At 42.2% G+C, this 143,075-nt stretch overlaps 2 protein-coding genes and 1 pseudogene across 2 annotated transcripts; all 3 read right to left on the bottom strand.

Annotated features, from left to right (window-relative positions):
* Positions 1–21,436: 21,436 nt before the first annotated feature.
* LOC122452969 lies at positions 21,437–52,329 on the bottom strand (annotated as a pseudogene).
* A 9,126-nt stretch (positions 52,330–61,455) lies between these two features.
* Positions 61,456–84,089, bottom strand: LOC122452979 (kynurenine/alpha-aminoadipate aminotransferase, mitochondrial). Its single transcript, XM_043486772.1, has 13 exons — positions 83,624–84,089; positions 82,886–83,054; positions 81,413–81,545; positions 77,133–77,207; positions 75,078–75,287; positions 73,950–74,015; positions 72,846–72,928; positions 72,341–72,437; positions 71,106–71,167; positions 70,774–70,838; positions 66,570–66,676; positions 62,739–62,840; positions 61,456–61,807 (listed from the first exon to the last, which is right to left on the bottom strand). The coding sequence occupies exons 1-13, from the start codon at positions 83,688–83,690 to the stop codon at positions 61,766–61,768; spliced, it is 1,278 nt and encodes a 425-aa protein (XP_043342707.1). The 5' UTR covers positions 83,691–84,089; the 3' UTR covers positions 61,456–61,765.
* Positions 84,090–93,991: 9,902 nt separating this feature from the next.
* Positions 93,992–122,721, bottom strand: LOC122452981 (kynurenine/alpha-aminoadipate aminotransferase, mitochondrial-like). The gene is made up of 14 exons (XM_043486774.1): positions 121,751–122,721; positions 121,552–121,660; positions 120,821–120,989; positions 119,683–119,815; positions 115,659–115,733; positions 110,027–110,251; positions 108,910–108,975; positions 107,841–107,923; positions 107,275–107,371; positions 106,466–106,527; positions 106,137–106,201; positions 104,252–104,358; positions 95,436–95,537; positions 93,992–94,322 (listed from the first exon to the last, which is right to left on the bottom strand). Exons 1-14 carry the CDS (start codon positions 121,763–121,765, stop codon positions 94,281–94,283), a joined length of 1,350 nt encoding a protein of 449 aa, XP_043342709.1. The 5' UTR covers positions 121,766–122,721; the 3' UTR covers positions 93,992–94,280.
* Positions 122,722–143,075: the final 20,354 nt, after the last annotated feature.

Below are 143,075 nucleotides of genomic sequence, written 5' to 3'. Positions count from 1 at the left end.
GAATGGCAACCCACTCCAGTATTCTTGCCTGGAGAATCCCACAGACAGAGGAGCCTGGTGGGCTCCAGTCCATGGGATCTCAGAGAGTCGGACGCGACTGAAGTGACTTAGCATGCACACAAGGAGGAAGGAAAGGAACTTCTGTCCTTTGTTTATCTTCTGGGTGCATATGATAAAAAGGGGACACTGTGACTCCAGCTGGGACAGAGCCTGAGGGGAGCCCCAAGGTGCAGCTGAACCTGGTGGGCAGAGGCCAAGGTGGACGACAGGGGAGTCGGAGTCTGGTGAGGAGGTGCAAAGGGAAATTTCAGAGGCGAGAGAGGGGAGAATGGGATGCTGGCCCTGCAAAAGGTGAAAAGAGCTGGTCTTATAGGAGAACTGAAGGACTGGGAGGCTCAGAGGCCCTGCTTTACATGGGTCCTGGCTTCCTCTTGGGCCTTACCCTCTGCCAGCTTAGGGAGCTGGCAGTTCAGGCCTTGCCCCGGGGCAGCAAGGGGATGTAGTGGGGGCTGAGGGGGTCAGGTTCTGCAGTGGGCAGCATGGGGGCATCATCAGACAGCTACACAGGGATTATCACCACAGTGATGGGATGGGGCTGAACTTACTTCTGATGCTGGTACCACTGTGGCTTGAGCCATGTCAAGGAAATGAAGTTTCCTGATAGATTAAAACTCCTCCCCCATCACAGGAGACACACCCAAGTGTGCCAGGCTTCCCTCTGATCCCTGCCCCGTCTCCCTGACAAGTGCGGTGTCTACCACTGCTACAGGAACGGTTGTGGGGTGTGTTCTCCACGGTGGGCAAGTGTGCTCGTGAATCGTTCTTCACTGCTTCCAGCCACGTAGGGGTTGATCCAGCTGAACCATCCGACCCAGTGCAGAGGAGTCTCCTCCTGGCTGGACCACACCCGAGTTTCAGGCAGACACACGCTCTGCAGCTTCTCTTCAGCAGGCGTTTCAATCTCATCACATATAGGTTCTGGCATGTAAGCTAGGCCAACAAATTTTGCTGAATAACGTGTTGGAGTTGGTGTTAGAGCTGCGTGTTGGAGTATCTTGGAGGCAGGCGTGTGTAAATACAAACTCTGCCATTCAGTTGGTTAGTGGGAAATGCCGTCCAGGCCCTGGGCTCCGTCTTTGTCACATTGACTTGGCCTTTCTCTCTGGTGAAGTGTTTTAGATCCCTTACCAGTGTGTTTCTCCCTTATTTGGGGCAGCTGGCAAAAAGGCAGAGCTGCAAATAAATCCTGAATGAGTGTGGGACTGAATTCATATAAATTTTTGCAGAAGAAGGCTACTAAGTGGCTGGTTTTTTCAGCATCATGGTTCAAGGGCTCTCTGTTGTGATAGATCGGTGTTTCTGCTATTAATTTCAATGAGCCTTCCTTTTGCTTTAATAGGAATCCTAAAATGTCTTGGAATCAGCCCTTCCTTGGGGAATGTTGTGATTGTACATATGAACTGAATGCGCCAGTTTGCTTATGTCGAATGGAAATGACGGGCTGTAGGATCAGGGAGAGAGACAGTCAGAAATTGCTGACACGCCCAGTGACACTGGCTGGTGAGGTCGGGAGCCATCAGAGTGGAGTTAGGAGGGTGCTCTGCAAGGCTGGGTGCACGTGGCTGACTTCAGTGATTTATAATTCCATGCGTGTGTGCTTGGCCTGTAGTGCTAATGACTGCAAATGGACTGAGCTAAGCAGCCAGTCTTCAGGAACCTCCGGCTGGTACATGAATATAACATTTAATTACGTTAAAAGTCCACTGTCGCTTATTCCCCATGAGGGACAGAGGAGGTGATGGCCCGTCATCTGCTAGCCTCTTACCGATGTGTAAATCACCTGCTGCTGGGCCCGCAGTGCTCGGCGCCAGAGAAGTGGGAGGGCCAGGGAGGCCCTGAGGGCGACAGTCCCGCTGAGCCCCAGACTAGCCCGGCGCAACCTGGAGATGTTTCCGGGGGCAGGGTCAGCGTCTGCCTTCCAGCCTTCGGGGCTTTGGTTCTGAAGGTCCGGTCTGGTTTTCTGTCTCTCTCACTTTCGCTTCTATTGACTCTCACCCCACTCATTGTCCTCAAGGGTGTCATTTCTTTCCTTTCATCCTGTCATGGGATGACTCCGGAGAAGACTTACCAGAAAAGGAGGAGCCGCATCGGTGCTGAGACCCCAGGGACGGGGGAGGCCAGGCTGCAGCCCCTGATGGTGGTCTCCCTGGCCTCTTGTCCAGGACGGCTCGCAAGACCGCTCGCGGGCTGTGCTGAATTGATTTATTTCTAACAAGATTCTGGCTCAGGTTTCCCTTGAATAGTAGTTGTTATCTAACTTGGAGGATTCAGAATGTGACCTGACAGGCCAGTCAGGAGCATTGTATTACACAATTCAAGCCCTGCCAACTTTCAGACCCCCTGGAAATACACCTCTGCGGGGATGTGAGATCTGCTGTGTTGGATTGTCAGGAATCGGTTAGGACTGCGGGACTGCGGCCCCAGCTTCACCGAAAGCCCTCCCATTGCTGGGTCTGCCGGGGCCTCACCTCCTCTTGGAGGAGCCTGTGTCTACGTGGGCCTCTGCCGGCAGGGCTGGGAGTCCAGGAGGCTGAAGGCCGAAAGTGCAGGGTGATGGGCACCTTCTGGGGCTCACAGCTGCTTGGTTCCTGCTTCCTCAGGGTTGGGGGTGATGGAGGAAAGTGGTGGTCCTTTGCCTCCAGCACCCCCACTGTTCCACCCCCTACGGTGGCACCCGCTTGAGGCCAGCATTGGCGCTGGATGAGCTTCCTGATACCCTCCCGTCACCTCTGCCCGCCCCTCCCCCAGCACAGCTGCTCCCCTGCTGCTTTCTGGGACTGGACTTTGGAACCCCGACCCAGCCCTGTGGAGGATTCCGGCCTCCTCTGAGTCCCCCTGGGGTTTCCTCTAGCCTCTCAGAGCCAACAGCCTGTCTGAGCTGCAGCTGGACTTAGAATCATGGCAAGAACCAAAGGCTCCTTGAGGGTTTAGAGGTGGAGAGACAAGAAACAGGAGTTTAAGAGGGGATGTGTGTCTGCACCTCATACTCTTGCCAGTGGAGTATGATGTTCTATAGAACCTGTGTGCTTAATATTTATAAACACATGCTTATACTTTCAGAGGGAGAATATTTTTCGTTTGCTGCGCCAGGAGTCAAAGCTGCCTCCTCCTAAACACCTGGGCCCCCCTGGTGGCTCAGTGGTAATAAACCACCTGCAGTGCCGGAGACATGAGAGGTGCAGGTTCGATCCCTCAGTTGGGAAGATCCCCTGGAGGAGGAAATGGCAAACCACTCCAGTTTTCTTGCTTGGAGAATCCCGTGGACAGAGGAGCCTGGCAGGCTACAGTCCATGAGGTCACAAAGAGGGCAATGCTCTGTGAGCATCACAACAATTTGCTCTGAATGTCAGCACAAGAAATGAGTCACAGAACTCGTGACTTTTAGCATTAGATGTGATACTTCGGGACAGTGAAAGTAATATTGCACATAAGTGAGAAAATCTAGTCTAATGCATGCGTTTTAATTTATTACCAAGTAAATACGCCAAATTTGTCTAACAATTTAGGGACATTGCATAGTTTATAGTGACAGTTCATTTATGAAAGAACTAGGGTATCTTTTTTTTTTTAAGTCATAAAACAAAGTGGAGAGTGACTCTTATCCCATGAGTTATTTATGGTGGAAGATTAATAAAAACATTGAGCATAATGAATGCACTTGCAATGACAGGATTACAGCAGGAATAAATATCACAATGAATGGCAACAAATTTTACGTTTTTAATCAGGCTAAGGAATTTTACTACACAGCAAATTAAGTAATTTTGTTTTTATCTGGCACAACATTAAAATTGTTTTATCATGCATACTGCATTGAACACACATTGCCCATCCTCCCAAACTAGTTGAAACTCCTTGGGGATGGAGGCCTGTCTCTGGTTTACACAGCCTCTGCATCCAGGGTGTTACTCTGTGCGTGATCGGTACTGGCTCACCAGTGTCTGCTGGGTCAAACCTGAATGGCAGGTTTTTTTAATTTTGGACTATAGTTGACTTACAATGGTGTATTAGTGTCTGCTGCTAATATATGTATATTAGCAAAGTGAATCGTGTGTGTGTATATATGTAAATACACATGAGCATGTGCTCATGTGTACTCAGTCGTGTCTGACTCTGCTACCCCATGGACTGTAGCCCTCCAGGCTCCTCTGTTCATAGGATTCTCCAGGCAAGAATACTGGAGTTGGTTGCCACGCACTTCTCCAGGGGATCTTCCCGACCCAAGGATCGAACCTGCGTCTCCCATGTCTCTGGCGTTGCAGGCATATTTCTTTCCTGCTGAGCCATGGGGGAAACCCTACACACACACACACACACACACACACACACACACACACTCTCTCTCTCTCTCTCTCTCTCTCTCTCTCTCTCTCTCTCTCTCTCTCTCTCTCTCTCTCTCTCTCTCTCTCTCTCTCTCTCTCTCTCTCTCTCTCAAGATTCTATTCCCATATAGGTCATTAGAGTATTGAGTAGAGTTCCCTATGCTGTATAATTCTTATTAGTTATCTATTTTATGTACAGTAGTCTTAAATTTAAATAAGCTAATCCTTATGAGGAAAGGTACATGAAGGAAAGGCAACCTTATGATTAGTTGTTTACCAAAAAACCCTGAATAATGATTTGGTTAAAAGCTGGTTGGGATTTGGGCTTCCTTGGTGGCTCAGTGGTGAAGAACTTGCCTGCCAGTGCCGGAGATGCAGGAGACAAGGGTTCGATCCCTGAGTGGGGAAGATACCCTGGGGTAAGAAATGGCAACCCACTCTAATATTCTTGCCTGGGAAATCCCATGGACAGAGGAACCTGGTGGGTTACAGTGCTTGGAGTGAGAAAAGAGTTGGAAATGCCTTAGAGACTAAACAACAATAGAAACAAAGATTGGTATTTGGGGAGGTGGCTTTTCATTTATGATTAATCTCTAAGACTGGTAGGTAGGTAAAAATTACTCTAGAAAACTCCTTCTCTTGACCATAAAATTTAACATACCCATTTAACTATATAGTCTCTCTCCAATGGAAGCATGGAAGGAACATCTTTGTACAAATGTCTGAAAGTTTGTTGCTGAACCATGAAAGATGCTAGGTTTCTTGACCTCCAGAGGAGGGGAATTCAATCTGGGGCCAGTGACAAGGCTTGATTGCTCAGAGCTTTTGTGTAATAAAGTTTTATTAAAGTATAAAAGAGATAGAGAAAGCTTCTGACATAGATATCAGAAGGGGGGCAGAGAGTACCCTCCTGCTAGCCTTTAGCCGGATGTGATATAGCTACTAAAGTGAAGTGAAGTCGATTAGTTATGTCCACCTCTTTACAACCCCATGGACTGTCCCACCAGGCTCCTCCATCCATGGAATTTTCTAGGCAAGAGTACTGGAGTGGGTTGCCATTTCCTTCTCCGGGGGATCTTCCCGACCCAGGGATTGAACCCAGGTCTCCCACATTGTGGACAGACACTTTACCATCTGAGCCACCAAGGGATCCCATATAGTTACTAGCAGACCGTTAATTGGAGAAAGGAAATGTCTCAAAACTCAGAGACTGGCACCACGCCCCTCACCCACAACATGCAGCTTGATATAACACTGGCACAAAGTGAGTGTCCTGGGCCATAAAATGATTGACATGAATCTTGAAGAAAGGCAGGTTTCCAAGCAGATACAGTCTTCTTAACAGAGCTTAAGGGAACATTAACCCCACCATAGAGTTGCCAGAGCTTACACAGGACTGGGAAATAGACTCTTGGAGGCACAAACAGAACCTTGTGTGCCCCAGGACCCAGGAGAGAGGAGCAGTGACCACACAGGAGATTGACCCAGACTTGCCCATGAGTGTCCAGGAGTCTCTGGCAGAGGCGTGGGGCGTGGTGGCCTGCTGCAGGGCTGGGGGCACTGAGTGTAGCAGTGCATGCATGGGATCTTTTGAAGGAGGCTGCCATTATCTTCATCACCTCCACCATAGTTTGGCCCCAGGTAAATAGCAGGGAGGGAACACAGCTCCAGCCATCAACAGAAAATTGGATTAAAGATTCAGTGAGCATGACCCCGCCTATCAGAACAAGACCCAGTTTTCCCCTCACTTAGTCTCTCCAATGAGGAAGATTCCATAAGCCTCTTATCCTTCTCCATCAGAGGGAAGACAGGCTGAAAACCACAATGACAGAAAACTAACCAATCTAATCACATGGACCACAGCCTTGTCTAACTCAATGAAACTATGAGCCATGCCATGTAGGGCCACCCATGACGGAGAGCTCATGACAAAACGTGGTCCATTGGAGAAGGGAATGGCAAACTGCTTCAGTATTCTTGCCTTGAGAACCCCATGAACAGTATGAAAAGGCAAAAAGATAGGACATTGAAAGATGAACTCCTAGGTTGGTAGGTGCTCAATATACTACTGGAAATAACTCCAGAAAGAATGAAGGGATGGAGCCAAATCAAAAACAACACCCAGTTTTGGATGGGACTGGTGATGGAAGCAAGGTCCGATGCTGTAAAGAGCAATATTGCATAGGAACCTGGAATGTTAGGTCCATGAAGCAAGGCAAATTGGAAGTGGTCAAACAGGAGATGGCAAGAGTGAATGTTGACATTTTAGGAATCAGTGAACTAAAATGGACTGGAATGGGTGAATTTAACTCAGATGACCTATATCTACTACTGTGGGCAAGAATCCCTTAGAAGAAATGGTGTAGCCATCATAGTCAACAAAAGAGTCCAAAATGCAGTACTTGGATGCAATCTCAAAAACAACAGAGTGATCTCTGTTCATTTCCAAGGCAAACCATTCAATATCACAGTAATCCAAATCTATGCCCTGACCAGTAAAGCTGAAGAAGCTGAAGTTGAAAGGTTCTATGAAAATACAAAACCTTTTAGAACTAACACCCCCCAAAAGATGTCCTTTTCATTATAGGGGACTGGAATGCAAAAGTAGGGAGTCAAGAAACACCTGGAGTAACAGGCAAATTTGGCCTTGGAGTACGGAATGAAGCAGGGCAAAAGCTAATAGAGTTTTGCCAAGAGAACGCACTGGTCATAGCAAACACCCTCTTCCAACAACATAAGAGAAGACTACACATGGACATGACTAGATGGTCAACACTGAAATCAGATTGATCATATTCTTTGCAGCCAAAGGTGGAGAAGCTCTATACAGTCAGCAAAAACAAGACCGGGAGCTGACTGTGGCTCAGATCATGAACCCCTTATTGTCAAATCCAGACTTAAATAGAAGAAAGTAGGGAAAACCACTAGTCCATTCAGCTATGACCTAAATCAAATCCCTTATGATTATACAGTGGAAGTGAGAAATAGATTTAAAAGACTAGATCTGATACACAGAGTGCCTGATGAACTATGGACTGAGGTTCATGACATTGTACAGGAGACAGGGATCAAGACCATCCCCACGAGAAATAAATGCAAAAAGCAAATTGGCTGTCTGAGGAGGCCTTACAAATAGCTGTGAAAAGCAAAGGAGAAAAAGAAAGATATGTCCATCTGAAAGGAGAGTTCCAAAGAATAGCAAGAAGAGATAAGAAAGCCTTCCTTGGTGATCAGTGCAAAGAAATAGAGGAAAACAATAGAATGGGAAAGACTGGAGATCTCATCAAGAAAATTAGAGATACCACAGGAACATTTCATGCAAAGATGGGCACAATAAAGGACAGAAATGATATGGACCTAACAGAAGCAGAAGATATTAAGAAGAGGTGGCAAGAATACACAGAAGAAGTATACAAAAAAGATCTTCATGACCCAGATAACCACAATCTAGGTATGATCACTCACCTAGAGCCAGACATCCTGTAGTGCAAAGTGAAGTGGGCCTTAGGAAGCATCACTATGAACAAAGCTAGTGGAGGTGATGGAATTCCAGCTGAGCTATTTCAAATCCTACAAGATGATGCTGTGAAAGTTCTGCACTCAGTATGCCAGCAAATATGGAAAACTCAGTAGTGGCCACAGGACTGGAAAAGGTCAGTTTTCATTCCAATCCCAATGAAAGGCAATGCCAAAGAATGCTCAAACTACCACACAATTGCTCTCATCTCACACACTAGCAAGGAAATGGCAACCCACTCCAGTATTCTTACCTGGAGAATCCCATGGATGGAGGAGCCTGGTAGGCTACAGTCCATGGGGTCACAAAGAGTAGGACATGACTGAGCGACTTCACTTTCTTTCTTTCACACGCTGGCAAAGTAATGCTCAAAATTGTCCAAGCCAGGCTTCAACAATACATGAATCATGAACTTCCAGATGTTTAGGCTGGATTCAGAAAAGGCAGAGGAACCAAAGATCCAATTGCCAACATCTGTTGGATCATTGAAAAAGCAAGAGAGTTTCAGAAAAACATCTATTTATGCTTTATTGACTATGCCAAAGCCTTTGACTGTGTGGATCACCACAAACTGTGGAAAATTCAGAAAGAGATGGAAATACCAGACCACCTACCTGCCTCCTGAGAAACCTGTATGCAGGTCAAGAAGCAACAGTTAGAACTGGACATGGAACAAACAGACTGGTTCCAAATCAGGAAAGGCGTACGTCAAGGCTGTATATTGTCACCCTGCTTATTTAACTTATATGCAGAGTACATCATGAGAAATGCTGAATGATGAAGCACAAGCTGGAATCAAGATTGCTGGGAGAAATATCAATAACCTCAGATATGCAGATGACATCACCCTTATGGCAGAAAGCAAAGAGGAACTAAAGAGCCTCTTGATGAAAGTGAAAGAGGAGAGTGAAAAAGTTGGCTTAAAGCTCAACTTTCAGAAAACTAAGATCATGGCATCCAGTCCCATCACTTCATGGCAAGTAGATGGGGAAACAGTGGAAACAGTGTCAGACTTTATTTTTTTTGGCTCCAAAATCACTGCAGATGGTGACTGCAGCCATGAAATTGAAAGACGCTTACTCCTTGGAATAAAAGTTATGACCAACCTAGACAGCATATTGAAAAGCAGAGACATTGCTTTGCCAACAAAGTTCCATCTAGTCAAGGTTTTGGTTTTCCCAGTAGCCATGTATGGATACGAGAGCTGGAAAGAAAGCTGAGCACCAAAGAATTGATGCTTTTGAACTCTGATGTTGGAAAAGACTCTTGAGAGTCCTGTGGACAGCAAGGAGATCCAACCAGTCCATCCTAAAGGAAATCAATCCTGAATATTCATTGGAAGGACTGATGTTGAAGCTTAAACTCCAGTACTTTGGCCACCTGATGTGAAGAACTGACTCATTTGAAAAGACCCTGATGCTGGGAAAGAGTGAGGGCAGGAGGAAAAGGGGACGACAGAGGATGAAATGGTTGGATGGCATCACTGACTCAGTGGACATGAGTTTGAGTAAACTCTGGGAGTTGGTGATGGACCAGGTACCCTGGCATGCTGCGGTTCATGGGGTCACAAAGAGTTGAACTCTACTGAGAGACTGAATATTTGCATGAGTATAAAGTACTGATTCGTCAAGTTGGTTCAGAGTCTTGGGTAGGAATGGACTTGAAGAGAGTCTTTGGTAAATATATAGTTCATTAACATAGCTTAAGACAAACATTTCCATAAGAGAAACAGGTTGATCAGCTCAAGGTTTGAGAAGAATTAAGTTCAGGTGGAGCCAGGTGTTGTCATGGCAACACAGAACTTTAAAAGAAACCTCTTTTAAAATTTGTGTAGAGAAAGGAAAAATTCAGCACTTATAGATTGTTTCCTTCTGCAGCTTAAGAGAGACATAAAAGATGTCTGACACTTGCAGCCTATTTCCTCTGTTTGGAGACCCCTGCCTTCCTGACTGTTACCCTCTCATGTCTGGACAGTAAGATCCACAGCACTGTATTGAAGAAATCTCTCAAATTCCTAGGTGGCTGGTGGCTGGGGAGACACTCCCAGGTCCCTGCTCCCCCACAGGGTCTAATCTGTTCTGCCTTAGTATTAAACCTTCAGGAACTTCACTGGTGGTTCAGTGGTTGGGAGTCCAGTCTTCAAATGCAGGAGGCACAGGATCAATCCTCGATCAGGGAACTAGGATCCCACATGCCATGTGGAGTGGCCAAAAAAAGCAAAAAGAAACCTTTGTTCTTCAGTGCATTTCACTATGAGGATTAGACTTAAGAAGTCACATTTTCTGCATCTTATGCAGAAAAGGGTCAGATGCAGGAGTCAGAGACCACACTGCCTTTTGTCCTCTAAGGAGGGTTTCTGTGATGTGAAGGAGACTGGAGATCACAGCAGATCTTTGATTGAGGTGTGTTATTTGAGGGGCAGCCCTTCAGCAGCCTGGCCATGTGCAGAGATTTTGATCTAGCTTGAACTTTTCAACGGAGGCCTGCTTGACTGGCTACTGCTCTCCGATCAGAGGACACGTGACAGTAAAACCAGGGTATTATTTATGTTTGGAGTTTAGTCTCACTTTGTTCTGGTTTTAAGAGGATCACAGGAGGTTGCTTGAGGCAGAGATGACCTGTAAGATCTGATGGGTGGTCTGAAGTTCACCATCAATATTGTCTTTGGACCAAAGGTACAGTGTTTCTGTTCTATCTCTGTGAGTGTGTTTCTGCATCTGCCCTTTGTCTCTTGACCTTTCCTTTAAGGAGGACCTTGCTAATCTCACTGCCGTCAGAGTCCTATTTGTAATCTGCTAAGGAACCTGGGGGATCACACATTCAGTGTGAGATTCGTCCTGAAACACCCGGGTGGTTTAAGTGCCAGGGATGCCACCTAAGGTTGTGCTCAAGGGCCAGGGGCCATGGTGGCCTGTCTTACAGCGAGATGCCTGCTGACAGTGCTGTGAGGGTACCACGTGCAGGAAGCTTCCCTGGGGCCCCCACGCTGAAGGCACCCCCGTGCCGAGTAAGGACTGCGCATGGAGGTGTGCATCTCAGGAGCTCTGTGACTTGCGTGTCTTCTCATTAAAGTACATTTAATCTTGAATAAGTACATTTAGTTTTTATCAATTAAATTTCATTTTTATTAGTCATTACATTTGATTTAATAATAATTGCATCTAATTGTGGCCTTCCCAGATGGCTAAAGAATCTGCCTGCTAAGCAGGAGACGCATGTTCAATCCCTGGGTTGGAAAGATCCCCTGGAGAAGGAAATGACAACCCACTCCAGTATTCTTGCCTGGAGGATCCCATAGACAGAAGAGCTTGGCAGGCTACGGTCTGTGGGGTTGCAAAAGAGTAGGACCTGACTCAGTGACTAAACAGCAACAGCAGTGTTTAATATTTCCAATAATGAACACTTCCCGGCAGTCTGGTGTACCTTGGAGGCCAAGCAGCTTGGGTCCATTTACTAAGTTCCCTAGACATCAGATGCTCCATGTCCTGCCTGTCCAGCCAGCGCCCCCTGGCCAGCCTGCAGATGGGGTGTCTCTCTCCAACACATGCAGTCCTGCCATCTGAGCTGCCTGCGTTTACCAGGACAGCTGGTCCTTCCCTGATGTGCTGTGACATTGCGTCCAAGATGTGCCCTGCATGGCCCTATGTACTGTGTCCCCACATCCCAGCACCCGGGGTGGGGGGCAGACCCAAGCCCACTGTCCGCCTAGGTTGATGTCCATGGGCTGGTCCGCGCAGGTGGGCAGGCTGGGTCCATGCTTCTCTGTGCCATGGATGAAGTCCTGTCCTCCCCAGAGTTTCTCACGGGGGAGCCTCAGTCCAAATGGGCTGGTTGTAGGAAGGGTGGCAAGTACCTGGGTGCTGGGGGCGAGCTCTCATGCTGGACTGGTGCTCCTGTGCACAGAGGCAGAGAGGGCCCTCCTCACACGGGGACACAGCAGAGGCGGCTGTGCAGGCCGGGAACACGGCCCCCAGCCCCGCCAGACGCTGACCCTGGTCGCAGCCTCCCAGCCTCCAGACTGTGACAGTAATGTCTGCTGTTTAAGCCCCCAGCCCGGGGAATTGTGACAGCAGCTTAGGCTGTAGGATGGCGTGTTTCCAGGGGACGTCTGTCTAGAACATGGTCTTTCCGTCAGCTCACAGCAGGACCGCTGGGAGGCCAGCTATGGGGCGGCCAGCGTTCGTGTCCCCCTTAGCGCAGATACTGCTGTGGGGTTGTTTGTACTTGGCGTTTATGGGCTGTGACTCCAGTGCAGGGGCCTTAGATCCAGCTTTTGAAGAACTGGTTCTGGATTTTGCTCATTTTGAGACACTTTGTTAGTCACTCAGTTGTGCCCAACTCTTTGTCATCCCATTGACTGTAGCCTGCCAGTCTGCTCTGTCCATGGGATTCTTCAGGCAAGAATACTGGAGTGGGTAGCCTCTCCCTTCTCCAGGAGATCTTCCCGACCCAGGGATCGGACCCAGGTCTGCTGCATTGGCAGCTGGGTTCTTTACCTTCTGAACTACCAGGGAAGCCTTTGGGATAACCCAAAAGCTCTCTTACAGAAGAGGTGTATGATTTATTTGTTCACACTGAAACTCTTTGATTCTGAGTTTTTCTTTTAAAATTTTCTTGCAAAATTATTTGTTAAAACTATTAAATTAAAAAAACCTTAAAATTTGTTAAAATTAAAAAAGAAAAATTTCCAGGTTATTCCCATCTGTGAGCTCATCCAACCCCTCAACTGTTTGACTGGTCTCCACCGGCAGCCAGGCTAGGTTTTAAGACAGCGGAAGAGGCTTCACCCAAAGTCTTTGAATTGATCTATCCTCTGCAGAAACAGTCACCCCCCCTCCCCCGCCCACCATCTGCAGTTCTAATGGCTGACTCCATCTGCTTACTTCTGCTGGGTCTCACTGTGTGTACTTATACATAACCAAATATATTGAGATAAAGGTAGTGATATTTAGGTGATGAGTGTTAATAGTTTGCTAGGGTTGTGGTAACAAAGTTTCACAAACTGAGTGGCTTAAAGGGAAACTTGTCTGTTAGTTCTGGAGGCTAGAAACCCAAGATCAAGGCATCAGTCAGCAGGATCATTGTCCCTCCAGGGAGGGGTCCATCAGGACTTCAGTGTATGAATTTAGGGGGACACAATTCCACACATAACTATAATTGGCATGAAGACAGTCTGCTTATGGAGGCTTAGAACCAGTGGGGTCCTGGGAGATTATTGGATGCAATCTTAATATTTTGCACATGAGCTCAGTGGGCAGTAAAGACCTTATTATGTTAAAAATTAAATCAGGGAATTTGTCATTGTTTAGTCATTCAGTCATGCCTGGCTCTTTGTGACCCCACGGACTATAGGCCGCCAGGCTCGTCTGTCCATGAGATTTCCCAGGCAAGAATTCTGGAGTGGGTTGCCATGTCCTCCTCTGAGGGATCTTCCCGACCCAGGGATAGAATCCACATCTCTTATATTTTCTGCATTGGCAGGTGGGTTCTTTACCTTCTGAGCCACCAGGGAACTCCTTAATCAGGTAAACCGTCCTTCAAATGCTCCAAAATAATGAAAGCTCCCTGCTGTTTGCCCATGTCTCTTCTCCAGCCCCAGTGGGCATTCTCTTTCTCTGACTGCCCATCCTCCTGGTTCCAGCCCACCTCCATTGCCCCCAGGAAACACTCCCCAGCTATTCTCCCCAGCCAACCCTGCACCACCAGCCGGTAGTAACTAGGTCCATTCTGTCTCCTGATTTTTATTCACTGAAATTTTCAATGTACACACCAACTTGTGTTTTAATCGTGTTGTGCATTTTTAGGCTCTGCATTTGTCCATGGAAAAGATTCTGGTTCTGTTATTAAAAGGAACTCTGATACTCAGGCATGTGAAATTTTTCTGAAAGTTTTTTTTTTTTTTAGCTGCATTGAGCAGCATGTGGGATCTTAGTTCCCGGACCAGGGATCAAACCCAAGCCCCCTGCATTGGAAGCACGGGTCCCAACCACTGGACAGCCAGGGAAGTCCCCTGTGTATTTCAGGGGCTATTTCAGACTAACAAGTGTTAGTCACCTGGATTTTGAAGAGTGGATGTGTGCGGCTGGGGTGTGGAGTGGATGGTAGTGAGTGAGTGGCTTGCCGTTCCTCACCCATACATGAAACGTGCTGCTCATTTGCAGTTTGACAATGGCGGGTCTTTCGTTGGGACTGTATGTGCAATCACATATTTAGGAACTTAGGGAGTCCCCAGGGGCACAGACTCTGTTGGTCTTATCTCTGTAACAAGGCTGTGTGCTCCTCAAAGGCATAAGTGTTCTTTTTCCTGCTTGGTGATGACTTCCTGCTGGGGCAGGGCTGTGCTTGGGGACCTGTCACCGTAGCTAGGGAAGCCAGAGGTCATCTTAATGTAAATAAGGTCAATGGAGGAAAATGTGTTGTCTCACTGGACTGCTGCTAAGTTGCTTTAGTCGTGTCCAACTCTGTGCGACCCCATAGACGGCAGCCCACCAGGCTCCCCCGTCCCTGGGATTCTCCAGGCAAGAACACTGGAGTGGGTTGCCATTTCCTTCTCCAGGGTACAAAAGTGAAAAGTGAAAGTGAAGTCGCTCAGTCGTGTCTGACTTTCAGCGACCCCATGGACTGCAGCCTACCAGGCTCCTCCCCAGCCAATATTTTGAGAGTAAATGTATTTACTATGATTATATCCTATGGGGTTTGCCATTTGAATTTTGAATACAATGTGAAATATACTTTTAAATATTGTAAAAATTGCAGCCACATTAATCTTTCTGAAATATTAAAAGTAAATTTTGTTATTTATCTACAATGAATGAAAATGCACATCTTTTAAAAAATTAAATGAGACACAGGAGTATGCAGCATACAATTACTGATAGGCCTTACACAGGAAGACAAAATAGATTAGATATCTTAATGGGAAAATCAATGTTTAAATATATCACTTCCCCTACTATGACTTAGAATGGCTTAGATGTTAATGCTTCACGTGAAATGTGCATAATTTTCTTGATTAATTCTCTTAATACCTACATGTATTATCTTATATTCTTGCAGTTAATTGAATGAACAAATTTAAAAACATTATTCATGAAACTCCAGGCCATAGTATGATTAAATAATGTTGCATTCATAATTCCTGCTAAATATGAGATACATTTGGATTTTTGACACAGAATCAAAAATTCACTGTAATCTTTTGCGAGCTTTTGAAGAAATCATGAGGCAAGCCTGCCACCTGCTGGTCAAGACTTGTTACTTCAGTCTACATTTCAAATAATCTGGGCATTTTTCATTACAGCAAAAGAATATAATACAACTTGAAGCAATCCTACATGTGGACTTTTGAGATCTCCAAAGCTGCAATGAATTACTGAAGCTTGAACATCCCAACAATTTTCATTCCCATAAGCCTTTCATGTTTATTTTTTCCTTCTTGATGACCACTGATGATAAATCTAGGGCTATATTTCTGAGCCTTTGATACAGAGTTCAAGTACAATTCATGCTTCTTTCTCTTGAGCAGTTATGTACCAAGAACCTAACTGTAAGTTCTCCCAACCATCCTGCAGCATTGCAGTCCTCTGCCTCTTTTTCCTGACCACTCCACACACACACACACACACACAGGTGGAGTCACCATGTCCCTGTCATGGAGGACCCAGTGGGGCTGCACGCCTCAGAGCCACCTGGGAAACCCCCGTTCCATTAACAGGAGACCCTTTTGGCTCTGTTTTGAAAAATCTGGACACCAGCCTTTCCTAACCACTTGGCTGCCCTCTCCTGGATCTGGGTCACTGTCCTCCCAAGTCTGAGTGAGTGCAGTAGCCCTTCAACAGGCCTCCCTACCTCTCCTGTTCCCCTCAATTCAACAGCCAGAGCTGCCCACTCAGGCTGGAGGCCTCTCTCTTGAGGTCAACATCCCACCACGGTTCCCCCACTTGCAGGGTAAAAGCCAGAGTCCTCACCAGGGCAACAAGATGGTCTGGCCACTCCACCCTCCTCTCCCAGTGGGTCCCTCTTGTTTTCTCTGTTGCAGTCACCCTGGTCCTTTGGCTGTCCCCTGAATGAAAAGGCTCAAACCTGAGGTCCTACTGCTCCACTAGATACCCGTTTGGGCCCAGTCTAGTGTCCTAAATTCACCCTGCACCATGCTCCTTGCCTGCATCTCAGCTCTCTCTGCCAGGCAGTACCCACATGGCCCTTTGTCCCATCTAAGATGTTATATGATACACTTGTGTATTTCGCTTATTACTTATGGTCAGCCTCCCATGTGAGAAAGTAAGCTCCATGATAACAAGGATCTTCATTTACTGATGGGTCACAAACACTTAGAACTGTGCCCACAAATATAGGCATTCAGAAATACTAGTTAAATATGTGGATATATCCCTTTGTTAAACAAACAAAACAAAACAAAACAACCAAAAACAACAACAAAATATAGGGTTATATTGTATAAACAAACTGCTTTATCAAAACTCTTTTGCATAGTATTTCTTGGATATTTTCCCATGTCAATAGACATGCACCTCATTTTTTTCTAACTACATTGAATGCCACTGTATGGTAATTCACTTTGTGTTAGTCACTCAGTCATGTCTGACTTTTTGTGACCCCATGGACTGTAGCCCACCAGACTCCTCTGTCCATGGGGTTCTCTAGGCAAGAAAACTGGTGTGGGTAGCCATTCCCTCCTCCAGGGGATCTTCCATACCCAGGGACTGTACCCAGGACTCCTGCATTGCAGGCAGATTCTTTACCATCTGAGCCACCATTAGTTTACTGTTTAATTAATTAATTTGTTTTAATGGTAACGTTTTAAAAATAGCTTTGTTGAGATGTAATTCACACAACACAAACTTCCCCATTTAAAGTGTACGATCCAAGGGACTTCCCTGGCGGTCCAGTGGTTAAAGGTGTATGATCCAAATAAAGTGCAGAATGCAATGGCAGCAGGCACTTACTGAAGACCTGCCCCCTGGCCAGGCGCTGAGGATGAGCGCTGAGGATGCAGCCATGAGAAAGGAGCGTGGCTCGGCTCCTGTCCTCAGGGCCTGGGAGGAGAACACTGAACAGAAGCACGGAGAATTACTGACCGTGGGAAGAGCTACAGAGGAAAAGTGTGCTGCCTGATGGAGGCCCTGGCTGGCCAGTGCAGGGTGATGGCGATCTGGGCCTCTCCTCCATGAGCATGGGGCCCCAGGACCTGAGTGGGGATGGGTGGTGGGATGGGAGCCCTGGAAGGAAGTTGTTGTGGTCAGCCGCCTGGGCCTCTTCCTTCTCTCACTGATAAGGTGCTGTGATGAGGGGCCTTCAACGGTCTCCGTCCATGAACTCGGAGCTCCAGGTGCTCCAACAAGACATATGCAGGTCTGCCCTTCCTGCCTTTGTTCTTTTTCTGCTTTCTGAAAATTTTAAGAAGAATTGCTGGAAGGGTGTCTAAGGAATCCTCGTTGTCCCTGTGGCTTCGTTGCCTCCTTCCTGGGACTGTTCAAAGGGGGTTCAAGGCACCTGGGGAGGGGCCCCAAGGCAGGTCTTTGCAGGTGGAGGCTGTCCTGGGGGCAGCATATGACCTGGACTCTCAGTCAGGCTCCAGTGTTCCTGAATTATAGCCAGACCTGTTTTTATTTTCTCCTGGTTTCTTCCTTGAATGTAAAATCATGAAGAGCCCTGTGAGGTTCTCATCTTAAGTGCTTTTTCGATGACTCTAATAAACATATGACTGTGGTGTCTGGGCAATCCAGCTTGTAAATACTCAGTGTTACTGGAATTATGACTGTATTTCAAGTTAGTACTTAAATTTTCATTGTCAGTTATAAATTTCAACTTTTAAAAAGGACATGAAACATTTATGAGAAGTATGAAATAAGGAAATTTAAAAAAAAAGAAACAACAACCGTGAAAGCAGGAATACAAAAGAAAAGCAAATGAGCCAAACCAAGCTAGTAAGTGAGAAAATGAGTTACATATTCAACGCAGATGACAGTGGGAACCGTGCAATACTTGTTTTACCCTCAATTCATTGTTGTTCAGTCACTCAGTTGTGTCCTGCTCTTTGTGACCACACACCAGGCTTCTCTGTCCTTCACTGTCTCTTGGAGTTTGCTCAATCTCATGTCCATTGAGTCAGTGATGCCATCCAACCATCTCATCCTCTGTTGTCTGCTTCTCCTGCCTTCAGTCTTTCCCAGCATCAGGCTCTTTTCCAATGAGTCAGCTCTTCGCATCAGGTGGCCAAAGTATTGGACCTTCAGCTTCAGCATCAGTCCTTCCAATGAATAGTCAGGGTTAATTTCCTTTAGGATTGACTAGTTTGATCTCCTTAAGTAGCCTTTTAAAATTTCATTTGTACTGAAAAGTCATTTTGCTTCTTTTCCTCAAGTATCTGCCCTTTATTCAGATTTCGCTTTAGATGCTGCGTTGTCAGAGTTTGTCCTCATCCCCTAGTTGAGATGGAATATCCCATCTGCAGGCTCCTTGGGGCTCCCCCAGTGCTTCTCCTTGCTCCATGGTGACCCATTTTCTGGATCAGAATGGCCTTCGAAAACCAAGTCAATTCTGCCATTCTCCTGCTTAGAACCCTGCAGTGGCTCCCACATTCTTGGGCTAATTCAAGATCTTGCATGGCCTGTAAGGCCTGTAAGGCCTTACCTGGTTGAACACCTGCTCTCTGTCTCATCACTTTTCTTATGGGCTGAGTTGGGGTAGGGCATTCATATATTGATGTTCTAACCCCCCAGGACCTTAGGATGTGACTGTATTTGGTCGGAAAGCCTCTAAGGAGGTAATTAATTTAAACTAAGGTCATTAGGGTGGGTCCTGGCCCCTTAGGACACCTGTGACCATGGTCGTTATAGGGAGAGGTGAGGACACAGTCATGCACAGAGGGATGACCACTTGAGCACAAAGGGAGAGGCAGCTGTCCAGCCATAAGCCAAAGAGGGAGACCTCAGAAGAAATGGCCCTGCCGGCCCTGGATCTCAGATTTCCGGTCTCCAGACTGGGCAAATACATTTCTGTTGCTGAAGCCAGCCATCTGCGGGGCTTTTCCCACCTCTGCCGATCCTGCAGCCTCTCTGGGCTCTTCACAGTTAATTCTCAGTCCCCTGGGCTCCACGGCCACCGTGCATGGTGTCTGCAGGCCGCTCTCTGCCAGTCTCACCTGCCTTCTGCAGCCCCCATTACAGGAGCACCCCAGCTGTTTATCACTTTATCTTGAATTGTTTTCTTTGTTGTGCTTAGCACTGCATAAAACACTAATACATTTCTTTACTCTCCATCTTCCTCTGCCAACTTTTTCTTGCCCCAAATGTAAGGATCTCTCTTGTTTGGTTCACTGCTTTAGGTTGAGTCCCTAGGGTAGTAGGTGTGAGGTGAGTGCTGAGAAAGAGAGTAAGCCGGGCAGTCAGGCAAGAAAAGGGAATTTATTTGAGGGAATACGAGAGGATGACTGTGCCTTGAGAAGAACCCGTGTCCTCCCTTTCTGACGGGGTCTTTTTCATACCCCACCAGTGAAAAATTCTCTGAAGGGATGGTTAATTTTTAGCCTGTAGCTCAGTCCTGCAGTCATGTAGCCAGAGGTCTGGAATCCAGTGGTCTCATAGCCTTGAAAAGGTAAGTGCCAGTGGGAAAACAGGATGTTCTTCGGGCAATTTGGTCAGTCTCAAGGGTCACTGTGGCTTTATTCTTTGTTTTTGAGGTCAATATAATGAGCCATTTCAACCATGGGCCCCTGTGTAGACCCTATCAGTAGGCACCCAATAAATATTTACTGCCTGAATGAATAAAATGAGTAAGTGGAATGTTAAATTGGGAAGCGTCGAAGTAAGGTAACTCTAAAGGCACACCAATCAATGGGTATGTTTTACCATCTGAGCCACCAGGGAAGCCTCAGTGCATATATTTAAACATAATATTCTACTAGTTAGTGTGGGATTTCAGAAAAAGGAGTTAAGGTCCATGACTTCAGGAATCTTGATAAACGCACATTACCAGTTAAAATGAGATATTTAGTCAATATTTGATTTTCATGGAGATTAGATTCTCCAAAATTTTTAATGAAACCTACTTTTGTTAAAGTCAGTAATTGCTACTCACTGAAGATTTAACTGGACTTCCCTGATGGCTCAGATGGTAAAGAACCTGCGGGCAATGCAGGAGATCTGGGTTCGATCCCTGGGTTGGGAAATCCCCTGGCTAAAGACATGGCAACCCACTCCAGTATTCTTGTCTGAAGAGAATCCTATGGACAGGAGAGCCTGGCGAGCTACACTCCATTTGGAAAGGAATTTGAAGATACACCATGCTGTAGAAGTATTGTAGGAAAGCATGAAAGGTAAAAGAAGTGTGGTGGGAGTGTGGAATTCCTGAAGTGGACAAGTCAACATTTGAATTTAAATGAGAAGAAAACCATGCAGAGTGACAACTGTTGACTTTAGGTTAATTTGAATCAGTCCTGTTAATTCCCACCAGGACCAAACAGCTCTGGCTCTTAAGCTGGTCGTGGACCAGGGTGGTGGTCCCAGGGCTGCCATGGAAGCTCTGGGGACCAACAGCAGGAAATCCACACAGACCACAGGTGCCACCATATATTTGGTTTTCCCTGCGGTAGTGGTTGCCCCCGTGTGCTGGCTCCATAGGTACTTTGTACCACTGCCTTTCAGAACGTCTGTTTGAGTGAGAGAAGTGTGATTGGCTTGCTTACGGTGAAAAAGTAAATTCATTTTTTCAGCTATTAAAGTAAAGAACCATGTTAGAGAAGATTTTGTGAATGAAGAAAAAAGTGACCCCACTGTTACCCTCCGCACCCCCGCCTCCCCTCCTTTTTTTTGGTAAATGTCTTAGCTTTTACACAGTTGTAATTCAAGTTTTCTAATCGGGGTGGGGAGACCCTTAGGTAACGGATTCCTTGTGGCTGTTACCCCAAGACCCTGAGTGACAGATCCCGCGTGGCAGTTACCACGAGACCCTCAGTGACAAATCCTGCACAGCCGTTACCGCAGGACCCTTAGGTAGCGGATCCTGCACCACCGTTGCTGCGAGGAGGCCGTTGGTGACAGATCCCTCACAGCAGCGCGGAACCCGGAAGTGACGGTTGGCGGCGGCCATTAGCAATCCTGAGGTGAAGATTGGCGGCGGCTGTTAGCGCAGAAGTTCGAGGCTGCACCTCGCCCCGCCCCGCCCGCGGTAGGCGGGGCAGAAAGCGGCGTGCCCTGACGGAAAGCCGAGGGACGGGTAGATGGCGTCCTTCTCCCCAGAGCGCTCCAGGCGCCCGGGCCTCAGGCTGGCGGCCCGGGGGACAAGCTGAGGGCTGCGTCCCGCCCGCCGAGTCCAGAGCTTTCCCCACAGCTGCCCACCCCTTGGGCCCAGGCTTTGAGGCACAGGGAAGCTTTCCCCCATGCCCGTTTCAGTGGCCTGATGGCAGCCGCGTCTCCATGGGTCACGTCCGCAGAGGCCTCAGCACCTGGAGGATAGGAGACTGCCCGTCAGGTAATAGCTTCAGTCTCTCCCAGTCAGGTTTGGAACTTGGCCCGGCTTAGACCACCGTCTGTTCTAGGAGGACCCGGAGGTCAGGGTTGAGTTGCAAGGACATCCACATCTTTACTTGGGGTACACCTCGGTGGTTGAGGCTGTCCTCAAAGAAGGGCCGTTGTCTGAGCTGGAAACAAATCTGACAGTACTTGCTGCAGCGTGGATTCCTATGGATCCTGTGCAAATGATTCTGTCCAGTTTTAATGAAAAGCCTGAGGGCCAGGTGGGTCCTGGGCACCCGGTCCCCTCCACAAGGACAGCTGGGTCTGGGGGTCTGGCCCTGAGAGAACTCTACCTCCTCAGCCAGGCCTGGTGGGAGGACCCAGGATGGGTGCTGGGCCGGGTGACCATGTCTTAGCCAGGACCTGGACTTGGAGGGCGAGAGTCGAGCCTTGGGACAGTGCCCTTTCTTTCTTTCCTTTTAAAGGTTTATTTATTTATTTTTGGCTGGGCTGGGTCTTTGTTGCTGTGCGAGCTGTTCTGTAGGGGCAGGAGGGGCTACTGTAGGTGCGGTGCGCCTGGACTTCTCAGTGTGGTGGCTTCTCTTGTTGCAGAGCACTGACTCTAGAGCACAGGCGCAGTAGTTGTGTTGCAGGGGCTTAGTTGCCGCATGGTATGCGGAATCTTCCTGGATCAGGGATCGAGCCAGTGTCCCCTGTATTGGCAGGCAAATTCTTTACCATTGAGCGACCAGGGAAGCCCTGTGCCCTTTCTTATCAGAACAGAAGATAACATTTGTCTTGGTGGAGATCATGACCTGTCCATGACCTGACTTGAACAAGGAAGAATCTGACTCCAAAAGATGTTTTCAACAACTTACTGCATGCCTCCCTCACCTTTCCTAGAAAAGAGCTTTGCTGAAAGTTTTTGAGGAGATTGCGGTTTTAAGGCATGAGCCACCCGTCACGTTACAAGACTCTGTAATAGATCTTTCTCTGCTCCAAACTCTGACATTTTGGTATTGTACTCATATACCCTGACTTCATCCCATGTGATCATTTTACTGTAATGGTGTCTAAAACTTAGCTAAGTGAGTGAACCGTAGTTGACAGAACATTTTCCTGTTGTGAGACCTTTAGTCATCAAACTGCTATACTCACCCTCAGCATTTTTTGTTTTATTTATTTATTTATTAGCTTTATGCTGTTTTAAATTATAGTTACTGTCTTTGTAGTTTTGAATGTCTTGCATATTTTGGGTAAGTCTTTACCTGTCCAGAAGTGGGGTTGCTGGTGGGCAGGAGAGGGTGAAGGCAGCAGCTCTGGGCCCCCAGGACTGTGCACATTCCTAGGAATGGGCTGCTTCCTTGCCTGCTCTTGGCTGGCTCCTGGGAACCGAGCTCTCAGGACATATGGATTGGAAGAATGTCCAGCATGTCTGGGGGCTGAGGCCTCTTCTCATGGTTTCTCCAAGTGGTTCATGTTGACAGTGTATTTATGCTGTACACCTGCTCCCCCTCTGTGGCAGATGGGGCAGTCTTACAACCACATTGTCACCCATAACTGGTGAAGGAATTAAACAAGTCTTATGGAACTGCTGGGCAGGGATCTAGGATGCTTGTTCCTGGTTTCCTCTAGACTTTGTCCATGTGACTTTCTCTTTGAGATTTTGCTCTATCCTTTTGCTGAAATAAGCTGTACCTGGCCTGTTGAGCATTCAGTTGCTGATAATGGAAACACTCTGGCTGATGTAGGCAAAAGATGTTTATTATCATATATTCTGTGGTTTCCAAATGGTTGGAATAACTGAAAATGTGGATGGAATAATTTCCACAGGGCTGGGAACAATTTCTAGCCCTGCATTTCCCCATTTCTGCCAGAAGCAGATCCACCCAACCCAGCAGCAGCTTACTCCAAGGTCCTGCTTCCTTAGCTGTGCTGGAAGTCGGGGGCCCTGCATCCTGCCTGATTCCTCCAACTCAGTTCTGAACCCAGGTGCCGGAAGCCGTTATGGGGGCTCCCGCCCGTGACGAGGTCATGAAGAAAATACCGGGCAGGCAAGGCTGTCCGGGACCCCATCCATGACGAGGTCATGAGGAAAGAACCTGACAGGCAAGGCCGTCTAGGATAAGGGACCCTCCAGGTTGGCCTCGGCCTCTACCCCATCCTGTATCCTCCCCCCTTTTTCTGCTGTTGTTCTTGTTTGCCCTGCTGCAGATTCTTGTGTTGCCTGCCGAGAGCTCTCCTACTCCTCTTTCACTGAATAAAGACCAACTTTAAAGTTAATTAATAAATCTCCTGGATGCTGGTACCCTATGAAGGGGCCAGGGATGAAGGAAATGCTTCTATTCAAACTCTTTTGCTGGCATTCTGGCTTATTTGATAAACGTGTGCTCCCATTGCAAAAAATGCTCATGATTGGTCTAAACATCCTAAGCACAGTATACTAACATAAGAAACTATTATGCATAGGCCCCTTCGTGGGGTAAGAAAAGCTCCACAAATATTATAGCCACATATGTGCCTAATAGAAAATAGTTTAGATAGAGAATTAGCTGGCGACTTCTTGCAAGTAATTAACTTTTAGACTAAGAGCCTGTTTTGTGCCATATCTGCTGTTTTTGCAATCCTTTGCATTTCTGTTCTGTAAAAATGTAATCCTATCTAGTTCCCTTGGAGATGACACCTAATAGAAAGAAAATAGATTAACCACAAAAAAGACAGGGTCAGCTACTGAAGTTGCTTAAAGTTGCACCAGGTGCAAACCATAAATTGTCAACAGGCCTCAAAGCCAAAAGATATTATACATAGAGATTAACCATTAAAAAGGCCCTAATTGGCACAGAGCCCTTTGGGGGGTGAGGAAGCCCTATTAGAGAATACAAAAAATATTGTTTTAAAAATGGTTATTAGATCAACGTTTGATTGATGTTAATGTGCTGAGGTTGTGCAGTGGACACTATTGTTAATATAGTTAAAGATATAGTAAAATAAGAGTTTAGCCCTAGTGTAAAAACAATAAGATAATTGTTAATTTTAACCAGGAGTGCTAAACAGGGGCTGCCTCACCAGAGCCACAGTCTTTGTGTGTTAAACTTTTTAGATAAATTTAGCTGAGAACTTCTGCAAAAAGACTGACTTTTATGTTAACAAGATTGTATTTCTGTTATGTTACAACTTGCTGTACCATGAGACTGCCAATTTTCTGTTTTCTGCTAAACCTCAAGGCCAGAAGATAATGTACAAAAAATCTATGGGAAAAGACTCTCATAAACAAAAAATATGCAGAGCACACCTGGTTTCCTGAAGGACAAGCTGATATAATGTTAAACTAAGTCTGTATGCTTATCTGCCCCTTAGAAATGTACCAACTTAGGGTATAAAGGCTATGGTGAAAAATAAAGCAACTGCCAGACTCTGCCACATATCCTGGTCTGGTCTCTCACTTTCTCTTTCTCTCTCTCTCTCTCTTTCTCTCTCTTTCTCATTCGCCGATGCCGTTCATCCTGAGGGTTCCCCTGGATCCTGCTGGGGCTGGACCCCGGCACCCAGGCATCTGAGGGGCAGAACGCACACCTGGGACTGTGGCTGCAGGGTCATCTGGAAATGTGGCATGTTATCTTCCAGGGCTTGAGGACACAGGAAGGAGTTCACTGAGCCCAGGGAGCAAAGCCGCAGCATCTAATCCACTGCTCAAAGACTACAAACATTTAATGTTTCTCGATCCTGCCAGACAACTTTCCCACAAGCTCAGAAAGACTCACAAGGGTGAAGGCATTGAACGAGGCTCCTAAAACAGATGCTTTGACTGAGGGGAAAGAAATCTCTGGAAATGAAAGTGAACCCTGAATGATAAGGGGCAGTCTGCCCATCTCCTGTGTGTCCTCTCTCTGCCTTTCTGTTTTTCTTTGAAGAAGCAGATTCCCATAGACTGTGGTTAGACTGCATATATCCCAGCTTGACGAGGGGGCTATTAATGTAAATCAATTCCTCTAACTCCGGGAAACCACTAGACCATTCAGGTATGACCTAAATCAGATCCTTTACAATTATATAGTGGAAGCGACAAATAGATTCAAGGGATTAGATCCAATAGACAGAGTTCCTAAAGAACTATGGACAGAGGTTTGTGACATTGTACAGGAGGCAGTGATCAAGACCATCTCCCCCCAAAAAAACAAATGCAAAAAGGCAAAATGGTGGTCTGAAGAGGCCATACAAATAGCTGAGAAAAGAAGAGAAGCTAAAGGCAAAGGAGAAAAGAAAAGATATACACATCTGAATGCAGAGTTTCAAAGACTAGCACGGAGAGATAAGAAAGCCTTCCTCAGAAATCAATGCAAAGAAATAGAGGAAAACAATAGAATGGGAAAGACTGGAGATCTCTTCAAGAAAATTAGAGATACCAAGGGGACATTTCATGCAAAGATGGGCACAATAAAGGACAGAAATGGTATGGACCTAACAGAAGCAGAAGATATTAAGAAGAGGTGGCAAGAATACACAGAAGAGCTATACAAAAAAGATCTTCATGATGCAGATAACCATGATGGTATGATCACTCACCTAGAGCGAGACATCCTGGAATGTGAAGTCAAGTGGGCCTTAGGAAGCATCGCTATGAATAAAGCTAGTGGAGGTGATGGAATTCCAGCTGAGCTATTTCAAATCCTAAAAGATGATGCTGTGAAAGTTCTGCAGTCAGTATGCCAACAAATATGGAAAATTCAGTAGTGGCCACAGGACTGGAAAAGGTCAGTTTTCATTCCAATTCCTAAGAAAGGCAATGCCAAAGAATGTTCAAACTACTGCACAATTGCACTGATCTCATATGCTAGCAAAGTAACGCTCAAAATCCCCCAAGCTAGGCTTGAACAGTACGTGAACTGAAAACTTTCAGTTGATCAAGCTGGATTTAGAAAAGGCAGAGGAACCAGAGATCAAATTGCCAATGTCTTTTGGATCATAGAAAACACAGGAGAGTTCCAGAAAAGCATCTTCTGCTTTATTGACTATGCCAAAGCCTTGGACTGTGTGGATCACAACAAACTGTGGAAAATTCTTAAAGATATGGGAATACCAGACTGCCTTACATGCCTCCTGCGAAACCTGTATGCTTGTCAAGAAGCAACAGTTAAAACTGGACATGGAACAATGAACTGGTTCCAAATTGGGAAAGGAGTACGTGAAGGCTGTATATTGTCACCCTGCTTATTTAACCTCTGTGTAGAGTACATCATGCGAAATGCCAGACTGGATGAAGCACAAGCTGGAATCAAGATTGCCAGGAGAAATATCAATAACCTCAGATATGCAGATGACACCACCCTTATGGCGGAGAGTGAAAAGGAACTAAGAGCTTTCTAATCAAAGTGAGGGCTTCCCTTGTGGCTCAGCTGGTAAAGAATCCACCTGTAATGTGGAAGACCTGGGTTCGATCCCTGGGTTGGGAAGATCCCCTGGAGAAGGGAAAGGCTACCCACTCTAGTATTCTGGCCACGGGGTCACAAAGAGTCGGATGTGACTGAGCAAATTTTACTTTCACTGAAAGTGAAAGAGGAGAGTGAAAAAGCTGGCTTAAAACTCAACATTCAAAAAACGAAGATCATGGCATCTGGTCCCACCACTTCATGGCAAATAGGTGGGGAAACAATGGAAACACTGAGAGACTTTATTTTCTTGGGCTCCAAAATCACTGCAGATCATGACTGCAGCCACAAAATTAAAAGACGCTTACTCCTTGGAAGAAAAGTTGTGACAAACCTAGACAGCATATTGAAAAGTAGAGACATTACTTTGCCAACAAAGTTCCGTCTAGTCAAAGCTATGATTTTTCCAGTGGTCATGTATGGACGTGAGAGTTGGACTATGAAGAAAGCTGAGCAGTGAAGAATGGATGCTTTTGAACTGTGGTGTTGGAGAAAACTCTTGAGAGTCCCTTGGACTGCAAGGAGATCCAATTAGTCAATCCTAAAGGAAATTAGTCCTCAATATTCTTTGGAAGGACCTATGCTGAAGCTGAAGCTCCAATAATTTGGTCACCTGATGTGAAGAAGTGACTCATTAGAAAAGACCCTGATGCTGGGAAACATTGAAGGCAGGAGGAAAAGGGGACAAAGAGGATGAGATGGTTGGATGGCGTCACTGACTCAATGGACATGAATTTGAGCAAGTTCCGAGAGTTGATGATGGATAAGGAAGCCTGGCATGCTGCAGTCCATGGGGTTGCAAAGAGTTGGTCACGACTGAGTGAACTGAACTGAACTGAACTGAAATGGGGGACATAAAAAGAAAAACTAGGCCCTCATGTATTGAATATATAGCCCAGGCTGAGCAGTTTGGCTGTTGTTGGAAACTAGTGATTAAATGGGCTTCTCTGGTGACTCAGACAGTAAAGAATCTCTCTTTACTGCGGAGACCTGGGTTTGATTCCTGGGTTGGGAAGATCCCCTGAAGAAGGTAATGACAGTCCACTCCAGTATTCTTGCCTGGAAAATCCTGTGGACAGAGGAGCCTGATGGGCTACAGTCCATGGGTCACAAAGAGTTGGACATGACTGAGTGACTAACACTTTCAACTTTCAAAGTGAATAAAGTACCTGGAAGCCAGTTTTACTTTTATGAATTAATTTTCATTTGCATTTTCCTCTCTCGTCCCACTTCACAGGCTTGTTGTCAGCTTTCCATTTCAGCTGTCCTCTGGTACCTGCAACCCTGTATGTCTTCTAAATAATCATGTAACCTGCTCTAGAAATGGGATCTGAGCTTGGAGCCAGCTGATTTGATTTGAGCTTTAAGGTAAGATTTTTGTTTAAGAACTTTAGCTGCCAGAGGTATTAGATGGCATCATTTAGATGCCAGGAAAATAATAACTGTGGTGGAGATGTTTATACAAACAAAGGATGGTGGGAATGAGAAAGATGTAAATTTCCTAATTCCTCAAAGGACTTGATAACTTGACAAGGACTGGGTCTTAGAGCACTGGTAAACTGTTCCACAACAATAGAAAATGGATACAGGGAATTTGTGATACTGTCCTAATGACATCCCATTCTTGTACATAGCACATGTACATACATAGAAAAAAAATATAAAAGAATGGATGATAAATGCTGCAGGTGAGATAGCCAGTGGCTTTTATTTAATTCCTTGTGCTTCCTGGGTTGTTTGAAAAAATTTAAATCAACATTTATCTAATAATCAGCTGGGGAAGATAAAGATTATAAAAGGTAAGAAAGAAAATCATTAAAAAGTATATCCTAAGTGCCACAAAGTAGTGTAGTAGATTGAAATTATGTAACTGATAGGAATGCATTTTTGAAATGTGTAGTTTGTGTAGTTTCATAAAAATACAATTTAGTGTATTTTTCTCAGTCCTTAATCTCTCCTCCTTACTTGGAATTAATAGACAGATGTTTAGGTATGTTTTGATTCAGACTTTTATTTTAAATGAATTTCTATGGCATAATACAGTATCTGTGATAGTCTTACTAAAAGTTATGTATAATGGTCAAATTCTGACAAATTTTGCAATGAGATTTTATTACATTTTCTTAAAAATAGAAAAAGTTCACATTATATACCATTTTGGCTATGACTGTTTGTTTTCAAATAATTTATTGTAAATTATAGTTTACTGTAGTAAACTATAGTTTCAAAGAAAATTTATGGAAAATTATAAAGCAACTACTGAGTGCTTTACAGTAAAATCAAGGATAAAAATAAATTTTTTTGTGGGTTGAAAATTTATCAAAAGTTACAGGTAGATCAAAAGTATATTTTGGCAATTGGATGAGTTCAAGTGCACTTTAAAAGTTGTCTAAATTACTACAGGTATGACATGTTTGGTGAAACCCAATCTGTAAGTCTAACATCAATGATCATTTTCTTCCTGTTAAAACACAGTAATAATTTATCTGAAAATCATGAATGCTATGCAGAGTTTGATTTCTTCATAAAGATTCTTTTATAATTTGAGCAAATCCCTGGAAGGCCTAAAATAGAACAGAGAGAAGAATTAATAAAATTAGGATGCCATTTAGGAAAAGTTTGTCATAACTTAAAATTTTAACAAAAAGAGTCCATCTTAGGTTCAGATCAGACAATGAAATGTCAGGATTAACCTCATCTGGGTCTAATACCATTATGTCCACAAAAATATGTAGATGGAAGCATATCAGAGTCCCAGGAATTTAAAAAAAATTATTAATCACTCAAAATCATCATTTTCCCTCATAACACAAATTATTTTTTTCATATACTCCCTCACCTTATATATAGTTTTAACTGCCCAAACTCTGCTGCTGCTGCTAAGTTGCTTCAGTCGTGTCTGACTCTGTGTGACTCCCTAGACGGAAGCCCACTAGGCTTGCCCGTTCCTGGGATTCTCCAGGCAAGAACACTGGAGTGGGTTGCCATTTCCTTCTCCAATGCATGAAAGTGAAAAGTGAAAGGGAAGTCGCTCAGTTGTATCCGATTCTTAGCGACCCCATGGACTGCAGCCTACCAGGCTCCTCTGTCCATGGGATTTTCCAGCCAAGAGTACTGGAGTGGGGTGCCATTGCCTTCTCCGGCCCAAATTCTACTCATTTATAAATTATGAAAAGCATATTTGAAAGTGAAAGTGTTAGTTGCTCAGTTGTGTCCGACTCTTTGCGACCCCGTGGACTGTAGCCTGCCAGGCTGCTCTTGTCCATGGGATTTCCCAGGCAAGAATACTGGAGTGCGTTGCCATTCCCTTCTCCAAGGGACCTTTCCAACCCAGGGATCAAACCCATGTCTCCTGCATTGCAGGCAGATTCTTTACCATCTGAACACTTTCACTCATTTATAAGTTATGAAAGGCATATTTAATCATGTGAGAAAGAAAGTAAATCAAGAATATACCCAGAGACAACCCATCTCCAAGGATATGTATACACTGTTCTTACAGTTACTGGATCTCAGTGACTCTTCTGAGTGGCTCTTCTGTGAGTTCCTGACACATTAATCCTTAGGAACTTGCTTCTTTCCTTCATGTTATCTTGATTAAAGCTGGACTTTGTCATTAATCAATGAATCAACTTTAATCAGCTGAGCGCAGAAGAATTGATGCTTTTGAACTGTGGTGTTGGAGAAGACTCTTCAGAGTCCCTTGGACTGCACTGAGATCCAACCAGTCCATCCTAAGGAGATCAGTCCTGGGTGTTCATTGGAAGGACTGCTGTTGAAGCTGAAACTCCAATACTTTGGCCACGATGGGAAGAGCTAACTCATTGGAAAAGACCCTGATGCTGGGAAAGATTGAGGGCAGGAGGGGAAGGGGATGACAGAGGATGAGATGGTTGGATGGCATTACTGACTCAATGGACATGGGTTTGGGTGGACTCTGGGAGTTGGTGATGGACAGGGAGACCTGGTGTGCTGCGGTTCATGGGGTGCAAAAAGTCGGACATGACTGAGTGACTGAACTGAACTGAACTGAATCATCAATATTATTCTGTTTGACCCTTTCTGATATTTTTTATTTTTTTCCTGCAGAGATAGATAGTAAGGGCTTCATGAATTTGTACTTTCAGTTCAGTTCAGTTCAGTCGCTCAGTTGTGTCCGACTCTTTGCAACCCCATGAATCGCCACACGCCAGGCCTCCCTGTCCATCACCAACTCCCGGAGTTTACTCAAACCCATGTCCATCGAGTCGGTGATGCCATTCAACCATCTCATCCTCTGTCGTCCCCTTCTCCTCCTGCCCCCAATCCGTCCCAGCATCAGGGTCTTTTCCAATGAGTCAACTCTTCGTGTGAGGTGGCCCAAGTATTGGAGTTTCAGCTTCAGCATCAGTCCTTCCAATGAACACCCAGGACTGATCGCCTTTAGGATGGACTGGTTGGATCTCCTTGCAGTCCAAGGGACTCTCAAGAGTCTTCTCCAACACTATAGTCCAAAAGCATCAATTTTTCAGTGCTCAGCTTTCTTCTCAGTCCAACTCTCACATCCATACATGACCACTGGAAAAACCATAGCCTTGATAAGACGGACCTTTGTTGGCAAAGTAATGTCTTTGCTTTTTGATATGCTATGTAGGTTGGTCATCACTTTCCTTCCAAGGAGTCAGGTCTTTTAATTTCATGGCTACAGTCACCATCTGTAGACTTAAATAGTATGTTTTAGTTTCTATTCAGGAAAAAAAAATCCTTCTCTTTTAAATACTAACAGCTTATGCTTACCAAGGGGTAAGGTGGGTAGGGATAAATTGGGAGGTTGGGATTGACAAATATACAGTGTATAAAATAGATAACTAATAAGGACCTACTGTATTCACAGGGAACTCGACTCAATACTGTGTAATGGCCTGTATGGGAAAAGGGTCTAAAAAAGAGTGCATATGTATAAATATATGCAGGTAATGGTGTCTCAAACAGTAAAGAGTCTGCCTGCAGTGTGGGAGATCCAGGTTTGATCCCTGGGTCTGGGAAGATCCTCTGGAGGAGGGAATAGCAACCCACTCCAATATTCTTTTTTTTGTGTGTGTGTGTGTGTAATAAAGTTTTATTAAAGTGTAAAGGAGATAGAGAAAGCTTCTGACATAGACATCAGAAGGGGGTAGAAAGAGTACTTGCTTGCTAGTGTTAGCGATGGAGTTATAGACTCTCCAATGAATCCAAAGAATGTCTGGAGGTTGTAAAGGCCTCACCAGACCTACTCCCATAATTTATGTTTTAAGATAACAGAATTAGCCAGAGGCTTTAATCCAGAGACTGTCCTCAGGCAGGATACATTATTGTTACACAATCCTAAGGAATGTAGAGGGAAAAAAAGTAAAAAGTTTGTCCTTTCTTCCTCCTTGAGTATTCCAGACCTCTCTCCTTGGGGACCCCTAGACTTCACTGCAGTATTCTTGCCTGGAAAATCCTATGGATAGAGGAGCCTGGTGGGCTCCAGTCCATGGGGTCACAGAGTCGGACACGACTGAGCGACTGACAATTTTACTCATATACACACACACACACACACACACACATATATATATATATAAATGATTCACTTTGCTGTATAGCAGAAACTGATGTAACAGTGTAAATCAATGATACTATAATTAAAGTTTTAAAAAATGATAAAAACTAATGGTTAATTCTTATCAAGCATTCACTATGTGCCAACGATTAATCTAGGTGCTTTATCCATATTGACTCTTTTCATCATCGTAGTAACCCTAAGAGGGAGAGATTCCTATTATCTGCATTTTCCAGATGAGACTTGGCAAGAACACCTCACCCAACACCACATATCAGGGCAGGGCTGGAGCTGGGCTCACTCCCAAGGACTGTGGCTCCAGAGGCTGTGCTCTTAGCCACTAAGCGGCTGATCAGTAGCTGAACTGAATGACTGTATTTCGTCTACTTTAGACCAGAAGACTAATTCTGTAACCCAAAATCTATCGTGATCTTAATAATGAGATAACGTATCTGATAAGAAACATTATGCCTTGTGTTGGTGGGCAATGATAAACACTTCTCGCCAGTTTTATTAAGATATTAAAGAAAAAGTATGGCTTCTGTCCCTGTCTTACCTTTTTCTTAAAAGCGTTTTCTTCAGTCAGTTTTCTTACATCATGAATGCCCTTAATTTTAACCCACAGAAACATTCCAGCAGTAGGAACATGCCATTCTGCCAAACCTATAAAGGAAAGAAGAACTATTTCCTGGGGCTATTGTTGATGATGTCAACTATATTGCTTTATTGACAAATTACAGTAACTATAATTAGCATTTCCAAAAAAGTCCCTTCAGGGGTAGCAGTTTTAAAGCATAATTTTATGAGTCCTGAAAATGGGTGTTATCCATTTTATTTAAAAAAGTGAGGGGACAGTTTGAAAGAGAGAGAGGGGACTTGTGTATATTTAGGCTTCTAGTGGGTCCTCAGGGCTGTTCAGGAACTCCTGTATCATGCCCACCTCCAATCCTTAGAACTGTCCCTCAGACACAGGTGGCTCTTTCAGTTTTAGTAGAGGATTCTTCAACTCTTTCTAGAGTCTTCTAGTGTTTCAATAAATCCTATCATCTATATAGTTGTTCAGAAGTCTAATTAATTGAATTTTTATCAGAATGTAATTAATTTTGGGGCTTCCAAGGTGGCGCTGGCGGTAAAGAACCTACCTGCCAATGCAGGAGACAAAAGAGAAGTGGGTTCAATACCTGAGTCAGGAAGGTCCCCTGGTGAAGGGTGCAGACACCCACTCCAGTATTCTTGCTTGGAGAATCCCATGGACAGAGGAGCCTGGCAGACTACAGTTTATAGGGTCACACAGAGTCGGACACGACTGGAACATGCACAATCATTTATGAAAGGAATACTTAAAATTAAAGAATTCTGGGTGCATTTATAGGCTTTATGTTTCATTGAATGTAAGGATAGAGAAACCAAGAAGGAAGAATAATTACTTTGATTTTAATTATTACCCTTTAAGGAAAAAAAACCTGCTGTTGATTAAAACCTTTTTTCAACTTCATTATATTGAGTGGTAGAATAGTACTCATCAAAAAGGTACTAATTCTATTTTTACTAAGACTTCATAGGGAGCAAGATTTGATAGAAATAGGGAATAGACACTTTGTATTTACTGTTATTCCTACTACAGGCATTTTTAGTGATGTAATTAAAGTCATGCAATTCATTTTATTTTCTTCCTTAATAGAAAATTAAATCTAAATCATACTGAAATCAAATTTGCAATATTAAATATTACATGTTAGATAAATGAAGTTAATAATTAAAAGGCAAATCATCTCTAATGAGAAACCTGCCTTAGATTGCACTATTTTGTCCTTATAGAGTCAGTAAAGCAGTATGTTGTTGATTTCACAATTCTTCTATTTGGAGCAAAATTTTGAAAACCTTTCAATACAGATGTTATTTGGCTTTAAGTAGGTATCAATGAGTGGTATCACTCACTCATATAAGCACTACTGCTCATCCCAGGACAGGATGTATGTTCCACTCACCACTTAACCACTTGTCTGCAGCTGCCAATAATGCATCCCTCTGCTTCTGGTAGAAATCAGTAACCCTAGAGGAAGAAAACAATGAGAAGGCTGTGTTTGCTACACTGCTTGCAGAAACCAAAAGGCTCTGGGGTCCAGCCTATAAGAATCTATTTTGTATCTTGATGAAAATGTTGAAACTTGATGAGGGAATAGAGCATATTTGTTTGGTTTGTCAGGTAGTAAGCTTTGTATCTTGTGTTTTTTACATCATTTTGGAATAATTCAAAACAGAATAACTGAGTGACATCCATTTCTGTATAAAGTATGGGACCTAAAATACAATACCTGTCTACATAAGCCAGGAAGTCCTCTTCTCCCCATTGCTGTAGAAGCTGTGATACCAGGAAATAAAAAGAAAGAGACAGTAACAAGGTTCATCCTCTAAAATATGTTTTTTTTTGCCAAACATAATCACTCTTGACTATGTGCAAACCATCCTAAAAAAGATGCACCAAGCTGCACCAAGTTTTGTAGGGCCAGTGACTTATAACAATATTGGTTAATGATAATGACAACAATACAACTAACACATATTTATATGGTCCTTGCTATGTGCCAAAAACTGCTGTACCATATAAGTATACTAACATTTCAGTCAAGTTGAACTTTGTGGGGCTTCCCAGGTAGCTCAGTGGGTAAAGAATCTGCCTGCAATGCTGAAGATGCAGGAGATGAGGGTTCGATCCCTGGGTCAGGAAGATCCCCTGGAGGAGGGCATGGCAACCCACTCCAGTGTTCTTTTCTCAAGAATCCCATGGACAGAGGAGTCTGGCGGGCTACAGTATGTAGGGTTACAGAGTCGGACATGATTAAAGTGACTGAGCAAGCATGCATGGTCTTCGTAATACCCTTATTAGGGAGGTCATTGTTTCCACACTACTGAGGAAGAGACTGAGGCATGAGGTAAACTTTGCTGAGGTCACAGCTCACCACAGAGCCTGGACTCAAGTCAGACTGTCTAGTCCCAGATCCACCCAATAAATGCTGCCCTAGATGGCCTCTCTAAGTATAAAATACATACAGTCAATGCAGGAAGTTATACAGTATATCCAGAGATTTTTCTTTAAATCCAGAATGAAAGTTCTAAATGTTATAAATGAATAGTGAAATTTGGTTGATAACATATACAGAAAATAAGGAAAAATTCTCCAACTTAATAAAACATGGGGGCATCTGCACTTTGTGAAATCTATAAGCTTGGCCAAAAAATTTGTTCCAGTCTTTCATGACATCTTACAGAAAAGCCTGAACAAATATTTTGACCTATCAAATATAATATCAAACAAATGTCCATTCTACATAAATGACCCCTTTTGCCTTCTTATGTAGCGGTTCTGTCATTAAGGTCTGATTCCCAAGGTTGCCTTAGGGATGGGTCCAGTGATATTTCAAAGCTTGTGAAGAAATTTGTACATTCCCTCCAAAAAATTTTACCATCTTTTAATTGACATGCATTCCAATCGGTGTCCATAGGGAGATTAGCACGTGGGCAATGAAGGTAGACACCTGGCCACTGCCATGTTTGGAACCCTTGCTGTCAGACTCTAGGACAATGAAGCTAACAGTGTGTTACTTCACCAAACCTCTTCCATCCTGTTGTGTCCAACATAGTTTTTATGGGGTTCCTGGGCTGGATGCCAGAACACAAGATGAATAAGATCTTTGACTTTCAAGGGACTTGGTCTCCACTGTGAACAGCTCAGGTCTATTCAAATCTCTTTTGCCTCTTAGAGCAAACATCTGTGGTATCTGGTCTCTTAATTCAGCCCATAGGGAACTAGAGTTGCAATCAGTGACTTTTCTCCCTGCCACCTTCCCTCTGTCTTATTTGTCCACATCTGTTTCCTTTATGATCTGATTCAAGAAACTCCTATTTCCTAAATTGTCACTGTTAGTTAAGTGGTGTCTGACTCTTTGTGACCCTACGAACTGTAGCCTTCCAGGCTCCTCTGTCCATTGAATTCTTCAGGGGAGAATGGGTTGCCATTCCCTTCTCCAGGGGATCTTCCCGACCCAGGGATCAAACCCAGGTCTCCTACATTGCGGGCAGTTTCTTTACGGTCTGACCGTCTGGGAAAGCCACAAATTGTCCTTACCTGGGTGAAAGTGCTAGTGTGCATTGTTGAAACTTCAGTGTATAGAACAATTCTCTCGATCAAGGGCTTTGGACCAGTTATAAACCCAATTCTCAACCTGCACAAAGAGAAAAAAGGCACACTACCAATCATGCATCATCAATTAATACTATGTTACTGATTTCATGGTGAGGAAAGTTTTGACCTGGGGATGAAGGGACCTGGAAAGTTAAACCTTCTAGTTAAATGATTTCTTATTTAGAATACACATATAAATGTAATTGTATACTTAAAATGGAATGCATATCTGATCAGGTATTTCTAAAAGTGTTCTTTTGTACATGTACCCAAAAACCTCAGTAGTCCTCCTACAGCTATTATAGCTTAATGGTCAGAGATTTTCACCCTTGGGGATGGATTGAGATAAAAACCTGTTAATAGTAATAATCAAACTATGTGCTAAGGTGAGTGGAACACAAGCACCTTAAATGAGAAGCACTTTTTGTACTAAAAGATGCTGAGGGGCAGCCCCTGTCACCTTTATCTGCAGCCTGAAGGCAGAGCCAGGGCCTTACCCCGAGGACAGGACTTTAGAAAAAGAGTCAGCTCAGATGATACTCCCATCCACATCCATGGAGAGAAATGTTGGTGCCCAGGGCTTGAAATGGAAGATAAATACAGTATTTATGTCTGTTAGAGTCTGTATCCCTACTTTGTGCAGAGTAGGGAGGAAAGGATTTGGAGAACAGAAGCACAAACATCCTTTCCCTTGTCTTCATCTCAGCCCTATGAAATGGAGTAAGAACCAGATGCATGTACTTCTATTTGTACCTGCCGATCTGCACAGCTTCCCTGCCAAACACACATCTCCCACTTGTTCATGATGCCACTCCTAGGATTTTAGGGAAACCTCACACAAAACCTTCTTGTCCAAAGGGTTGAGATCTAGGACGGACAGATTTAGAAGAAGGATTTAAGAAAAACTAGTTTGGAATAGTCGGAAAGGAAAGAGGCTGTGAGCATTCAGGGCTGTTCAGAGAGAAAATGCTGACCTTTAGAACAACTAGAAACACAAAGAATGTGCAAACGAAGATGAGCCAGGTAGTCAATATGCAATGCTGAAACTTCCAAATTTATTCCAAAGTAAATGCCCACAGGGAAGGAGGCCATGGTTGTGTTTAGGGTGGGTGGCAGGCAGGCCTGATAGTCAGGTAAATAGGTAAAAAGCCAAGAGTTGTGTTTCTTTTCAGTAGATTTGTAGTGGGGACTGAACCCATGTGTCTGTTCTCTGCAGCCCTGAGAGCAATTCTAGTATTAGATTTTGAGGAACCAGGCATTGGAGTCTGTACCATTACTGTTGTCTCCTAGGGAACAATGCTCGCGGACAGTGGTGCACATGGACAGTGGGGACGGATCTAGAAGTCCTTTGTTGTGCAGGTGAGTTCCTTCCCTACGTGACAGGGATGGCAGGCAGGGAGCATGATGCTAGGAACGCCCTCCTCTGCTCACAGTTACATCACTGACTGAGCACAGCCCTCCGCCTTCTCTCTGAAGACAGCTCCCAAGTCCTCTAGCCCATCAGCCACCCCTGAGAGACTGAGGCTGACACCCCAGGAGACACCCACTCCACATCCCTGGTGCAATGTTTTAAGGAGCTACCATCTGGATTTGGAGTCAAGATGACCCTCACTTTGACTCATGAGTTTTTCCATGTGCTTGCACAGAGAGCCAGGTACTGTTCTAAAGGTAGGAAATTTCTGGAATAAGCGGTAATACCACAGATGAACCTATCAGCAGCCAGGCTAAAATCCAATCAGGTGCATTAACAACACCTCATCTTCTATTTTTTTTTTTAATTTATTTTTTTTCATTTATTTTTATTAGTTGGAGGCTAATTACTTCACAACGTTGCAGTGGGTTTTGTCATACATTGACATGAATCAGCCGTAGAGTTACATGTATTCCCCATCCCGATCCCCCCTCCCACCTCCCTCTCCACCCGATTCCTCTGGGTCTTCCCAGTGCACCAGGCCCGAGCACTTGTCTCATGCATCCCACCTGGGCTGGTGATCTGTTTCACTATAGATAATATACATGCTGTTCTCTCGAAACATCCCACCCTCGCCTTCTCCCACAGAGTCCAAAAGTCTGTTCTGTACATCTGTGTCTCTTTTTCTGTTTTGCATATAGGGTTATCATTACCATCTTTCTAAATTCCATATATATGTGTTAGTATGCTGTAATGTTCTTTCTGGCTTACTTCACTCTGTATAATGGGCTCCAGTTTCATCCATCTCATTAGAACTGATTCAAATGAATTCTTTTTAACGGCTGAGTAATATTCCATGGTGTATATGTACCACAGCTTCCTTATCCATTTGTCCGCTGATGGGCATCTAGGTTGCTTTCATGTCCTAGCTATTATAAACAGTGCTGCGATGAACATTGGGGTGCACGTGTCTCTTTCAGATCTGGTTTCCTCAGTGTGTATGCCCAGAAGTGGGATTGCTGGGTCATATGGCAGTTCTATTTCCAATTTTTTAAGAAATCTCCACACTGTTTTCCATAGTGGTTGTACTAGTTTGCATTCCCACCAACAGTGTAAGAGGGTTCCCTTTTCTCCACACCCTCTCCAGCATTTATTGCTTGTAGACTTTTGGATAGCAGCCATCCTGACTGGTGTGTAATGGTACCTCATTGTGGTTTTGATTTGCATTTCTCTAATAATGAGTGATGTTGAGCATCTTTTCATGTGTTTGTTAGCCATCTGTATGTCTTCTTTGGAGAAATGTCTGTTTAGTTCTTTGGCCCATTTTTTGATTGGGTCATTTATTTTTCTGGAATTGAGCTGCAGGAGTTGCTTGTATATTTTTGAGATTAATCCTTTGTCTGTTTCTTCATTTGCTATTATTTTCTCCCAATCTGAGGGCTGTCTTTTCACCTTACTTATAGTTTCCCTTGTAGTGCAAAAGCTTTTAAGTTTCATTAGGTCCCATTTGTTTATTTTTGCTTTTATTTCCAATATTCTGGGAGGTGGGTCATAGAGGATCCTGCTGTGATTCATGTCAGAGAGTGTTTTGCCTATGTTCTCCTCTAGGAATCTTATAGTTTCTGGTCTTATATTTAGATCTTTCATCCATTTTGAGTTTATTTTTGTGTATGGTGTTAGAAAGTGTTCTAGTTTCATTCTTTTACAAGTGGTTGACCCGTTTTCCCAGCACCACTTGTTAAAGAGGTTGTCTTTTTTCCATTGTATATCTTTGCCTCCTTTGTCGAAGATAAGGTGTCCATAGGTGCGTGGATTTATCTCTGGGCTTTCTATTCTGTTCCATTGATCTATATTTCTGTCTTTGTGCCAGTACCATACTGTCTTGATGACTGTGGCTTTGTAGTAGAGCCTGAAGTCAGGCAGGTTGATTCCTCCAGTTCCATTCTTCTTTCTCAAGATTACTTTGGCTATTCGAGGTTTTTTGTATTTCCATACAAATTGTGAAATGATTTGTTCTAGTTGTGTGAAAAATACCATTGGTAGCTTGACAGGGATTGTGTTGAATCTATAGATTGTTTTGGGTAGAATAGCCATCTTGGCAATATTGATTCTTCCAATCCATGAACACGGTATGTTTCTCCATCTGTTTGTGTCCTCTTTGATTTCTTTCATCAGTGTTTTATAGTTTTCTATGTATAGGTCTTTTGTTTCTTTAGGTAGATACACTCCTAAGTATTTTATTCTTTTTGTTGCAATAACGCCTCATCTTCTAATTGTGGGCTGAGTTGACACTGTCACTTACCTTGTTGAAGTGCTTGAAATAGTAAGGGTCATCATCTATAATGAGGAAGTCATATTTTCTTGTGAGCTAATAAAAGGTTAAAGGAGCATATTTATTTTTTAAGAGCTTTCTGAGGTGAAAATCGATTGTAATCACAGTTCTTGGTACTCATTTCTGTGTAGCTTAATAAGTGATCCTTAGGGTAATGTTAATAGTGACAATCTTAAGGATCATGGTCAGCCATCTAGAAGAGACTTCAAAAGAAGTCTGCCTTCTATTTTTAAGGAATTTCTTTGTAACCTGAAATGACAGGAAGTAGGAAAGGGAAGAGACAGGTTGAAAATTCAAACATAAAATAATGAAAATCAAATAGAGTTCAATTATTAAATAACCTCATAGAGTTTAACATCACACCAGTAACATTTCTTTCAATGGACATGTCAGAGGAAAGGAATATATCATAGTCAACAAGAGTGTAGTAATTTCTTGTATTTAAATTCTTGTGTTTAAATTTGTTGGGACCATTGACATTGATGACTTCTTTTTATTAAAAATCATATTTCTCGAGAGGAAGAGGCTAACCAGAGAAGGAATTTGGGAGCACTCTTCTAAAGAGTCAGAAGGAAACAAGAACACAGCCAGGTAAACCTTCTCTGAAAATAGCTCATAGATTTCCCTTTTGCGCTCAGCTGTTAACGAGTTCCCAGCAGGGTTGTTGCCATTTGGGACAGTGTAAAGAAATTTGGGGGTGTTTTTCTCAGGGTCCTTTGAATCTTCTGGTTTCCATTTGGAAAGTATTTCTCTGAGGGAGTCTGGAATAATCCCGTGCTCATCACTGGAAACATTAATCATGTTGCAGCCCAGGGGTTGCAGCTGTCAAATACACAGAGAAAAGCAAGTCCGAGATTGAGACCTGATTACAAAATATCAGGGTCAAGGGTTCTTACACTAAGGAGAGTGTTACCATTTACACCCTTAAACACAAACCTGCCCTCAGCTCTATGCCCACACTGCATTATCTTCATGATTATGATTAGAACTGGTTCATAAAATAGGTGTTTGTTAAGGAATGTTTTTTGAACAAGTAAATCAATCATAGAAAGCATCTGTGATGCTAATACATGACATAGTTATAAGCAGAGGTGATACTCAAAATATTGGACAAGCGGTGTAGCGTGGGAGCAACAGATACAGAGCCGGGTGGAGTGGGGTCGTGGCGACCCCCTGCCATGCCAGCATAGCTCTGCACTTTGGGGGTTTCAGGGTGGTCTCAAGAGAGGGGTCGGGGGGCCAGGCTGGTGCTGGGTCACCAAGGAGCATCAGGGCTGTGGCTCCCCAAGGGGTGTGAAAGTATATCTATATTGTACTGATTGCAGAGACTGAAGTTGAAAGTAGTGGCCTTGCTTATAGACAGAGTTTTTTTTTTTTTTTTTCAAGACAGACAGAATTGTATAAAAATCTTGTGTTTCTTTTTTTTTTTTTTTTATGTTCATGGATGAGCATTTAATGAAAAAATTGGGACTTATAAATAACAAGCAGAGGAAGCCATCAACAAATGCTAAGACAGTAGGGACTGGGAGAACCTATTTGCAAACAATGGAACCGATATGGGAATAATTTCCAAAATATACAGATAGCTCATACAGCTCAATATCAAAAAGCAAACAACCCAGTCCTGCGTTGGGCAGGACCTCTAAATATGTGCTGTCATCTGCTTAGTTGCTCAGTCGTCTCTGACTGTTTGCGACCCCATGAACTGCAGCCTGCCAGGCTGCTCTGTCCATGGGGACTCTCCAGGCAAGAATATTAAAGTGGGTTGCCATGCCCTCCTCCAGGGGATCTTCCCAACCCAGGGGTCGAACCCAGGTCTCCCACATTGCAGGCAGATTCTTTACTGATGGAGCCAACAGGGAAGCCCAAGAATTCTTGAGCGGGTAGCCTATCCCTTCTCCAGGGAATCTTCCCGACACAGGAATTGAATTGGGGTCCCCTGCATTGCAGGTGGATTCTTTAGCAGCTGAGCTACCAGGGAAGCCCAGATCTAAGTATACATTTCTCCAAAGAAGACATGCAAATGGCCAACAGTCACATGAAAGGATGCTCAACATCACTAATTATTAGAGAAATGCAAATGAAAACTGCAGTGACAGCCACACCTGTCAGAATAGCTATGACTGAAAAGTCTACAAATAACAAATGCTGGAAAGGGTATGGAGAAAGGGAACCCTCCTATACTGTTGGGGAGCAAGTAAATTGGTATTGCCACTCTGAAGAACAGTGTGAAGATTCCTTAAAAAATTGAAAACAAGAGTATCACATGTTCCAGCAATCCCATTCCTGGACATATATCTGAAGAAAAGCATAATTTGAAAAGATACAGGCACCTAATGTTCTTTGCAGCACTATTTACAATAGCAAGACATGGAAGCAACCTAAAAGTCTATCGACAGATGAATGGATATAGGTGTGGTGCATGGGTGTGTGCTAAGTCGCTTCAGTCATGTCTGACTCTTTGTGACCCTATGGACTGTAGCCTGCCAGCCTCCTCTCTCCATGGGGATTCTCCAGGCAAGAATACTGGAGTGGGTTGCCATGCCTTCCTCCAGGGAATCTCCCCAACCCAGGGACTGAACCCGTGTCTCTTACATCTCCTGCATTGGCAGCTGGGTTCTTTACCGCTAGTACCACCCACAGATGTGGTATACACACACACAATGGAATATTACTGAGCCATGAAAAAGAATGAAATAATGCCATATTCAGCAACATGCATGGACCTACAGTTTATCATATGAAGTAAGTCAGATGATGAAAGAGAAATATCTTGATATTATTTATGCATGGAATCTAAAAAATTATACAAAGGAACATATTTACAAAGGAAATAGATATCACAGACATAGAAAACAAACTAAAGGGAAAGAGGAGGGGAGAAATAAATTAGGAGTTTGGGATTAAAATATACACACTACTATATATAAAATAGGTAACCCACAAGAACTTATAGCACAGGGAAATATATTGAACCCCTTGTAATGACCTATAGTGGAAAATAATCTGAAAGCTTGCGACCCCATGGACTGCAGCCTCCCAGGCTCCTCCGTCCATGGGGTTTTCTAGGCAAGAGTACTGGAGTGGGTTGCCATTTCCTTCTCCAGGGGATCTTCCTGACTCAGAGATTGAACCTGGTCTCCCTCATTGCAGGCAGATGCTTTACCCTCTAAGCCACCAGGGAAGCCCTATAAAATATTTATATATATAACTGAATTGCTTTGCTGTATATCTGAAACTAAGACAACATTGAAAATAGACTATATTTCAATAAAAATTTAAAAATAACAATAATTGAGTGAGGGTCTCAGAAAAAACTTTTTACAGAGGATAAGCAAACACTTTCTTAGCAGTCAAATGTAAAATTATTCACTAAATGGGAGTTATCCAGACTGCACCATGGTAAACTTAAAAGGCCGTAGACTTAAAAATCAGATGATGTATGAGAGTGAAAGTGTTAGCTGCTCAGTCTTTATTCATGTTAAACTTGTCTTAAGCTTGGGGTCAGGTTAGATTGTATAATTTGTTGCTGTTGTTGTGCTCAGTTGTGTCTGACTCTTTGTGACTCCATGGACTGTAGCCCATCAGGCTCCTCTGCAAGAATACTGGAGTGGATTGCCATTCCTTTCTCCAGGGGATCTCCCCGATCCAGGGACCAAACCCAGATCTCCTGCATTGCAGACAGATTCTTTACAGTCTGAGCCACCAAACATGAATGCAAGAAGTCAATATTGGATCATGAAATAAACAATACGGACCATCAGCATATTCCCTCACAGCCTGGCATTGTTCTCTGTGTGTGCACGTGAGCAATTTACATAGACACAAGTTTTATATTTATAGGCATTGTGTAATCTTATGCCTAAGGAGTATCCACTCACTAAGAAAAGGCAATTATTTTAACTTAGTTTTTAAAATTATGACCAAATACATAAATAATAAAAATTTGCCATTTTAAGGTGAGGGATTCAGTGGTATTAACTACAGTCACAATGTGTATATCCATTATTATTTTTCCAAATCTTATCATCACTACAAATAGACCCCTTGTACCCATTAAGCAAGAACCCCCCATTTCCACCTCCCCCACCTCTCCCTGGTTCCTGTAACCTGTAATCAATTTTCAGTCTCTGTGAATTTGCCTATTTCAGATATTTCATATAAGCGGAATCACACAGTGTTTGTCCTTTAGTGTCTGGCTTCTTTCACTTGGGATAATGTTTTCAAGGTTTATCCATGTTGTAGGAGGTATCAGAACTTCCTTCCTTTTTCTGGATGAATAATATTCCATTGTATGGATAGACCACATTTATTCATCCACGGATGTACACTTGGGCAGCACCCATATTTTGGCTATTATATTGCTACTATGAACATTTACATTTCTGTTTAACCCCAGTTTTTCAGTTTTTTTCGCTATATACTAGGAGTAAAATTTTGAGGCACTGATAAACAGTTTTTTACAGTTTACACCAGTTTACAGGCTACACCATTTTGCATTTTAACCAGCAATGTACATTTTCACCAGCAGTTTCTGTTACTTGCTATGTTCCATTAAAAAATATAATAGCCATCCTGGTTGGTGTGAAGTAGTATCTCATTGTGGTTTTGACTTTCCTTCCTCTATTGACTAGTGACATTGAGCATCTTTTCATGTATTTATTGGCCATTTATATATCTTCCTTGGAGAAATGTCTATTCAAGTACTTTGTCTATTTTTAAATTAATTTCTTTGTCTTTTGTTATTAGGTTGTAGGAGGTCTTTATAGACTCTGGATATTGAGCTCCTATCATATATATGATTTGCAGGTGTTTTTGCCTACTCTCTTGGCTGTCTTTTCACTTTTTTCATAATGTCCTTTGATGCTGAAAATATTTTAATTTTTGATGAAGTCCAGTTCATCTATATTTATGTTGTTGTTGCTTGTATTTTTGTTGTTATGTCTTAGTGCCAAATCCAAAGTCGAGAAGATTTGCCATTATGCTTTCTCCTAAGAATTTATAGTTTTAGCTCTTATATTTAAGTGTTTTATCCGTTTTGAGTTACATTTTTATACAGGGTGAGGTAAAGTTCTGATCTCTTTCTTTTGTATATGGAAATCCAGTTATTCCTGCACAATTCATTGAAGAGATTTTTTTTTTCCTATTGAGTTGTACCCATGTCAAAATCAATTGGCCACAGCTGTAGGGTTTATTTCTGGATTCTCAGTTCTATTTCATTGGACTATCTGTCTATACTTATGCCAGTACCACCTGATTTTGATTACTATAGCTTTGCAGTTGGTTTGAAATTGGGAACCATGAGTCCACTAACTTTGGTCTTTTTCGGGAATATTTTGGCTATTTAGACATCTTCCAATCCCATATGAATTTGAGGATTGGCTTTTCTGTTTTGCAAAAAAAGCCATTGGAATTTTGATAGGGACTGTGTGGAATGTGTGTTTAGCTTTGGTAATATCAACATCTGAATGGTATTAAGTCTTCCAATCCAAGAGAAGGTGATGGCTTTCTGTTTATGGGAGTCTTCTCTAATCTCTTTCATCAATGTTTTATAGCTGTTAATGTGGAAGTCTTTCACCTATTTTGTTAGATTTATTTACAGATATTTTATTCTTTTGGGTGTTATTATAAATGGAATTGTTTTCTTAATTTCCGTTTCAGTTTGTTCATTAGAAAAGCAGTGTTTATAAATAATTTTACCTCTACTTAGGAGTGTTGAGGAAATATGCCTTTCATCAAGATAAGCTAATTGCTTTATACATATTCATTTTTACAAAGACAATATTAAATTAGAAAAAAGATAATCCATGAAAATAAGATCAGTAAAACATAAGCATCATCTCATTAAGTCACCTAGTCTAAGCTGGAATTACTTTGCTAGCATCTGTGTGAGGTGGCCATGAGTTACTTTGAGCGCCTGCAGTGATGGGCCTGCTCTCCTCCTCAGAGGGCTGGTAAGGCTGTGGTTAGAAAGTTACACTGACAGGACATTGCTTCCCTGTAGTTTCCACCCTTTGGTTCCAGTTACGTCAACCTAAGGACGTGCACAGACAAAGCTAACTCCTCTGTGACATGGCTAACTTTAATGTAGTTGAGGACAATCGTCTTGTCCCTATGGAGTCTTCTCTTTCCGGGAAATAGAGTAGTTCCTAAAACCATTCATTGTGTGTTTCCAATTTGTTGTTCACTCTTTGCTTCTCTCTGACTGTGCTCCAGTCTGTGTTTACATCGACTCAAAAGTATTGTGCCCCAGACAGTGCTGTGTCCTGACCAGGGCCCTGCAGAGCAGATGATCTGCCTCCTTACTCTGGATATTAGGAGCCATCAGTTAACACCGGATGTGAGAGTACTAGACTTAACATATTAGTTTTCAGCTATACTGACATATGCTTATACACTGACTTGTGGGAATACAGATGGTAATAAAAAAAGTCTTTGTCAATTGTCACATTTCAAGTGAAATAATAAGAAATCTGGACATGATTTTGTACAATCCAATTTTAGCACCTCTACATTTAGACTGTCAAAGACGTATATACATAGAGGGTGTATACATTTGACATATTTTGCATGTGCTAAAGATTCTGTTACAGAAGAAATATGCTATTTTATTTTTCAGTGGACAGATAATTCTAAAGTTGTGGTGTTTTCTCCTTATTTATTATAAGAGAGAGAGTAGCCTTTTGTAAGAATGTGTACTCACGGCATGAATTGTTCCTGAATAATTATGTTCCTTTATGAGGATATTATCTCCAGGATTAACGATCATTTCAAACACCTAACAAAAGAGGCACAGGTTAGCTTGGAGAGTATGATTTCCAGTCATAGAAACCCCCACGACTTTTTTTTTTTTTTTTTAAGTTTGAGCTCACTAGTATTCTAGAGTAGGCATTAGGAAGTTTTCCCAATGCCAGATGGGACATGTTCTGTGGCCCCAGTGTCTGTGTTGCCACTACTCATCTCTGCTTCCATGGTGAGAATGCAGCCATAGACAGTGTGTAAGCTGATGGTGTGGCTGAATTCCAGTAACGCTCTACTTACAGGATCAGACAAGAGCTGGTTTCGCTGTCAAGCCATAGTTTGCCAACCTGTGTTCTAGGTTGAAAAACAAAACATAACTGATTTGGCTCCTAAAATTCACTTATTCCTTATTTGTAAAAATTTAAAATATTTGCTAGAAGCCACACCTGTGTAAAGGATGGAGATAAAGTGATGAGAATAATGGTATCGTTTTTACCCTTATGGAAGTGCTAGTCCACCATGATGACTAAGTTTGCAGAAGTCCCAGAAACATGGGCTTCCCAGGTGGCCCTAGTGGTAAAGAACCCACCTGCCAATGCAGGAGATACAGGAGATGCTGGTTTGATACCTGGGTGGGGAAGATGCCCTGGTGAAGGGCATGGCAACCCATGCCCAAGAATACTCCAGTATTCTTGCCTGGAGAATCCTGTGGACAGAGGAGCCTGGCAGGCTATGTCCATGGGTTGGCAAGGAGTTGGACACAACTGAAGCAACTTAGCACTCATAGAACTGTCCTTCCCTGCCCTGGGATGTTTCACAGTCCCCAGGTCAAGAGTCTCCTCTGTATCATTTTAACAACCCAGAGCTCTTGATAAACAGCATGGCCATTATCCATTGAGACAGAAGATCTGACTTTAGTTTCCTGATATGGCCTCAGATGATCCATTCACTATTCCTTAAGAGCTTTTGGCATTTTAAGACAAAAACAGTGTCCTTCTCTGAAAAGTTTCTAACTGATTCAGGATTTACAGGACCTCCTTTGTTATTATTGTTGTTGTGTAGTAATTAAGTCGTATCTGACTTTTGTGACTCCATGGACTGTAGCCTGCCAGGCTCATCTGCCCATGGGATTTTCTAGGCAAGGTTGCCATTTCCTGCTCCAGGGGATCTTCCCGACGCAAGGATCAAACCTGCATCTCTTTAACTGGCAGGCAGATTCTTTACCACTGAGCTGCCTGGGAAGCACACAGGACCTCCAGGGACCAAATGAGTCACTAGGGCGGCTTTTGTATTATCCAGGTGTCAGATGAAAAACCTCATCACAAACGTTTCTCATGTTGATGAGGGACCTGAGAAAGTCCAGTATCCTAAATGAGGAGGGAGGGCTGTTTATTATCTGAGACATGGGCATCTAAAATAATATCTTCCTGGAGAACAAAATGGAAGAAAGATTAAAGCAGATTCCCAGGAGATCTTGGTAGCAGTATGGTGATAAGCCAATGAGTTACTGGTGTATTTGGCCACCTATGCCGTCTTCCTCTTCGATATGACAAATATTGAGACGGACAAAGAAGAAACTTTCTTGTGCATCTTTCTAGGGGAAAAAAAAGGCTTGCAGTATACCTTCCTAAGAAAAGAATTTCACTGAAAAGAACTTTTTCTCCTACTATTCTGGGGCATCACAAATGTTTGTTTTCAAGAAAAAGACTCAAACAACAGCTAATCCTTTTATTTTTTTCTCATTAAGTCCAAAAAGAGGGGGAAAATGTAAAGTCTTATTACTTTAATATATTATTCTGTAATAATAATAATTTAACTAAAATTCATTGAAACTCACCAGATTATGTCTTTCACATTTACATAAAAAAGGAGCAAAAAGCTACTCAGGCTTGATATAAACAAGAGTCAGGCTTTAATCTAGAGGTAAAGACTGAATTAGAGTTTTATCCAGAACTAATTATTCATGAAAAAGAAAAGAAATAGATGAAACTGAGAACTGTATGTGCGGTCTCTTGTTTGGGGAATACCTAGCGATGGTTACCACTTTGGACTTCCTGAAACCCAGGAGCGAGGCAGAGAGAGAGGGAGACAAACAGAAAGAATGAAAGACAGACAGAGAGAGAAGACACCAGCCCAGGAGAGAAGTCAGCCACAGCCACAGATGCATCCTTAGATCTGGAGAGGCGTGGCCGAGAGGGAGACAGAGAGACAGAGAAGACACCAGCCCAGGGGAGAAGTCAGCCACAGCCACAGACGCATCCTCAGATTTGGAGAAGCGCGGCCGAGAGGGAGACAGAGAGAGAAGATGCCAGCCCAGGGGAGAAGTCAGCCACAGCCACAGACGCATCCTCAGATCTGGAGAAGCAGGGCTGAGAGGGAGACAGAGAAGACGCCAGCCCAGGGGAGAAGTCAACCACAGCCACAGATGCATCCTTAGATCTGGAGAAGCGTGGCCGAGAGGGAGACAGAGAGAGAAGACGCCAGCCCAGGAGAGAAGTCAGCCACAGCCGCAGACGCATCCTCAGATCTGTAGAAGCGTGGCCGAGAGGGAGATGGGGTGCAGGAGGCCACTGATACAGACGATGACAGCAGCAGACACGCAAAGGGATGAGGCCTCATCTCAGGAGGGTCACGACACACCCTCGAAGAATTTAAAAGTCATACGAATATAACCACAGCCTAACTCAAATTAGCCTGCATCTCTGAGCCACATGAAACTGATCGGAGCTCACTAAGCTGCAGGAAACCTTGTCCTAAGGACTCAGAGCTCTGGGCTCTCTGTTTAAGAGGAATCATGTTGGTGAATGTCTTCAAGTTCCACTTATGATTTTGGTGAAGACTTGCTATCCCATAAGACATGCTGCTCTGTGGTTAAGGGAGAGATGGCAATATGGGTGCACATGTTAGATTCTTTCCATGGGTGCCCTTCCGCCCCACTCTTACCTTACAGAGACCTTGTTGGCTGCCACATGTGACGCATATGTCCATCTGCCCTTGACTGGGTGCATAATGGATGGTGGGCGGATTATGCAATTTTACTTGTAACTGTTTTAGCCAGGATAACAGCTCTGGGATTCTAAGCATAAAATGCATTTAAAAATTGACAGTAGTGAAAATCATAATAGTAGTAGACAGAAACCATGTGGTAGTTTTATGGTGGTGGTGGTTTTCTTGCTAAGTTGTGTCTGACTCTTGCGACTCCATGGACTGTAGCCTGTCAGGTTTCTTTGTCCATGGGATTTCACAGGCAAGAATACTGAAGTGTGCTGCCATTTCCTTCTTCAGGTGGCTTCATACCAGGGACTTTATACATTCAGTTTAAAAATCCTTAAATGCTTTTTGCTGATATTAATATCTTACTTAAAACATAAGGCAACAAACTTAATGATTAAGAAATCCACATAAAGTTCATCAGCTGGTGGTTTAATGAGTTGAGACTTGAATCTACTGCTTTCTTATTGCAAAGCCTCTACTTTTTCTTTTACGTTAGAGAATTCACTGTGTATATGATTTTTTGTTTTTCTTAGGGAGATTTTTGTAGGATACCTAGAAGTTTGGGTTCAGTAAGTTGTTTGCATCACAGAAAGAAAAGCCTAGATATATATTATGTACAATACTGTTGTTATGTTCCCAGTGTGTATTAATCCTTCAATCACAGAGGAAACAGACTCTGATAAAGTATAATTAATAGACATTCTGTAAGTTACTCTTCATCACTGGAAGAAGACCAGCTAAAGAAAGCCTTGTAATATTTGTTCTGTTTCCTTTATGAAGTTAAACACATCTAAATTGTGGGCAGTGTGTTTCCATAGCTGCCTGTTAGAATAGGAGTATAATTAGTGAAAAATTCCCTAGGCCCTAAAGTGTTTTCTGGATCATCTTTTTCCTCCTCTCTTCTCCCCTGATTCTTCTCCTAGTTTATCTTCTTTCTGTCTTTCTTTCTTTTCAGTCTCAGCTCAAATGGTACCTCCTTTTGAAAACTTCTCCTTCTCCAGGTGACTCCTTTTAAGGTTGAAAAGCAGGCACTGAGGAGTGTTAAGCAGTCAGTATCATTCCTGCTCTTAATATTTCTTGAACAACTCTTCCCCCAAACCTTCCTAACTGTTGAATATCCAGTTAAAAAACGACATAGTCATTTATTAGCTGGCTGCAGAATATTGCTCATGAAAATGAACCAACTAAGTTAAATTATCTACTGATCAGATTGAGGGCAGGAAGAGAAGGTGGCGACAGAGGATGAGATGGCTGGATAGCATCACTGACTCAGTGGACATGAGTTTAAGCAAACTCTGGGAGGTAGTGAAGGAGAGGGAAGCCAGGCAAGCTGCACCCCATGGGGTCGTAAAGAGTTGACATGACTTAGCGGCTGAACTACTGATCAGTACCCAGCACTCTGAGAATACTGCAGTGCTCTCTTCATCATCTGTTCATTAAATTGGATGGGTTTCCATTTTCTGCAGTGATAACCGCAGTCTTGAAAGGGAGCATGCTGGGGTTTGCCCCAGTTGCCAAGCAGAGGACAGATTTCAGTGCCTTGCCCAGTTTCTCACCTTCAACAAAGGGGAGAGAGTAAGAAACATGTGTTTTGTAAACCGAGATGGTCAGTATGTTTCATTAAAGTCGATAAAACTTTACAGTGTAATGATGTCTAGTGAAAGAATGCTAGTCTGAAAGAAACATAGAAGATGACTTTGTCTGGACTGACCTCAGTAGTGGAGGAATTGAGGAATCAACACGTGCCACTGAGAAGGCCAACTGATCACCCAGCCAAAGCAGAGGCCACAGTAACAGAAAACCCTCCTCCACTAGGCCCTCCCTGCCTGCCAGGCTCCCACACCCCCTTCTGTCCTGTGTCCCCGCCCTCCCACTCTGCACGCGCCTGCAGGCTGTGCTGAACCCTGACCCCTGCGCCCAGGAGAGCCCCCTGGTCTCTAACCAGGCCCGCGGCCTGGCCTCTCTCTGTTGCAGATTCACTGCCCTCGCGCCAGTTCCAGCTGAGTTCTCTGAGAGCGCGGGCAGTGCCTGTCCCAAGTCTGCGTAGAGCCGGCTTCAGACCTGGAGCAGCTCTGCAAGGACCCCTCCCTTCTAGCAGAGAGCTGCACCCCAACTCACCAGTGACTCGAAGGGCAGAAGAGTTTCTGGCTGCACTCCTAGCCATGACGAGCCGTGTGTAATTCATTATCGATTCCAAGCACCAAGCCCCTCTTTTGGTAGTTGAAGACTAGGAAAGCTAAGGATCCACCTCAATCGTTCCTCCTAAATCTTGCCCTGAAAAGGTCGCCTCCTCTGTCCCCTAGTCTGAGTCTGGTGTGAGGAGCAGGAGAGACCAGGGAAGCCCTGGTCTGCAGGTGTTGTTTGAATGTGGTTAGGAACCGGCTGCGGCAGATGGCAGGACTGGCAAAGTCCACTGGCAGTGGCAACATACATGCCCCTTCCTGCCCCGCGGCCTTTGGTACCTCCCCTTGTCATGCCCATCTGCTGGCCTCCGCCCCTGGCCTCGCCTCCATCCTGGTCTAGGTCCTGACCGCGCCTGCGGCCTGGTCATCAGTCTTGGCGCAGGCAGTGCGGGAACCTGGCCCTCCAGCATTGCAGCCTTAACCAGGATTCAAAATCCAGTCAGATTCCTGACTCTGCAGCTGGAGTCACAGAAGAAAGTGGCGGATTGACTGGGGAGCTGCCTGGATCCAGGCGAGGGGCTGGTGGAAGGCTCTTAGTCTGCCCTGCTCAGTTCCTGGAGGAAGGCCGCCTGCTGGCTTGGCACCGTGACCAATCCGACGCGAAGCTCTGCTTTCAGCAGTGCAGACTGTAGACCCTCTCCTGGCAGGTCACCAAAGTGGACTGGTGATTTGCAGAGCCTCTGTCTCCAAGACCTGAGAGTTTTACAGTTTTAAAACCTCATTTTAGATTCTTTGTTTCTGCCAAGTGCACGTCTTTCTCTGGTTGTCGGCCGTGGGTGCTTGTCTCTAGTTACCCTAGTCTTCTTGATGTTGTGGGGGGGTGCTTCTCTTGTAGCAGAGCACGGGCACCCCGGCTCCTGGGCTGGGCAGCTGTGGCCTGGTGGGCTGGGTTTCCCAGGGCAGGTGGGATCTTACTTCCCTCATCTAACCCAATCTTACCCAAGCAGCCTTCACGGGAAGGCCTGGGACCACCAGGGAAGTCGCAACCAGAGTATTGTAGAGTGAGGATTCAGTGTTGATGCAAACTTTGCAGGAACCACCCTGAGGATCTCCTCAAATTTTACTGTCTCCTCTTCCCTTGGGCCCTCTGACTGTCCATTTTAGATTTAGGTTGGAAGTGTAGATCCAAAGAGATTCAGGACTTGGGGCTGCACCTTGTCCCGCTTTTCTGATAGAATAATCCTCCTCCCCACACCCTCCACAGTTTTCTCTGTGATTTCTCTCTTCTGAAGCATCAAAATGGAATACACAGGCTTCCATAGGAGCCCTTAATGAGAGATTTGTAAACAGTCCCTTTCTTTTTAAATTCTTAAATGGGTATTAAAAGTCATTTTTTTTTAACCAAATTCCCAACTGGATTCATTCATTTGGTAAACACTGTTGAGTTCTTCCTGAATGAGTGAGTATTGACCCTCTGCCAAAGGCTTTCTTAGACATAATAGTCTGATCTTGGAGTCCCTTTTGCCCTTATCTAGGTCCTGGCAACAGCAGGATGAGATAGCCTAGGAAAATGTTTATGCCCCCAGCTTGCGTGCTCAGTCATGTTTGACTCTAGGGACCCTATTGACTGTAACCCGCCAGGCTCCTCTGTCCATGGGATTTTCCAGGCAAGAATACTGGAGTGGGTTGCCATTTCCTTCTCCAGGAAATGGCAGGTCTTCCCAACCAAGAGATCGAACCTGCATCTTCTGAATCTACTGCCTTGCAGGCAGATTCTTTACTTGCTAAGCCACTGGGGAAGCCCCTAGCTTAGGAACACAAGGGAATATATTAGTAAAGCTGCTGGAAACCCAAAAGGCAATGATGGAATTCTGGATTCAGAGACCTCAAGTGGTTTAAATCCCACTTAATGAAGTTACTTAATCTTGCTGTGCATCAGTTTGCTCACAGGGCTGTAAGCGGGATTAAATCAGAGAATCTTTGAGGCTTATCAGCACAGTGGCCTGATCTTATAAAAGTACTCAGTGACTCTTAGCTGTTATTATGACTAGTAACAATGTTCTTGAAGAAGGAAATGGCAACCCACTCCAGTATTCTTGCCTGGAGAATCCCAGGGACAGAGGAGCCTGGTGGGCTGCCGTCTGTGGGGTCGCACAGAATCGGACATGACTGAAGCGACTCAGCAGCAGCAGCAACAACAAGGTTCTAAGCAAACCTAAGAACTCAGCCTGCTGATGGTTTTGGCTAGAAAAACTGTATGGCAACTTTTAAGGAAAATTATGTCCTTAGTTAATTCATATATGCAATTAAGAATCTTTGTGAGGTTACCTATTTAGAAAAGTGTTGCCTCTGAATGTTTCTAGAAATTAGCTCAAGAAGCTCTAACTTTTAAAATTAACTAAGTTATAAGCAATAGTTAATTATGAAATAAAACTGGAGTTACTGATGTTACTAGAGATTCAGGATCGTCCCCCCACCCCATTAGTGTGATTCCCTCAGATACTTAATACAAATCTAAACTTCTTCCCTTTGGCAGTAGGAAGGTGTTTGGTGGAAGGTATTTGGTGTTCTGAGCCAAGAAGAAAATTAGAATTTATCCTTTGCAGCCATATTCTTGCACAGGTCTGTGCTTCTTATAATATTTATTATATACAGTTGTTTTTTTTTTTAAGTATGGAATTAATCCCCACCCACACTTTCAATCAATGATAACAGAACTAAAGGAGTCCAGAGTAAAGAGATTTTAGGCCAGCTTGTCGTAAGATGCAGGCTCTCAACCCTCATCAGTTTGCTGAGTTTTATCCTTGGCTGTAGGAGTGGTGATTCACTGTGAGATCATTGAGGTCAGGCAGAGAAGCAGAGAAGTAGCCTATCAGAGCAGATACTGGAATGCAGGGGACCTGAGTTTGTGCTTGGAAATTCAAGGCAGAGAACGGCCAGTGTGGTGAGAAAGGGTAGTCAAGGGCTAAGCTGGGGACAGTTCACCTAACGATCAGAAGCTGAAGAGATGATTGATTGTTAGAAAATCAAAGAGACCAGACTTTGAAATTGTCAGGAGCAACCGCAGGAGGAATTCTCCTGAGGGTGTGGAATGAGTGATCAAGGTTCACAGCTCAGGCTGCCTTTTAAAGGCTTGGCTTAGGACTCCTGGGGACAGCGTGAATGAAAGGGCCAGGAGTTCTGGACCCAGTCATTCTGTAAACATTTGTTGGGTGCTCCCCTGTGCTGGGAGCTGTATCACGTTTAAATTGATGATGGAGACAAGCCCACAGGTCTGGAGGCTGGAAGTGCAGGGTGAAGGCGTTGGCAGGCACGGCTCTCTGTGTGACCTGTGGCCTAGAGACTGTCCCAGGCCTCTCTCCTAGATGCCGGAGGTGTGTTGGTGTGGTTGAGTGTTCCTTGTCTTGTGGCTGCATCACTGTGGTGTTGGCCTTCGTCTTCACGTGGTGTCTCCCTGTTGTGTGCACGCCCCTGTTGTCAAACTCATAACGACACCAGAGGGCTCGCCTTCATCGCCTCGAGTTAACTTGGTTACCTCCCTAAGGACTTTGTATTCAAATAAAGTCATACTCCTAGGCACTAGGGCTTAAGACTCCAAAGTATCCTTTTTAAAACATTGAAGTATAGTTAATTTACAGTGTTGTTGGTTTCAAGTATACAACAAAGTGATTCGGTTATGTATACATGTATATGTATTCCCTTTCAGATTTTTTGTTACAGGTTATCACAAGATATTGAATGTGCTTCTCTGTGCTATGCCATAGGTTCTCATTGTTTATCTATCTTATATATGCTCAGTTGCTCAGTTGTGTCTGACTCTTTGTGACCCCATGGACTGTAGCCCTCCAGGGTCCTCTGTCCATGGGATTTTTTTCTAGGCAAGAATACTGGAGTGGGTTGCCATTTATATTTTAGTCTCAGACTCCTGCTTAAGCTTCTTCTTTTCCCTGTCATCTCTCCATCCCCATTAGAAATGCTAATTTTATGTTCTATGTCTGTGACTCTTTTCCTGTTTTCTAAATAAGTTCATTTGTATCATTTTAAAAAAATTCTGTATATAAGTGATATATAATATTTATTTCTCTGTCTTCATTTAATATGATAATATCTAGGTCTGCCTATGTTGCTGCAAATGGCATTATTTCATTCTTCTTCTTTTTTTTTTAATGGCTGAGTAATATGTACCAGATTTTCTTTTTCCATTTATCTGTGATGTCCATTTAGGTTGTTTCCATGTCTTGGCTATGTAAATAGTGCTGCTATGAACACTGGGGTGCATGAATCTATTTGAATTAGAATTTTCTCCATATATATATACCCGGGAGTGGAATTGCAGGATCATATGGCAACTCCACTTTTAGTTTTAAAAATAAGCTACATAGAATTTTCCACATGGCTATACCAGCTTACATTCCCACCAATAGTGTAGGAGGGTTCCTTTTTCTCCACACTGTCTGGAAAATTTTATTTTGTAGACTTTTTAATGATGACCATTCTGACCAATGTGACATGGTACTTCATTGAAATTTGGATTTTCATTTCTGTAATAAATAGTCATGTTGAACATCTTTTCATGTGCCTGTTGGTCATGTATGTCTTCTTTCCAGAAGTGTCTGTTTAGGTCTCTTGACCATTTTTTTGATTGGGTTGTTTTTTTCATGTTAAGCTGTAATAGTTCTTCGTATATTTTGGAAATTAATTCTTTGTCAGTAGCATCTTTCGCAAATATTGTCTCCTATTCCCTAAGTGGTCTTTTCTCATTTTTATGATTTCCTTTGCTCTGTAAAAGCTTTTAAGTTTAATTAGGTCCCATTTCTTGTTTTTCTTTTTATTTTCATTAGTCTAGGATTGATCCAAAAAAATATTGCTGCCATTTATGTCAAAGAATATTCTCCCTAAGATTTCCTTTAGAAGTTTCATAGTATCTCTTCTTACATTTAGATCTATAAGCTATTTCCAATTTATTTTTGTTTATGGTATTAGAGAATGTTCTAATTAATTTCATTCTTTAACATGTAGCTGTCCACTTTTCCTAGTACCACCTGTTGAAGAGACTGTTTCTTCTCCATTGCATATTCTTGCCTCTTTTGTCACAGATCACTTGGCCATACCTTTGTGGGTTTATTTTTCGGCATTCTATCCTGTTCCATTGATCTGTGCTTCTATTTTTGTGCCAGTTCTGTAGTGTTCTGATGACTCCCTTATATCAGTAGTCAGGGAGCATGATTCTTCCGGCCCCATTCTTCTTTCTCAGGATTGCGTTGGGTATTTGGGGGTCTTCTGTGTTTCCATACATTAAAAACATTATTTATTTGTTCACTTTTGGCTGTGCTGGGTCTCGGCTGCTGCCTGAGGGCTCTCTCTCACTGCAGCACGCAGCGGCTCTGCGTCACTGCAGCGTGCGGGCTTCTCCTTGTGGTGGCTCCTCTTGCTGCAGAGCCCGGGCTCCTGGCACGTGGGCTTCAGGAGTGTGGCCAGAGTGCTTGGTTCCCCCTCAGCAAGTGTGATATTCCCGCCAAGCATCGAACCTGTGTCCCCTGCATCGGTAGGCAGATTCTTAACCACTAACAGAACGCCAGGGAAGCCCTCCATACATATTTTAAAATTTATTTTTTCAAGTTCTGTGAAAAATGTCTTTGGTAATTTGAATGGTATTGCATTGGAATCTGTAGACTGGCTTGAATAGTATCATCATTTGAACAATTCTGATGCTTCCAATCCAAGAACACAGTGTATCTTTATACCTGCTTGTGTCGTCTTCTAAATCTTTTATCATTATCTAACAGTTTTTGGAGTATAAGTCTTTGCCTCCTTAGGTAGGTTTAATCCTAAGTAGTCTATTCTTTTTTATACTGTAGTAAATGAGAGTGTTTCCTTAATTTTTCTTTTGATATTTCCTTCTTTGTGCATAGAAATGCAACAGATTTCTGTAGGTTAATTTTGTATCTTGAAAATTTACAGGATTTATTAATGAACTCTAATAGTTTCCTGGTAGAGTCTTTAGGATTTTCTACATATAGCGGCATGTCATATGCAAACCGTGATAGTTTTACTTTCTTCTTTTCCAACTTGGATTCCTTTTATTTTTCCTGTGTGATTGCATGGCTAGGAGTTCCAAATCTATGTAGAATAAAAATGTTGAGGGGGCATTCGCTTCTTGTTTCTGAACTTAATGGAAATGCTTTCAGCTTTTCACTGTTGACTATGAAATTAGCTACTGGTTTGTCGCATATGGCCTTATTATGTTGAGATATGGTCCCTTTATGCCCACTTTCTGAGGAGTTTTTATCATAAATGGATGTTGAATTTTATCAAAAGCCTTTTCTGCATTTATTGAGATGATAATATGGTTTTTATTTTTCAGTTTGTTAATATAATGCATCACATTGATTGATTTCCAAATAATGAAAAATTCTAGCACCCCTGTGATAAATCTCTTTGATCATGGTGTGTGATCTTTATATTGTATTGTTGAAGTTGATTTGCTAGTATTCTGTTGAGTATTTTTGTATCTGTGTTCATCAGTGATATTGGCCTGTAATTTCCTTTTTTTGTGATATCTTTGTCTGGTTTTGTTATTAGGGTGACAGTGGCCTCATAGAATGAGTTTGGAACTGTTCCTTTCTCTGCAATTTTTTTGAAATAGTTTTAGAAGAATGATTGTTAACTCTTCTTTAAATGCTTGGTAGAATTCACCTGTGAAACCATTTGGTCCTGGGCTTTTGGTTGTTTGGAGTTTTAAGTTTTCTGATTTAATTTCAGTATTGATAATTGGTCTGTTCATAGTTTCTATTTCGTCCTCATTCAGTCTTGGTACCTTCCTAAGAATTGTCCATTTCCTCTGGCTTTCCATTTTATTGGTGTATAGTTACTCACAGTAGTCTTTTATGGTCCCTTTTATTTCTATAGTGTCAGTTGTAGCCTCTCTCTTTTCATTTCTAATTTTATTGATTTGAATCATCTTCCTTTTTTTTTTTTACTTTATGAGTATGACTAGTGGTTTATCCATTTTGCTCATTTCAAAGAACCAGCTTTTAGTTTCATTGATCTATAGGGAAGCACTAAAGACTTTCTTACACTGGGGGGAGGGAATCCTAAAGTGGACAAGTCAATATTTAAATTTAAATTTGAAGGAAACCGTGCTGAGTGACAACTGTTCCCTTTCTATGGCTGTTTCTATTTGCAAATTATATATTCAGGTGCACCTGTGTTGGTTGCATATTTATTTATATATGTATAACTTCATCTTGGATTGATCCCTTGATCATTATACAGTGTCCTCCTCTGCCTCTTGTAACAGTCTTTATTTTAAAGTCTATTTTGTCTGGGTATTGCCACTCTAGCTTTCTTTTGGTTTCCATTTACATGGAATACCTTTTTTGAACTCATTTTCAGTCTGTATGTGTCCCTAGATCTGAAGTGGTGCTTGTGTAGACAGCGTCTTGTGTTTCTATCCATTGAGCCAGCCAGTGTCTTTCATTTAAAGCATTTAATTCATTTACATTTAAAGTAATTATCCAAAGGTATGTCCTTATTACCACTTTGTTAATTGTTTGTTTTTATGAGCCTTTTTTTTTCCTTCCTCTTTTGTTCTCCTCTCTTATAATTTGATAGCTAACTTTAGTGTTGTGTATGGATCCTTTTTTCTTTTTTATGTTTGTGTCTATTGTAGATTTTCAGTTTGTGGTGACCAGGAGGTTTTGATACAGCATCTATATATAAACACAATTATTTTAAGTTGCTGGTCTTTTAATTTCAAATGCATTTCCAATACCCTGCATTGTGCTTTCCTCATGATTGATGCTTTTGATATATTTAGGTGTGGTTGATTTCCTGTGTTTATCATGTGTGCCTTTACCAGTGAGCTTGTCCATTCATAATTTTCTTCTTTCTAGTTGTGGCCTTTTCTTTTCCACCTGGAGAAGTTCCTTTGGCATTTGTTGTAAAGATGGTCTGGTGGTGCTGAGTTCTCTTAGCTTTTGTTTATCTGTAAAGCTTTTGATTTTTCTGTCAAATCTGCATGAAAGCCTCACTGGGTATTCAGTTTCTTCCCTTTCCTCACTTTAAAGCTATCATGTCACTCCTTCCTGGCCAGTGTTTCTGCTGAGAAATCAGCTGATAACCCTATGGGAATTACATTGTATGTTATTTTTTCCTTTTCCTTTTTTATCTTTTAATATTTTTCCTGTGTCTTTGATTTTTGTCAGTTTGATTAGTATGTATATCTTCATGTTCCCCCCAGATTTATTCTGCCTGTGACTCTCTGTGCTTCCTGACAGTTGTTCATTTTAAGTCAGCTTGAAATAGCTATAGCAATGACCACCAGGAGCAAACATTCCAATTCATTCACATGGTGGAAAAATAATAACTGTGATGGAGGTATTTATGTACACAAGGATCTTGGGAATGACAGTAATCTATACTTCCTAATTCCTTAAAGGACCTGATAATTTTAAAATGACTAAATTGGAATGCTGGTAAATTGTTCTATAGCGACAGAAAATGGATGCAGGGTATTTATGACACTGTCCTAATGACATCCTATTTTTTTATATATTACATGTACATGCACAGAAACATCTAAAAGGGTGGATGATAAATGGTGTGGTGAGAGAGGCAGTGGCTTTTACTTTATTCTTTACATTTCCTGGATTATCTGAAAAATTATATGAGCATATTTTTAATAATCAGATGGGAAAATAAAGATCATAAAAGATGAGAAAGAAAATCATTAAAAAGTATATCCTGAGTACCTCAAAGATATGTAGTAACTTGAAATCACATAACTGGTAAGAATGTGTTTTTGAAGTTGTGTAGAATCATAAAATACAATGTAGTACATTTTTCAAAGTCCTCAATCTCTCCTCCTCAGAATTAATAGGAACATATTTAGGAATGTTTAGTTTTGGAATTTCATGTTATAGAGATTTTTATATTATATAATGTCTGCGATATTCTTACTGAAAATTATACATAATGGTCAAATTCTAACAACTTTTGCAATAAGCTTTCATTGAGTAAGTGAGTGCTCAGTCATGTCAGACTCTTTGTGACCTCTTTGTGTGGGGGACTCTAACCCACAAGGCTCCTCGGTCCATGGGATTTCCCAGTAAGAATACTGGAGTGGGTTTCCTACTCCAGGGGATCTTCCCAACCCAGGGATTGAACCTGAGTCTCTCGAATTGGTGGGCAGATTCTTTACTACTGCACCAGGTGGAAGCTTTTATAACATTTCCTTAAAAAGAGATAAAGTTCACATTATATGCCATTTTTAACTTATTGGCTTATAAATAATTTACTATAAAATGTCAGTTTCAAAGAAGATTTATGGGAAATTATAAAATGAATACAGAGTTCTTTACAATAAAATCCAGGATAAAATTAACTGTGTGGGTTGAATATTTATCAAAAGATATGGATGAATTATAAATATATTTTGGAGATCTGATGGGTTCAAGGGCACTTTGAAAGTTGTGTAGTTAAATTACTACAGGCATGACATATTTAGTGAAACCCTATCTGTAAATCAGATAGCACCAATGATTGCTTCTTCTTGGTGAAATACAGATAAATACATAGCATCTGAAATCCATGAGTGCTATGAAGAGTTTGATTTCTTCATAAAGATTCTTTTATAAGTTGGGCCAATCTCTGAAAGGCCTAAAATAGAACAGAGAGAAGAATTAAGAAAATTAGGATGCCATTTAGGAAAAGTCTGTCATAACTTTAAAAATTCAGAAAAAGAGAGTCCATCTTTAGGTTGAGATCAGACAATGTAAGGTCAGGCTTAACCTCAGCTTTATCTGAGTCAGATGCCATCATGTCCACTAATATATGAACATGGAAGTATATCAGAGTCCCAGGAATTTTTAAAAATTCTTATTCCCTCAAGATCATCTTTTTCTGTCACAACACAAATTGGTTTTTGCATATACTCCCTCACTTGCATATGCCTTCTGTATAGTTTAAGTTGTCCAACTCTATTCATATATAACTTATGAAAAGCATATTTAACGATGTGAGAAAGCAAGTAAATCAAGAACACACCCAGAGACACCCATCTCCCAGGATATGTATATGCTCTTCTCACAGTTACTGGATCTCAGTTTATGGCTTGTCTGTGAGTTCCCGATACACCAGTCAGTGCCTAGGAACTTACTTCCTGTTATCTTGGTTGAAGATAGACTTTGTGATTAATCAATTAATTAACTCTAATCATTAATATTATTTTATTTGACCTTTGATGAATTTTTCCTTCAGAGATACAGTGATGACTTAATGAATTTATACTTTTGGCTCATGTTAATTCCATGAAGGAGTGAAAGAGTTTCTCTTTGTAACATGTTGATAATCTGCAAACAATGTTGAGTAGGTCTCAAAACTTCATGAAGACAATAAAAATTCAGCTGCAACTTGCTCTCATCATTTTTCTGAAGAAGTTTGGCAATTTCTTTGAATGGTAGGTTATGACTTTCCAATTATTCTCGCTCTTCAGAAAACAAGGAAGACTACAAATAATGTTGTAACTCACAAATGAACACAAAAAATAAATTGATATCTAGTGTTTCTCTAAAGAGAATATGGTACTCACCAAGTCCATCTGTTCTGGAGAAGCTGAAGAGAAGGATGCTCTGAAGTAGGGGCAAGGAGCTGAACTATCAATGTAGAAACCACATCCCGGAAGCATGAATATCTGACAGAGTTTACAGAAAATAGGTGATATTCCATTAAAGGGACAATAAAAATAGAGGAAAATCTAACCTGAGTAGGGGAAGACTTTAAGTTTAAAAGCAATTAAAGAAATCACAAGAGAAAAATCAATTTATATAAAAATTCTGCATGTCATACAGTAAACAAAACTAAAAGCATAGAACTGGAAAAGTATATAAATATTTAATGTAACTAGAAAAGTGAAATAAATCCAAACCTCTTTTTAAGGTATCAAATTTGGAGGTGACCTTTAAGCTGGGACTTGAGAGATAAGTAGGTGTTGGTCAAGCAAAAAGTAAGGGAAGAGTCCTTCAGGGAGAAGATACAGTGTGGAGGCCCCGAGTGAAAAGAAAATTGATTACTCAAAGAGGTGGTAACACTTAATACACAGAGTGATGGAGTAAAAGTGTCAACTGATTGTGTCCAAATGGTGGGACACCTGCTCTACTTGGCGACCTCTGTGGCTGGCAGCTCACTGCCCTAAAGCACATGTCCACTGCTTCCTGGCCATGAAAACACTGTTCCCAGCCTCTCTCTAGATGCCTGTGGCTGAGTGCTTGCATCCCAGCCAGGAGAGGGGACCTCTTGGTGCTCCTTCTCAGCCTGGCCCCTGAACATCTCCCTGTGTGACCCTTCATGCCCTCTGCAGTGTGCAGTCATCATGGATCTGTGTGTTGAAAAATGAAGAGCAAGAAGGTGGCCACGAACCTGGGTCTCTGACTCATGGCAGGAGCAGAGGAGCCTGCAAACCATGTCTTTGAAAATTGTTCCTGAGTCAGAAATAAAATCTTTGAGATGGTTGTCTAGTACAATCATGACATTCAAAGTTTCAAGTAACTGCTTGTTACATGGTGTAAACTTGGGACCTCTCTGCTGAAGTTAGATGAGTTGGGAATGAAATGATCTGGGGCATTCTGGGGAGAAGATTTCAAGGCAGAAGATGAGTTTTGTGTCTTGATTAATGTGCTAACTCGCTTCAGTTGTGTGACACTATGGACAGTAGCCTACCAAGCTCCTCTGTCCATGGGATTCTCCAGGCAAGAATACTGGAATGGATTGTCATGCCCTCATCCAGGGGACCTTCCTGACCCAGGGATCACACCCGCGTCTCCTGCAGATTCTTTACCACTAGTACCACCTGGGAAGCATCTAGAATGAAAACCATCATTTCTCTCAATATTGTGGGACTCTTTTGGAATGTGCCAGAAGCAAATTTCTGTAGAGAAGGAGGAAGTGGTAGTAATTTCCTTCCAAGATGGTCAAAGTCTAGACTAATAGAGTGGTGACAAAGTTGGTGATTATGTAGAAAAGTTAAAGGTACATGCAACAGGGAATATGGAATAAATTAAGGGGACTGAAAAAACTATAATAAAATATGAAGTCTGTATCCTTAGCTCCTAGCTCAGGGATACACACAAATAGCCATTCATCAAATGTTCTGGATGATTATGGCATTGATAAGAAAGCAAACAATGTTATAAAATTGACTTATTATACTAAAATGCACTTCTTTGAGTCATGTAAGTATTTATTAAGCATTTACTATGTGCTGTCATTAGCATTAAAACATTCATAAAGCATGAATCCTGTGCGCAAGTACAACGCTTAGAGAAGGTGAGTGACTTTGCCAGGGGAGTGGATTTGGTCTCAGGTCCAGTCAGCCAGTTCCCAGCTCTGGCCTCTAGACTGCCTCGTCTCTTATGCTCTAGCATGGGAGTTGCCCAATATCAACAGTCTGTTCTTTTGTACTCACTGCTTCAAGAAAAAAGGTATACTAGAAACAGACCTGGGTGTTTAGAAAAGACTGACAAACACAGTAAAGGAATCAATTAATAGAGAAAGGATAATTGGTAAATTGGAAAGCCAGACAAAAAAGTTTAGATTTCTCAGTATAATCAATGCCCCTGAATGAAATCTAAGTATACTTATGATTTAAGTATAAAAGGAGAGAAAAACCCAGTAGCAACCTTTGCAGGATAATTTTAAGTAAAAAAAGCAGGATGTAAACTTTTCTGTGTAATTTTAATCATTTAAAACAATTACATAGCCATATTACAAAATTGACTAAAAATGCAGATCGTCCACAAATGCATGAAAGGATGTTCAACATCACTAATTATCAGAGAAATGCAAAGTAAAACCACAGTGAGATATCACCTCACACCTCTCAGAATGGCTATAAACAAAAAGAACACAAATAACAAGTGTTGGCAAGGATGTGGAGAGAAGGGAACCCTCATGTACTGTTGGTGGGAAAGTAAAGTGGTGCAGTCACTATGGAAAACAATATTGAGGTTCCTCAAAAAAATTAAAAATAGAGCTACCATATGATCCAGCAATTCTAATCCAATCATATATCTGGAAAAATAGAAAACACTAATCTGAATAGATACACGCACCCCAATATTATTTACAATACACAAGATAAAGGAACAACCTAAGTGTTCATCAAACATGAATGAATAAAGAAGATGTGATACACATATACATTGGAACTCAGCCAGAGGAAAATGAAGTCCTGCCATTTGTGACAACATGAATGGACTTGGAGGGTATTATGCCTAGTGAAATAATTCAGAAGAAGAGAAATACCATGTTGTCACTTAGATGCAGAATCTAAAAAATAAATACAACAGAAAGAAACAGACCCATACCTATAGAGAACAAACTTGTGGTTACCAGTGGGAAGAGAGAGCAGGGAGGGGCAATATAGAAATAGAGGAATAAGATGTACAAACTACTATGTATAAAATAAATAAGATACAGGGATATATTATATAGCATAGGGAATATAGCCAATATTTTATAACTTTAAATGAAGTCTAACCTTCAAAAATTTTGAATCAGTATGGTATACACGAGACTAATGTAACATTGTAAATCAACTATACTTTAAAAAATAATTTCACAGCCAAAATACTAGGTATATACAAACTCCTCAAGAAAATATATCAACAAATGGTAATAAAATCTGGGTGGTAACTCTATGGGCTATTTAAAATTTTTTCATTATGCTTTAATGAAGTATGATGATACTTTCATAGTCAGGAAAAAAACCTTTCTACTTTAAATATTATAATGGCCAATACTTAGCATTGTAAACAATGTTCCAAGCATTAGTCTAAGTGTTTTTCCATGTTGACGCCTGTCATCATCATAGCAACCCTAAGAGGGAGAGATTCCTTTTATCTGCATTTTCCAGATGAGACTTGGTAAGAACACCTCACCCAGCACCACGTATCATGGCAGGGCTGGAGCTGGGCTCACTCCTAAGGACTGTGGCTCCAGAGGCTGTGCTCTTAGCCAGTAAGCTAACCAGTAGCTGAGCTGAATGACTGTATTTCCCCTAGTTTAGACCAGGAGACTAATTCTGTAACCCCAAATCTATCGTGATCTTAGGACTTCCCTTGTGGTCCCATGGCTCAGACTTTGCACTCCCAATGCAGAGGCTCTGGGTTTGATCTCTGGGGAACTAGATTGCACATGCCACAGTGAAGCTTTTATGCTGGAACAAAGACTGGTACAGCCAAGTAAATAAGTAAATATTAAAAAAACAGCCCCCCCAATCTATTATGATCCGAATAATAAGGTATCGTAATTGGTAGGCAAAATCATCCTTGAGTTGGTGGGCAACAATAAACATCTCTCGCTGTTTTTGTGAAGATATCACCTTAAAGAAAAAGTATAGCTTCCCCCCCACCCCCCATTTTACCTCTTTCTTAAAGGCTTTTTCTTCAATCAATTTTCTTACATCATGAATGCCCTTAATTTTAACCCACAGAAACATTCCTGCAGTAGGAACATGCCATTCTGCCAAACCTACAAAGAGAAGAAGAGAGGAAATATTTCCTAAGGCCATTGTTTATGATGTCAACTATATTGCTTAAATGATGTACTGCAGTAACTGTAAACTAGTATTTCCAAAAACGTTCCCCAGGGGATAGCATTTTTTTTTTTTTAAACATAGTTTTATGAGTCTTGAAAATGAGCGTTACACTTTTATTTCAAAAAGCAAGGGGAACGTTTGAAAGGGAGTGAGGGGACTCATGTATATTTAGGATTTTAGTGGGTCTCAGGGCCATTCAGGAACTCCAGCGTCATGCCCACCTCCCTTCCTTAGAGCTGCCCCTAAGAGACTCTTTCAACTTTAGGAGAGGATTCCTCAACTCTTTCTAGAGTCTTCTAGTGTTTCAATAAATCATATCATTTATATAGTTGTTCAGAAGTCTAATGAAGTTTTTTTTTTTTTTAAATCAATTCAGTTCAGTTTCAGTTTAGTCGCTTAGTCATGTCTGACTCTTTGTGACCCCATGAATCGCAGCACGCCAGGCCTCCGTGTCCATCACAAACTCCCGGAATCTACTCAAACTCATGTCCATTGAGTCGGTGATGCCATCCAGCCATCTCATCCTCTGTCGTCCCCTTCTCCTCCTGTCCCCAGTCCCTCCCTGCATCAGGGTCTTTTCCAATGAGTCAACTCTTCGCATGAGGCTCCCAAAGTATTGGAGTTTCAGCTTCAGCATCAGTCTTTCCAGTGAACACCCAGGACTGATCTGCTTTAGGATGGACTGGTTGGATTTCCTTGCAGTCCAAGGGACTCTCAAGAGTCTTCTCCAACACCACAGTTCAAAAGCATCAATTCTTCGGTGCTCAGCTTTCTTCACAGTCCAAATCTCACATCCATATGTGACCACTGGAAAAACAATAGCCTTGACTAGACGGACCTTTGTTGGCAAAGTAACGTCTCTGCTTTTTAATATGCTATCTAGGTTGGTCATAACTTTCCTTCCAAGGAGTAACCGTCTTTTAATTTCATGGCTGCAATCACCATCTGCAGTGATTTTGGAGCCCAAAAAAATAAAGTCTGCCACTGTTTCCACTGTTTCCCCATCTATTTCCCATGAAGTGATGGGACCGGATGCCATGATCTTAGTTTTCTGAATGTTGAGCTTTAAGCCAGCTTTTTCACTCTCCTCTTTCACTTTCATCAAGAGGCTTTTTAGTTCCTCTTTGCTTTCTGCCATAAGGGTGGTGTCATCTGCATATCTGAGATTATTGATATTATTTTAAATCAGAATGTACTAATAATTAAGAGGTATGGGCTTCCCAGGTAGGTCAGTGATAAAGAATCCACCTGCCAATGCAGGAGATGCAGATTCGATTTCTTGGGTTGGGAAGATCCCTTGGAGAAGGTAATAGCAACCCATGCCAGTATTCTTGCCTGGGAAATCCCATGGGCATAGTCCCTGGGGTACCAAAGAGTTGAACATGACTTAGCAACTCAGCATGCATGCACAATTAAGAAGTACTTAAAATTCAAGAATTCCAGGTATATTTGTAGGCTTTGTTTCATTGAATATAAGCATAGAGAAACCAAGAAGGAACAAGAGTTACTTGGATTTTAGTCATTAGTCTTTAGGGGTAAAAAAAAACATGGATGAGTATTAAAACCTTTTTTTCAACATGATAGAAGTGATACAAAAAGATCTTATCAAAAAGATAAGATCTTATCTTATCAAAAAGATAAGACTTCATAGGGAAGCAGATGTGATGGAAACAAGGAATTGATACTTTGTATTTACTATTACTCTTGCCAAATGCATTTTCAGTGGTACAATTAAAGTCACACAATTCATTTTACTTTCTTCATTAATAGACAATTAAATCTAAACCATTCTGAAATCAGATTAGTGATAGAAAATATTAGATAAATGAAGTTAATAATTACAAGGCAAATCACCTGTAATGAGAAATCCACCTTAGATTGCATTTAGTTTGTACTATAGTACCATTTTGTCTTTATGGAGTCAGGTTAGAAAAGGAATATATTGCTCGTGTCACAATTCCTCTTCTGTTTGGAGCAAAATTTTGAAAACCTTTCAGTACAGATGTTGGCTTTAAGTAGGTTATTGCTGGTTGACTGTTAGCCTAATTGATATTTTTTTTAAAGCACAGATCCTCCGCTGAAGTCAGGTTTAGACTTCATAATAGAAACATGTAGAGCTGTGTCAGGGTTTGTGCTGCTGTTCAGTCGCTCAGTCGTGTCTGACTCTGTGACCCCACTGACTGCAGCAAGCCAGGCTTTTCTGTCCTTCACTGTCTTTCAGAATTTGCTCAGACTTGTGTCCATTGAGTGGATGATGCCATCCAACCATCTCATCCTCGGTCGTCCCCTTCTCCTCCTGCCTTCAATCCTTCCCACCATCAGGGTCTTTTCCATTGAGTCAGTTCTTCGCATCAGGTGACCAAAGTATTGGAGCTTCCGCTTCAGCATCAATCCACCCAGTGAATATTCAGGACTGATTTCCTTTAGGATGGACTGGTTGGAGAGTCCAAGGGACTCTCAATAGTCTTCTCCAACACCACAGTTCAAAAGCGTCAGTTCTTCAGTGCTTAGATTTCTTTATGGTCCAACACTCACATCCATATATGACTACTGAAAAAACCATAGCTTTGACTAAATGGACCTTTCTCAGCAAAGTGAAGTCTGTTTTTTAATATGCTGTCTAGGTTTGTCATAACTTTTCTTCCAAAGAGCAAGCATCTTTTAATTTTGTGGCTGCAGTTACCATCCACAGTGATTTTGCAGCCCAAGAAAATAAAGTCTGTCACTGTTTTCATTCTTTTCCCGTCTATTTGTCATGAAGTGATGGGACCAGATGCCATGATCTTAGTTTTCTGAATGCTGAGTTTTAAGCCAGCTTTTCCAGTCTCCTCTTTCACCTTCATGAAGAGGCGATTTAGTTCTTTACTTTCTTCCATTAAGGTGGCATCATCTGCATATCTGAGGTTATTGATATTACTCCTAGCAGTCTTGATTCCAGCTTGTGCTTCATCCAACCTGGATGAATCATGTGATGTATTCTTCATATAAATTAAATAAGCATGGTGACAATATACAGCCTTGACATACTCCTTTTCCAGTTTTGAAATGGTCCATTGTTCATGTCTGGTTCTAACTGTTGCTTCTTGACATGCCTACAGGTTTATCAGGAGGCAGGTAAGGTGGTCTGGTATTCCCAATTCTTTAAGAATTTCCCACAGTTTGTTGTGATCCACACAATCAAAGACTTTAGCACAGTCAGTGAAGCAGAAGTAGATGTTTTTCTTCAATTCCCTTGCTTTTTCTATGATCCAGTGGATGTTGGCAATTTGATGTCTGGTTCCTCTGCCTTTTCTAAATTCAGCTTGAACATCTGGAAGTTCTTGGTTCACGTACTGTTGAAGCCTAGCTTGAAGGATTTTGAGCATTACCTTGCTATCATGTGAAATGAGCAAAATTGTGCTGTAGTTTAAGCATTCTTTGGGATTGCCTTTCTTTGGAATTGGAAAGAAAACTCACCTTTTCCAGTCCTGTGGCCACTGCTGAGTTTTCCCAATTTGCTGGCATATTGAGTGCAGCACTTTCACAGCATCATCTTTTAGGATTTGAAATAGCTTGCCTGGAATTCCATCACCTCCACTAGTTTTGTTCATAGTGATTCTTCCTAAGGTCCACTTGACTTCACACTCCAGGATGTCTGGCTCTAGGTTAGTAACCACACCATAGTGGTTATCCAGGTCATTAAGACCTTTTTTGTACAGTTCTTCTGTGTATTCCTGCCACCTCTTCTCAATTTCTTCTGTTTCTGTTAGGTTCTTACCATTTCTGTCCTTTATTGTGCCCATCTTTGCATGAAATGTTCCCTTGGTATCTCTGATTTTCTTGGAGAGATCTCTAGTCTTTGCCATTCTATTGTTTTCCTTTATTTCTTTGTGCTATTACTTACTAAGATTATTCATAGGGTAACATTTTCTTGCCAAGAATCCTCCTGGACCCTGTTTCCTTCCCCAGGATTATTAACAATACTCTGTGGTATCACTCACTCACATAAGCACTGCTGCTCATTCCAGGATAGGATGTGCATTCCACTCACCACTTAACCACTTGTCTGCTGCTGCCATTAATGCATCCCTCTGCTTCCTGTAGAAATCAATAACCCTAGAGGAAGAAAAGAATGAAAAAGATGTGTTTGCTATACTGATTGCAGAATCCAAAAGGCTCTGAGGGTCCAGTCTATAAGAATCTATTTTGTATCTTGATGAAGGTGTTGAATATTTGATGAGGGAATAGACCATATTTCTTTGACCCGTCCAGTGGTAAACTTTCTAATTTGTGGTTTTTCCATTATTTTGGAATAATTAAAAAATGAAAATTAATAGAATGAAGTCCATTTCTATGTAAAGTATGAAACCTCAAGTACAGTACCTGTCTACGTGAGCCAGGAAGCCCTCTTCTCCCCATTGGTATAGAAGCTGTGAGACCAGGAGCTAAAAAGCATGGGACAGAAACAAGGTTCATGCTCTAAATGTGTTTTTGCCAAAAATGAAAGCAAATCACTCTTGATTATGTGCAGACCACACCAAGAAGATGCACCAAGCTTTTTAGAGTCAGTAACTTATAACAGCGTTGATTAACAACAGTGACAACGACAATATTGTTGCACAATAATATTAAAAATAACAGATATTTATAAGGTTCTCACTTTGTGTCAGAAACCGCTGTAACATGTGAATGTATTAATATTTCAGATTAGTTGGTCTTTGTGATACCCTTATTAGGCTGCTTCTCACAGAGCCTGGACTCAAGTCAGACTGTCTAGTCCCAGATGCCCCCAATAAATGCTGCCCTGGATGGCCTCTCTAAGTATAAAATGCATACAGTTGATGCATGAAGTTATACAGTATTTATACAATATTTCCAGAGATTTTTTATCCAGAATAGATGTTCTAAATGTTGTAAGTGGATAGTGAAATTTGATTGATAACAGATACAGAAAATATGGGAAAAGTCCCCAAGGTGATAAAACACAGGGCATCTGCACTTTGTGGAATATATAATATCAAGCAAATGTCCATTCTACATAAACTACTCTTTTGGCCTTCATAGGTAGCAGTTCTGTCCTCAAGGTTTGGTTTTCAAGGTTGCCTTAGGAATGGGTCCAATAATTTCTCAAAGCTTGTGAAGAAATTTATACAATCTCCAAAAATAATTTTACTGTCTTTTAATTAAAATACATTCCGGCCGGTGTCTGTAGGGAGCTGAGCACATGGGCAGTGAAGGCAGACACCTGGCCACTGGCAGGTTTGGAACCCTTGCTCTTAGACTTCAGGACAGTGGAGCGAACTGTGTTACTTCACCAAACCCCTTCCATCCGGTTGAGTTTAACACTGTTTTTATGAGGTTCCTGGGCTAGATGCCAGGACACAAGATGAATGACATCTGACTCTCAAGGGGCGTGGTCTACACTTGAAACAGCATCAGATCCATTCAAAACTCTTTTGCCTTTTAGAGCAAATATGTGCTGTCTAGCTAGTCCATGTGGAGCTACAGATGCAGTCAGTGATATCTCTGTTGGTGACGCTTTACTCTGTCTTATTTGCCAACATCTATTTCTTTTATGATCTGATTCAAAAAATTCATATTTCATAAACTGTCATTACCTGAGCAAAAGTGCTGGGGTGCATTGTTGAAACTTGTATGTGTAAAACAATTCTCTCAATCAAGGGCTTTGGACCAGTTATAAACCCTATTCTCAACCTGCTCAAAACGAAAAGGCACATTACCAATCATGCATTATCAGTTAATACCATGTTACTGATTTCATGAAATTTAACACCTTCTAGTAAAACTACTTCTTATTTAAAGTACACATTTAAACTTAATTGTACACTTAAAATAGAATGAATATCTGATGAGATATTTTTAAATTCTTCTGTACATGCACCCAAATCTGACCAGTCCCCTTACAGGTATAGCTTAATGGTCAAGGATCTTTGACCAGTGGGGATGGATTGGGAGAAAATATGTTAGTAATATTCAAACAGATGTGTTAAGGTGAGTGGAATACAAGCTCCTTAAATGAGAAGCACTTTTTGTACTAAAAGATGCTGAGGGGCAGCCCCTGTCACCTTTATCTGCAGCCTGAAGGCAGAGCCAGGGCCTTACCCCGAGGACAGGACTTTGGAGAAAGAATCAGCTCGGATGACACGCCCATCCACGTCCATGGAGAGAAATGTCGGTGCCCAGGGCTTGAAATGGAAGATAAATACAGTATTTATATCTGTTAGAGTCTGTATCCCTACTTTGTGCAGAGAGTGGGGAAACTTCACATAGGACTTCCTTGTCCCAAGGCTTGAGATCCAGGATGAATGGATTTCCAGGAAGGATTCCAGGAAAATTAGTTTGGAAAAGACTACAATGAGGAGAGCTATCAGCATGCAGGGCTCCTTAGAGAGAGAATGCTGACCCTTAGAACAACTAGAAACACAAAAAAGTATAAATGAAGATGAGCCATGTAGTCAGCGTGCAATGGTGAATCTTCCACATTTATTCCAAAGTAAATGCCCACAGGGAAGGGGGCCATGGTTGTGTTTAAGGTGGGTGGCAGGCAGGCCTGATAGTCAGGTAAATAGGTAAAAAGCCAAGAGTTGTGTTTCTTTTCAGTAGATTCGTAGTGGGGACTGAATCCATGTGTCTGTTCCCTGCAGCCCTGAGAGCAATTCTAGTGTTAGATTTTGAGGAACCGGGCATTGGAGTCTGTACCATTACTGTTGTCTCCTAGGGAACAATGCTCGGGGACAGTGATGCACATGGACAGTGGGGAAGGATCTAGAAGTCCTTTATTGTGCAGGTGAGTTCCTTCCCTATGTGACAGGGATGGCAGGCAGGGAGCATGATGCTAGGACCGCCCTCCTCTGCTCACAGTTACATCACTGACTGAGCACAGCCCTCCGCCTTCTCTCTGAAGACAGCTCCCAAGTCCTCTAGCCCATCAGCCACCCCTGAGAGACTGAGGCTGACACCCCAGGAGACACCCACTCCACATCCCTGGTACCATGTCTATGGAGTCAAGACGACCCTCACCTTGACTCACATGTTCCTTCACGTGTCTGGCACAGATGGCCAGCCATTATTCTAAAAGTAGGGAATTTCTGGAATAAGCAGTTAACACCACAGATGAAAATATTCAGCAGCCAGGCCAAAATGCAATCACGTGCATTAACAACACGTCGTCTTCTAATTGTGGGCTGAGTTGACACTGTCACTTACCTTGTTGAACTGCATAAAATAGTAAGGATCATCTTCTATGACGAGGAAGTCATATTTTCTTGCGAGCTAAAACATGTTAGATAAAGTTAGAGTAAGGTTAAAGTTAAGAGCTGTCTAAGATGAAAATTACTTGAAATCAGTCATAGTTCTTTGTACTCATTCAATCATTCATTCATTCATCCCAGCAACTACTGAGTCCCCACTGTCCTAGGAGGAGGAACCAGCCCTAAAGGCTCTGTCCTCACAGAACTTTCATTCTGGTGGTAAAGACAGAACCTGAGCTCCTAGATCGTGGCCAGAGGAGGATTAGGTGGGAGGTCCTGAGGGCCCAGCAGATGGTTGAAGAGGCTGATGTTTGAGAGAGAGAGACAGGCAAGCTCCAGGGGAGCTCAGGCTGACCGGAAGGATCAGCTGTGCAGATGCTGGGGGAGAAGATGTTTAGACTGAGAGAGCAGGGAGCAATGGCCCTGGAGTCAGAAAACCCTTGGTATGTTTTAGGGACAGAAGTTTCTAGAAGGCATGGCTGTTTAAGGGACAGAGGGAAGGCTGTGAGAGCCCCCAGGTTGGGAGCAGAGGCCCAGGTCCCATCAGTGTGTAGAAGTGAAGGACTTTTATCTTTATTTTCCGTGTGTGGTGGGAAGCGGCTGGAGTTGGGCCTGGTGCTCCACACGTGAGTAGGAAGGATTCGGTGACTGGTGGTGGGGCCGGCGCTGGGGCACGGGCTGTGTGTGGGGGGAGCAGCCCCGTGAAGGAGTCCCAGGGTCAGCGGGGAGGGTGGCCGAGGAGATGGTGGGTTTGGGTAGTGGGGGCCACGGGATGGACTGGAGGTGGGAGAGGAGGGGCAGACAGAAAAAAAGGGAGTAAGAGGTGAGTGTAACACCCCACCAAGAATAGCATCTCTTTCAATGGAAATATCAATTAAAGGGAAAGAAACATATCATAGTCCACCAGACTGTAGTAATTTCTTGAGTTTAAATTTGTGGCAACACTGGCATAGATGACTTTGTTTTATTAAAAACCATCTTCATTGAGAGCAAGGGGCTAATAAGAGAAGGAACTTGAGAGCACTCTTCTAAAGAGTCAGAAAGAAACAAGAACACAAGTATGTAACACCTTCTCTGAAAATACCTCATAGATTTCCCTTTTGCGCTCAGCTGTTAACGAGTTCCCAGCAGGGTTGTTGCCATTTGGGACAGTGTAAAGAAATTTGGGGGTGTTTTTCTCAGGGTCCTTTGAATCTTCTGGTTTCCATTTGGAAAGTATTTCTCTGAGGGAGTCTGGAATAATCCCGTGCTCATCACTGGAAACATTAATCATGTTGCAGCCCAGGGGTTGCAGCTGTCAAATACACAGAGAAAAGCAAGTCCGAGATTGAGACCTGATTACAAAATATCAGGGCCAAGGGTTCTTACACTAAGGAGAGTGTTACCATTTACACCCTTAAACACAGACTTGCCCTCAGCTCTGTGCCCACACTGCATTATCTTCATGATTATGATTAGAACTGGTTCATAAAATAGGTGTTTGTTAAGGAATGATTTTGAGAAAGGAAATCAATCTTAGAAAGCACCTGTGATGCTCATAAAGAAAAAGTTATAAGCAGAGGTGATACTCAAAATATTGGACAAGCGGTGTAGCGTGGGAGCAACAGACACAGAGCCGGGTGGAGTGGGGTCGTGGCGACCCCCTGCCATGCCATCATAGCTCTGCACTTTGGGGGTTTCAGGGTGGTCTCAGGAGAGGGGTCGGGGGGCCAGGCTGGTGCTGGGTCACCAAGGAGCATCAGGGCCATGGCTCCTCAAGGGGTGTGCAAGTACTTCAATACTGTACCGACTACAGAGGCTGAAGTTGATAGTAGTGGCCTTGTTCATGAACATAGTTTTATAGAAGTCTTGCACACGGAACTTCAGCCTCTTTCCTTAGAGCCTGGCACAGATCTCTGTTTGGGCATGTGACAGTGTGTGTGCATCCAGCTATTTACATAGATGCAAGTTTTATATGTATAGTTTAGGAACGTAATTAATAATTAGTCTCCAATCATGAAGAAAAGGGAATTATTTTATTTTAGTTTTTAAAGTTGTGGTAAAAACTGTGCCATTCTAAAGTGTGATTCAGTGGCAATAACTGTGTTCGCGATGTGTGCATCTCATGACACTATCCATTCCAGAATCATTTCATCACTCCAAACAGAAACCTGTACCCACTAAGCAACAACTCCCCACTCCCCCCTCCCCAGTGCTTGGTCACCTCTAATCAGCTTCTGGTCTCCATGAGTTTGCTTGTTCTATATATTTTGTATAAGGGGAATCACACAATATTTGTTCTTTTGTGTCTGGCTGCTTTCTTTGAGTGCCTGCAGGGATTGGTTTGCTTTTTTCCTCAGAGAGTGGGTAAAGCTCATGGTTAACTAGTTGAAATTTATTTTGAAATTGAGTTGAAATTTCTTCCCTGTAGTTTCCACCTTTTGGTTCCCGTTCTGTCAACCTAAGGACACACACAGACAAATCTAACTCCTCTGTGACACGGCTAACTTTAATGTAATTGAGGACAATCCTCATGTCCCCATGGATCTCCTCTTTCTGTGGAAAAGAGCATTGAACGTATGGTCTTATTTCTAAATTTTTGTTACTCCGGTTGCTTCTCCCTGACTGTGGTCCAGGCTATGTTCACATCAGCCCCAAAGTATTGTGCCCCAGAGAGTGCTGAGTTCTGACCAGGGCCCAGCAGAGCAGGTGATCCACTTCTTCATTCTGGGTCTAGAGTCTTATAATAAACACTAGATGTGAACGTCCTGGTCATACTGATAGGTTTAGTTACATTACATTGACATATGATTTGTCTTAGACATGTGGTAATATAGACAGTAATGACAAAAGACAAAATGTCTTTACAAAAGTAAAGACAAAATGTCTTCGTAAATTAAGAGGCATTTCAAGTGAAATATTAAGAACACTGGACATGATTTTGCACAACTGAATTTTAGCACCTCTACACTTAGAGTTTGTAAAAAGAAATGCATATATCAGAAGTTATGGTTAGCATATTTTGCTTCTGTTAAAACTTCTCTTCTTCACAAAGAAGGATGCTATTGTATTTTTCAGTGGGCAGATAATTCTAAAGGTGCAGTGCTTTCTCTTTATTTACTATAAAAAAGAGTTGCCTTTTGTAAGAATGTGTACTCACAGCATGAATTGTTCCTGAATAAACAGGTTCATTTACAAGGATATTATCTCCAGGATTAACGATCATTTCAAACACCTAACAAAAGAAGCACAGGTTAGCTTGGAGAGTATGATTTCCAGTTGTAGAAATCCCCACAACTTTTTTTTGAGCTGACCAGGGTTCCAGAGTGGGAGTTGGCAAGTTTTCCATAAATGCCAGATGGGACGTGTTCTGTGGGCCTGGGGTCTGTGCTGCCCCTACTCATCTCTGCCTCTGTGGTGAGAGCACAGCCACAGGCGACATGCAAGCCGATGGCGTGGCTGAGCTCCAGCAACGCGCTACTTAAGGATCAGACAGGGGATGATTCTCTGTGGCTCTCAAGCCACAGTTTGCCAACCTCTCATCTACACTGAAAAATAACAGAACTGATTTGGATCCTAAACACATTTATGCTTTCTTTGAAAGAAGTTTGTCTCTGTTATAAGCCAGGCCTGTGTAATGTATGGAGAGAAAGCGAAGATTATATGGATGGTTTTACCCTCCTGAAGGTGCTAGTGTGCTGAGCTAGACACTGCTCAGATAAATACACATGTAGCATCAGCGATACGCACTACTGTGTGATGCCAGTGTTCTAAGTGCGCATCACTCAGCAGACCTGGGGTATTCAGGGAAGGCTTCCTTGAGGAAGTGAAGAGTTGGGGAAGAGGTGACAATAGGTACACATTTGAGAAACTGAAAGATTCCTGTGGCTTGAGGTGGAGTGTGAAGAGGAGAGTGGAGGGAGGTCAGAAGAAAGTGGAGGGACAGCATCCCATGGAGGCCTTTGGACAAGTGAGCCAGGGAGAGTTTTAAGTAGAGGGTGGGACCCAGGAGTCATGAGATCAGACAAGTGTAAGAGAAGGTCATGCTGGCTGCAAAATCAAAGTATGAAAGAAAATGAGAATCCAGGTGGAGTCTGGGAAGATTTTAGGCTCATTTGGGAGGTTTTTGCTGCAGTCCCAGGCAAAGGCAAGGGTGGTCTGGATGAGGTGGTGGAGCTGAAGAGAACTGAGGGGCATTTAGGAAACCAGAAGCAAGGGACGTGACTGTGGGCTGAGGGGAAGTGTAGAAGGAGGGGGTAAGGAGGGACCTCTGGATTTCTGGCTGTACAGTAAGGAGGTGATGGGAGGGGTGTCATTCACTGGAAAACACCCCGAATGTTGTCTGTTTCTGAGGGAGAAGCAGGTGAGTGTTTTGGTGTGAGGTGCCACTGAAGCAGCCTGGGATGAGGCCAGTGGGGGCGGTGGACACGTGGATGTGGAGGGCGCCTGGTGATGGAGGCGTGGGCCTGATCCCCTGGTGTGATGCCCAGGGGCGGTGTGTGCAGGAAGGGGAGGAGGCCTGAGGCCCAGTCTTGCGGGGCTCCTGTGAACCATGGACACTGCAGGGTGGGCAGGGCAAGGACGGGGGACTGTTCCAGAAAGGGTGGCTTCAGCAAGGGCGTGGGAGACTCAGAGGTCAAGGGAGACCAGGCCTGCAAATCAGAGCGGATCTTGAGGACAGTGTGATGCCTCAGGACATCAGTAGAGCCAGACAGAGATGTTCCTGCCTGAATCAGAGGGGTCCTTTCCTGTCAGGGGACGTTTGATTGTAAGGAATCCAATATGTTGCCACTTCTCAAGGATTCTCTGTTCCTTATCAGTTCCTATTCTGGGAACGAGTGACACAGCACGCTGTTCCCAGGACTGAGGTCATAGGATGAGACATGTATGAATCCCCTTCAGTGACTCTTTTCAGCATCCGTGACCTTGTATGTATTAGACTATCCATATTGTGGCTATTGATAAAATTTCTTCCTGTGTAATAGCTGAGTAATCATCTTACTAAAGATACATAAGCCTGCATTTCTGCTAATAAAGCACCCTTGCTCCATCAGAGCTTGGGTCCCCATGTCTGTCTTTCTTTCTTTCTCTCTCTCTTTCACTTTCTTATTGTCAACTCCAGACCACCAGGTTCCGGTCTATTAAAGGACCCCAACACGTTCCAACTAATCTTACCCAAGGCACAGAACCATCCTTTCCTACCCTGGGATGTTTCATCATCCCCAGGTCAAGCCTCTCCTCTGTATCATTTTAACAACCTAGAGCTCTTGACAAACATCACGGCCAGTATCCATTGAGACAGAAGATCTGACTTTTCTTTCCTGATTTGGCCTAGGATATTCCATTTACTATTTCTTATGAGCTTTAGGCGTTTTACGACAAACACAGTTTCCTCTGACAAGTTAGTTGATTTACATTTTACAGGCCCTCCTAGGACCAAGCAAATCCATGTATAGTCCATGGATCAGATGAAAACCTCATGACCAACATTTCCTATGCTGGTAAGGGGACATGACAAAGTCCAAAATCCTAAATGAGGAGTGAGTGCTGTTTATTATTAGAGATTTTTACACCTAAAATAATATTTATTCTGGAGAGCAAAGTGGAAGAAATGTTAAACCGTATTCCCAGGAGGCCTCTGTAACTGCATGGCTATAAGCCAGTGAGTTACTAATGTTTTTGGCCATGTGTGCTGTCTTCCTCTTTGATAGGACTAATGTTGAGACAGACAAAGAAGAAACTTTCCAGAGCATCTTTTGTGGGGGAAAAATAAAGGCTCATGGTGTACCTTTCTAAGAAAGGTATTTCACTGAAAAGAACTTTTTTCCTACTGGTCTGGGGCATCACAAATATTTCTCTTCAAGGAAAAAAAAAACCTCAAACAGCAGCTTATCCATGTCTTTGTCCTAATTAAGTCATAAAACAGGGAGGAAGTTTTAAAGTGTTATTACTTCAATACATTATTCTATAATAATAATTTAATTAAAATTCATTAAAAGTAACCAGATTATAGGTTTCACATTTACATAAGAGGAACAAGAAAACCACTCTGGTTTGATATAAACAAGAGTCATACTTTAAGCTAGATGTGCAGACTAATACAGAACCTCCTTATCCAGGAGTAATTATTCAAGAAAAAGAAAAGAAAAAGATATGAGACTGAGAACACGGTCTCTTTAAATGGGGGCACACGCAGTGTTGGAGACCTCAGTGGGCTACCAGGAGAGGGGCGGAGAGAGAGACAAACAGAAAGAATGAAAGAGAGACAGAGAGACCGCCAGCCCAGGGGAGAAGTTAGCCACAGCCACAGACGCATCCTCAGATCTGGAGAAGCACGGCTGAGAGGGAGACACAGAGAGAAGATGCCAGCCCAGGGGAGAAGGCAGCCACAGCCACAGATGCATCCTCAGATCTGGAGAAGCGCGGCAGAGAGGGAGACAGAGAGAGAAGACGCCAGCCCAGGGGAGAAGGCAGCCACAGCCACAGATGCATCCTTAGATCTGGAGAAGCAAAGCAGAGAGGGAGACAGAGAGAGAAGACGCCAGCCCAGGGGAGAAGTCAGCCACAGCCACAGACGCATCCTTAGATCTGGAGAAGTGTGGCCGAGAGGGAGACAGAGAAGACGCCAGCCCAGGGGAGAAGTCAGCCACAGCCGCAGACGCATCCTTAGATCTGGAGAAGTGTGGCCGAGAGGGAGACAGAGAGAGAAGACGCCAGCCCAGGGGAGAAGGCAGCCACAGCCACAGATGCATCCTTAGATCTGGAGAAGCACAGCCGAGAGGGAGACAGAGAGAGAAGACGCCAGCTCAGGGGAGAAGTCAGCCACAGCCACAGACGCATCCTCAGATCTGGAGAAGTGTGGCCGAGAGGGAGACAGAGAGACATAGAAGACGCCAGCCCAGGGGAGAAGTCAGCCACAGCCACAGACGCATCCTTAGATCTGGAGAAGTGCGGCCAAGAGAGAGAGAGAGAAGACGCCAGCCCAGGAGAGAAGTCAGCCACAGCCGCAGATGCATCCTCAGATCTGGAGAAGCGTGGCCGAGAGGGAGATGGGGCGCAGGAGGCCGCTGGTAGAGACAATGACAGCAGCAGACACGCAAAGGGATGAGGCCTCATCTCAGGAGGGTCACGACACACCCTCGAAGAATTTAAAAGTCATACGGACATAACCACAGTCTAACTCAAATTAGCCTGCATCTCTGAGCCACATGAAACTGATCGGAGCTCACTAAGCTGCAGGGAAGCTTGTCCTAAGGACTCAGCGCTCTGGGCTCTCTGTTTAAGAGGAATCATGTTGGTGAATGTCTTCAGGTTCCCTTTATGATTCTGTTGAAGATTTCCTAACCCACAAAACATGCTGCTCTGTGGTTAAGGGAGAGATGGCAATATGGGTGCACGTGTTAGATTCTTTCCATGGGTGCCCTTCCCCTCCACTCTTACCTTACAGAGACCTTGTTGGCTGCCACATGTGACGCATATGTCCATCTGCCCTTGGCTGGGTGCATAATGGATGGTGGGCGGATTATGCAATTTTACTTGTAACTGTTTTAGCCAGGATAACAGCTCTGGGATTCTAAAGCATAAAATGCATTTAAAAATTGACAGTAGTGAAAATCATAATAGTAGACAGCAACTAAATGGTCATATCAGGCACTTTATATATTCAGTTTAAAAATCTTTGAATTCCTTTCGCTGATATTACTATCTTTACTTAAAATACAAGGCAAGAAGCTTACAGAGTAAGAAATTCACATAAATTAATCAGCTGGTGGTTAAATGAGTTGAGACTTGAATCTAAAGCTTTCTTATTCCAAAGCCTATAGTTTTTCTTTTCCGTTAGAGCATTCACTATGGTATTGCTTTTTTGTTTTTCTTAGGGAGATTTTTGTAGGATACCTGAAGTTCAGGTTCATTAAGTTCTTTGCATCATGGAAAGAAAAGCCTGTATGTGTTAGTTGCTTAGTCGTTTCCTACTCTTTCCAACACCATGAAATGTAGCTTGCCAGGCTTCTCTGTCCATGGGATTATGCTTGTAAGAATACTGGAGTGGGTTGTCATTTTTTTCTGTAGGGGATCTTCCCAACCCCAGGATCAAACCCACATCTCTTATGTCTCCTGCATTGGCAGGTGTGTTCTCGGTATACATTATATACAATTATGTACCTAACATGCATTATTCTTCCATCACAAAGCAATGGACTAATAAAATATAATTAATAGACAGTCTGTAAGTTACTCTTCATCAGTGGAAGAAGACCAGCTAAGGAAAGCTTTAGAATAGTTGTTCCATTTGCCTTTATGAAATTAAATACATCTGAACTGCAGGCAACACATTTCCATAGCTGCCTGGTTAGCATGGAAACATAATCATTAAAACTTTTTCTCAGGACCTAAGATGTCTGCTTCCTGCGTCATCCACTCCTCCTTTCTCCTATCCTGGTTTCTTTACCTATCTGTTTTCTCTCTTTTTTTTTTTTTTTTCCAGTCTGAGCACAAATGGTACCTACTTTAAAAAACTTCTCCCTCTCCTAGTCATAGAAGGTTGAGAATCAGTCACTAGGGATCTTAAGTAGTCAGAAACAGTGCTGCTCTTAATTACTCTTTGAAAACTCTTCCCCAAACCTTCCTAAATGCTGAATATCCGGTTTAAAAAGACACAAGATGCTTTATCTGCTGGCTGTAGAATACTGCTCATGAAAATGAACCAATTAAGTTAAATTATCTATTGATCAGATTGAGAGGAGGAGGCGAAGGGGGCGGCAGAGCATAAGGTGGTTGGATAGCATCACTGACACAGTGGACATGAGTTTGAGTAAACTCTGGGAGATAGTGAAGGACAGGGAAGCCATGTGTGCTACGGTCCATGGGGTCACAGAGTCCACACAAGTTAGCAGCTGAATTACTGATCAGTACCCAGCACTCTGAGAATACTGCAGTGCTCTCTTCATCATCTGTTCATTAAATTGGATGGGTTTTCCGTTTTCTATGGTGATAACGGCAGTCTTGAAAGGGAACGTGTTGGGGTTTGGTGCCCCAGTTGCCAAGGAGATGACAGATTTCGGTGCCTTGCTCAGTATTTCAGCTACAATAAATATGGAAAAGAAGAAGAAACACTTTCAGTGAAGACTTTCATAAACAGAGATGGTTCAGCATGTTTCATTAAAGTCAATAACACTTTACAGTGTAACCATGTCTAGTGATAGAATGCTAGTCTGAAAGAAACATAGAAGATGACTTGTCTGGACTGACCTCAGTAGTGGAGGAACTGAGGAATCAACACGTGCCACTGAGAAGGCCAACTGATCACCCAGACAAAGCAGAGGCCACAGTAACAGAAAACCCTCCTCCACTAGGCCCTCCCTGCCCGCCAGGCTCCCACACCCGCTTCTTTCCTGTGTCCCCGCCCTCCCACTCTGCACGCGCCTGCAGGCTGTGCTGAACCCTGACCCCTGCGCCCAGGAGAACCCCCTGGTCTCTAACCAGGACCGCGGCCTGGCCTCTCTCTGTTGCAGATTCACTGCCCTCGCGCCAGTTCCAGCCCGATTTCTGTGCCAGTCTGCGCAGAGCCAGGTTCACCCAGGCTGGAGCCGCTTTGCGGGGACCCCCACCCCCACTTCCAGCCCATGGGAGAGGGGCGCAGCTCGGACTCACTCATGACTCGGATGGTAGAAGGCTTTCTGGCCGCGCTCGTGGCGGTGATGAACCGAGCGTAATTCATTCTCCGATTGGAGCACCAAGACCCTCCTTCGGTGGCTGAAGACTAGGAAAACCGAGGATCTTCCTCAGTCCGGCCGCCTAACCCTTGCCTGAGAAAGGCACCTCCTCTGGGTATTGGTTTCTGGCGTGCAGGGCCAGGAGAGGCCGCCAGAGTCCCGGCTGCAGGCTGCGCTCGGGCCTGGTTAGGATCCGGCAGTGGGTGGCAGGCCTGACAAAGTCCACTCCCAGGGTCACGACGCGTGCCCCCTCCCTCCCTGCGTGACGTAGTCTAGAGCCAATGGCCACCGCTCCAGTCGGTTTCTCGCCACGAGACCACGCCTCCTCCCCCGTAGTGGCTGCGTGCCGCACCTCGGGTCTCGTCTCCGCCTCCAACCTGTGAGCCCCGGCGTCCCTGTGGGTGCAGGTCAACCCCACCCCTGGCCGCGCCTCTGAACCGGTCCTCTCCTCCAGACCGAGAACACGCCTCCATTCCGGCCCCGCCCTGATGGTCCGCCCCTCCAATCCGAGGCCCGGCCGGGCGCCTCTGGCTCGGTTGTGTGTCTTGGGGCAGGCAGTGTAGGGAGCTGGCCGCGCCGCATTAGCAGCTTGAACCGGACCTGCAGTCCTGGCCAGGAGCAGGATAGTAGGGCCGATAAAATGGAGATGTTGATGTTACTAGAGATTCAGGATTTCCCCCTCACATTTAGTTAGTGTGATTACGTTAGATCCTTAATACAAACTTAAACATCTTCCCTTTGTCAGTAGGAACCTCCTCTGGGTATTGGTTTCTGGCGTGTAGGGCCTAGGAGAAAATTAGCCTTTGCAGCTATATTCTTGTACAGGTGTGTGCTTCGTATAGTACTGATTCCATACAGAAGTTTATTTTTTAAAGTATGGAATTAATCCCCACCCACATTTCCAGTCAATGGTAACAAAACTAAGGGAGCCAAAACTGAAGAGCTTTCTCTTCATAAGATGCAGGCTCTGAACCTTCATCAGTTTGCTGAATTTCCCACTCGGCTGCGGGAGTGGGACAGGTGAGAGTTTGAGGGTGCTGATTCATTGTGGGGTGGTGATGACTGAGTTCAGGTAGACGGGAAGAGAAGTGACCCATCAGAGCAGATGCTGGAATGCAGGGGCCCTGAGTTTGTGCTTGGAAATTCAAGGCAGAGAACGGACAGTGTGGTGGGAAAGGGTAGTAAAGGGCAACGCTAGTGACAGCTTGCCTGAAGAGCAGAAGCTGAAAATGGAAGAGGTGATTGATTGCTGGAAAATCAAAGAAACTGTCAGGAGCAACCACAGGAGGAATTCTGCTGAGGGTGTGGAAGGAGTGATCAACGTTCGCAGCTCAGGCTGCCTTTTAAAGGCTTGGCTTAGGACTCTTGGGTACAGAATGAATTATAAGGCCAGGTGTTCTGGACCCAGTCATTCTCTAAACATTTGTTGAGTGCTTCCTCTGTGCTGGAAGCTGTATGCTATTTATTTTATTTATTTTTTAATATAAATTAATTTATTTTAATTGGAGGCTAATTACTTTACAATATTGTAGTGGTTTTTGCCATACATTGACATGAATCTGCCACAGGTGTACATGTGTTCCCCATCCTGAACCCCCCTCCCACCTCTCTCCCCATCCCATCCCTCTGGGTCATCCCAGTGCACCAGCCCCGAGCACCCTGTATCATGCATTGAACCAGGACTGGTGATCTGTTTCACATACGATGATATACATGTTTCAATGCCATTCTCCCAAATCATCCCACCTTCGCCCCCTCCCACAGAGTCCAAAAGACTGTTCTATACATCTGTGTCTCTTTTGCTGTCTTGCATACAGGGTTATTGTTACCATCTTTCTAAATTCCATATATATGCATTATTATACTGTATTGGTGTTTTTCTTTCTGGCTTACTTCACTCTGCATAATAGGCTCCAGTTTCATCTACCTTATGAGAACTGATTTAAATGTATTCTTTCTAATGGCTGAGTAATGAACTTCCAGATGTTCAAGCTGGTTTTAGAAAAGGAACCAGAGATCAAATTGCCAACATCCGCTGGATCATCAAAAAAAGCAAGAGAGTTCCAGAAAAACATATATTTCTGCTTTATTGACTATGCCAAAGCCTTTGACTGTGTGGATCACAATAAACTGTGGAAAATTCTGACAGAGATGGGAATACCAGACCACATGACCTGCCTCTTGAGAAACCTATATGCAGGTCAGGAAGCAACAGTTAGAACTGGACGTGGAACAACAGACTGGTTCCAAATAGGAACAGGAGTACGTCAAGGCTACATGTTGTCACCCTGCTTATTTAACTTATATGCAGAGTACAGCATGAGAAACGCTGGGCTGGAAGAAGCACAAGCTAGAATCAAGATTGCCAGGAGAAATATCAATAACCTCAGATATGCGGATAACACCACCCTTATGGTGGAAAGTGAAGAGGAACTAAAAAGCCTCTTGATGAAAGTGAAAGAGGAGAGTGAAAAAGCTGGCTTAAAGCTCAACATTCAGAAAGCTAAGATCATGGCATCTGGTCCCATCACTTCATGGCAAATAGAGGGAAACAGTGGAAACAGTGTCAGACTATTTTTTGGGCTCCAAAATCACTGCAGATGGTGATTGCAGCCATGAAATTAAAAGACGCTTACTCCTTGGAAGGAAAGTTATGACCAACCTAGATAGCATATTAAAAAGGCAGCAAAGGTCCATCTAGTCAAGGTTATGGTTTTTCCAGTGGTCATGTATGGATGTGAGAGTTGGACTGTGAAGAAAGCTGAGTGCCAAAGAATTGATGCTTTTGAACTGTGATGCTGGAGAAGACTCTTGAGAGTCCCTTGGACTGCAAGGAGATCCAACCAGTCCATCCTAAAGGAAATCAGTCTTGGGTGTTCATTGGAGGGACTGATGCTGAAGCTGAAACTCCAATACTTTGGCCACCTCATGTGAAGAGTTGACTCCTTGGAAAAGACCCCGATGTTGGGAGGGATTGGGGGCAGGAGGAGAAGGGGACGACAGAGGATGAGATGGCTGGATGGCATTGCCGACTCAATGGACATGAGTTTGGTTAAACTCCGGGTGTTGGTGCTGGACAGGGAGGCCTGGTGTGCTGTGATTTGTGGGGTCGCAAAGAGTCGGACACAACTGAGTGACTGAACTGAACTGAACTGAATACTCCATTGTGTATGTGTACTACAGCTTTCTTATCCATTTGTCTGCTGATGGACATCTAGGTTGCTTCCATGTCCTGGCTATTATAAACAGTGCTGAGATGAACATTGGGGTACATGTGTCTCTTTCACTTCTGGTTTCCTAGGTGTGTATGGCCAATTGTGGGATTTCTGGGTCATATGGCAGTTCTGTTTCCAGTTTTTTAAGGAATCTTCACACTGTATGTTATTTAAAGTGATGATAGAGACAAAGGACAGGTCTGGAGGTTGGAAGTACAGGATGAAGGTGTCGGTAGGGGTGGTTCTCTCTGAGACCTGTGGCCCAGAATCTGTTCCAGGCCTCTCTCCTAGATGCTGGTGGTGTGTGGTAATTTTCAATCTTCCTTGTCTTGTGGCTGCATCGACGTGATGTCGGCCTTTGTCTTCACATGGCATCTCCTTGTAGCGTGCACGCCCCTGTTGTCAAACTTCTTATAAGGACACCAGTCTCATTAGACCAGGGCTCACCTTCGTCGCCTCGTGTTAACTTGGTTACTTCCATAAGGACTTTGTGTTCAGAGAAGGTCACACTCCTAGGTACTAGGGGTTAAGACTCCACAGTGTCTCTTTTTAAAAATTGAGGTATAGTTAATTTGTAATGTGTAGTTTCAAGTGTACAGCAAAGTGATTCAATTAAACATCTATATTCTTTTGCAGATTTTTCCCATTATATGTTATTAAAGGATATTGAGTATAGATCCCTGTGCTATACAGTTAGAACTTATCTATTTTATATATAATATACTTTGTTTATTTTGATCCAATCTCCTCATTTAACTTCTCCCTCCCTTCTCCTCCCATTGACATTGGTAAGCACAAGTTTATGTTCTATATCTATGAGTCTATTCCTATTTTGTATATAAGTGCATTTGTATCTTTTTTAAAATAAGATTCCTCATATAAGTAGTATCATATAATGTTTGTCTTTCTCTGTCTGAGTTCACTTAATATCATAATCTCTGAATCTACCCATGTTGCTGCAAATGGCAGTATTTCATTCTTTTTGTATGGCTGAATAATATGTACCATATCTTTTTTTTATCAATTCATCTGTCAACAGACATTTAGGTTGCTTCAATGCCTTGGTCTATTGACAATAGTGCTAGAATGAACAGTGAAGTGCATGTATCTTTTTGAATTAGAGTTTTCTCTAGATATCTGCCAAGAAGTGGGATAGCAGGATAACATGGTAGGTGTATTTTTAGTTTTTTAAGGAACCTCCAAACTATTCTTTATAGTGGTTGTGCCAGTTTACATTCCCACCAGCAATGCAGGAGGGTTCCTTTTTCTCCACACTGTCTCCAGCATTTATGATTTGTAGGCTTTTTAATAATGGCCATTCTGACCACTGTGATGTGATGTTGTTGTTTAGTTGCTAAGTCGTATCTGACTTTTTTGTGACCTCATGGACTGTAGCCTGCCAGGCTCCTCTGCCCATGGAATTTCTCAGGTAAGAATGCTGGAGTGGGTAGCCAATTCCTCCTCCAGGGGATCTTCCTGACCCAGGAATGGAACCTATGTCTCCTGCTTTGCAGGTGGATTCTTTACCACTGAGTCACCTGGAAAGCCCTTGTGATGTGATACCTGATTGTAATTTTGATTAGCATTTCACTAATAATTAGTGATTTTGAGCATCTTTTAATATGCCTGTTTGTAATCTGTATCTCTTCTTTGCAGAAATGTCTATTTAAGTCTTCTCTTCATTTTTGATTGGATTTTTTTGGTTTTGTTTGATATTAAGCTATATGAGCTCTTTGAATATTTTGGAAATTAATCTTTTGTCAGGAGCATCTTTTAAAATATTTTCTCCAATTCCCTAAGTTACCTTCTTATTTTATTTATGGTTTCCTTTGCTGTGCAAAAGCTTGTAAGTTTAATTAGGTCCTATTTGTTTAGTTTTGTTTTTATTTCCATTTACTCTAGAAGATGGATCCAAAAAGATATTGCTGCCACTTATGTCAAGAATGTTCTACCTGTGTTTTCCGCTTGGAGTTTTATAGTATCCATTCTTGCATTTAGGTCTATAAGCCATCTTCAGTTTATTTTTGTTTATGGTATTAGAGAATGTTCTGACTTTGTTCTCTTACGTGAAGCTGTCCAGTTGTCCCAAAGCCACCTGTTGAGGAGACTGTCTTTTGCCATTGTATATTCTTGTCCCCTTTGTCGTAGACTAGGTGACCACAGGTTTTGAGTTTATCTCTGCACTTTCTATCCTGTCCCGCTGATCTAATGTCTCAGTTTCTGCCAGTACTCTACTGTTCTGATGACTGTAGCTTTGTAATATAGGCTGAAGACAAGAAGCATGGTTCCTCCAACTCCATTCCTCTTTCTCAAGATTGTTTTGGCTATTGGAGATCTTTGATATTTCCATAAAAATTTTAAAATTATGTGTTCTAGTTCTATGAAAAATGCCTTCGATGGGTATTGCATTGAATCTGTAGATTGCCTTGGATAATATGGTTATTTGAATAATACTGATACTTCCATTCCAACAACACAGTGTATCTTTCCATCTGTTTGTGTCATCTATATTTTCAATATATCTTTTATCAAATCTTAATAGTTTTCAGAGTATAGGTCTTTGCCTTCTAAGGTAAGTTTAGTTACAGGTATTTTTTTTATTATCATTATTATTATTTTGCTATAGTGAATGGGATTGTTTCCTTAATTTCTGTTCTGATATTTTCTTTTGTTTGTGTATAGAAATGCTACAGATTTCTATATATTAATTTTGTATCCTGAAAGCTTATGGAGTCCACCAATGAACCCCAGAAGTTTCCTGGTAGCATTTTTAAGATTTTCTATGTACTACATTGTGTAATCTGCAAACAGTGACAGTTTTACTTAGAGGAAATGCTTTCAGCTTTTCGCAGTTGAGTACAATATGCCCTGTGGGTTGTTATATATGGCCTTATTATGTTGACATCAAAGTAAGTGAATGATAGTTGCTCAGTCATGTCTGACTCTTTGTGATCCTATGAACTGTAGGCCACCAGGCTTCTTTGTCTATGGGATTCTCCAGGCAAGAATACTGCAGTCGGTGGCCATTTCCTTCTCCAGGCGATCTTCCCGACCCAGGGATTGAACCCAGGTCTTCTGCATTGCAGGCAGATTCTTTACCATCTGAACCACCAGGGAGCCACCATATGGTCCTTTTATGCCCACTTCCTGAAGAGTTTTTTTAAAATCATAAATGGATGTTGAATTTTATCAAAAGATTTTTCTGCATCTATTGAGATGATCCAAATTAAAAATAAAAGCCATCTTTAATTTGTTAACGTGGTATATCACATTGATTATTTTCTTAATATTGAAAAATCCTAACTTCCCTGGGATAAATCCCCTTGATCATGGTGTGTGATTTTTTTAACGTTTTTTTTGTTTGTTTGTTTGTTTTTAATGTTTTTTTTGAGTTGATTTGATAGTATTTTGTTGAGGATTTCTTGCATTTGTGTTCATCAGTGATAATGGCCTGTGATTTTCTATTTTTGTGATATCTTGTCTGATTTGGTATCAGAGTGATGGTTGCCTTGTAAAATGAATTCAGAAGTTTCCTTCCTCTGCAATTTTTTGAAAAGTTTCAGAAGGATGGGTGTTAACGCTTCTGTAAATGTTTAATAGAATTCACCTGTGAGACTTGGTCTATTCATATTTTTTCTTTCCTCCTGGTTCAGTCTTGGTACCTTCCTAAGAATTTGTCCATTTCTTCCAGGCTGTTCATTTTATTGGTGTATATTGTAGTTGCTTGTAGTAGTCTCTCATGATCCGTAGTATTTCTGTGGTGTTCGTTACAACTTCTCCTTTTTCAGTTCCAATTTTATTGATTTGAGTCCTTTCCTTTTTTTTCTTGATGAGTGTGCCTAGTGGTTTATCAATTTTGTTTATCTTTTCAAAGAACTAACTTTCAGTTTCAGTGATCTATAGGGAAGCATTAAAGACTTTTTTACATGGGACCAGAGGAGGGACTCATAATTGACAAGTCAATATTTAAATTTAAATCAGAAGGAAACCCTGCAGAGTGACAACTGTTCTATTTGCCTTATATATTGAGGTACTCCTAGGTTGGTTGCGTATATATTTACAATTGTTATTCCTTCTTCTTGGATTGATTTCTTGATCATACTGTACTGTCCTTCCTTGTCTCTTGTAACAGTCTCTATTTTAAAGTCTGTTTTGTCTGATGTGAATATTGCTACTCCAGTTTTCTTTTGGTTTCCATTTGCATAGGATGCATTTTCCCATCTCCTCACTTTCAGTCTGTGTGTGTCCCTAGATCTGAATATTGTATTCAGGTATAAGGTATTATGTATATATTATATTGGTATAAGGTATTGTTTTTGTATCCATTCAGCCAGCCTGTGTCTTTTGGTTGAAGCATTTAATCCATTTAGGCTTAAGGTAATTTTCAGTATATATGTTCTTGTTGCCATTTAATTAATTAATTGGGGTTTGTTCTTGTAGATCTTTTTTCTTCCCTTCTTCTTTTGTTCTCTTGTGATTTGATGACTAACTTTGGTGTTGTGTTTAGATTCCTTTATCTTTTTTGTGTGTATCTATTTTAGATTTTTGGTTTGTGGTTATCATGAGGTTTTGACACAGCATCTATATACATGATCATTTTAAGTTACCAGTCTTTTAATTTCAAAGGTATTTCCAGTATCCTATGTCTATGCTGTACTCCTCTCACGACTGCTGGTGAGAAGCATTTACTGTATGTTTGGCTTTACTGGTGAGCTTTTCCATTCATAATTTCTTTGTTTTTAGTTGTGGCCTTTTCTTTTCCACCTAGAGCAGTTCCTTTAGCATTTGTTGCAAAGCTGGTCTGAAAGTGAAAAAAAGGTGTTAGTTGCTCAGTTGTGTCTGACTCTGTGACCAGAGGGACTGTAGCCCACCCGTCTCCTCTGTTCATGGAATTCTCCAGGCAAGAATACTGAAGTGGGTAACCATTCCTTTCTCCCAGAGATCTTCCTGACCCTGGGTCTCCTGTACTGCAGGCAGATTCTTCACCGTCTGAGCCACCGAGAATTCCCTGGTGGCTCAGATGGTAAAGTTGGTCTGGTGGTGCTGAATTCTCTTAGCTTTTACTTGTCTGTAAAGCTTTTCATTTCTCTGTGGAATCTGCATGAGAGCCTTGCTGGGTATAGTATTCTCAGTTGTAAGTCCTTCCCTTTCATCACTTTAAATATATCATGTCACTCCCTTCTGACCTGCACAATTTCTGCTGAGAAACCAGCTGATAACTTTATGGGGATTCCCTTGCACACTATTTATTGCCTTTTCCCTTATTACTTTTAATATTTTTTCTTTAATTTTTGTCAATTTGAGTACTATGCCTCTCAGTGTGTTCCTCTCTGGGTTTATCCTGCCTGGGGCTCTCTGAACCTTCTGACAACTCTTAATTTTAGGTCAGCTTGAAATAACCATAGTGATTCTCACTAGGGCTCAATGCTCCAGCTCATTCAGATGCTAGGAAAATAATAGCCATGATGGAGATGTTTATATACATAAGGAAGGTGGGAATAACAGTGACGTAAGTGTCCTAATTCCTCAAAGAACCTGATAACTTTACAAGGACTAGATCATGGAATGTAGGTAAAGTTTTCTACAGCAACAGAAAACAGATACAGGGTATTTCTGATACTGTCCTAATGACATCCTATTCTTGTACATATTATGTGTACATGCACAAAAACATCTAAAAGGATGGATGATGAATGCTGAGGCTGAGACAGCCAGCAGCTTTAACTTTATTGCTTATTCATCCTGGATTGTTTGAAAAATTTTAGATCAGCATATACTTAATAATCAGATGAGGAAAATAAAGATCTTAAAGGTGAGAAAGAAAATCTTTAAAAAGTATATTCTAAGTACCTGAAAGGAGTGTGGTAGCCAGAAATCATGTAACTGATATGAATACATTTTTGAAGTTGTGTAGTATCATAAAAATACAATTTAGTGCATTTTTCTATGTCCTGGATCTCTCCTCCTCATTTAGAATTAGCAAGCAGACCTTTAGGTATGTTTAGTTTTAGAAATGTATTTTAAAGAGATTCCTGTGCCATAGCATATCATCTGTGATTCTCTTACTGAGAATTATGCCTAATGGTCAAATTCTAACAACTTTTGCATTAAATTAAATTTTATTAAATTTAACTAAAAATAGAGTTTACATGATATACCATTTTGAATTCGATTATATTCTTACAAATAATTTACTGTGAAACGTTAGTTTCAAAGAAAATTAATGGGAAATTATAAAGCGACTATCAGTTCAGTTCAGTTGCTGAGTTTTGTCCAACTTTTTGCGACCCCATGGACTGCAGCATGCAGGGCTTCCCTATCTATCACTAACTCCCAGAGATTGCTCAAACTTATGTCCATTGAGTTGGTGATGCCATCCAACCATCTCATCCTCTGTAGTCCCCTTCTTCTCCTGCCTTCAATCTTTCCCAGCATCAGGGTCTTTTCAAATGAGTCAGCTCTTCGCATCAGATGGCCAGAGTATTGGAGTTCCAGCTTCAGCATCAGTCCTTCCAATGAATATTCAGGACTGATTTCCTTGAGGATGGACTGGTTTGATCTCCTCACAGTCCAAGGGACTCTCAACAGTCTTCTCCAATACCACAGTTCAGAAGCATCAATTCTTTGGCACTCAGCTTTCTTTGTAGTCCAACTCTCACATCCATACATGACTACTGGAAAAACCATGGCTTTGACTACACAGACCTTTGTTGGCAAAGTAATGTCTTTGCTTTTTTGTATGCTGTCTAGGTTTGTCATAACTTTTCTTCCAAGGAGCAAACGTCTTTTAATTTCATGGCTGCAGTCACGATCTGCAGTGATTTTGGAGCCCAAGAAAATAAAGACTGTCACTGTTTCCACTGTTTTCCCATCTGTCTGCCATGAAATGATGGGACTGGATGCCATGATCTTAGTTTTTTGAATGTTGAGTTTTAAGTCAGTTTTTTCACTCTCCTCTTTCACTTTCATCAAGAGGCTCTTTAATTCCTCTTCACTTTCTGCCAAAAGGGTGGTGTCATCTGCTTATCTGAGGTTATTGATATGTCTCCCGGCAATCTTGATTCCAGCTTGTGCTTCATCCAGCCTGGCATTTTACTATAATAAGTATGAAAAGGCAGGAAGTGACTATAGAGTTCTTTACAATAAAACCCATGATGAGGATAACATTTTGGGGGGTTGAAAATTTATCAAAAGGATTATAAATATATTTTGGCATTCTGATGGTTTTAAAGGCACTTGAAAAGTTGTGTAGTTAAATTATTACAAATGTGACATATTGTTGAAACCCAATCTGTAAGTCTTACACAAATGATCATTTCTTCTTGCTAAAACATAGAAATTTATCTGAAATCCATGAGTGCTACAAAGAGTTTGATTTCTTCATAGAGGTTCTTCTATAAGTTGAGCTAATCTCTGAAAGGCCTAAAATAAGACAGAGAGAAGAATTAATGAAATTAACATGCTTTTTGGGCTTCCCTTGTGGCTCGACTGGTAAAGAATCCACCTGCAATGCAGGAGACCTGGGTTCCACCCCTGGGTTGGGAAGATCCCCTGGAGAAGGAAAAGGCTACCCCCTCCAGTATTCTGGTCTGGAGAATTCCATGGACTACATAGTCCATGGGGTCACAAAGAGTTGGACACGACTGAGCAACTTTCACTTTCAAGAGGCTTTAAGGAGAATTCTGCCATAACGTTAAAATTTTAAAAAAGGAGTCCCATCTTATATTGAGATCAGATAATGAAAACTCAGGGTTAACCTCAGGTTTATCTGGGTTGTATGCTATCATGTCCACTAATATATGGAAACATGTCAGAATCCCAGACATTAAAAAGAAATTTTTTTACCCTCAAGATCATCATTTTCTCCCAGAACACCAATTATTTTATTTTTTCAAATATTCTCTCATCTGCATATGCCTTATATATAGTTTCAGTTGTCCAACTCTACTCATATATAACTTATAAAAAGCATATTTAATGATATGAGAAAGCAAGTAAATCAAGAACACACTCAGAGACCCCCATCTCCCAGGATAAGTACACACTCGTCTTGCAGTCACTGGATCTCAGTGTATGGCTCTGCTGTGAGTTCCTGAGATGGTAGTAGTTAGGGACTTGCTTCTTTCTTCATATTATCTTGATTAAAGCTGGACTTTCTGATTAATCAATTAGTTAACTCTAATCATCACTATTAGTCTATTTGACCCTTGCTGATATTTTTCCTTTAGAGAAAGAGTCCGATGGCTTCATGAATTTGTACTCTGACTCATGTTAATTCCATGAAGGAGGGAAAGAGTTTCTGTTTATAACATGTTGATGATCTGTCAACACTGTTGAGTTAGATATGAAATCTGTGAACAGAATCAATAAAATTCAACTCCAAGTTGGTCTCATCACATTTCCATAGAAGTCTGGCAATTTCTTTGAGTTGTACTTCATGATTTTCCAATTATTCCCATTTTTCAGAAACCAAAGGAGACATCAAATAATGTCGTAACTCACAAAATGAACACAAAAAATAAATTGATAACTCACCACGTCCATCTGTTCTGGAGAAGCTGAAGAGAAGGATGCTCTGAAGTAGGGGCAAGGAGCTGAACTATCAATGTAGAAATCATGTCCTGGAAGCATGAATATCTGAGAGAGTTTTGGAGAATAGGTGATTAAAGGAAAAGTACAAATAGAGGTAAATCTAATCTCAGAGTGTCGGAGGACTTTCTGAGTTTAAAAGCAATGAAAGAAATTTCAAGAAAAAAAAAACAATTTACATAAAAATTCTGCATGTCATACAATAAACAAAACTAAAAGCACAGAAACAGAGAAGTATTCAGGATAAATACGACAGTCCTGCCTCTTCTCTGTATGCTGGAATAATGCACAGAGACAGAAGGAAAACACTAAATTTTAGCTTTAATGGACAAAGGACAGGTTCTACAGGCAACAGAAATTGTAATAAACATAATAACCACTTAATGTAACTTGAACAGTAAAATAAATTCTAACAATGAAATATTCTTTATGCAACATCAAGTTTGGAAGTGACCTTTAAGTTGGGACTTCAAAGATAAGTAGGTACTGACCAAACAAAATGTAAGGAAGGAGTCCTTTGGGGAGAAGATACAGAATGTAGAGGCCTGAAGATGTGAAGAAAACGGGTCACTCAAAGAGGTGGAAACAATACTTAGACTGGAGGAATAAAATGGTAAGTAATTCTGTCAAAACTCTGGGACATCTTCTCCTTTCGGTGACTTTGTGGCTGCCAGCTTGCTGCCCCAAAGCAAGTGTCCTTTGCTTCCTAGGCATGAAAACACACGGTTTCCAGCCTCTTTCTAGATGCTCATGGCCAAGTGATTGAATCCCAACCAGGGAGGGGAAGTCCTGGTGCTGCTTCTTGGCCTGGCCCGTGAACATCTCCCCATGTGACCCACCATGCCCTCTGCATGCTGTGATCATTGTGGTCCATGCATTGAAATGCTGTGCAAGGCGGTGGCAGGAGCCCAGGTCTCTGACTCAAGGAGGGAGCAGAAGAGCCTGTAGACCATGCCTCTGAAAATTGTGCTGGAGATAGAAATGAACTTGGCTTGTGTTAAGAATTTGAAATTGTTGTCTAGTAAAATGATATTCACACTTCAAGTAACTGTTGTTATTTACTTCTTATAAATCTGGGCTCTGGTCAGGTCACTGAAGTTTGATGAACTGGGAATGAAATGATTTGGGGAGGAAGATTTCAAGGTGGAAGATGAGTGTTTTGTCCTCATTAACAATGAAAACATAATTTCTCCCAATATCATGGAACAGTTTTGGGATGTGCCAGAAGCAAGTTTCTGTAGAAAAGGAGGAAGTGGTAATAATCTCCTTGAATGATGATCCAAATCTGGTCTAAGGCAGAAGTGATAAAGTTGCAGATTATTTAGAAAAGTCAAAGTACATGCCACAGGGTATATGGAATAAGTGAAGGGGACTGAAAAAAACTACTATAAAATAGGAAGTCTTTATCCTTAGATCTTAGTTCGGGGATACACAGAAATAGCCACCTATCAAATATTCCAGATGATAATAGCATTGATAAGAAAGCAAGCAAAAATGTAATAAAACTGACTTATTTTAAGTTCAGTTTCTCAGTCGTGTCTGACTCTTTGCGACCCCATGGACTTCAGCACACAGGGCTTCCCTGTCCATCTCCAGCTCCCAGAGCTTGCTCAAACTTATGTCCATTGAGTCAGTGATGCTATCCAACCATCTCATCCTCTGTTATCCTTTTTTCTCCTCCTGCCTTCAATCTTTCCCAGCATCAGGGTCTTTTCCATTCAGTCAGTTCTTCACATCAGGTGGCCAAAGTATTGGAGCTTCAGCTTCAGCATCAGTCCTTCCAAAGAATATTCAACACTGATTTCCTTGAGGATTGACTGGTTTGATCTCCTTGCAGTTCAAGGGACTCTCAAGAGTCTTCTCCAACATCACAGTTCAAAAGCATCAATTCTTCGGCGTTCGTTTTTCTTTATAGTCCAATTCTCACATCCATGTATGACTACTGGAAAAACCGTAGCATTACTAGATGGACCTTTGTTGGCAAAGTAATGTCTCTGCTTTTTAATATGCTGTTTAGGTTTGTCATAACTTTTCTTCCAAGGACCAAGCATCTTTTAATTTCATGGCTGCAATCACCATCTTCAGTGATTTTGGAGTCCCCCAAAATAAAGTCTGTCACTGTTGCCACTGTTTCCCCATCTATTTTCCATGAAGTGATAGGACCAGATGCCATGATCTTAGTTTTCTGAATGTTGAGTTTTAAGCCAACTTTTTCACTCTCCTCTTTCACTTTCATCAAGAGGCTCTTTAGTCTTCTTCACTTTCTGCCATAAGGGTGGTGTCATCTGCATATCTGAGGTTACTGATATTTCTCCAATGCAATCTTGATTCCAGCTTGTGCTTCATCCAGCTCGGCATTTTGCATGATGTACTCTGCATATAAGTTAAATGAGCAGGGTGACAATGTATAGCCTTGATGTACTCCTTTCCCAATTTGAAAACTAGTCTGTTGTTCCATGTCCAGTTCTAACTGTTGCTTCTTCACCTGCATACGGATTTCTCAGGAGACAGGTAAGGTGGTCTGGTATTCCCATTTCTTTAAGAATTTTCCACAGTTTGTTGTGATCCACGCCGTCAAAGGCTTTTGCGTAGTCAATAAAGCAGAAATATATGTTTTTCTGGAACTCTCTTGCTTTTTCAGTGATCCTGTGGATGTTGCCAATTTGATCTCTGGTTCCTCTGCCTTTTCTAAATCCAGCTTGAACATCTGGAAGTTCATGGTTCACATACTATTGAAGCCTGACTTGGAGAATTTTGAGCATTACTTTGCTAGCTGGTGAGATAAGTGCAATTGTGCAGTAGTTTGAACATTCTTTGGCATTTCCTTTCTTTGGGATTGGAGTGAAAACTGACCTTTTCCAGTCCTGTGGCTACTACTGAATTTTCCATATTTGTTGGCATACTGAGTGCAGCACTTTCACAGCATCATCTTTTAGGGTTTGAAATAGCTCAACTGGAATTCCATCACCTCCACTAGCTTTGTTTGTAGTGATACTTCCTAAGGCCCACTTGACTTCACCTTCCAGGATGTCTGGCTCTAGGTGAGTGATCACACCATCATAATTATCTGGGTCATGAAGATCTTTTTTGTATAGTTTTTCTGTGTATTCTTGCCACCTCTTCTTAATATCTTCTGCTTTTGTTAGGTCCAAAGCATTTCTGTCCTTTATTGTGCCCATCTTTGCATGAAATGTCCCTTTGTTATCTCTAATTTTCTTGAAGAGATCTCTAGTCTTTCCCATTCTGTTGTTTTCCTCTGTTTCTTGCATTGATCACCGAGGAAGGCTTTCTTATCTCTTCTTACTATTCTTTGGAACTCTGCATTCAGATGGGTGTATCTTTCCTTTTCTCCTTTGCCTTTAGCTTCTCTTCATTTCTCAACTATTTGTAAGGCCTCCTCAGACAATCATTTTGCCTTTTTGCATTTGTTTTTCTCGGGATCCTCTAGATCACTGCCTCCTGTACAGTGTAATGAACCACCATCCATAGTTTTTCAGGCATTCTGTCTATCAGATCTAATCCCTTGAATCTATTTGTCACTTCTACTGCATAATTGTAAGTGCTTTGATTTAGCTTATACCTGAATGGTCTAGTGATTTTCCCTACTTTCTTCAATTTGATACAATGAGATGGCAGAGTAGAAGGGCATGCACTCATCTTCTCCTGTGAGAGCTCCAAAATGACTTATTAAACTAAAATGCAATTCTTTAAGTCGTTTAAGTATTTATTAAGCAATTACTATATGCTGCCATTAGCATTATAAGAATTCATAAAGCATGAGTCCTGCACTCAAGGATGATGGTTAGAGAGGGTGAGTGACTTTCCCAGGAGAGTGGATTTGCTCTTGCTTCCAGACAGCCATTTTCCTGCTCTGACTGCTAGCCTGCCTTGTCTCTTATGTTCTAGCATAGGACTTTGCTAGCATCAACATGGTTTTTCTTTTGTACTTAGTACCTCAAGGCAAACATGATACTAGAAACAGATCTTAGTGTTTACAGAAGACTGAGGAGTATGTTAAAGAAATTAATGTTGAAAGGATGATTTATTTGATAAATTGGGAAGCTGCACAAAAAATTATTTAGGTTTTTCAGCTTTATCAATGCCCCTAAATGAAATCTCAATAGACTTATGGTTTAAGTACAAAATGTGCAGAAGTCCTTGCAGACTAAGTGAAAAAAGCTGGATGAAAAGCTTTCCATGTAATTTTAATCATGTAAAATAAATGTATAGCTATATCAAACAAATAAAAAGTCCTGTTAAAAAACAGCAGAAGACCCAAATAGCCTTTTTCCAGAGAAGATATGCAGATTGCCAATAGGCACACGAAAAGATGCTGAACATCATCAGTCATCAGGGAAATGCAAATCAAAGCACAGTGAAATATCATATCATACCTCTCAGAATGGCTCTCATCAAAAAGACCACAAACAAAAAATGTTGAGGATGTGGAGAAAAGGGAACTGTCATATACTATTGGTAGGAATTTCAACTGGAGTAGCCATTATGGAAACCTGTATGAGATTTCTCATAAAACTAAAATAGAACTAGACTATGATCCTGAAATTCTATTCCTGGGTATATATAAAAGCATGTAAATATTAATTTTAAAAGATACACACACCCCTATATTTATAGGATCATTATTTACAATTGCCAATATATGGAAGCAACCTAAATATCCATTTGCAGGTGATGGATAAAGAATTTGTGGTATATGCCTATAATGGAATACTATTCAGCCATACAAGGGAATTAAACCCTGCCATTTGTGACAATATGGACAGAATTGGAGAGTATTATGCTTAGTGAAATGAGTCAGAGATAGAAAAATGCCATATGTTATCACTTCTATGCAGAACCTAAAACAGAAATGAATAAGTATAACAAAAAGAAATAAGCTCATAGATACAGAAAACAAACTAGTGGTTACCGGTGGTGAGAGGGATGGGAGGAGGGGCAGGATAGGAGTAGAGGATTAAGAGGTACAAACTATTATGTATAAAATAAATAACACAAAATGATATATTTTACAGTGTAGGGAATAAAGCTAATGTTTTATATTAACTTTCTTGAGTATAATCTTTAGAAGTATTGAATCACTGTGTTGTATACCTGAAACTAATGTAATATTGTCAATGAACTATACTTTAGTAAAAAAAAAAATTTCATTTCATTAAAAAAAATTAGATATATACAAGCTCTTCAAGAAAATGTACCATAAATGGTCAAAAAACATGGGTGGTAAAATTATGAACTATTTAAAAAAATTCAGAAGTAACACAGAACACGGTGGAGTAAAAGGACTTGAGTTTACTTTCTCTCATGAAAACACAAAAATCACAACTAACTGCTGAACAACCATCAACAAAATGAGCTGGAACCCACGAAAAAAGATATTTCCGTATTCAAAGTCAAAGAAGAAACCATAACAAGATTCCGGGGGCGGGGGGGTGGTGCATTTGTGAGATAATCAAATCTTGAACCTGCCAGGTGGGTGACCCACAAGCTGGAAAATAATTACAGCTCAAAGGTTCTCCCACAGGAGTGAGAGTTCTGAGACCCCCACCAAATTCTCCTTAGCATCAGTGGGAGGAGCTCCACTAGAGCATTTGTCTGTGAAGGCCAGACGGGCTTGATTGCAGGAGTTCTGCAGGTTTGAAGGAAACAGAAACTCCACCCTTGAATGGCACAGAGAAGGCTTCATGTGCACTGGCACCCAGGGGTAAACACAGTGACTTCACAGGAGCCCGGGCCACGCCTCTCTGTATGTCTCGGTGGGTCTACGGGGGGTGGTGAGTGGGGGCAGCTGTGGCTTAACGTGGGGGCAGAGACACTGGCGGCAGTGGTGCTGGGGAGTGCTCACTGGCGTGATCTGTCCTGGAGGCTGTCACCTTGACATCAAGGCCTGGCCCCACCCCACAGTGGCTGCAGTGCTGGGACACCTCAGGTCAGAGAACCGATAGGATGGACACACAGCCCCACCCGCCAGCAGACAGACTGCCCAAAGTCTTCCTGAGCTCACAACTACCTCTAAACACACCCCTTTACATGGCCCTGTCTGCTAGTGGGCAGGAAACATGCCCTCCCACCAGGAAGCCTGGATAAGTATCTTACACCTGCCTCATCTGCCAGAGGGCTAACGCCACAAGCAAAGGAGCACACAGCCCTGCAACCTGCTGAATGAAAACTGCAAACACAGAAAGTCAGGCAAAACGAGGTGGGGGAGGAGTATGTTCCAGATGAAGGAGCAAGATGAAATCTCAGGACAACTAAGTGAGGTGGGGGTAGGCAATCTGCCCCCCTAAAATTCAGAGGAATGATACTGAAGATGATGCTAGATCTCAGAAAAAGAATAGAGGTACAGAACAAGAAGATACAAAAAATGTCTAACAAAGATCTAGAAGACATAAAGAAGTGAGTTGAACAATACAATAACTGAAAAGAAAAATACACTAGAAGGATCAATAGCAGAATAAATGAGGCAGAAGAATGAATAAGTGAGCTGGAAGAGAGGATAGTGAAAATCACTGTCACAGAACAGATTAAAGGAAAAAAAAATGAAGACATGAGGACAGTTTGACACCTCTGGGACAACTTTAACTGCACCAGCATTAGCGTTATAGGGGTCCCAGAAGGAGAAGGAAGAGAGCAAGGGTCTGAGAAAGTATTTGAAGAGAAAATAGCAGAAAATTTTCCTAATGTGGGAAAGAAAACATTCACCCAAGTCCAGAAAGTGCAGAGTCCCCTACAGGATAAAGCCAAGGAGGAACACACTGAGATTATTAATTAAATTGAAGTCAAAGAAATAAAAGGAATCCGAATTGGAAAGGAAAAAGTAAAACTATAATTGCTTGCAGATGACATGATACTATATATAAAAATCCTAATGATGCTACTAGAAAACTACTAGAGCTCATCAATGAATTTGGTAAACATGTAGGGTACAAAATTAATGCATAGAAATCTGTTAACTTGTATACCCTAACAATGAAAGATCAGAAAGAGAAATTAAGGAATAATCACATTTACCATCTCATCAAAAAGAATAAAATACATAGGAATATACCTAAGTACTGGAAGAGGGCATGGCAAATCACTCCAGTATTCTTGCTGAGAGAATTCCCATGGACAGGCGGCGCCTGCCGGGCTGCCATCCATGGGGTCGCACAGAGTCAGATATGACTGGGCGACTAAGCACAGCATAGCACATACCTAACCAAGGCCTCAAAAGACCTGTATTCCAAAAGTATGAGATGCTAATGAAAAAAATAAAAGATGACACAAACAGATGACCTAATTATGACCTAATTAAACTTAAAAGCTTATTCAGCAAAGGAAATCATTAACGAAAGGTCAGTCAATGGAATGAAGGAAAATATTTTCAAACAATGTGACTGACAGGGGATTAATCTCCAAAATATATAAACAACACATGAACTCAGTATCAGAAAGATCAAACAACCCAATAAAAAAATGGACTAAAGATCTAAATAGACATTTCTGCAAAGAATACATACAAATGGCCAAAAAGTACATGTAGAGATGCTTAACCACACTCTATAAATATGTTCACTATGGAGAACAGTATTGAGATTCCTTAAAAAACTGAAAATAGAGTTACTGTATGATTCAGTAGTCTCACTTCAGAGAAAATGTCTGGAGAAAACCAAAATTCAAAAAGTTATATGCGCCTCTCTGTTCACTGAAGCACTATAGACAGTAGTCAAGATGTGGAAGCAACCTAAATATCCACCAACAGAGGAATGGATAAAGAAGTTGTGGTGCTATTACTCAGCCCTAAAAATGAATATAATAATGCCATTTGCAGCGTGGATACACCTGGAGATTATCACACTAAGTGAAATCACACAGAGAAAAACAAATATGTGATTAAACTGTATGTGGAATCCAAAAAATATGATACATATGAACTTATTTACAAAACGGAAACAGACTCAGAGATTTAGAAAAGTTTACCAAAGGGGAAATGTTGGGGGTGTGTGCGGAAAGGATAAATCAGGAGTTTGGAATTAACGTATGCACACTACCATATGTAAAATAATCAATAAGGACATACTTGTATAGCACAGGGAATTGACTCAGTATCCTATAATAGCCTATATGGGAAAAGAATCTGAAAAGCATAAATACATGCATACGCATAACTGAATCAATCTTCTGTATACCTGAAACTAACACAGCACTGTAAATCAACTATACCTCAATATAAAATAAAAATTAAAGAGTGACATTATGCTTTAATGAAGTACAGTGCCACCCTGAGTATGCTTTACTTTCATAAGGAAAAGACCCTTCTATTTTAAATACTAATGGCTAGCACTTATCAAGCGTTTACTATGTGCCAGGCATTAGTCTAGGAATTTTCTCCATGTTGACTCCTTTCATCATAGCAATCCTAAGGGGGAGAGATTCCTATTATCTCCTTTTTTCAGATGAGACTCAAGGAGGACACCTCACTCAACACCACATATCATGAAGGGCTGGAGCTGGAGTTCACACCCAAGGACTGTGGCCCCCAACACTGTGCTCTTAGCCGCCTAAGCTGACCAGTAGCTGAGCTGAATGACTGTGTTTCCCCAGTTAGGAGACTGACTCTGTAACCCACGTTCATTGTGACCTTAGTAATGAGATAACACATCTGACAGGCAGGTGTTATGCTCTGTGCTGGTTGGCAATGATAAACATCTCACAGTTTTTATTAAGAAATTACAGAAAAAGTTTAGGTTTTCCTCCTGTCTTACCTTGTCCTTAACAGCTTTTTCTTCAATCAGTTTTCTTACATCATGAATGCCCTTAATTTTCACCCACAGAAACATTCCAGCAGTAGGAACATGCCATTCTGCCAAACCTACAAAGAAAAGAAGAGAAGAAATATTTTCTGAGTCCAGTTTTCATGATGTCCGTTATATCACTTAAATGACAAATGACAGTAACTGTAAACTAGCGTTTCTAAAAAAGTTCCTTCAGTGACAGAATTTTTAAAAATATATTTTTATGAGTCCTGAAAATGGATGTGCTGAGTTTTATTTCAAAAAGTGAGGGGAAGTTTTGAAAGGGAGAAAGGGGACTCAGTTACATTTAGGATTTTAGTGGGTTTTAGGGCCATGCAGGAACTCCTGTGTCATGCCCATCTGTCTTCTTTAGAGCTGTCCCTAAGACACACACGTCTCTTTCAAATTGTAGGAGAGGATTCCTCAACTCCTTCTAGAATCTTACTAGTGTTTCAGTAAATCTTATTATTTATTTAGTTGTTCAGAAGTGTAATGAATTTTTTATCAGAATGTAATTAGTTATAAAAATAATACTTAAAATTAAGGAATTTTGGGTGCATTTGTAGGCCTTTGTGTTTCATTAAATATAAGGATAGAGAAACCAAGAAGGAAGAAAATTATTTTGATTTTAATTATTGCCATTTTAAAAAAAGAACTTGCTGTTGATTAAAACCTTTTTTCAACTTTACAGTGTGATAAAATAGTACTCTTATAAAAAAATACTAATTGTATTTTTACCAGGACTTCATAGGGAAGAAGGTATGATGGAAATAAGGAATTGATACCTTGTATTAGGGCTTCCTAGTGGCTCTGTCCTGAAGAGTCCACCAGCAATGCAGGAGACCTGGGTTTGATCCCTGGGTTGGAAAGATCCCTGAAGAAGGGAATGTGTACCCACTCTGGTATTCTTGCCTGGAGAATCCCATGGACAGAGGAGCCTGGTGGGCTACAGTCCATGGGGCCTCACAGAATTGGACTGATCCACTTTTACTTCACTGTGTATTTACTGTTATTTTTGCCAAAGTCATTTTTAGTGGTGTTTAATTAAAGCCATGAAATTCATTTTACTTTCTTCCTTAATAGAAAATTAAACCATCCTGAAATCAAATTAGCAATAGAAAAGATTAGATAGTAGATAAATGAGGTTAATGATTAAAAGGCAAATCATCTGTAATGAAAAACCTGCCAAGAATTGTAGTATTTGTTTTTATAGAGTCAGTAAAGGGTTATGTTATTGATTTCACAATTCATCCCCTCTCTGGAGCAACATTTTGAAAACCCTTTTAGTTCAGAGATTATTTGGCTCTCAGTAGGTTATTGCTGGTTGATTGTTAGATTAATTGGTCTTTTCTTCTTTAAACCACATATTCTGTGCAGCCATCAGGTATAGTAGAAATGCTATAATTGTGGCAGTTACTTCTGACATTATTTATAGGGTACCATTTTCGTTTTTAAAAAGCACTTATTTCTGACTGCGTTGGATCTTTGTTGCTGCGTGTGGGCTTTCTCTGGTTGCTGTGAGCAGGGGCTGTTCTAGCTGCAGTGCACAGGCTTCTCACTGTGGGGGCGTCTCATGCTGCAGAGCATGCGCTTAGAGCGCCAGCCAGTGGTGCCTGGGCTTAGTTACCTGGTGCATGTGGGATCTTCCTAGACCAGGGATTCAACAGGTGTCCCCTGCATTGCAAGGCATATTCTTAACCATTGCACACCAGGGAAGCCCTAGAGTAACATTTTCTTGACCAGAATAGGCCTGGACCCTGTTTCCTTCCCCAGGGTTATTAACAATACTCTCTGGTATCACTCACTCATACGAGGACTACTGCTCATCCCAGGACAGGATGTATGTTCCGCTCACCACTTAACCACTTGTCTGCTGCTGCCAGTAATGCATCCCTCTGCTTCCGGTAGAAATCAATAACCCTAGAGGAAGAAAACAATGAAAAAGATGTGTTTGCTACACTGCTTGCAGAAACCAAAAGGCTCTGGAGTCCAGCCTATAAGAACCTATTTTGTATCTTGATGAAAATGCTGAAACTTGATGAGGGAATAGAGCATATTTGTTTGACCTGTCAGGCAGTAAACTTTGTATCATTGTGATTTTTCCATTATTTTGGAATAATTCAAAACAGAAAATTAATCAAGTGAAGTCCACTTCTATATAAACTAGAATCTAGAATACAGTACCTATTGACGTGAGCCAGAAAGCCCTCTTCTCCCCACTGATGTAGAAGTTGTGATACCAGGAGCTGAAAGGCATGAGACAGTAACAAGGTTCATCCTCTAAAATATACTTTTTGTCATATGTAACAGCTAATCATTCTTGATTATGTACAGACCACACTAAGAAGATGCAATAAGCGGCACCAAGCTTTATGGGGCCAGTGACTGATAACAGTGTTGCTTAATAACAATGACAACAATAACATTGAAAATAACAAATATTTATGTGGTCGTTGGTATATCCAAGAAACTGCTGTACCATATATTTCAGCTAAGTTGGTCTTTGCAATACCCTTATTAGACAGGCCGTTATTTCTCTCTACTTATATAGAGACTGAGGCATTAGGTGAAGTTAAATTTCCTATGATCATTGCTGGTCACAAATCCTGGACTCAAGTCAGAACGTCCAGTCCCAGGTCCATCCAATAACTGCCGCCCTGCATGGCCTCTCGAAATAATGGTGTATTACTTCACCAAACCTCTTCCATCCTGATGAGTTTTTATGGGGTTCCTGGGCTAGATGCCAGGGCACAAGATGAATAAGATCTCTGACTCTAGGAGCTTGCTCTACACCTTGAGACAGCTCAGGTATATTTAAATCTCTTTTGCCTTTTGGAGCAAACATCTGTGGTGTCTGGTCTTCTAATTCAGCCCATAGGGAAATAGAGAAGCAGTCAGTGGCTTCGCTCCCTGACACCTTCACATTGTCTTATTTGCCCACATCGATTTTATGATCTGATTTTAAACATTCCTATTTCCTAAACTGTCCTTACCTGAGTAAAAGTGCTGGTGTGCAATGTTGACACTTGTATGTGTAAAACAATTCTCTCAATCAAGGGCTTTGGACCAGTTATAAACCCTACTCTCAACCTGCACAAAGACAGAAGAGGCATATTACCAATCCTGCTACATCAGGTAACATCATGTTACTGATTTCATGGGGAAGGAGGTTGTAACCTGGGGACAAAGGAATCTAGACAGTTAACACCTTCTAGTAACACTACTTCTTATTTAAAATACACATTTAAATTTAATTGTACACTTAAAATAGAATGCATATCTGACCATATATTTCTAAATGTGTTTTTTCATACATGCAACCAAAAAACCTGACCAGTCCCCGCGCCCCCCCCCCCCGCCCCCCACCTATAACTTAATTTGACTGCTAGGGATGGATTAGGAGAAAAGTCTGTTACTAATAGTAACAATGAAACTGATGTGTCAAGGTGAGTGTATACAAGCATCTTAAGTGAGAACTGTCTGCACTAACCATGCTGAGGGGCAGCCCCGCAGCCCCGTCACCTTTATCTGCAGCCTGAAGGCAGAGCCAGGGCCTTACCCCGAGGACAGGACTTTGGAGAAAGAGTCAGCTCGGATGACACGCCCATCCACGTCCATGGAGAGAAATGTCGGTGCCCAGGGCTTGAAATGGAAGATAAATACAGTATTTATATCTGTTAGTCTGTATTCCTACTTTGTGCAGAGTGGGGAAATTTCACATAGGACCTTCTTGTCCCAAGGCTTGAGATCCAGGATGAACAGTTTTCCAGGAAGGATTCTAGGAAAACTAGATTGGAAAAGACCACAACAAAGAGGGTCATCAGTATGCAGGGCTGTTTAGAGAGAGAATGCTGACCCTTAGAACAACTAGAAACACAAAAAAGTATAAATGAAGATGAGCCATGTAGTCAGCGTGCAATGGTGAACCTTCCACATTTATTTCAAAATAAATGCCCACAGGGAAGGGGGCCATGGTTGTGTTTAGGATGGGTGGCAGGCAGACATGATAGTCAGGCAAATAGACAAAAAGCCAAGAGTTGCGTTTCTTTTCAGTAGATTCGTTGTGGGGACTGAATCCATGTGTCTGTTCTCTGCAGCCCTGAGAGCAATTCTAGTATTAGATTTTGAGGAACCAGGCATTGGAGTCTGTACCATTACTGTTGTCTCCTAGGGAACAATGCTCGCGGACAGTGATGCACATGGACAGTGGGGACGGATCTAGAAGTCCTTTATTGTGTAGGTGAGTTCCTTCCCTGTGTGACAGGGATGGCAGGCAGGGAGCATGATGCTAGGACCGCCCTCCTCTGCTCACAGTTACATCACTGACTGAGCACAGCCCTCCGCCTTCTCTCTGAAGACAGCTCCCAAGTCCTCTAGCCCATCAGCCACCCCTGAGAGACTGAGGCTGACACCCCAGGAGACACCCACTCCACATCCCTGGTACCATGTCTATGGAGTCAAGACGACCCTCACCTTGACTCACATGTTCCTCCACGGGCCTGGCACAGAGAGCCAGTCACTATTATAAAAGTAGGGAATTTCTAGAAAAAGAGTAAGGCTCCAGAGATGAAAACACTCAGGAGCCAGGTTAAAATCAGATTGTGTGTGGAGTTCACACCATCACTTACCTTGTTGAACTGCAAAAAATAGTAAGGATCATCTTCTATGACGAGGAAGTCATATTTTCTTGCGAGCTACAAAAAGGTTAAAGGAGCATATTTATTTCTTAAGAGTTATCTAAGATGAAAATCACTTGGAATCAGAGTTCTCTGTACTCATTCATTCATCCCATCAACTACTGAGTCTCTGCTGTCCTAGGAGGAAGACAGGAACAGCCCTAAAGGCTCTGTCCTCACAGAACTTTCATTCTGGTGGTAAAGACAGAACCTGAGCTCCTAGATAGAGGAGCTAGATAGACCAGAAGAGAATTAGGTGGGAGGTTCTGAGGGCCCAGCAGATGGCTGAAGAGGCTGATGTTTGAGAGAGAGAGACGGGGAAGCTCCAAGGGAGCTCAGGCTGACCGGAAGGACCAGTTGTGCAGATGCTGGGGGAGAAGATGTTTAGACTGAGAGAGCAGAGAGCAACGGCCCTGGAGTCAGAAAATCCTTGGTGTGTTTTAGGGACAGAAGTTTCTAGAAGGCATGGCTGTTTAAGGGACAGAGGGAAGGCTATGTGGCTGCAGCAGGAAGGATGTGAGAAACCCTAGCCTTACACAGAGACCCAGGTTCCATCATTGCATGCGGCAGGTGAAAGACTTTTGATACTGTTTGCGATGTGGGGTAAAGCAGCTGGAGGAGGCACTGTAGGTCCACACTAGAGCAGGAAGGATGTCAAGGGCTGGTGTGGAGGTCGGGGTGGGCAACTCCGAGGGGCGCACAGGTCAGGGAGGGAGTATGGCCGAGGAGATGGTGGGTTTGGGTAACGTGGGTGGTAGGAGCCACTGTATGGGCTGGAGGCGGGGGATGAGGAGAGAACAGAAGCAAGAGATGGGTGTAAGAGGTGAGTGTAACATCCCACCAAGAATAGCATCTCTTTCAATGAAAATATCAATTAAGGGGAAAGAAACATATCATAGTCCACCAGACTGTAGTAAATTCTTGAGTTTAAATTTGTGGCAACACTGGCATAGATGACTTTGTTTTATTAAAAACCATCTTCATTGAGAGCAAGGGGCTAATAAGAGAAGGAACTTGACAGCACTCTTCTAAAGAGTCAGAAAGAAACAAGAACACAAGTATGTAACACCTTCTCTGAAAATAGCTCATAGATTTCCCTTTTGCGCTCAGCTGTTAAGGAGTTCCCAGCAGGGTTGTTGCCATTTGGGACAGTGTAAAGAAATTTGGGGGTGTTTTTCTCAGGGTCCTTTGAATCTTCTGGTTTCCATTTGGAAAGTATTTCTCTGAGGGAGTCTGGAATAATCCCGTGCTCATCACTGGAAACATTAATCATGTTGCAGCCCAGGGGTTGCAGCTGTCAAATACACAGAGAAAAGCAAGTCCGAGATTGAGACCTGATTACAAAATATCAGGGCCAAGGGTTCTTACACTAAGGAGAGTGTTACCATTTACACCCTTAAACACAAACCTGCCCTCAGCTCTGTGCCCACACTGCATTATCTTCACGATTATGATTAGAACTGGTTCATAAAATAGGTGTTTGTTAAGGAATGTTTTTTGAACAAGTAAATCAATCATAGAAAGCATCTGTGATGCTAATACATGACATAGTTATAAGCAGAGGTGATACTCAAAATATTGGACAAGCGGTGTAGCGTGGGAGCAGCAGACACAGAGCCGGGTGGAGTGGGGTCGTGGCGACCCCCTGCCATGCCAGCATAGCTCTGCACTTTGGGGGTTTCAGGGTGGTCTCAGGAGAGGGGTCGGGGGGCCAGGCTGGTGCTGGGTCACCAAGGAGCATCAGGGCCATGGCTCCTCAAGGGGTGTGCAAGTATTTCAATACTGTACCGACTACAGAGGCTGAAGTTGAAAGTACTAGCCTTACTTATGGACAGAGTTTTGTGAAAGACTTGTGTTTTCATATTTTATGTTTATGTATGAAACAAAAGAAAAAAACATGAGACTTAGTAAATAAGAAGGAAAGGAAACCATCCTCAAAATGAAAACACAGCCTATGGATTGGGAGAAAATATTTAGAATAATGCATCTGACAAGGGATGAATTTCCAAATTATACAAACAACTCACACAATTCAATATCAAAAGAACACAAAAACAGAAACAACCCAGTCAAAAAATGGACAGAAGTCCTGAGTAGATATTTCTCCAAAGAAGACATACAGGTGGCCAACATGCATGTGACAAGATGCTCAACACTGCTAATTATAGAGAAAAGCTATCGAAAGTCACAGTGAGGCATATCTCACACCAGCCAGAAACTCTATGATCAAAAAGTCTGTAAACAATAGATGCGGGAGAGGGTGTAGAGAGAATGGAACCTTCCTATGTAAATCATATAGATCCTATGGAGAACTGTATGGAGGTTCTCTAACAGACTAAAAATAGAGTTACATATATGATCCAGTGATCCCACTCCTGGACATATATACAGAGAAAAGTATAATTCAAAAATATATATCCACACTTATGGATATATATCTACATTTTGACATATATATCAAAAATATATATAAATAGTTCAGCACTATTACAGTAGTCAGGATGTGGAAGCAACCTAATGTCCACTGAGAGATGAATGCATAAAGAAAATATGGTACATATATACAGTGGAATATTGTGTGTTTAATCCCCAGGTTGTGTCCGACTCTTTGTGACCCCATGGACTGCAGCACACCAGGCTTCCCTGTCCCTCAGCATCTTCTGGAGGTTGCCCAAGATCATGTTCAGAGCATCAGTGACACCATCTAACCATCTCATCCTCTGTCACCTGTTTGTGCTTCTGCCTTCAGTCTTTCCCAGCATCAGGGTCTTTACCAGTGAGTTGACTCTTCACATCAGGTGGCCAAAGTATTGGAGCTTCAGCTTCTGTATCAGTCCTTCCAGTGAGTATTCAGGGTTGATTTACTTCAAGATTGACTGGTTTGATCTCCTTGCTGTCCAAGGGCCTTTCGAACCACAGTTCGAAAGCATCACTTCTTCAGCACTCAGCACTCTCAACTATACCTGACTACTGGAAAGACCATAAACTTGACTATACAGACTTTTGTCAGCAAAGTGATGTCTTTGCTTTTAAACATACTGTCTAGGTTTTTCATTGCTTTCCTGTCAAGAAGCAATCGTCTTTAATTTCATGGCTGCGGTCACCATCTGTAGTGATTTTAGAGCCCAAGAAGAGGAAATCTGTCACTGCTTACCTTTTCCCCTTCTATTTGCCATGAAGTGATAAGGCTGCATGCTATGATCTTAGTTTATTTAATATTTAGTTTTAAACCAGCTTTTTCACTCTTGTCCTTCACCCTCATCAAGAGGTTCTTTAGTTTCTCTTCGCTTTCTGCCATTGGAGTGGTGTCATCCACGTATCTGGGATTGTTGATACTTCTCCTGGCAATCTTGATTCCAGCTGGTAACTCATCCTGGCCAGCATTTCTCATGACGGGCTCTGCATAGAAGTTAAATCAACAAGATGACAACAAACAGCCTTGTTGGACTCCTTTCTCAATCCTGAACCGCTCAGTTGCTACATACAAGGTTCTGTTGCTTCTTGGCCAGCATACAGATTTCTCAGGAGACAGGTAAGATGGTCTGGTATTCCCATTTCTTTAAGAGTTTTCCACAGTTGGTTGTGATCCACGCAGTCAAAGGCTTTAGCGTAGTCAATGAAACAGAGGTAGATGTTTTTCTGGAATTCCTTTGCTTTCTCTATGATCCAGGCAATATTGGCAGTTTGATCTCTGTTCCTCTGTCTTTTCTAAACCCAGTTTGAAAATCTTGAAGTTCTTGGTTCACATAATGCTGAAGCCTAGCTTGCAGGATTTTGAGCATAACCTTACTAGCATGGGAGATGAGTGCAGTTGTCTGGCTTGAACCTTGTTTAATACTGCCCTTCTTGGGAATTGGGATGGAGATTGAGCTTTTCCAGTCCTGTGGCCATGGCTAGGATTTCCAGATTTGCTGACATATTGAGTGCATAACTTTAATAGCATCATCTTTTAGAATTTTAAGTAACTCTGCTGGAATTCCATCACCTCCACTAGCTTTATTGGTAGCACTGCTTTCCTAAGGCCCACTTGACTTCAAATTCCAGAATGTCTGGCTCTGGGTGAGTGACCATACTATCATAGTTATCTGGGTCATTAAGATCTTTTATGCGCAGTTCTTCTGTTTATTCTTTCCATCTCTTCTTGATATCTTCTGCTTCTACTACATCTTTAGTCTGTCCTTTATTGTGCCCTTCTTTGGATTAGATATTCCTTTGATATCTCCAATTTTCTTGAAGATATCTCTAATCTTTCCCCTTCTGTTGTTTTTCTCTATTTCTTTGCATTGTTCATTGAAGAAGGCCTACTTCTATATTACTCAGCTATAAAAAAGAATGAAATGATGCCATTTGTAGTAACATGGAGGGGTCTAGAGATTATCATAGTAGGTGAAGTAAATCAAAGAAAGACAAATATATGATATCACTTATATACGTAATCTAAAAATGATACAAATGAACTATTTTGAACTATTTTACACAACAAATAGACTTACAGACGTATTGTAACAGCTTATGATTGTTAAAGGGGAAATGTGGGTAGGGATGCAGTAGGAATTTGGGTTTAACATATATGTACTACAATATATAAAATCAGCAGCAATTTCCTACTGTATAGCATAGGTAACTATATTCAATGTCTTATAATAACCTATAATGGAAAAGAATCTGAAAAGAACAAATATGTATTGTGATAGATATATATATATGCATATATACATATATCTGAATCACTTTCCTGTACACTTAAAACTAAAATGACATTTTTAATAAACTATATTTCAATAAAATTAAAATAATAATAATTGAGATTAGCTTCTCAGAAAAATAGTTTTCAAGGGATAAGCAGACATAGTTAGTAGAGGTCAAACGTATACTTATGCACTGAGAAAAGTCTAGACCATATTTGCAGCAAGTTTAAAAGATCTTAGACTTTCGAAGCACATCTGCATGAATAAAAGAAGCTGATGTTGGGCGATGAGATAAATACACATGGAACTTCAGCCTCGTCCCTCAGAGCCAGTGCGGATCTGTGTTTTGGCATGTGACAATGTGTGTGCATCCAGCTATTTACATAGATGCAAGGTTTACATGTATAGGCATTGTCTAATCTAATGCCTTATGAGTTTAGGAAAGTAGTTAATAATTAGTCTCCAATCACAAAGAAAAGGCAATTATTTTACTTAGGTTTTTAAAGGGCTTCCCTCGAGGGCTTCCCTGGTGACTCAGATGGTAAAGAATCTGCCTGCAATGCAGGAGACCCCGGTTCGATCCCTGGGTTAGGAAGATCAGTCCAGTATTCTTGCCTGGAGAACCTCCATTGACAGAGGAGCCTGGTAAGCTACAGTCCATGGGGTCGCAAAGAGTCAGACATGACTGCGTGACTAAGCACAGTCATGTGGTGGCTTGGCCAGTAAAGAATCTGTCTGCAGTGCAGGAGACACAGGTTCAGTCTCTGGGTCAGGAGGATGCCCTGGAGGAGGCAGTGGCAACCAATTCTAGCATTCTTGCTTGGAGAACCCCATAAACAGAGGAGCCCGGGGAGCTACAGTCTATAGGGTCACAAAGAGTCGGACATGACTGAGCAACTAACACTTTCACTTTAAAGTTATGGTAAAATATATATTACTAAAAAATGTGCCCCTTAAAGCACGTGATTCAGTGGTAATAATTATGTTCACAGTGTGTGCAGCTCTCATCGCTATCAATTCCAGGATCTTTTCATTCTCCAAAGAGAAACCCTGTGCCCAGTAAGGAAGAAATCCCCATTTCCCCCTTCCCAGTCCTTGGTAAATTCTAATCCACTTTCAGTCTCTATGAATTTGCCTGTTTTAGATATTTTGTATAAGAGGAATCATACAATTTTTGTCTTTTTGTATCTGGCTGCTTTCTTGGAGCTCCTGCAGTGATGGGCCTGCTTTTTTCCTCAGAGAGTGGGTAAGACTGATGGTTAGAAAGTTGTTATATTGAGTTGAAATTGCTTCCCTGTCGTTTCCACACTTTGGTTCCAGTTCTGTCAACCTAAGGGCACACACAGACAAATCTAACTCCTCTGTGACACGGCTAACTTTAATGTAGTTGAGGACAATCCTCATGTTCCCATGGATCTTCTCTTTCTGTGGAAAAGAGCAGAGTTCCTAAAAGCATTCAATGTATGGTCTCATTTCTAATTCTTTGTTACTCTGGTTGCTTCTCTCTGACCGTGCTCCAGGCTGTGTTCACATCAACCCAGGAATATTGTGCCCCAGACAGTGCTGAGTTCTGACCAGGGCCCGGCAGAGCAGGTGACCACTTCCTCATTCTGGGTCTAGAGTCTTATAATAAACACTGGATGTGAAAGTCCTGCTCATACTGACAGGTTTAGTTATATTACATCGACATGATTTGTCTTAGACATGTGGTAATATAGACGATAATGAAAAATGTCTTTGTAAATTAAGGTGCTTTTCAAGTGAAATACTAAGAAAATGGGACATGATTTTGCCCGACTGAATTTTAGCACATCTACATTTATATTTTGTCAAAAAATATATATATAAATCAGAAGGTATGTTTAGCATATATTCCTTATACTAAAACTTCTATTCTTTACAAAAGAAAGATGCTATTTTATTTTTTAGTGGGCAGATAATTCTAAAGGTGCGGTGGTTTCTCCTTCTTTATTATAAGAAAGAGACTTGCCTTTTGTAAGAATATGTACTCACAGCATGAATTGTTCCTGAATAAACAGGTTCATTTACAAGGATATTATCTCCAGGATTATCGATCATTTCAAACACCTGACAAAAGAAACACAGGTTAGCTTGGAAAATATAGTTTCAAGTCTTAGAACACCCCCTCCAATTTTCTTTTTTGGAGCTCACTAGGGTTCTAGAGTGGGTGTCCCTGATAGCTCAGTTGATAAAGAATCCACTGCAATGCAGGAGATCCCTATTTGATTCCTGAGTCAGGAAGATCCCCTGGAGAAGGGATAGGCTACCCACTCCAGTATTCTTGGGTTTCCCTTGTGACTCAGCTGGTAAAGAATCTGCCTGCAATATGGGAGATCCCTGGGTTTGATCCCTGGGTTTGGAAGATCTTCTGGAGAAGGGAAAGGCTACCCACTCCAGTATTTTGGCCTGGAGAATTCCATGGACTGTATAGTCCATGGGGTTGCAAAGAGTTGGACACGACTGAGCGACTTTCACTTTCACTTTCAGGGTTCCAGAGTGGGAGTTGGCAAGTTTTCCATAAATGCCAGATGGGACGTGTTCTGTGGGCCTGGGGTCTGTGCTGCCCCTACTCATCTCTGCCTCTGTGGTGAGAGCACAGCCACAGGCGACGTGCAAGCCGATGGCGTGGCTGAGCTCCAGCAACGCGCTACTTAAGGATCAGACAAGGGCTGGTTTTGTTCTCAAGCCACAGTTTCCCAACCTCGGTTCTAGGTTGAAAAAAAATAACCAGTTTGGCTCCCAGAGTGTTTTTATGCCTTCTTTGAAAAAATTTTAAATCTTTGATATAAGCCAGGCCTGTGTAATGTATGGAGAGAAAGCGAAGATTATATGGATGGTTTTACCCTCCTGAAGGTGCTAGTGTGCTGAGCTAGACACTGCTCAGATAAATACACATGTAGCATCAGCGATACGCACTACTGTGTGATGCCAGTGTTCTAAGTGCGCATCACTCAGCAGACCTGGGGTATTCAGGGAAGGCTTCCTTGAGGAAGTGAAGAGTTGGGGAAGAGGTGACAATAGGTACACATTTGAGAAACTGAAAGATTCCTGTGGCTTGAGGTGGAGTGTGAAGAGGAGAGTGGAGGGAGGTCAGAAGAAAGTGGAGGGGACAGCATCCCATGGAGGCCTTTGGACAAGTGAGCCAGGGAGAGTTTTAAGTAGAGGGCGGGACCCTGGAGTCATGAGATCAGACAAGTGTAAGAGAAGGTCATGCTGGCTGCAAAATCAAAGTATGAAAGAAAAATGAGAATCCAGGTGGAGTCTGGGAAGATTTTAGGCTCATTTGGGAGGTTTTTGCTGCAGTCCCAGGCAAAGGCAAGGGTGGTCTGGATGAGGTGGTGGAGCTGAAGAGAACTGAGGGGCATTTAGGAAACCAGAAGCAAGGGACGTGACTGTGGGCTGAGGGGAAGTGTAGAAGGAGGGGGTAAGGAGGGACCTCTGGATTTCTGGCTGTACAGTAAGGAGGTGATGGGAGGGGTGTCATTCACTGGAAAACACCCCGAATGTTGTCTGTTTCTGAGGGAGAAGCAGGTGAGTGTTTTGGTGTGAGGTGCCACTGAAGCAGCCTGGGATGAGGCCAGTGGGGGCGGTGGACACGTGGATGTGGAGGGCGCCTGGTGATGGAGGCGTGGGCCTGATCCCCTGGTGTGATGCCCAGGGGCGGTGTGTGCAGGAAGGGGAAGAGGCCTGAGGCCCAGTCTTGCGGGGCTCCTGTGAACCATGGACACTGCAGGGCGGGCAGGGCAAGGACGGGGGACTGTTCCAGAAAGGATGGTTTCAGCAAGGGCGTGGGAGACTCGGAGGTCAAGGGAGACCAGGCCTGCAAATCAGAGCGGATCTTGAGGACAGTGTGATGCCTCAGGACATCAGTAGAGCCAGACAGAGATGTTCCTGCCTGAATCAGAGGGGTCCTTTCCTGTCAGGGGACGTTTGATTGTAAGGAATCCAATATGTTGCCACTTCTCAAGGATTCTCTGTTCCTTATCAGTTCCTATTCTGGGAACGAGTGACACAGCACGCTGTTCCCAGGACTGAGGTCATAGGATGAGACATGTATGAATCCCCTTCAGTGACTCTTTTCAGCATCCGTGACCTTGTATGTATTAGACTATCCATATTGTGGCTATTGATAAAATTTCTTCCTGTGTAATAGCTGAGTAATCATCTTACTAAAGATACATAAGCCTGCATTTCTGCTAATAAAGCACCCTTGCTCCATCAGAGCTTGGGTCCCCATGTCTGTCTGTCTTTCTTTCTCTCTCTCTTTCACTTTCTTATTGTCAACTCCAGACCACCAGGTTCCGGTCTATTAAAGGACCCCAACACGTTCCAACTAATCTTACCCAAGGCACAGAACCATCCTTTCCTACCCTGGGATGTTTCATCATCCCCAGGTCAAGCCTCTCCTCTGTATCATTTTAACAACCTAGAGCTCTTGACAAACATCACGGCCAGTATCCATTGAGACAGAAGATCTGACTTTTCTTTCCTGATTTGGCCTAGGATATTCCATTTACTATTTCTTATGAGCTTTAGGCGTTTTATGACAAACACAGTTTCCTCTGACAAGTTAGTTGATTTACATTTTACAGGCCCTCCTAGGACCAATCAAATCCATGTATAGTCCATGGATCAGATGAAAACCTCATGACCAACATTTCCTATGCTGGTAAGGGGACATGACAAAGTCCAAAATCCTAAATGAGGAGTGAGTGCTGTTTATTATTTGAGATTTGTGCACCTAAAATTATATTTATCCTGGAGGGCAAAGTGCAAGAAATGTTAAACCAGATTCCCAGGAGGTTTTGGCAATAGTATGGCTATAAGCCAGGGAGTTACTAACGTTTTTGGCCATATATGCTGTCTTCCTCTTTGATAGGACTAATGTTGAGACAGACAAAGAAGAAACTTTCCAGAGCTTGTTTCTGGGGGAAAAAAAGGCTCATGGTGTACCTTTCTAGGAAAGGTATTTGACTGAAAAGAACTTTTTTCCTACTGGTCTGGAGCATCACAAATATTTCTCTTCAAAAAAAGAGAAAAACTCAAACAGCACTTAATCCTTGTCTTTTTCCTAATTAAGTAGAAAAAGAGGGAGGGAAATGATAAATTGTTATTACTTTAATATGTTATTATGTAATAATAATTTAATTGAAATTTATTAAAAGTAACCAGATTGTAGGTTTCACATTTACATAAGAAAGAAGAGCAAGGAAACTACTCTGATTTGATAGAAACAAGAGTCATACTTAATATCGATGCAAAGAGTGAATATAGAAACTCCTTATCCCTGACTAATTATTCAAGAAAAAGAAAAATAAATGATAAATGAAACTAACTGTATATGTAGTCTCTTTATCAGGGTAACGCCCAGTGGTTCTGTGGCTCTGTGGACTTCCTGGAAACCAAGAGAGAGGCAGAGAGAGAGAGAGAGAGAGACAGAGAGAGAGAGACAGAGAGAGAGGACGCCAGCCCAGGGGAGAAGTCAGCCACAGCCACAGACGCATCCTTAGATCTGGAGAAGCGTGGCCGAGAGGGAGACAGAGAGAGAAGACGCCAGCCCAGGAGAGAAGTCAGCCACAGCCGCAGACGCATCCTCAGATCTGGAGAAGCGCGGCCGAGAGGGAGATTGGGCGCAGGAGGCCGCTGGTAGAGACAATGACAGCAGCAGACACGCAAAGGGATGAGGCCTCATCTCAGGAGGGTCACGACACACCCTCGAAGAATTTAAAAGTCATACGAATATAACCACAGTCTAACTCAAATTAGCCTGCATCTCTGAGCCACATGAAACTGATCGGAGCTCACTAAGCTGCAGGGAAGCTTGTCCTAAGGACTCAGTGCTCTGGGCTCTCTGTTTAAGAGGAATCATGTTGGTGAATGTCTTCAGGTTCCCTTTATGATTCTGTTGAAGATTTCCTAACCCACAAAACATGCTGCTCTGTGGTTAAGGGAGAGATGGCAATATGGGTGCACGTGTTAGATTCTTTCCATGGGTGCCCTTCCCCTCCAGACTTACCTTAGAGAGGCCTTCTAGGCTGCCACATGTGACGCATATGTCCATCTGCCCTTGGCTGGGTGCATAATGGATGGTGGGCGGATTATGCAATTTTACTTGTAACTGTTTTAGCCAGGATAACAGCTCTGGGAGTCTAAAGCATAAAATGCATTTAAAAATTGACAGTAGTGAAAATCATGATAGTAGTAGACAGCAACTAAATGGTGGCTTCATACCAGGCACTTTACACATTTGAGTTAAAAATCTTCAAATGCTTTTTGACAATATTAATATCTTTACTTAAAAGACAAGGTAACAGACTTAGAGATTAAGAAATCCACATAAAGTTAATTGGTTGGTGTAAAAAAGTTAAGATTTGAATCCACAGCTTTCTTATTCCAAAGCCTGTACTTTTTCTTTTATGTTAGGCACTCCCTGTATAATTGATTTTTCTTCTCTTTTTGTTTCATTTTCCTTAGGGAGATTTTTAGAAGCCCAGGTTAAGTTTTTTGTATCATGAAAAGAAGAATCTAGGTGTACATTGTATACAATGCAATTCTTATTCACCCAACATGCATTGTTCTTTAATCACAGAGGAAGGGCTTTAATAAGGTATAATTGATACTCTGTAGGTTACCCTTCATTGCTGGAAGTAGACCAGCTAAGTAAACCCTTTGAATGTTTCTTCCATTTGCCTTTTTGAAACTAAACACATTTGAACTTCAGGGAACATATTTGCATTAGCTGCCTGTTTAGAATGGGAACATAATTAGTGAAAAATTCCCCCAGGAAATAAAATGGCTGATTCCTGGATCATCTTTTTCCTCCTTTTTCCTATCCTGCTTCTTCAGTTAGCTTATCTTCTCTCTTTTTACCCCATTTCCTTGCCCCGCCCCCCTGCCCCCAGTCTCAGCTCAAATGATACCTCCTTCAAAAGCCTTTTCTCCCTCTCCTAGTTATGTATGGTTTAAAAGCAATTAGTAAGGGTGTTAGGCTGTCAGTATCCTTGCTGCTTTTAATTTCTCTTTAACAGCTCTTCCTGAAACCTGCCTACCTATTGACTATCCAATTAAAAAGACACAAGTAACATTGTCAGCTGACTGCAGAACATTGCTCATGAACATGAATGAAGTAAGTTAAATTATCTACTGATCAGGACCCAGCACTCTGAGAATACTGCAGTGCTTTCTTCATCAACTCTTCATCAAATTGGATAACTTTCCCGTTTTCTATGGTGATAACTGCAGTCTTGAAAGGGAACATGTTGGGGTTTGGTAATCCAGTTGCCAAGGAGATGACAGATTTTGGGGCCTTGTCCAATTTCTCATTTTAAACAACATGGAAGAGAAGAAGAAACACTTTCATAAACAGAGATGGTCAGTATGTTGCATTAAAGGCAATACAACTTTACAATGTAACAATGTCTAGTGATAGAATGCTAGTCTGAAAGAAACATAGAAGATGAATTTTTCTGGGCTGACCTCACTGGTGGAGGAGCTAAGGAATAAACAGGTGCAACTAAGAAGGCCGACTGATCAGGCAGCAAGCCCAGGCCACAGTAACAGAAAACCTTCCTCCACAGGGCCCCTGCCGGCTCGCCAGGCTCCCTGCACCCCTTTCTGTCCTGTGTACCTGCCCTCCCCACTCTGCACATGTCTGCAGGCTGTGCCGAACCCCACCTCCTTGCCCAGAAGAGCCCCCTGGGTCCTAACCAGGACATGCCCACCGTGGCCTGGTCTCTCTCTGTTGCTGATTTACTGCCCTCATGCCTATTTCAGCCTGACTTCCGTGTCAAGTCTGCACAGAGCCGGGGTTACCCAGCCTGGAGCTGCTTTGTGGGATCCCCCCTCCACTTCCATCCTGGGGGAGAGGGACGCAGCTTGGACTCACACATGACTCTGATGGAATAAGGTTTTCTGGCCGCACTCTTGGCTGTGATGAACCGTGTATAATTCATTCTGGATTCCAAGTACCAAGCCCCTCCTTCGGTGGTTGAAGACTAGGAAAACAAACCAAGGATCCATGTCAGTCCTGCCGCCTAATTTTCGCCCAGGAAAGATCTCTGCTGCTGCTGGTCAGTCCCACTCACAGGGTCAGGCTTCATGTCCCCATCTGCCCATCAGAGCGGCTACTGGAATGCAGGGGACCTGAGGCTATGCTTGGAAAATCAAGGCAGAGAATGGCCAGTGTTGTGGGAAAGGGTAGGTAAGGGCTAATCTAGGGACAGCTCACCTGAGGATCAGAACCTGAAAACTGAAGAGATTGGTTGCTAGGAAGTCAAAGAGACCGGACTTTGAAATTGTCATGAGCAACCGCAGGAGGAATTCTCCTGAGGGTGTAGTGTTGTGGGAAAGGGTAGATAAGGGCTAATCTAGGGACAGCTCACCTGAGCATCAGAAGCTGAAAACTGAAGAGATGATTGGTTGCTAGGAAGTCAAAGAGACCAGACTTTGAAATTGTCCTGAGCAACCACAGGAGGAATTCTCCTGAGGGTGTGGAATGAGTGATCAAGGTTTGCAGCTCAGGCTGCCTTTTAAAGGCTTGGCTTAGGAGTCCCGGGGACAGAATGAATTAAAGGGCCAAGAGTTCTGGACCCAGTCATTCTCTAAACATTTGTTGAGTGCTTCCTCTGTGCTGAGAGCTGTATCATGTTTATAGTGATGATGGAGAAAAACGAACAGGTCTGGAGGCTGGAAGTACAGGATGAAAGCATCGGTAGGGGTGGTTCTCTCTGAGACCTGTGGCCCAGAATCTGTTCCAGGCCTCTCTCCTAGATGCTGGTGGTGTGTGGTAATTTTCAACAGTCCTTGTCTTGTGACTGCATCACCGTGATGTTGGCCTTCATCTTCACATGGCGTCTCCCTGTTGTGTGCACGCCCCTGTTGTCAAACTTCTTATAAGGACACCAGTCTAATTAGACCAGGGCTCACCTTCGTCGCCTCGTGTTAACTTGGTTACCTCCATAGAGACCCTGTTCAAAGAAGGTCACACTCCTAGGTACTAGCAGATAAGCCTCCAAAATATCTTTTATTTTTAAAATTGAAAATAGTTAATTTACAGTGTTGTGTAGTTTCAGGTATATAACAAAGTGATTCAGTTAAACATATATATTCTTCTTCAGATTGTTTTTCATTGTTATTTTTTTAATATTATTTTATTTTATTTTTTAAAGTTTATTTATTTTAATTGGAGGCTGATTACTTTACAATATTGTAGTGGTTTTGCCATACATTGACATGAATCAGCCATGGGTGTACATGTGTTCCCCATCCTGAACCCCCCTCCCACCTCCCTCCCCATCTCATCCCTCAGGGTCATCCCAGTGCACCAGCCCTGAGCACCCTGTCTCATGCATCAAACCTGGACTGGTGATCTGTTTCACATATGATAATATACACCCTTCAATGCTATTTTCTCAAATCATCCCACCCTCACCTTCTCCCACAGAGTCCAAAACACTGTTCTTTACGTCTGGGTCTCTTTTACTGTCTCGCATATAGGGTCACCGTTACTGTCTTTCTAAATTCCATATATATGCGTTAGTATACTGTATTGGTGTTTTTCTTTCTGGCTTACTTCACTCTGTATAATAGGCTCCAGTTTCATCCACCTCGTTAGAACTGATTCGAATGCATTCTTTGTAATGGCTGAGTAATATTCCATGGTGTATATGTACCACGGCTTTCATTATATGTTATTAAAAAATATTGAGTATAGATCCCTGTGCTATACAGTTGAAACTTTATATATAATAGTGTGTGTATTTTAATCCAAACACCTAATTTATCCCCATGCTGTCTGCTTTAGTAACCATAAGTTTCTTTACTATGTCTGTGAATCTACTTCTGTTTTGTAAATAAATTTATCTGTATAATTTTTTAAGACTCCACATGTAAGTGGTATTATATGATATTTGTCTTTTGCTGTCTCACTTATTTCACTTAGTATGATAATCCTCTGTCCACCCATGTTACTGCAAATGGAATTTTTTCATTCTTCTTTATTGCTGAGTAGTATTCCATTGAATGTGTGTGTATACATGCACACACACACACATATGATCTTCATCCATTCATCTGTCAATGTACATTTATGTTGCTTCAGTGTTTTGGTCATTGTAAATTTTGCTGCTGTGAATGTTAGGGTACACATATCTTTTAAAATTAAGTTTTCACTAGATATATATCCAGGAGTGGATTTTGTAGATCATCTGGTGGGTCTATTTTTAGTTTCTTAAGAAATCCCCGTACTGTTCATCATAGTGACTCTGCACCGATTTACATTCCTAACATCAGTGTAGAAGGGTTCCCTTTTCTCTGCATACTCTCAAGCATTTATTGTTTGTAGCCTTTTTTTTTTTCAGTGGGTTTTGTCATACATTGATATGAATCAGCCATAGATTTACACGTATTCCCCATCCCGATCCCCCCTCCCACCTCCCTCTCCACCCGATTCCTCCGGGTCTTCCCAGTGCACCAGGCCCGAGCACCTGTCTCATGCATCCCACCTGGGCTGGTGATCTGTTTCACCATAGATAGTATACATGCTGTTCCTTTGAAATATCCCACCCTCACATTCTCCCACAGAGTGCAAAAGTCTGTTCTGTATTTGTGTCTCTTTTTCTGTTTTGCATATAGGGTTATCGTTACCATCTTTCTAAATTCCATATATATGTGTTAGTATGCTGTAATGTTCTTTATCTTTCTGTGTAGCCTTTTTTTTATGGTGGCTATTCTGACTGTGAGGTGATAACTCATGGTAGTTTTGACTTGCCTTTATCTAATAATTCGTGTTGTTGAGCATATTCTCATATGCCTTGCATTTGCTCTTTCGTACAGTGTTAGAGAACACTGTTGTCATTCTTTAACATGTAGCGGTTCAGTTTTTGCCACGTCACTTACGGAAGAGACTGTCTCTTCTCTGTTGTATACTCTTGCCTCCTTTGCCATAGACCAGGTGACTGCAGGTTTCTGCGCCTGCTTCTGGGATTTCTGTCCTGTTCATGGATCTGTGTCTTTTTTCTGCCAGTTCCGTACTTTTTTTTTTGATGACTATAGCTTTCCAGTATAATGTCAGGGAGGCTGAGTCCTCCAGCTCAGTTCTTTCCTATGATTCTCTTGTCTATTCAGAGTCTTTGTGTTTGCACATAAGTTTAAATTTTTTAATTCTAGTTCTGTGACTATGCCATTGGTATTTTGATAGCGATTGCCTTGAATCTGTAGATTATCTTGGGTGGTGTGGTCATTTTAACATTAATGCTTCCAGTTCAAGAATCTGGTATATCTTTCTGTTCGTCATGTCTTCAGTTCCCTTCATCAGTGTCTTATAGTTTTTGGAATAGAGCTCTTTTGCTTCTTTAGCAGGTTTATTCATCGATATCTTATTCTTTTTGCTGATAGTGGTAAATGAGATTGTTTCCTTAATTGCTGTTTCCAGTGTTTTGCTATCAGTGTATAGTGATGCAACAGATTTTTGGATATTAATTTTGTATATATCAACCCTGCCAAATTCATGGATGGGCTCTAGGAGTTGTCTGGTAACATCTTTAGGATTTTCTGTGTATAGTATCATGTGTGTGTGCACGCATGCTAAATCACTTCAGTTGTGTCCAACTCTCTGTGACCCTGTGGACTGCAGCCCACCAGGCTCCTCTGTCCCTGGGATTCTCCAGGCGAGAATACCGGAGTGGGTCGCTATGCTCTCCTCCAGGGGATCTTCCTGACCCATGTATTGAAGATGTGTCTCTTAAGTCTCCTGCATTGGCAGGTGGGTTCTTTACCACTAGTGCCGTCTGGGAAGCCCCATATAGTATCATACAAGTGCTAAATGTTGATAAAGAAGAATCTGATTCATAGTGTAGATTGGTCCCAACCTGTACTTACCAACCTCAAATGGTTCTGTGTTACTCCTTAGGGACGCTGCACTACTCCTTTGTTCTCGATAATAAACATTCAAATCCAGTCATATGCAAACAATGGCAGTTTTACTTTTTCTTTTCCAATTTGGATTCGTTTTATTTCTTTTTCTTCTCTAATTATCATTGCTAGGACTTCCAAAACTGTGTTGAATAATTGTGGCAAGAGTGGGCATCTTTGTTTTTTCCCTGGTCTTAGAGGAAATTATTTTAAATTTTCAGTGTTCAGTATGATGTTAGTTATTACTGATTTCTTTCTGGATGATCCGTGCATTGATATAAGTGAGGTGTTAAAGTTCCCTGCTATTATTGTGTCACTGTTGATTTCTCCTTTTGTAGCTTTAGCATTTGCTTTATATATTGAGGTGCTCCTAAGTGGGGTGCATATATATTTACAATTGTTATATCTTTTTCTTGGATTGATTCATTGATCATAATGTACTGTCCTTCATTTTCTCTTGTACCGGTCTTTATTTTTAAAGTCTATTTTGTCTGATATGAATATTGCTACTCCAACTTTTTTTTGATTTCTGTTTGTATGGAATACCATTTTCCTTCCTCTCACTTTCAGACTGTATGTGTCTCTTGATTGGAAATGGGTCTCTTGTAGATAACACATATATGGTTCTTGTTTTTAGGTTGTCATGAATTTTTTTTTCCACACAGCATGTGGGATCTTTGTTCCCTGACCTGGAATCAAACAGCAAGCATGGAGTCTTAAACCCCTGGACCACCAGTGAAGTTCCTATGGGTCTTGTTTTTGTACCGTTTATCCGGTCTATGTCTTTTGGCTGGAGCATTTAATACATTTAGAGTAATTATAGATATATTGCATTTTGTTAATTGTTTGGGTTTGTTTTTGTAGGTCTTTTTTCTTCTCTTCCTCTTTTGTTCTTTTCTCCTGTGATTTGACAGTTAACTTTAGTGTTGTCTATGGATTCCTTTCTCTTGTGTGTGTGTATCTATTGTAGGGGGCTTTCCAGATGGCACTAGTGGTAAAGTACCTGCCTGCCAATGCAGGAGACATAACAAACGTGGGTTCAATCCCTGGGTCTGGAAGATCCCCTGGAGGAGGACCTGGCAACCCATTTCAGTATTCTTGCCTGGAGAATCTCATGGACAGAGGAGCCTGGCAGGCTACAGTTCATAGAGTCACAAACAGTTGGACATGACTGAAGCGACTTGGCATGCATGCTCACATCTATCGTAGATATTAGGTTTGTGGTTGCCATGAGGTTTTGATATAGCAGTCTATATATAAGCAAGATTGTTTTATTTTTTAATGTATTGATTTTTTGTTTCCCTTTATTTTATTTAAACTTATTTTTAATTGGAGGATAAGTGCTTTATTTACAATGTTATATGGGTTTCTGCTGTAAAACAGTGTGAATCAACTATGAGTATAAATATATCCCTGCACTTTTTAACCTCTCTCCCTCCCACACCATCCCATCTCAAGACTGTTGTAAGTTTCTGGTCTTTTAACCTTGGCTGTACCACCTGCCACCCAGTATACAGACACATGTGTGGAAATAGGAAAATCTTGTTGCAGGTATAGGAGGGCTTATCTACTTATTTTCCTAGAGAATTAGGAGGTCCAATGCTTAAGGAGGGGATGTGGAGGAGTGGGCATTTGATGTGAAACGACAGGATTTGAATGTTTAATGTGGCAAATAGAGCAGTGGTGTAGCACCCCTGAACAGTGACACAGGCCCATTTGAGGGTGGTAACTGCAGGTCGGGACCAGTCTACACTATGAATTAGATGCTTCTTTATCAATATTTAACACTTGGGGTGCAAACACAGATGAGAAGGGGGTAGCTGTATCTATCCAGGATCAAGGTTTTGCATGTGGAGGCCATGAGAGATCTGTGGCAAACATTAGGAAGAGAGGAGTTGAGCTTGTACCTAAAAGGGTGCAGGTGAAGGGACACAATGAAACAGCTGATGGATAATGTGAAGGTAGGGGCCTCTGTGGGCTTCCCTGGTACCTCAGCTGGTAAAGAATCTGCCTGCAATATAGGAGACCCTAGTTCAATTCCTGGGTGGGGAAAATCCCCCTGTAGAAGGGATAGGCTACCTACTCCAGTATTCTTGGGCTTCACTGCTGGCTCAGATGGTTAAGAATCCACTGCAATGTGGGAGACCTGGGTTCAATCCATGGGTTGGGAAGATCCCCTGGAGGAGGGCATGGAAACCCACTCCAGTATTCTTTCCTGGGAAATCCTATGGACAGAGGAGCCTGGCGGGCTACAGTCCATGGGGTCACAAAGAGTTGGACATGACTGAGCGACTAGGCACAGCACAGCACAGAGGCTTCTGTAGATGGGAGGGTGGGAACTTGGTATGGGGAAAATATTCTGAGCTGGGTGCCTTGGCAGTGAAGGAGGCTGGCCTATAATAGTGTCAGCAAAGGCAGATGCAGAGTGTGCCCAGAGACAGGATATAGAGTGGGATCAAATTGCCTGAGTCTCCAGGGAGCAGGAGCTGCTGGAGAAAGTGTACGAGTGATGGTGTGGACGTGGTTTTGGGAGAAATGAAGATGCCAACCTCATTTCTCAAGTGCAAGGTAAGTGGGATGTAGGAGGAGGGGCAGTTGTTGCCTAAGGAAGCTACAGGAGTAGGCATCTGCAGTGGTACCCAGGCCTCAGCAAAGCCAGAGCCTGGTGAGGCCAGGGAGCGTGGAGCAGAGTTTAAAGACAAAAGTAGTTATGATGACCCAGTCATTACAGGGGCTTGGGAGGCAGAAAAGAAGTGAGTTGCTCAAGGAAGTTGTCACACAGGTTATTTGTGTGATGAGAGTGTGTACATAACTGAAAGGCTTTATGTTAGAATAGGAACCAAGGAAAACAGGGATGTGTGTCCTGGTTGTTATGCCAGCTGTTCCTGGGAGCACTGTTTCTCAGATCCTGTTCCATGGACCATTTGCGTCAGAAGCACCTTAAGGGCTTATTAAAAATTCAGATTCCTGGGCTCTGCCTCTTACCAAGTAAATTAGAATCTGCCAGGAGGAGTGGGGTGAGAGGGTTGGGGGAGTGGGTAGTATGACAGGAAAACTCTCGGAACCCTTTACAAGTGAAGTAAGAAAGCCAAGGCTCATGAGGAGGGTGGGCACATACTTCACTAGAGGATGCCTGCAGTGCTGGATGGGGGCCCAGAGCAGGATGGTCAGAGGTGGTGAGCCCAACAGGGATTCGTCCATCCTGGTGTTCAGCGGCTGTGGATTGGCCTGCCATAGTGTACTGATTGGGCAAGACTAGGGTTTTAAGTCACACGAGGCTGAGCTTCCTATAGATGAGAATGAGGCTGTCCCTAAAGCTAAAAATGACCCCAAAACTTTGAGATCTGCCCTAGGTATTGTCAATGGGCAGGGAAAGGGGAGCCCACAGAGTCTGTTTGTTGGCAGTGAAGAGAAAATTAACCTGCTTCCAGGATTTCCCTGGCAGTCCTGTGGTTGGAACTGCACTTCCACTGTGAGGAGCATGGGTTCAATCCCCAGTCTGGAAACTGGGATCCTGCATGCTGGGTGGCATGGCCAAAAAATGGGGGAAAATCTGCTTCCTAAATATAATTTCATCAGGTTTGGCCCTTTCCATGAACTAGTTACACTTTCAGGGTTCCCTCCCTACCCTAATTCAGTTTTGACCAGTAGTTCTTTTACCACTTGGGAGATTTCACCTCATTTGTGACCTTCCCAGAAAATCAGATCCCAACTATCTACATTCTATCCAATTTCTCAAAGTTAGACTGATGTCAGTGCAGCTCTTGTCTGGTAGAGGCTGACTTTGTGGGTTCTGGCAGCCTCTCACTACCTGAGTCCCCATTACCAGAGCCAGCAATCAGGGGACATTCCTGCTGAAGATCTGGAGGGCTTTTGCTTTGCCTGCACCATTATCTCAGCTATTGACAGGCCAGTGTGACACCTTTCCGTATTGTGTGTGGAAACATTTCCGAGGACATTTGTAAGTCCAAAAGTTGCCGGCCTGCCTGGTGGCTCAGACAGTAAAGAATCCACCTGCAATGAGGAGACCTGAGTTTGATCCCTGAGTCAGGGAGATCCCCTTGAGAAGGGAATGGCTACCCACTCCAGTACTCTTGCCTGGAGAATTCCATGGACAGAGGAGCCTGGCGGGCTAAAGTCCATGGGGTTGCAAAGAGTCAGACACGATTAAGCAATTAATACTTTGATACTTAAGGTTGGGGGAGCAGGACTCCTAGTGGTTGTTGGGTAGGAAAAAAGTCCAGCTGTATTTGGGGTGCCAAAACAGAGATTTCTGTGTGGAAACACATGATCCCATGGGTCACTAGCTCGTAGTAGCTATTATACAGTTTTAACTGTAATATGTGAGGGCTTATATAGGACATGAAAATCTGTCAACCTTCATAGCTTTAACATTGCATTGTGTATATAGTACATTCTTAGACTAGAGCCAAGAATGTTTCTTTAGCTTCTCTCTGGATGGGTGTGGTTGTTAGAAGATGGACACATAGAGGTGGAGAGAATTTCACCTCACATAGTTCTGGTCTTCTAGCTGGGAGAATGGAAGAGAGATTATTAAGGCAAAACTAGAGCCAGGGAGCCATAGAATTCAGGCGCTGGGTCTCAGGCAACTTTACAGGAAGTGCATCAGGCTGGTGACCCTAACGATGCCCTTAAGAAGTCATCTTGGGGACAGCTGATTATCAGATATTCTTCTGGTCTCCTGGAGCACATGGACACCCAGCTTTATCTTTGTTTTCCAGCTTCCTTTGTGACCAGGGGTGGCCACGTGACCCAGTTCTAACCAATGGAAAGTGATGTTCTCTGTTGGCATAGCCAGATTTGACCCGGGCACTAGACATAACAGCTTGCTCTCATGCTCTTCCATATTAGTTTTGCTCTTTTGTCTGTGGCCTTAGAACTTGGGCACTGGCTTTGCACCCATGTTCTTGTCTTGACCCTGTGAAATCTAGTAGCTCAGCTTCTTGTCCCTTTTGGCTTCAGTGGAGTGAGCTGGGGCAGTGGTCCCATGCCAAGGGCATCCGCTGTCCCAGCTGCATGTGTTAATTCAAAACAAATTTGGGTTGATTGCCTCTAAAGGCACACAGCTTTTCTGATCTGATGGGATGAAGGAGGGTGCACATATTCAACTAGAGAGGTGCTGTCCAGGGAGTGTGGAGCCTGTTTTCGGGCAGGGACTTTCATTCAGGGCTGGAAGGGATGGATCAGTTAGAAATGTGGCTCAGATGTGCCCTCAAGTTACTGACTGTGTTTGGTGAAGCAAAGCAGGTGTACCAGCTGGGCTGGAAAATCTTCCCACACGAGGAAGGAGGAAGTATAATCTAGGAGGCTCATTAAGTAAGAAGAGTCTGTAAGGAAACGGGTGCAGATAAGGCCTACTCTGGCTGATGGCGCAGCTGAGAGGCGAGGATGCAGTCACCGGGAACAGATCTGTGTCATCACTACTTAGGTCAAGAAGTCGGCTCTTCCCAGGACCCCAGAAGCACTCCCCACTCCTTCCTCAGTGACCACTTCCTCCCGCTTCTCTAAAACTGATTTCTGTCCTGACTTCTAATACCACAGGTTGTTTATACCTATTTTTGAACTTTATATAAAATGGAACCAAGCAGTTTGCCTCATTTTGTTTTCTTTTCCTCAACATCATATTTGAGAGATTTACTTACATTGTTAGTAGTAGTACTTTATTCAGTCCTGCTGCTGCATTCCAGTGTGTGATTGTAGCATCTTTTATGTGACCGTGTATCCCTTGTACTGTTCATGGACATGTAGAAAGTTTCTACTATTTGGCAACTAAGAGTGTTGCATTCATGAACATTATTGTACACATCTTTGGTGAAAATACATATATATTTTTGATATTTTCCTAGAGATGAAATTTCTGGGACTTCCCAGGTGGTGCTAGTGGTAAAGTGCCTGCCAATGCAGGATACATAAGAAATGTGGGCTAGATCCCTGGGTTGGGAAGATCCCCTGGAGGAGCGCATGGCAACCCACTCCAGTATTCTTGGCCTGGAGAATCCTGTGGACAGAGGAGCCTGGCGAGGTACAGTCCCTAGGGTTGCAAAGAGTCAGACATGACTGAAGTGACGCAGGCGGGGTATATACATATTTTGTGTTGATAGAAACAATCAAATAATTTTCCTAAGTGGTTGTTTGCTACTTTACCTTTCCGTTAGCAGTGCATGAGAATTCCAGGTGCTCCACCTTATCAACTTTGGGCATTGTCTCCTTCTAAAATTTTAACTACTCTGGCAAGTTCATTGTGTGCTAAAGACTGAATGTCTGTGTCTGCTTCCCCTCCCCATCTCTCCCCATTGCATGTGCTGAAATGCTAATCTCCAAGGTGATGGTAGGAGATGGGGCCTTTGGAAGGTGCTTAGGTCATGGGGGTAGAGGCCTCATGAATATTAGTGTCCTGATAAAAGAGACTCCAGAGTGTTCTCTAGTCCTTCCACCGTGGAGGACACAATGAGAAATCTGCCCCCTGGCTGAGGATGTCACCCAACCATGCTGGCACCCTGATCTGAGACTTTCAGTCTCTGTGAGGTATACATTTCTATTTATTATCAACAACAACAAAAAAATTGCTTGCTTTGAAGTCCCTCTTTTCCTGTCACATGAGCTTGGTCCTTGGCATGTCCATGACCCAGCTTCAACCATGCAGAAGAGGACAACCTGGTCATATAGGGGTCAGCAAACTATAGCCCTTGGCCCTTTATGGAATTATTTTCATATTTTTAAATGGTTGGAACAGCTCAGAAGAAGAAGAATATTTCAACACATGAAAATTATATGAAATTTAGATTTCCATGTCCATAAATAAAATTTTATTGAAACTTATTATTTTAGCCATACTCATTAGCCATACTCATTATTTCTTTTCCCTTACTGTGGTTGCCTTTGCAGCAGGGTTGAATAGATATAAAAAAGATGCTATGGCCTGCAAAGTGTGAAATACTATCTAGCCCTTCCCAGGGAAAAGCTTGCCCACATCTACTTAGAATATTGCTAAAAACAAAATATAAAGTGAATTTGTGATCTTGAATGTCCATGAGAGCAAAGCTACCACACCACATGAATGGCTAGACCATTATCTTACTTAAGTCACTCCAGTTAAAAAAAAAAAAAAAAAATGGCAGCCTTTTTACCCTAATACAGAAATTAATTCTGAAGGCAGTGTTGCTGTAACAAAAAGCTAAAGCCATGTGGCATTGGCTTAATGGTTGGGCAGTGTATGGTGAGGAACATTATTTCTGGAAAACTGGAGTCAGGTCACTCAAGTCAGTTGGTGAGTGTGGCTCCCACCCACGATAATTTGGAAGTCAGATCATGAGTTCTTGGTGCCTATTGCTTCGTGGGAGGGGTTCCCAGCAGTCTGTCCTTGTTGCATTTAACAAGGTGTCATAAAAATGGGATGAGCTGATAAGAACTGGTTCATTTTGAAGCAGATTTGGGAGCAAATGGGCTTTAGGTATGAAATCCTAATGCTTCCAAATTCAAACTCCGGAGACAAAACTTACCCAGTGTCTTTATTAGCTAAACAAAAGGTTCCTGCTCTATAGCAAAATCAGGCTAAAAGACTGTTATCCAGCTCAAGCCTATTATTTCAGATAATATTTTGGGCATCAAGGTAGTCTTCAAAAAATGGGGGAGAAATGCTTGATACAAGCAATGAAGCCAGTAAACACAAGACAGGTGTAAACATTTGCTCTGGAATATAACTTCAGTTAAGGCTCCAAGTACATAGTGCTGGTTCAAAGCCAATACACAAAACTTCCCAAGCTCCTGCAGGACTTTTATTGCCAAAGAAACTCAGATACTGGCCTCAATAAGCCCTATTGTTGTTGTTGTTATTGTTTAGTCACTAAGTCATGTCCAACTGTTTACAAGCCCATGGACTGTAGCCTGCTAGGCTCCTCTGTCCATGGGATCTCCTAGGCAAGTATACTGGAATGGGTTGCCATTTCCTCCTCCAGGGGATCTTTCCTACCCAGAGATTGAACGTCTCCTGCATTGGCAGGTGGTTTCTTTATTGCTGAGCCACCTGGGAAGCCCTCCAAAATGCCCTGAGGCTCCCCTAGTCTGAAGTGGTGGTGGGGAGATGGAAAACCTACAGCACGGAAGAGAGCAGGTGCTACAACGTCCACCTCAGATGTGGGTACTGAGTAGGGCCAGGAAGCAGGAGGCATCTCCACTGACTACTCTGCACAGCAGGCAGGCATGTTCCTCCTGCCAGGCCCTGCAGGGCAGAGCAAAGAACATATGCCAGGAAGAGCCCAGATTCCATTGTTTTTAAGATATAAACTTCAAAAAGGTAAAAATCACAACACTCATACCCATATAAAATGAGCACGTGTCAAAGGTTTCATTTAACTCATTGTGAGGTAACCCATAAAACATTAAAATGAGTTGAATTGATAAGAGTGAACATTGACATTTTAGGAATCAGTGAACAAAAATGGACTGGAATGGGTGAATTTAACTCACATGACCATTATATCTACTACTGTGGGCAAGAATCCCTTAGAAGAAATGGAGTAGCCATCATGGTCAACAAAAGAGTCTAAATGCAGTACTTGGATGCAATGTCAAAAATGACAGAATGATCTCTGTTTGTTTCCAAGGTAGAACATTCAATATCACAGTAATCCAAGTCTATGCCCCGACCAGTAATGATGAAGAAGCTGAAGTTGAATGGTTCTATGAAGACCTACAAGACCTTCTAGAACTAACACCCAAAAAAGATGTCCTTTTCATTATAGGGGATTGGAATGCAAAAGTAGGAAGTCAAGAAATACCTGGAGTAATAGGCAAATTTGGCCGTGGAGTACAGAATGAAGCAGGTCAAAGGCTAACAGAGTTTTGCCAAGAAAACACACTGGTCATATCAAATACCCTCTTCCAACAACATAAGAGAAGACTCTACACAAGGACATCACCAGATGGTCAACAACAAAATCAGACTGAATATATTCTTTGCAGCCAAAGATGGAGAAACTCTATACAGTCAGCAAAAACAAGACTGGAAGCTGACTGTGGCTCAGATCATAAACTCCTTATTGCCAAATTCAGACATGACTTGAACAAAGTAAGGAAAACAACTACATAATTCAGGTATCACCTAAATCAATCCCTTATGATTATACAGTGGAAGTGACAAATAGATTCAAGGGATTAGATCTGATAGAGTGCCTGAAGAATTATGGATGGAGGTTCGTGATATTGTACAGGAGGCAGTGGTCAAGACCATCCCCCCAAAAAACAAATGCAAAAAGGCAAAATGATTGTCTGAGGAGGCCTTACAAATAGCTGTGAAAAGAAGAGAAGCAATAGACAGTGGAAAAAAGGAAAGATATTCCCATTTGAATGCAGAGTTCCAAAGAATAGCAAGATGTAAGAAAGCCTTCCTCAGTGATCAATACAAAGAAATAAAGGAAAACAATAGAATGGGAAAGACTGGAAATCTCTTCAAGAAAATTAAAGATATCAAAGGAACATTTCATGCAAAGATGGGCACAATAAAGGACAGAAATGGTATGGACCTAACAGAAGCAAAAGATATTTGAAGAGGTGGCAAGAATACACAGAAGAACTATACAAAAAAGATTTCATGACCTAGATAATCATGATGGTGTGATCACTCACCTAGAGCCAGACATCCTGGAAGGTGAAGTCAAGTGGGCCTTAGGAAGCATCACTATGAACAAAGCTAGTGGAGGTGATGGATTTCCAGTTGAGCTATTTCAAATCCTAAAAGATGATGCTGTGAAAGTGTTGCACTCAAAACGCCAGCAAATATGGAAAACTCAGCAGTGGCCACAGGACTGGAAAAGGTCAGTTTTCATTCCAATCCCAAAGAAAGGCAATACCAAAGAATGTTCAAACTACTGCACAAATGCACTCATCTCACACACTAGCAAAGTAATCCTCAAAATTCTCCAAGCCAGGCTTCAACAGTATGTGAACCGTGAACTTCCAAATGTTCAAGCTGGATTTAGAAAAGGCAGAGGAACCAGAGATCAAATTGCCAACATCTGTTGTACCATCAAAAAGTGAGAGAGTTCTAGAAAAACATCTACTTCTGTCTTTATTGACTATGCCAAAGTCTTTGTGTGGATCACAACAAGCTGTGGAAAATTCTGAAAGAGATGGGAATACCAGACCACCTGACCTGCCTTTTGAGAAATCTATATGCAAGTCAAGAAGCAAGAGTTAGAACTGGACATGGAACAGCAGACTGGTTCCAAATTGGGAAAGGGGTATGTCAAGGCTATATATTGTCACCCTGCTTATTTAACTTATATGCAGAGTACATCATGAGAAATGCTGGACTGGATGAAGCACAAGCTGGAATCAAGATTGCCAGGAGAAATATCAATAACCTCAGATATGCAGATGACACCACCCTTTTGGCAGAAAATGAAGAAGAACTAAAGAGCCTCTTGATGAAAGTGAAAGAGGAGAGTGAAAAAGTTGTCTTAAAAACTCAACATTCAGAAAACTAAGATCATGGCATCCGGTCCCATCACTTCATGGCAAATAGATGAGGAAACAATGGAAACAGTGTCAGACTTTATTTTTTTGGGCTCCAAACTCACTGCAGATGGTGACTGCAGCCATGAAATTTAAAGATGCTTGCTCCTTGGAAAAAAAGTTGTGACCAACCTAGCGAGCATATTAAAAAGCAGAGACATCACTTTGCCAGCAAGGGTCCATCTAGTCAAAGCAATGGTTTTTCCAGTAGTCATGTATGGATGTGAGCGTTGGACTATAAAGAAAGCTGAGCATGGAAGAATTGATGCTTTTGAACTGTGGTTTGGAGAAGACTCTTGAGAGTCCCTTGGACAGCAAGGAGATCCAACCAGTCCATCCTAAAGGAAATCAGTCCTGAATATTCATTGGAAGGACTGATTCTGAAGATGAAACTCCAATACTTTGGCCACCCAATGCAAAGAACTGAGTCATTTGAAAAGACCCTAATGGTGGGAAAGATTTAAGGTAGGAGGAGAAGGGGCTGACAGAGGATTTGATGGTTGGATGGCATCAGCAGCTCAATGGACATGAGTTTGAGTAAACCCTGGGAGTTGGTGATGGACAGGGAAGCCTGGTGTGCTGCAGTCTATGGGGTCACAAAGAGTTGGACATGACTGAGTGACTGAACTGAACTGAACTGAATTGATAATTTTTTTTTGCCGAGATTTTTATTTTATAAGTGGACAAAATTCATTTGCTTTGCTATGAACAAGAATCATTTCCACTGATTTTGGTAGCAACCATTTGCTTTTTAAAAACATTTGCTTTAAAAAACTATAGTTGATTTATAGTATTAACATTAATTTCATGTGTATGATATAGTGATTCAATATTTTTATAGATTATACTTAAAGTTGTTGCAGAATAATAGTCACATTTTCCCATGCTGTGAAATGTATCCTGGTAGCTTATTTATTTTATACACCATAGTTCATATGTCTTAATTCCCTTCTGTATCTTATCCCATGACCTCTCTCCCCACTGATAATCACTAGTTTGTTATCTGTATCTGTGAGCCTGTTTCTTCCTTTTTTGGTATTGCTTCATTTGTTTTATAGTTTAGATTCCACACATAAGTGAAAATAAACAGTGTTTGCTTTGCTCTCTTATTTCACTATGCATGGTGTCCACCAGATCCATCCATGTTGTTGCAAATGACAAAATTTCTTTTTTTGTGTGGCTGAGTGATATTTCATTGTGTAGTTATATCACATTTTCTTTATCCATTCATCTGTTGATGGATACCCATGCTGCTTCTGTATCTTGGCAGTGTTAATAATGCTGCTATGAATACTTGGTTACTTATGTCTTTTTGAATTAGTGTCTTCATTTTCTTCACATATATACCAAGGAGTGGAATTGCCTGATCATATGGGAGTTCTATTTTTAGTCTTTTGTGGAACCTCCATTTTGTTTTCTATAGTGGCTGCACTAATTTACACTCCCACCAACAATGTATCAAGGTTCCTTTACTCCATGTCCTCATCAACAGTTGTTATTTGTTGTCTTATTGACAATAGCCATTCTGACAATGAGTTGATATTTCATTGTGATTTTGATTTGTATTTATTTGAAAGTTAGTGATGTTGACCATTTTTTTCATGTGCCTGTTGGCCATCTGTATGTATTCTTTGCAAAAATGTCTATTCAGGTCTTCTGCCAATTTTAAAATTGAGTTGTTTGTTTTTATAATATTGATTTGTGTGAGATGTTTTTATATTTTGGATCTCATCCCCTTATTGGTTATATAATTTGCAAATATTTCCTTCTATCCTGTAGCTTGTCTTTTCATTTTGCCAATGGTTTCTTTTGCTGTGCAAAATCTTTGTTTAATTTGGTAAAATTTATTTATTTTTGCTTTTGTTTCCCTTTCCTGAGGAGGTAGGTCTAAAAGACATTGCTATGACTTATATCAAAGAGTGCTATACCTATATTCTGTTCTAGAAGTTTTATGGCTTTTGGCCCTACACTTATGTCTTTAAACATAAAGAATTTATTTTTGTATATGGTATAATGGAATGTTCTAATTTCATTCTTTTACATGTAGCTGTCCAGGTTTCCCAGCACCACTTGTTGAAAGAAGAGACTGTCTTTTCTCCATTGTATATTCTTGCCTCCTTTATTGTAGATTAATCAACTGTAGATGTGTGAGTTTATTTTTGGGCTCTCTATTTTGTTGCATTGATCCATGTATCTGTTTCTATGCCAGTACTATGATGTTTTGATTACTGTAGCTTTGTCGTATAGTATGAAGTCAGGGACCATGATACCTCCAGCTTTGTTATTTTTTCTCAAGATTGTTTTGGCAATTTGGGGCATTTGTGATTCCATATAAATTTTAGGATTATTTGTTCTAGTTCTGTGAAAACTATCATGGGTATTTTGATAGGGATTGCATTAAATATGTAGATTAGTTTGGGCAGTATGGATATTTTAACATTAATTCCTACAATTTATTAACACCAAATTCCTCTCCATTTATTTTTATCATCTTCAGTTTCTTTTCTCAGTGTATAATAGTTTTCAGAGTATAGGTCTTTCATCTCCTTGGTTAAATTTATTCCTAGGTGTTTTGTTCTTTTTGATGTGATTGTAAATGGAGTTGTTTTCTTGTTTTCTCTTTCTAATAGTTCATTATCAGTGTACAGAGATGCAATAACTTTCAGTATATTAATCTTATATCCTGCAACTTCACTGAATTCATTTATTAGGTCTAATAGTCTTTTGGTGGAGACTTTAGGATTTTCTATATATAGTGTCATGTCACTTGAAAATAGTGACAGTTTTACTTTTCCCCTTCTGATTTGGATGCCTATTCTTAATATTTCTTTTTCCTGTTTGACTGCTGTGGCTAGGGCTTACAATACTTTATTAAATAGTATTGTATTTAAGAATGGGCATCCTTGTCTTGGGAGGAAAAGTGCTCAGCTTTTCACCATTGGGTGTAATATTAGCTGGGGTTTGTCATAAATGGCCTTTATTATGTTGATAATAATAGATATATTCCCTCAGTGACAACTTTGATGATAGTTTTTCTTTATCATAAATGGATGTTGAATTTTGTCAAATTGTTTTTCTGCATCTATTGAGATGATTATGTGATTTTTATCCTTTCTTTTGTTAATGTGATGTATCAAGTTGATTTATTTGTGGATATTGAACCATCTTTGCATCCCTGGAGTAACTCCTACTTCATCATGGTGTATGATCCTTTTTATATATTGTTGGATTATTTTGCTCATATTTTGTTGAGGATTTTTTTCTCTATGCTCATCACCTGTACTTTTCTTTCTTTGTTGTGTCTTTGTAACATTCGTGGGCTTCCCCAGGTGGCTCAGACGGTAAAGTATCTGCCTGCAATGCAAGAAACCTGAGTCCAGTCCCTGCTTCAGGAAGATCTCCTGGATAAGAGAATGGCAACCCACTCCAATATTCTTGCCTAGAGAATCCCATGGAAAGAGGAACCTGCTGGGCTATAGTCCATGGGGTCTCAAAGAGTCAGACACGACTGAGCGACTAACACTTTCACTTCTAGCATTCGTATTGTTTAAGTTACCTTTTATCCTTACAGGGTTGTAAAAAGTTTAGTCAAAGACAGTCTAAGATCACACACTTACAGAATCTGGTGATTGCAGGAGGGCCTGCTGGACTACTCAGATTGAAAGGACGCTCAGTAACCTCTGGCTAATTTCCATGTTTATACTACGGAACTGTGACTTCTGTGTACTTTCTAGCCTTTCACTTCCTAATGGCAGTTTTATCGTGGTGTTTCTGGTTCATATATCTGTTTTGAGTATATGGAGAGCAGGTCACTTTCTTTTAGTCTGTTTATCCCTGGATAGTGCATCACTTGAAGGGTCTGGACTTTAAGCTGGATATACAGTGGGATCCTGGGTTGTGTCCTAGGGGAGATGTTTGTAGAACAAGGGTACTGACAGAATTTAGATGGCCAGGGAAACAGACATGACTTTCATTCCAATTCTGCTCTTTCCTTCACTGCAGCTTCCCAGCTAGAAATTTTATCACCTGGGCTTATTTGCAGCTAGGTGTCACTTGGTGACTGAATTTTCACCAATGAAATCTGAATAAAGTTGTGGAAACCTTACTGTGCTTTCTTTTTAAAAACTGTTAATTTGTTCACTTTTGGTTGTGCTGGGTCTTTGTTGGTGTGGGCTTTCTCTAGTTGCAGTGAGTGGGGGCTACTGTCTAGCTGTGGTGCACAGTCTTCACATTGTGGCGGCTTCTCTTGTTACAGAGCACAGGCTCTGGGGCACACAGGCTTCAGTAGCTGTGACACGTGGGTCTAGCTGCCCCATGCGTGTGAAATCTTCCTGGACTCGGGATCAAACCTGTGTTCCCTGCATTGGCAGGTGGATTTCTCACCATTGGACCCCCAGGGAAGTCCATACTGCATTTTCTTTAAGAGAAAATGACTGACTCTGGTATTCTTTTTTCCCCTCTCCTCTGACGGGAATGGAAGTGGCTGTGACCCAGCTTCAACCCTGCAGATGAGCGCAATTCTTAAGAGTGTGTTGGAGTGAAAATATGGAAGAACACAAATCCCATAAGGACCCATGGAGCAGAGCTACCAGTCCAGACTGGCTGGACTATTACATTGGAGAAAGATGAATGCTTTTGTCTTTTCTTTTTAAATTTCTTAAAGATATTACTGCTACGTATTAGCCTTTGCCCTGAATTATATAAGAGAGCTTAGAAAGGGGTAAGATTATCAGACCCTTTCTGTGAAGCAGTCTTAAGAAGAATTGTTTTTCTCTTGCAGGAAGAAAGCTATATCCCATTTAAATGAGCAAGTTTATTCACTGAATTTATTTACTCTCTCATTGTGAGAAATATCCTCTGGCTTGCTCCAGAAGGGGCCCTCAACAGCAGGATGCTGTCAAATGAATCCTCACGAGGTGGTTCTCTGTAATGTTTTGTAGCTACTTATTATGAGGACATGTCCAAGCATTATAAATGCCTAATTCTGTTTTGCTCCTCTCACATATCTAAGGGCCTATGAGATTTATTCCCACAGCCTTCTAACATTCTTTCCCTGGAAGATGAAAGAAGAAGGACATGAAGGCTGAGCCCTCTGGGATCTGGGTAGAACTGATGCCATCTTGTTTGGCAGCAGATTAAGGGCCCAGTAGCAGAGTCTGAGGGTGAGATTTGGAACTGAGGTCCAGAGAACAGCAGCTCTCAGATGCCTTCCTGAAGCTCCTTCTCCATTAACTACCAGAGTATTATTAGCAAGTTGAGCATCAGATCTAAACTTCCTTAGACTCCTCAGTTGATCTCCAGGAGACATCTGAGTGGTTATGGTATCAACCTGGGGAAGCGACAAGCCTGTGACATACTCTTGAGAAAACTGTGCCCCTTATAAATGAAATGTCAAAAACAAACTAAACTTGTGGTGAAGCACCGTCTTCTGCCACTTTTGTTTCAACAGGGGTTCAAATGTATTAGAAAGGAGAATAGTTTTATGTGATTAAAAGGGGAAATCTGAGAGAGTGTTAGTTGGCAAGCCTTCTGAGGTGAGGCTTGTGTGATCAAAATCTTCCTAATTGTAACTGTAAATCTTTGGTACATTTGGTTGTCCTTGGTTGGCTTCCAGGGGACAAATGAGCAGTTTTAGGACACTTCGAAAGAAGAGTTATTCAACGTTAGGGGCAGAAGGTTTTCTGTGGACAGTGATTCATGGAGTGAATTAGGATTGGTGGCAGTGATATTTTTGCTGTAGAATCTGACTGCCATGATGGAAAGTTCCCAGAAGAGCATGACTATGGAAAGTTAAGGCTCTTTTCTGAAATTCTTCTCCAGCAAAGGCTGCCTTCGGACACTAGTTAGCAATGCTGTGCTTGGTTGCTCATTTGTGTCCGATCTTTGAGACCCCATGTAGCCCACCAGGCTCCTCTGTCCATGGGGATTCTCTAGGCAAGAATACTAGAGTGGGTTGCCATGCCCTTCTCCAGGGGTCTTTCCAACCCAGGGATCAAACCCAGGTCTCCCGCATTACAGGCAGTTTCTTTTACCACCTGAACCACCAGGGAAGCCCTGTTAGCAATGGAGAGGTGTTTCTAGAATGGCAGGTGTCAGAGTTGAGGTGTCAGGACATCCAGCTTTTGTGGTCACTCCTGTTCTCAGTGTGAACAGTCCTTGAGTAACAGTGACCAGATGCCTACATCAGGGTGAGCACAGTGCTGGGGCAGTGCAACAAGGAGACGGGAGGTGTTGGTGTAGAGGTCTTTGCACCAGGAGACTCTGGATTAAGAAAGCATGCATCAGTGCAGTTCACACCAAGTATGGGCCAGGAAATTTTCCACCTACCCTTGACCCAAGATTTAGCGTTGTCCTGGTTATCAAAGCTGCTCTGGCAAAGGGAAGAGGGGGAAGCTGAGGCCAGCTTTGTGGTCTGGGGATGCACCTCTTGAGCAAAGACTTGATTGTGGAGCCTGCCGAGACCCTGGCGTCTGGAAGATGACCTCTCCAAAGTTCTGAGAGAGCCTTCTAGCCCTCTGGGATACAGAGTAGGGTGTTCTACTGGTAGCCTGAGCCAGGGATCAGTGAGGGAACCATAGACCCTTGCAGAGTGGGGAATGTGCTTCCGTGGTCAGAGCACACGCTGGAGACAAGGAAGTGGGTGTAACCCAGGGCTGTGAGTGTCTGGGGCATGGGAGCAGACTGTCCTCCTCGCACTCTCTCTCAGGTTTGCAGAGTCCAGGCTTCTTTCACTCTTCATTCTCCCTCTTCTCGCTGGACAATCTCTTTAACATATAAACCTTCAAATACCTTCTCTGCTAACAAAACCAAAGAAAATGTAAGCCCCGATTTCCCATGGCTACCCCAAACCCCACAAAGAAAACCTGTGCTTATATCAGTCCCTCAAACAACTATGTAAGCTCATAACAGAAACTCCTCTTTCTCGTGAAGCAGTTCTATTTTTAAAGATAGTCATCATCTACATGT

The sequence above is a fragment of the Cervus canadensis genome, chromosome 14 (genome assembly GCF_019320065.1).
Source record: "Cervus canadensis isolate Bull #8, Minnesota chromosome 14, ASM1932006v1, whole genome shotgun sequence".
In the NCBI taxonomy this organism is placed as follows: domain Eukaryota; kingdom Metazoa; phylum Chordata; class Mammalia; order Artiodactyla; family Cervidae; genus Cervus; species Cervus canadensis.
The sequence above is the reverse complement of the archived record's forward strand: the minus strand, read 5'-3'. Positions and strand labels throughout refer to the sequence as shown.

Excerpts from the sequence above, each read along its gene's own strand:
- LOC122452979 (XM_043486772.1), bottom strand. The coding sequence starts at position 83,690 with ATGAATTACGCTCGGTTCATCACCGCCACGAGCGCGGCCAGAAAGCCT. Across the intron at positions 75,288-77,132 it reads ATTCAGGAACAATTCATGCT|CTGCAACCCCTGGGCTGCAA; the intron begins GTGAGTACACAT and ends TGTATTTGACAG. Across the intron at positions 62,841-66,569 it reads AAAAAGCCTTTAAGAAAGAG|ATATTCATGCTTCCGGGATG; the intron begins GTAAAATGGGGG and ends AAACTCTGTCAG.
- LOC122452981 (XM_043486774.1), bottom strand. Across the intron at positions 120,990-121,551 it reads TTATTCCATCAGAGTCATGT|ATGAGAAATTGGACAAGGCC; the intron begins GTGAGTCCAAGC and ends ATGTTGTTTAAA. Across the intron at positions 119,816-120,820 it reads CAGTATTCTCAGAGTGCTGG|ACTCCCAGAGCTGTTATCCT; the intron begins GTCCTGATCAGT and ends TTTATGCTTTAG.